This window comes from Saccostrea echinata, unplaced genomic scaffold (genome assembly GCF_033153115.1).
Source record: "Saccostrea echinata isolate AGI-Se365-2 ecotype Australia unplaced genomic scaffold, CSIRO_AGI_Sech_v1 ptg000044l, whole genome shotgun sequence".
Classification (NCBI taxonomy): domain Eukaryota; kingdom Metazoa; phylum Mollusca; class Bivalvia; order Ostreida; family Ostreidae; genus Saccostrea; species Saccostrea echinata.
In genome coordinates this window covers 294,431-438,609 of record NW_026889793.1, presented here as the reverse complement: position 1 = coordinate 438,609, position 144,179 = coordinate 294,431, and the positions used below count along the sequence as shown (strand labels likewise).

Below are 144,179 nucleotides of genomic sequence, written 5' to 3'. Positions count from 1 at the left end.
CTCTAGCACATATTTTGTGTGTTTTGTTTTTTAAATATACTTACATAAGACACTGCTCAAAGATATTAAACAAAGTGTTCTCGTCTCAGAAAAGGCTAAATCATCGTATTGACTGAAAAAACAGCAATAATTGTTTTATTGTACAATGTGTGATACAAATTCGTAAAGTAATCCATGCCATTAATTTTGTTCCTCTAACGAAGTTTGGGAACATATTGTTTTTCTTTCTTTTTTCAAAAATTCTTCTCCGATACTTATTTGTCGGAAAGTGTTCTCGGAAACTACTCATCCGATTAAGATAAAACCTTTTTAGGGTTACCAATCATGCTTGTAGATGTGCGGAACGGAGGTCATTTTGCGTACTCATGCTTGCACGTGCGTGTGCAAGCAATGAGCAAAATGACTGATATACTTAATATAGCATAACTTTTAAATTTTTTGATCAAATGCTTTGAAACTCAAAAAATAAAGATATATTAGTAAGGTAGACAAGATGACATGGTCAAATTTGCTTGAACTCACGCGCATGCACAAGCGCTTCGCTCTGATTGGCTGAAACGAAAATATCAATATCTTCCTTGATTTTTGACAATATTCTGTGAAATTTAAAATATAGGTATATATAATAAGGTTCTACAATAAGTTATAAACAGAGGTTCTTGACAACATGTGTATGCACGTGTTCTGGAATTGGCTAAAACTTTAGAAGGCCATATCATGAAATTTAGAATATAGATAGGTATTATTGGCTCCTATATTATGCAACTATCAAAATTAAATGCAAGGACATGCAAGCACGTGTACTGAACTCTGCTTGGCTAATACTTTATAGGCTGCATCTCTCTTGAAATTCAATAGAATTCCTTGAAATTTAAGACATTGGCTTATGTTATAAGGCACTATAAGAATATACATGTATATGTGAGAAATCTGGAAAAAAAATACGCGCAAGTACGTTTTCTAAAATCCGATTGGCTAAGGTTGATAATATTTGTAACGTTTTTAATTGTTAACGAAAGAAGAAAAGAAGATAGAAATCAGGGTATATATAAATAATACAAGTTCCTACATTATTCAATTATCAGAAATGAATATGACATGCATGCACGCACGCTGATATCTGATAATAGTCATGTTGTAGTAACTTTCTACATTTATTATGAATGCTTTTTTTATTTGAATTGGACCTTTTTATTACAATGTATGACATTCTACTAGATTTTCTACATTTATATGGTAATTTTGGAAATCATGTGCTTGCACCTCTACCTAAATATAATTTGTCTATGCTCACTGTGCTCTATTTTCATTGTTATTTCTTAAAAAATAATTATCTTAATTTTCTATTTAAGGTGCAATGTAGAAAAACAATAATTTAATGTCAGGCACATCGATTTTGAAAATGGGGGCAGGGTATTATAACCGAAAATTTTGACAACTTATCTGGAGAAAATGTTTGACTATAAAATTCTTTTTGGTAGGATTCTAAGATGTTTTAATCTTGGCGGGGTGAAGCATGCAATTCTTTCAAATTAAGTAAAAAGCGATAATTCCTCTAAATAAGTTATAATATTTAATTTGCAGAGAAATGTCACAGATTCGTTTCTCAGATTTTGGGTACATTGTGGACTCCTGTCCCCGTAATAAGACAGAATACACTAACTCCGCTAGCAGACTGAGATGTGGTTTGGATGAGAATGGTCGTAGTCAGTATGTCTGTCTTCCTAATCACGATAAGTCGGCACTTGTGGAACTGTGTTATAATTTAACAACTACTGGACTTTATGGAAAGGGTATCTTTTTACAGTCTTTATAGTCTTGAAATTAACTATAATTAACTTTTATGCATTTATTTCAATTGTTTCCTTCCACACATAGGTAACTGTTTGGAGATTTTTGAAAATGGAAATGTGGATCAAACCAGATGTCTGAGGTTTACATATGGATGTCCTTCAAAACATTTCTTTCTTTCTGACTTGTATAAGTGTAAGTTTTTACTTTAAATTTGTAACAATTACTCAATGATTGATAAATAATGAAGAAATGTTCACAAGAAATTTTGATGCAAGAAATAAGGCAAATGTATAGACATATTGTCAAGTACATGTACTTTGAAAAAAAATTAATTTCATTATTCTTTAACTTATGATTTCAATTATAAATAAATATAAATTAGTTTATCAAATTAGAAATTATATCCAATAAGGTTATCATATTTTAGGATAGTATTGATTACTTTATAGCTTTGAGGAAGATCTCGTAAAATATCATATTCTTTAATGTTTTAACTTCTCCTGAACTACAAACTCACATTTTGACCAAAAATGTTAGCGCAGAGGCATATAACTTGCCTTTGGTTCAAATGTAACTGAGTATATTGATCCTCTGATGACCGTAAATGCAATTGTGTCTTTTATTGAAAGTTTATGTTGTGAATAAAACTAAAAATGTAGATTTTCCTGTCAAAGAGAACATGAAACAAAGATCTACTTTCCCAGAAATTGAAAATTGCGTGGGTGAAAAATGTCTGCTTATTCATTGAGGGAGATGTATCACAAAATTATTAAATACTAGTTCTTGAAGGAATTGATCTATTCATGTACATGTATCTGGTCAATTGTAGATCTGACGAACAAAGACAGATCTAGCTAGAGTTAGGGACTTGGCCTCTAATAAAACCGTCCATACATTTGTAGGGCGGTGATAAATTCAGTTTAACCATCCTAAGTACAATTTATAAAGGCTTATTTTTCCGTAAAGAATTTTTATTTGGTACAATTTAATTATCTGATCACTTTATAAGCCTATAAAGATATTGCAATCAGCACTATATTGAAACATTTATTTTGATAAATATTTATTACGTCATAGAACCTCCCACCGGGTTCTGTTATAAATAATATGAAAATATTTGCATTTCCACTTATATTTCCTTACGATTCTTTGCAAATTAGGAAAAAATGTTTCACATGAACTACCGTGGGATGCGTAAAAATATTTCCATTGTGATGTAATTGAAGTTAAAAGATAGTGCAATTTTTTTTAACGTTTTATTCAAAAATGATCGTTGAATGACAAAAATATGTGGCATGTAAGTCATCAGAAAAATAATGTAAATATAAGATAGCATTTAATTTTTGAGAATTCATGAGGTAAATGAACTACAACGCTTCAAGCCTGCATATTTATCATGAAGCGCTAACGCTCTTCATGAAATATTCCGGCGTGAAGTGTATTTGTTTTTGTACCTCATGAATTCTCAAAAATTAAGTTAATCCTTTAAATAATACGGGATAATGTGTTTTCCATATGCTGATGATTTACTGATTACATTTTTTTCTATTTATAAAGTTATTTTTTTCCCATTTAAATTCAATTATCATTTGTAAGAAATATATTGATAAATACACTGATGTTAAAATCAACTATACTTCCAATAAAGGATAATAAAGGGGGAAAGAAGGCATTTTATTGTACATATTCACAGAATAATACAAATCATGTTTATTATTTTACCAGTACCATGTTCCCTAAACAATAACCTATAAACAGCAAGGTAAATCAGGCGTATAATTGTAGAAGCAAATCCAAAATTTGAAAAAGAGGTATCAGTAGTTTGTTCTCATATTTGAAATCAGCACAACTTAACTTTTCTCTCTTCAGAAGACCTAGAAATGGAAATTAAGTAAAAAGATCTCGTTTCCTTTTTAATTATTCAATTTTTCGCAAATCTTTAATATTTTGTGTATTAAATATTGTTTAAATATTTATTAATTACTCCTGTTGACACCTGTCACATCTGTGCTTTCACACCCTGCTGGGTGAAACTCAGACCTGCAGTGCAGTTCTTTGTTTTTACTGGCATTGGCACTGCTGACAATACCCAGAAGTATGCACCTATCTAGGGTACTGATACTTTCATATGATAATTAAGCCGCGGTTAATTACAAGGACTTCCGATGGTCCCCCACTTCATTGTGACCAATCACAAGTCTTCTATTTCTGGTACCCGGTATATCAGTTGAGGAGAACAATGCACTTGTCAATATTGATTTTTTTTTTTGGGGGGGGGTACTTTTGTCCCGCCTGCCCTCCTCTCACCAATATTATATGCTTAGTTGAATTTTTAGTTTAGATTTAGTTAGTTTGTTAGTTAGTTTTTGGAGCATGGTTTTATTCCTCATTTTTCAATTTGCCTACACACATTATTTTGTAATGTTTCATAATCTACATGTGTGTTCAACTAAATAAAACCATGGATTCATTTCCCCCCAAGCCTCTCTTACATGTTTTTATTTCTAATGCATCAGCTGGGCTAATTCTTATTTACATACAGGAAGAATTAATAATGTCAAAATGTTATGAAGCATTAAGTAGCATTATGCCCTTTGTGTGAATTATATAAACTGTCTAAATTGTCCTTTATTTTGTTATAGTTCCTGCATGTCATAGAATAAATGCGCAAGAAAGATGTTTTTATGCGGATCCTGCATGTCCAAACATAACGTAAGTTCAGATATATATATATGTGTGTGTGAGTGTGTGTGTGTGTGTGTGTGTATCAATCACATGTTTTGTCCTTTATGCAGTCGATATAGCTCATAGGATATCCATTTCATATCCGCGGTTGTGACGTCACAATGGTTTTGATTGAATTTGATCAAGTCAGTTTGTGGATTTACATATATAAAGCAATGTAAAACGTGAAATCTCTACATGTATGTATAAAACATGTGATAAAGAGAAACCCCCATGGTTTGTGTTTAGATATTATTTTTCATCCAACTCGTTGTATAAAAACGTCAAGGCTCGGGGATAAAAAAAAAAAAACATAATTCCTTGGATAAAAATTCATATCCAAACACAAAGCATGGGAGATATAATATATATAATTATATATTATATAATTATATATAATAAGTGTTCAGTTTCATCAAGACTTTTCAAGCCATCTTGGAGATCTCCTTTTGAACAAAAAAAAAAAATATGTAGATGTCTAGTTTAGTCGTTGTTGTAAAATTTAGAATCGAAACAAATGAATATGAAAACTGCTATTCAGTTGCATTAATAACCTAGCAAAAGAAGAAAACTGATTTTTTTTTTTCAAAAAAAAAAAAAAAAAAAAAAAAAAAAAAAAAAAAAAACTTAAATCTTTGATTAAGTCATTGAAAAATATGAAGATTTGAATTACTTTAGTAAACAGCTGTTTAAATATGGCAATGTTTTTGAATTGCAATCATCTTGTATGCTTGCTAGGGAGCCCCATATGAACATAGATAGAAGTCTACAGAATGGAAGGCTACCCTCAGGAGCAGTGGTAGGAATCACTTTAGGAATTATTATGGTCATTATCCTCGTTGTCCTTATGGTAGTTTTTATCTTCAGGAGGTTGGGAAGACAAAAGAGAAAAGGTATGATTGATTTCATCCGTGTTTAAGGAATCTGTATACACGGGCTGGTGACACATTTAATACAAATTCTTTAATAATGTCATCTTATGTCATTTTTTTAAATCTAGATACATCAAACATACCTGAAGTCTTTTTTGCACTTAATTAAGTGGTTTCTTTATAAATTGTAAACATACAGTATAGATTAGAATTTTTCTCCGTTTGACATTATCAGCATACAGTAGAAAAATGAAGTCATAGTGATTTTGATATATTTAAATAATATTCTAATTAGATGCAAGTGGAGATGAAACAGTAGATGCGCCACATATGCCATTATTAGAAAGAGTACCTGGACAATTGGTAGTCCTTAATGCAGATCCAAAATACATGAAAAGTACGTGTCAAATGTTAAAGATAGACTTTGATCTTCCATGCAATTTCCTGTTAAGGTATCATGATTGTGTAAAGGACATTCTTTTCTTTTCAAATTTCTGCATGAACTTGGGTATTGTCAGTATTTTCATCTTCAGTTTAGGCTTTAATCTTATTTATATTAAGAATATATTGACATACGATTTCTTTTCAGTTCATGAAAAAGGAAGCCTAAATGTTTTTATTTTTTATTTTCGCGAATAAATACTTCAAAATTTTTCACACTCCTTCCCTCTTTAAAAGCTCCCAGATCCAACCTTTTTCAGTATTTTCTCAAAGAAGCAGATATTATCTCAAACTGGATTTGGGGCATGTTGAACAAATATTAATCAAAGCTAAGCAACTTCGACACCTTACCTTTACAAGGTCATTAAAATCCTGACTCAAAAATCTATCATATATTAAAATCCCAAAACAGTTCATCACTAACAAAAGAGAGGGTTGAAAATCGGGACTAATTACGTTGTAAGCGTTAAAACAATGAACTATACCGATAAAAAAAAAATCTAGGTATTTTCCAATCAAAACAACAATTTGTTGTATTCTTACCATATGAAAAGAGATTAAGCTTTATCATTAAAATAGTTATACTTCTTTGAGCATCAAAGTTTTACATAATAATATATAGGAAAAATCTTTAAATATCTTCTCAGGAACAGCAAAGCCCTGATTGGTAATACATCCTTAGGTAGTAAAGATTTACGTTTGTTCACACATGACCCCCAGGGGTAGGGTGGAGCCACAGTGGAGGATCAAAGTTTTAAATAGAAATATATAGGAAAAATCTTTAAAAATCTTCTTCTCAGGAACAGCAAAGCATTGATGAGTCATATTTATAAGAAAGCTTCAACAGGTAGTGAAGACTTAAGTTTGTTCAAATCATGACCACGGGGGGGGGGGGGGGGGGGGGCACAATGGACGATTGAAGTTTTACATAGAAATAAATTTGAAAAATTTATAAAAATCTCCTTCTCAGGAACAGCAAAGCCCTGATTGGTCATATTTATATCCTCTAGGTAGTGAATATTCAAGTTTGTTCAAATCATGACCCCCTGGGGTAGGGTGGGGTCACAGTGGGGGATCAAAGTTTTACATAGAAAAATATAGGAAAAAATCTTCTTCTCAAGAAGTACAAAGCCATGATTAGTCATTTTGATATGGAAGTATCCTCAGGTAGTGTAGATTCAAGTTTGTTCAAATGATTACCCCCGGGGATAGGGTCGGACCACAAAGGGGGATCGAAAATTTTATATAGGAACATATAGGAAAATTTCTACTCAAGAACAGAATATCCTGTTTAGTCATTTTAATATGGAAGCATCCTCAGGTAGTGTAGATTCAAGTTTGTTCAAATGATGACGCCCTGCGGTAGGGTGGGGCCACAATAGTGGGTCGAAAGTTTAACATTGGGAAAAAAGGAACAAATATTTTATCAAGAACAGAAAAGCTATGTTTAGTCATATTGATATGGAAGCATCCTCAGGTAGTGTAGATTCAGGTTTCTTCAAATGATGACCCTTGGGATAGGGAGAATCCACAATGGGGGAACAAATTTTTATGAAGGAATATATGGGCAGAATTTTTGAGAACCTTCTCAAGTACAACAAAGCCATTTGTTATATTGACATGTTGACATGAAAGCATCATCAGGTAGTTTAAAATTCAAGCCCCCCACCCCACCCCGTAATCTTTTCAATACTGAACTGATTTGTGCTTTTGCCTAGCCAGTGTGCTCAGGTGAGCGATGTGGCCCATGGGCCTCTTGTTTGCATGCTTTTATTTTAGGGGCAATTTGAATTTGAATTTAATTCAATTGGTTCCTGCTATTTGTTTGCTGAATATGAAATATCAAGGGGTAAAACAAATTCAAGATCAACAACTTCACTGAAGGCTTTGAAGCACCTAGCTGTAATTATACTTCATGTGCAGACGGGAAAATGTCCGAAATAATCTCTCATAATTTCAAAAGCTAATGGTGAAGGGATCAAGAAGCATAGTAGACATCTTACATTGTCCTTCTTGTTCACGTTTTATTTCATTGAAAGTGCATTTGTGTATATTTTACTTTGTGACAAAGACCTGTGCAATTCCTATTGAATATATATTTGAAATATCTATGATAACTTTTTAGCTCGCCTAAGCCGAAGGCTCAAGTGAGCTTTTCTGATCACATTTTGTCTGTAGTCCGTCTGTCCGTCTGCCCGTCTGTCTGTCTAGCTGTCTGTCTGTCCGTCCGTCCGTCTGTATACTTTTCACATTTTCGACTTCCTCTCAAGAACCACTGTGCCAATTTCAACCAAACTTGCCACAAAGTATCCTTGGGTAAAGGGGATTCAAGTTTGTTCAAATGAAGGGCCACGCCCTCTTTTAAGGGGAGATAATAAAGAATTAGTGAAAAATTAATAGCATCTTTTAAAAATCTTCTCAAGAACAGCAAAGCCATAATGAGTCATATTTATATGGAAGAATCCTCAGGTAGTGTAGATTCAAGTTCGTTCAAATCATGACTCCCGGGGGTAGGGCGGGGCCACAATGGAGGATCAAGGTTTTACATAGAAATATATAGGAAAAATCTTTAAAAATCTTCTTCTCAATAACAGCAAAGCCCAAATTGGTCATATTTATATGGAAGCATCTTCAGGTAGTGTAGATTCAAGTTTGTCCAAATCATGATCCCTGGGGGTAGGGCGGGGCCACAATGGAGGATCAAAGTCTGAAATAGAAATATATAGGAAAATATCTTCCGATGAAGAACTGCAAAGCCATGATTAGTCATTTTGATATGGAAGCATCCTCAGGTAGTGTAGATTCAAGTTTGATAAAATGATGACCCCAGGGGATAGGGATGGGCCATAATGGGGGATCGAAAATTTTACATAGGAACATATAGGAAAATATCTTCTTCTCAAGAACTGAAAATCATGTTTAGTCATTTTGATATGGAAGCATCCTCAGGTAGTGTAAATTCTATTTTGTTCAAATGATGACCCCCGAGGGTAGGGTGGGACCCAATAGGGGGGTCGAAAGTTTTACATAAGAACATATAGAAAAATATTTCTTCTCAAGAACAGAAAAGCTATATTTAGTCATATTGATATGAAAGCATCCTCAGGTAGTGTAGATTCAAGTTTGTTCAAATGATGACCCCTGGGATAGGGAGGAGCCACAATGGGGGATATAATTTTTACAAAGGAATATATGGGAAATTTTTTTTAAAATCCTCTCAAGTACAACAAAGCCATTTGTTATATTGACATGGAAGCATCATCAGGTAGTTTAAAATTCAAGCCCCCCCCCCCCCCCCCCGTAATCTTTTCAATACTGAACTAATTTGTGCTTTCTTGCCAATGTGCTCAGGTGAGCGATGTGACCCATGGGTCTCTTGTTTCTTAACGTCGCAGAGGCATACAAACGTCATTTTTGTCAACCACAAGTACATCACAATGACAATGAAGGAGGCATCTTTTAGGTGAAGTCCTTGAAACGAAATACAATGAACTCTGAATTAAGCTGAGGCTTAAATAGGGGCTAGAGAAAAACAGTCATGAAGAGACTACTATGGCGGTCAATAATAACTTTCTTCCTTTTACAAATCGGCTTTAAATCAAATCTAAAATATCAAACTTTTCTGCCAATGTTTTTCCAAAAAAAAAAAAAAAATGCATCCCCATTTATAATTAAGAATACCTAAGACCTTGCTATACATTCTTTATCTTTCTTTTGAGATATGTTTCTTGCATTATTTATTAAAAACATTCTCACCGTTTGCGTGATTTCAAATAGTTTTGTGAGTTATCGTTTTGTACGCTCCTACTTTGCCATATGTATAGTAGTTTAGCATTCTATGACTTGTTTTGAGTGCTCATCATGATATTTGGATAGAACATTGTAAAACATTAAACAATTGCACTTACAGGGAACATTGGAAATAAATCAGAAAAGAAACGAAAAGACGATGCAGCCAAAGAAGCCAAGGAGGCAGGTTAGCATTTTATGCCCTGCTATCGATGATTTTGAGCACATAGTTTTTTGTCTGTATGTTTGTCTGTTTATTTATTTATTTATTTATTTTTTGTATGTTTGTTCGAGAAACTTTAACCTTGCCCATAACTTTTAAATGTTAGGTGATACAGGTTATATATTTTTAAAATGTATTCCTTGTGAGAAGACATTTCTTTGAATTCCAACATTTTTCAAATGTTAACCTTGACCTTGAAGTTTGACCTATTATGTTCAATTGATAATGAATGTATCAAATGGCGATAGGTATTGTTTTTAGATCAGAATTTACATGTGTGTATATATATATATATATATATATATATATATATATATATATATATATATATATATATATATATATATATATATATATATATATATATATATATATATATATATATATAGCTTAGTACACGAAGGTGATTGATCAGATCAATTGAAGTAAGACTTATTATTGTGTCCATCTATGATACTCCTCGAGGAGAGAAGCGACATCTCTTGAAGTTCGCTTTACCCTGTTGCATATGTATATCGATCTAGAGCTACCATCAACAAATTTTGCCTGCTGAAAATATTTACAGCATTATCAAATAAACTGAATACTACATATTACAAATTATGCACAAGTGCAAATCTTCGGGTACCATCATATTTGACCTTTTTACCTTGACCTTGGAGTTTGTCCCAGTTTTGCAAAATTTTACCGAACTTTAACCTTGGTCATAACTTTTGAAAAATTGGTGCTAGGGCTTTTATCCTTCATATGTGTAATCCTTGTGGCAAGAACTTCCCTAGGATACCAACAATTTTGGCGCTTTTGACATTGACCTTCTTTTGAAAAATTTAGACCTTGGCCATAACTTTTGAACGGTTTGTGCTAGGGCTTTCATATCTAATATGTCTATTCCTGGTGACAAGACCTTTCTTTGGATACCAACAGTTGTAATCCATTGACCTTGACCTATTTTTGAAAAACTTTAACCTTGACCGTAACGTTTGATAGATTGGTTCTACGGCTTTCATATTTCAAATGTGTATTTCTTGTGAGAAGGCCTTTCCTTGAGCACCATTAATTTTGACCGTTTGACCTTGATGTTTGACTTACTTTTGAAAAACTTTAACCTTTTCCACATATATTCAATGGTTGCTGCTAGGACTTTCATATTTCACAGGTGTATCTCTCGAGACAAGACCTTACTTTGGGTACCAACATATTTGATTTGCCTTTTAGAAAGTTTAAACTATGATATAAGTTGCCATACCGGGGCATCAGTGTTTAACAAACACATCTTGTTTTCATATGACTTACCTTTATGAACATATACTTATAATATTTTAGAAAGCAGAGATACAAAATGTGAATTTTTAATTAGATTTATCTCATAAAAATACAGGAGAACCAGATCTAAAAAAAAAAAAAACGCAGGCTTTTAAAAAATATTTCTTATACTGCCTGGCCAAAAGTATTGATTTATTGCACAATTTTTGGAAATGCTTTTGTTTCTCATCTTGACTCAATGCTATGGTGTGGTAATGTTATATCCATTAAGTAATACATGTAGCATCGAAAGGATGCTATATATAGGTGTGCATGGAAATATTTTGACTTCAAAAAAGCGATGTTTTCTTCATAACCAGGCTATACGGATATATGGTATGACAAAATTTAAATATATGGAAAATGTAGACTACCTGTGTGTAAAAATCTATTATGTGATCAAATAAACAACGAAAATGTGACGTTATAAGTACAAACAGTACACGCTAGATATTGTCGGAAATTGTTATGTCGGAGATATAATGTGACACACCTAATATCATGTTCTCAGTTGAGTGGGGTATGTCCAGGCAGGAAAAGAGATGTTAAACATGGGATAACACAAACACATTATAGAATGCTGGTTCCTACCTAGTAAAAGAGATTCAAAGATTACTGAGTGGAAGAGGTGTTTGACAGACTAACAAAAATGAGGAAACATTGAAAAGCTTGTGTTCGACGTCATACGTGGGGATCAATTGTATGCCTTCCCCCTGTTGTTATATAACAACTACGTGGGGATAATAAACCCCAGGGATAGGCCCCAAAGCTTGCTTTTCGTACCTGCAAAGATCAAGCTGGTCAAGTACCGCTGAGGTAACCCCGAAATTCTCCCCAGTACTGAGGATAGATTACCCAGAGTTCTCAGCCAGACATGAGAGATTTCCTCATTTGTGGTAATCACCGAATTCCGCCGCCCCCATCCCAGATTGTGATTTTAATAAAGAACTTTACTTTAATCCCAAAGCTGGAAAATTTTCTGTATATATTTACATGGAATAAGGTGTTATTGTGTCCTACTGAGCATCTGAAGTCGTTGTAGAAGCTCTTAGTCAGGTGCACCAGTTTGGATGGAATACCATAATGGCGTAGGATGCTCCAAAGGCTGCCACGGTGCATGCTATCAAATGCCTTTTCAAAGTGCACGAAGTTTACATACAGTTGTCTCTGCCACTCTGTGCAATGCTCTTTGATGTTGTGGAGTGCAAAAGTCTGGTTAATACATCCTCGTTGTTTTCTAATCCCTGCTTGCTCCTTCCTAAATACTGAGTCAACAGCATCTTACATTCTTTTAATGATTATCCTGTCCAAGATCTTACTTGCCACGGAAAATAGATTAATTCCATTCCAGTTGTTGCAATCGCTAAGGGCTCCTGTCTATGGTATTTGACAATTACCCCCTCACACCAGTCATCAGGCATTTTTTTCTCCTTCCCACAAAGCCAAGTCCGCCTTAAATAGCTCTGCATCAAGAATGTCACAACCTCGTGATTTGCCGTTCTTAAGGATCTTGATTGCATACATTAGCTCATCCTTGGTTGATAGGTCAGTGTCGGTGTCAAGATCCTCTGTGGCTTCTGGTATGACAACTGTGTTGTCCACATTGGTCTCCTCACCTTCACCCGCCATGTCTTGCAAGGTTTGTAATCTGTTTTTTAAATCGCTGATGGAGGCAGCTATCACGGTGTTGTTCTTCAGTTTATGAGCGTCAAATCGCGCATTAGTGTTATGCCTTGCCTACCTATAATATCTGTAAATAACTACAATGCATTGTTGGAAGCCGATGGTAGGAGAGTCAAACCATTATAATGCATAAGGAATTCAGTTACATATCTTCATCAATTTTGTTTTAGAAGTTATTCTTCATTTGTGTTTAACATTCTTAACACTTATTATGGGATTGTAGCCTATCTCAGTAAATTTATCTTGTGGTTAACACATAAGCATAGATACTGTCTCGATTATATCCCTTAAGGTCAAAGTCTAGTGAATGAAAGATGCCCACAGATATCTCAAATTTGAGATACACATTCTTTTAATGTTCCTTTACGAATATAGCTTGGTAAAATAAGGCGTATCCGGACATAATTTTGGGGTAAACTCATCGAGAAAAAATATTATAAACTGTCATTTTTTCAATGAAAAATGAAGAAAGTCTGGTATAAGAATGGGAGTTTTCTCCATCTGAGACAAAGGAAATGTATCAATATTGCCTACAGTCTCTCAGAAAAGGTTATTCATATCTTCTTGATCTCTACTTTAAAATTATATCAAGCGGAATAAGGGTATCGGGGTTAGATATGACATGATTTCAAATTGAATTCCAAGAAAGAGCTTTATTTTCTACATAACTCTTTTGAAGCCGTAAAGTACTGGAAAAATTAAGTTTAAATCAATTATGACGTCATAATGAATCTAACACAAAGACGAAAGTCTAAACTCATTTACTAGATCTTGACCTTAAAATGTCAAAGCTGATGAGGTCTCCGCCGACTTGTTCTTACTTATGCCACATTCAGCACAGACGTAGTAAAAAAAATATCTAGGATGTATTTGCATAGTCTCACCTGATTTTCCTGTGAAATAAAAAAATCATCTATGTAATTTATTAAGTTTTACATATTTACTTAGGACAAAATGGCAAATGTTTATCAAATGGTATTTGTCATATCACTTTGATGCCTAAAAAGGGGGAGGGGGTTAGATATGCAACAAAAAGAATGCACTCTTAAGGTACCCTGTCCCAAAAGGTGAATATCACCAACACAGCTTCATCTCTTTTACTATATTTAACCTTATATTTATATGTATACATCTCTTTTAAGTATATACTAGTCTGTAGACAGGAAAAATATATTGTAGATAACAAACTGAAAAGCTGGTATCCAATGCCTGTTGTTCGTTGGGGTTTTTTTAGACACAAAATTCATTTATTTTTTATTTTTATTTTATCATTATTTTTATTATATTTTTTATAATGCCAAATCAATGTATGACCTTGCCTGTGCAGCCTAAATTTTGTCTTGGATGACTAGGTCCACATAATTGCAAATTGCCTCACAATTCCATTAACAGTTATACTCCTCACGACTGATTGGCGACTAGCATGTACCTTTAGCTTATCAAGAGCCTTAGCGCGTGGATTTCTGACAAGTTACAAATGCTTACCCGTGGTGTTTCCATTTAAGCCCACCCGCCTGAGACTGGCCACTGGCGCTGCTACTAGCCATAGATGTGGTGGTGAAATTAGGTGGCAGAGGATAGTTTTTTTGGCAATCAAAATGTTTGACTGACGGTTTCCTTAATATTGAGCTGCTTTTAAAATGTGCATTGGAAAATTTAAAATTCTCTCTACATGTAATAATAGTATGGTCTAGTCCCTTGAGGAATTTGAAGCTTTTAGGAATAAAACATGTACAACTTACACAATGAGCCCTTTTGAGGGCACAGGGACAATCTTAAAATTTCATGTAAATTAAGCCTATTTTCACTATTTCGCTGGATCCGCAATTGCTTCCAGGCCCGTGCTAATGCCCCAAGCTACCACACAAATTGCAGACCGACACTTGTACATACCACTGAACAGCAAGAGATAATGCTCAACCACCTGGTTTTCAAGCTACAATTCATCCTATGAACCCACCCTGCTTTTCTTGTGAAATACCGGAAGAGTGATATTTGATCTTAGTTTCGTATTTCTAGTTCATATCCCATAAACAGTAGTAGTGACACTAAAGTGTCATATATCAATAAAATATACAAGGCCACCAATTCCCTCCAAATGCACACATAAAATACTCTAGCAATAAAATTACCTATAATATACATTCAAACCTTAGGTTCCTCTTTTTTTTCTAAGTTTTGACCGGTACTTAATCCGAAACTATCCTCTGCCACCTTTAAGGCTTGTTCTTGTATCACCCCTTCATTATTCTTAGTTTTTGTGACTCTTTTAACCCATCCTGAATCTGAGTGGCACCTGTGTCACACTCCATGCCCTTTCTAAAGGTTATCTCGGTCATCCGTTGACTTGGCATTCTAGTCAATAGTTCTATATTCACGTCTACTTGTGTTTCCCATTCTTCTTTGATTTGGGTGGCAGTACAACCCGATGGTGGCGCATATTTGTGATATTTCTCTGACATATCTTTATGAAATTTTGCAACATGTCAGCCCTTCTAGTTATTTTTTTTTTTTTTGGTAGATTATGAAAATTGGTTTCATTGGGTGCCTGATAATGTTGCGTAATCTATGTAAAATTCACAGTCTCAAGAATGTTTTAACACTATCAAGAACTTACGAGTAATCGCCCTTGCACTGGTATTAAAAATTCTTATCACAATATGGTGATATATGCAATATATGTTATTTGCAGAGGTATTTTATCGAAATTCTGTGTACTATTTTTAAAAATGTTGATTATTGTACATACCAATTCCTGATTTTATATTTGTGAAAGAAACATTATTGAAAATGTCCACGTTTTGTCCGTGGACAACCTTGGATGTACATTGTATTGACCGCTGGGGTAGTGTGCGGCCAAAAGGGACGATTAAAGTTTTACATAGGGATGTATATTAAAAATCTATGAAAATCTTCTTATAATCAACAAGCTATGGTTTGACTCATCTACAGGGAAGCATTCTCAGATAGTGTAGATTCAAGTTTAATTAAATCAAGGTCCCTTGGGTAAGATGGGGTCATATTGAATGTGAAATTACAGTTTTACATAGGAATATAAAGGGGAATATCCAACATAATGTTCTCATCTTAATCATTTTTAGCATTGTCTTCAAATACTTGTAAAGTCATAGATTTCAGGTCTTTTAATTATCGACTTATACTTTACGATTCTTTAATCGGGATACATGGAATATGTGTTTGAAAATAAGGTTTGTTTCGACAAAAATGGGGGAGGGTGTCTTTTTATACTTTTGTTTATCTAGAATTCATACGATATCTGTTTACAAATCTTGTAAAAGTTTGACAATAATTTATGCCTTGCAATTTCGGGAAACTTCTTTTCAATTGATTTTCTCAAAATTTCAGAAATGCTTTCTAATCTGCTTGGAGATTACGATGATTGGAAAACAGACATACACGGTACTTATTTCATTTTATTGAAATTTCAATGTACTTTGGAATTAGTCAGTGTTTTTCTCACACATATATAATCTAAGCAAAAGGTAGTAGTCATCAATCACTGTGCAGTTCAACGAGTTTGAAAAAAATCAAATGAAGATTTTTTCGAAGTTCTTGGGGTTTGTATATATGCATAATAAGTCATGTTTTAATTGTAAACCACATAAAATTTTGAATATGCATAATAATTCATGTTTGAATTGATAACCACTTAATACCGTTCTTGATATGGCGGATATCAGACTTGATATAATCACTACGGAAACGCAAATGGATTACGTATTGTCAAACTTTTTTTTTGGTTGTTGTTGATTGAAATGGTAAATGCTTAGTAAATGAGAATTGAAAAAAAAAAATAAAAAGGGTTGAATAACCAAAATTTCGTATTTGTTTCACATGTTTTAGAAAACTAGAAACTCAATATTTGTACTATTTTAGTTTTGTGTATGTACATGTATAAAAAGAATGGGCACATTCATTTTCTTTTTATAAAATTATGTGTTGTATAATGAGATATATGGCTCATCAGAAACTTTACTTATCCTGAGCCTTTACCTTTTAAACTAGAAAAAAATTATACTGCATCATGTTTACCAAAGCCCTTAATCCACCATATATCGATAATTCGTTACGCTTAAATTATATACACAGGTATTTTATTAAATTTTTAATTAAAATACCCAAGACTAATCATTTTCCATGGGATTATGGGACAGACACACTTAAGTCAAATTTCAATTATCAGACAATTGTTTTTAATGAAAAAGTACATACAGTGTAATATTCTTTTTAATGAGAAAGTAGATAAAACTTATGTATAAAGTAGATAAAATCTCAAGTTGCAATCGATGAAACATGGTATTTCATTAAGAAATGAACAACATTTGCTCTGCAGACATCTTCCATGAGGGCGTCATGGTAAATATGTCAGCCGAGTTAATGTTGTTCATAACACTATGTTCACTGAAACATTGTTGTTTATTACTTATATTTGCATTCTGTGATGATGCAAAGAATAACAGAGGAATTCCTGAGTCCTTATCTGGATAAGGGCACAGCTGCTTCAGTGCTTGTCTTCACTGGAAAAAAATAAATGATGATAATCAAATGAAGCCATCTGAATAATTCATCTTATTACCAATAAATCACGATAAACTTAGTATTTGCTAGTTATTCCCGTTATCTGCCTACATACCGCGCCGTCTTCAAATTCTCGTAAATCTTTGTTTTGTGTTTTGATATAGTTGTGACGTCATCGTTCATAGTAATGAACCTCTATGAGAAATATAACGTTATTTTTTTTAAAAAAAAAAAAGAGAATGTTCTTTATATTGATTTTAATTTTTAAGCTTGTTTTTAAAAATGATTTTTAGAGATGAAACCTATCTTGCAATAGATACGGAAATTTTGCATTGTCTCAAGTTACATGTAACACACCCGCACGTGAAGTTAAGTCCTTGGTAACTATATGCGTAAAAAATGCACAGATAAAGAACAAGGTACGGTTTCAATACAAATCTTGCTCTGTGTTTTTCTTACAAATGAAAGTGAAGTAAAAAATTAAAACTCATGCTTTCTGAATCATTGAAATTCCATGCAGAAAGACCATACAAATCATTTTTCTCACATTACCTTCTAAATGCTAATTGTGACGTCATAAACTTGTGCATTTTCCCGTATTTTCTTTAAAACTTGCAGAAGACACCAATTCTCAATGGAATTTTCTTTCAGATAATATTGTTCACAGGCATCGCCCACAAAGATTTTGAGATATGTGATTTTTCAAAGAATTTTACACTACATATCCGAAAATTTAAGTGCGCGACGGCTGTGGATACTATTTTCTTAAGGAGAATAACCCTTGAAATTGGTCATTTTGAGGTTTTTTCTGTTTAATATAGTGAAATGCATCAATTAATGACCTCATATTTCCAGAATGGTACTATTTCATGCCATATTCTTTCCTGATTTATCACAGTTATATATTCAACTTATAGTTAAGCCAGTTTCAAAACTTTTTCATAAGCATCAAATTTTTAGGGCACAATAAAGCTAAAACCGTACCTTCTTTTTAAAGATATAATACAATGTAGTTATGTTTAATTTGGAAAACGTTTTAAGATACAATTAAATACATTGATCAAAATTTATTTTAAATTTAAAGATTTTTATCTATAGTAGATATTGTTTCAAGATCCAGGGGCCAGTAGACCTATTAGTGACTAAGAGTTTTCTTTCTTTTTTTTATGTTCAGTTTCTTCATATCATATCAAAGGAAAAGTTGGTCACCAAAGAACTTAAGAGAAAATTTTTTTTTTTTTTTTTTTTTAAGAAAAAGGCTTGAGTTTTTTTTTTTTTTTTTATATTTATTCGATTCGCAAGAACATGAACAAAAAATTAAATACCTTTTGTACTTTTCAGAGAAATTTTTAAGCTTGCCAGATGTTGAGTTGTGCGTGCTAGCTTGTTTTATGTTATCCGACACTGGTGCTCCTAATTTTACTGACAATAACTGGATGGAAATTCTTAATACAATATGGGGTAAAATGCACGAAGGAGAAGATCCACTCACGAATGATCACGTGCAAGATATTCTTGACAATCTCAAATCAAACAAATTTCTTTTTTCTGACGGGAACGGTTTACATATCACTGAGGATGCTGCAGATGAAATTTTATATGTATTTGTACAATACTCTTTTCTTCGCAGTGATTTTAATAATTATTACCCTAGTTTTGAAACAACAAAAAAGTACGTGAGATCACAAGGGTATGAACGAAAACCCGGAGAGAAATGTGCGATTTGCATCAGCCCAAAAGTTGAATCCATAATGATATACCGTCTACAAATGGACACCCTTACTAGTGTCACAATGGAGGATAAGGCTATACACCACAAAGTATTTCAAATATGTAAGTTCTAGCATATTTGTTTGAGTTGAGGGATTGCTTATAATATTTTAAACTTTAAATAGTTAGAATGGTAATTTAAAAAGTATAATTTATTCAGACGATGAACGGTCTAAGTGACAAATTATCAGAAAAAAATCTGATCAAAAGTGTTCACTTTACTCTTTCAAATATTACTTAGAAAAGAATTGAATACATTGATAAACAAACGTATGCTAATAAAACAGTTCAAAACATACTTAATGCCAAATGATATGGAAACTTTTTAATGAGTGGGGATGGATTTCTGAATACCTCGTGGCGTTATTAGAATTAAGAAAATAAATTCATTTGATCCCTTGAATAAAACTTCACTAATAAACAAATTAGATATATTCCTTCTTTTACATATGATAATGTGTTGATTTTGAAATTCTTCAAAAAATTTTGAAGCAGACAACGATGCGCTAATTGATGAAAACCGCTAATAAATCGTTTATATGTATACAATACAAGGCACGGAAATGTGTAGCGCTAATTCATGATAACGACAACAACTGTCGCCCGCGTGGCGCAGTGGTTAGAGCGTCTGCTCTAGAGTCGCGAAGTAAGGAGTTGGTCCTTGCGTCGCGGGTTCGAATCCCACTGTGGGACGTGGAGACCGGTCCTTCGGATGAGACAGTATAAACCGAGGTCCCGTGTCGCAGTAGGTGTTGGCACGAAAAAGATCCCTCACTGCTCAATGACCGTAAGTGCCCAGTACAGGTCAAAATTTGTAGCTCTCCGCCGGCAAGTGGTGGCGTCTCCATATGTGTGAAAAATTCTCGAGAGGGACGTTAAACAACATACAAACAAACAAACAAACGGCAACTCCATACCTAATGATTGACCTAAATTTTGAATACGCCAATTTATGTAAACGTACAGTAACTTAATTTTAAATTCAAGTTCTGAAAATCTTTTAAAAAGATTGAAATGAATGGGGTTTTCTCTGAATTACCTTTTTTTCTTCATAAAGTCTTTATTAGAATCTGCGTGATTTGCTAATCTCCTCAATAATATGATTTCATATCTATAGTAAATATTCCTGAAAGCATTTCAAATCAAGAAATGAATAAGAGGGAACAGTTTTTACTGGATCTTCAAAAAAACGGAGAGGCTGTACATTACAGAGGGAAATCCCAGAAGAGTGTACAACAAGTAACATGGCATTACAGATATTGGAGATCTGAGTTTGCAAGATCCTGCATAGGCCTCTATCCACATAACGATATTTATATCATTAACAACAGAGCTTACAAAGTACCAGGTAAGAGGACATGTATTTTTTTACAGGAAGACATTATAAGCCTAAAATGATTAAGAATCCCGAATTTACCGATAGACGTTCTTCTTCTTATATGTTTACTTCACTTGAAATAAGAAATTGTGTGTATTGATGATTGGATTTAGCATCAAATGAATATTTCAATAAATTAACCATAACTCATTTGTTATTGCTTAAAAAAAGTAAAACATTTTAAAACGAAATATAGAGAAATCAATAGGTTTGACAAACATTAATATAAATGACCGAGAAAAACATTAATTACCAAGGTATCTAAACTCATTGGAAAACATCACATTTCCTGATCTTGTAAATATTAAATGGATAATACTACTTGAAAAAACAAGTGTATTTATACCAGTTAAGTATGTAGTAGTCGTACGAAAAACCATTGTCATACATGCAGATAACCAGCTAAGCTATCACTTTTGTCTTGTTTTACTTTCCACTAAGTAAACACTAATTTCTTTCCGTTGTACCATTCAACTTAGAAATTATAGAAAAGTACTATATCTTTTTTTTTTAAAAAAACGTTAATAATCCATTCGCCGTGAACATAAAAAAAATTATTCAGTTATGAAAGACGCAATTCCTCCATTAAAATTAAATAAGCCTATCGTATCACTATTTTTCTGTGAAATAATCAATCGTATGATGTTGTATTTTCTATGTTCTTACATACCAAGTTCATCTTCTTAATGAAATATTCTAGGTAAATACCACAGTTATCCAGATAATGTCAGATGTGTTCTGTACTGTCTTCTCTTTATGAAGAAATACGCCACAAAAGACAGAGATTACTCCTTTCGAAAACTGGTGGAGAAAATCAGAAAGAAATATTTTACACAGCTTGTACATACTGTTGATGTTACTTTGTCATGTCTTCCTATGGATTTAACGAAAACACAAGCAGGTTTAACAACATTCGCATCAGAAGACATCCGACATGAAGTCATGTATGCTTTTGTAACTGAATGTTTATTAGAGGACAGTGATCTTGAGTTCTTTCTGTCTGAGGCCTCGCGCGACGTGATATCAGAATACTGCAGATCCTGGGAGTATGAGAGAAGTGAGAAAGAGAGATGTCTATATGTACCATACAGACCGGAAAAGATGATAAATGCTCTTATTGGCAAACTACATGTGAACATGATCAGTCACTGCACCATATCAGATGAAAATGTCCACGATAGTGTCTGTGAACGATGTGAGTATATGCTTTCTGATTCAAAATAAGTGGCTTATTTACAGAAGATATTCAGCACTAACTATTGTGATATTTCCAGACATTCAAGTGAATTATGGTATGCTATATATAGGGTATTGAATAGGCATCTATTTTATTCTAGTTAAGAAAAAAAAACTCTCGGTAGTATAAGAAATAGTCTTAATAAAGTTACGTTAAGCAGCAGTGATTATATTAAGCAGATTATTTTCTAACAAATTTGTGCGGATTTAAACTAACATGTTTGCAATTATGCCACAATAACAGGCAATATGAAAATGAAATAATTACTCGTACATGTTTTTCTGCGTCTATGCAAATTTCATCGAAACCTTCGAAAATCTGTATGCTCAATCACACAGAAATTAAGAAAACCTCGAATGTGGCATGTAGTTTGGTGATTTTATGCAATATAATAAAAAAAAATTCAATATGAAGCATAAGCAAAGTTTTCTACTACTTCATTTGTAAAGTTAAGCAGAAACTTCAATCGCATTTTCTCAAAGAATTCTTTTCATTATAAATTCATTTATTCAAATAAATGGCTTGTATTTAGATGCAGGTATGTTCTACAATGTTTTTACTTGAATGGTCAGGTGTTTGGTTTATAAAAAAAATCAGCATATTTGCATAAATATCCTCTAGATTGAGATTTAAAAATCATATCTTTTTTATTCTTCCAACTTGACATTGACATTTCAATCTGAACTGTAGAAAAATATTCTATTGTTGATGGAAAATATTACGTTTTGCTATTCAAAAATGAAAAATAAAGGGTACAGTTTATATCTTAAAACAATCAAAGTTTTAAATGGTTATGTTTATTTGATCTATATTAATGTCATATCTGAATTTTTAAGTTTAAAATATATTAAATTAATATTACCAACAAACTCAAACCCTACTGGCTTTTGTAATCTAACAATGTAGGAACAAATCTTAGTGAAAAATAACTAAAATTATTCTTTCTCTTTTATTAAAAGGTCAATTTATTTTTTTCTTATCATTTTGTACTTCTATAACTATCCATGGGTGAAGGGTATTTGAGTTTGTTCTAATGATGGATCACACCCTTTTTCAAGGGGAGATAATCAAGAATTAGTGAAAATTTCATGGTATCTTTAAAACAACTTGTCAATAATCAATAGGCCAGTAAAGATGAAATATATATCAGAACTTCATAGCATTGTGTTTGTAAGGAAACTTGTTTAAATCATTATCCCCGGGCTAGGGCGAGGCCAGAATGGGCGATTAACGTTATACATAGGAATTCATGGGAAAATTCATTAAAAATCTTCTCATGATCAACAACAGCAAAGCCATGATTAGTCATATATATAGGGCGGGGCCACAATAGAAGATCAAACATTTATATAAGAATATTTGGGAGAAAATATTTTTAGTATCGTTTAAAGTCATGATTTGTCATATGAATATGGAAACATCCTCAGTTACTTTATAAAAAAAGTTTGCTCAAATCATGCCCAATATATCTAAACTTTAATTTTTCAATAATAAACTGATGTCTGCTTTTCTCAGGTGAGCAATACAGCCCATGGACCTCTTGTTGAGTATATCAAAGATTTTTAATATATCTTTTAATTGAAGTTTAAGACGTGTAATACTATATTGTGTTCATAATTGAGCAGTGAACGTACCTAGAGAGGTACTATTTTGGGATGAAAAGGCCAGAGAGCGGTATGTGGAGTACGCTATGAGAGGAACACAGACTGTCCACCATGCACGGGGGATGATTGTTGGATGTGCTGGAGCTGGGAAGACGACGCTACTGAAACGTTTGCTTCAATGTAGTGAGGAGGAAATAATGAATGTGCAGTCAACGGAAGTGCTAGATGTCCACGAGGAGATTTTTGACATTCATGATGAAAACAAATCACTAAAAGGTGAAAGAATGAATTCTGGTTGTAATACACCCTTTCACTGACTGAAAAAATATACGAAAATTTGGTATCTATTGTATAACTTGTGCTGTCTACGTTACAAAATGAATGACGTCAAGTAGATATCGACCCGCTTTACGCAGAGTTCTTATTGAAATCATTTTTCTTTTTTACAGTAAATGTCAGAGAATAAAATTATAAGGAAAGAAATAAATTACAACCCAAATTTAACTGAATAATCTGGATTCGGACGGTTTACCGTTTTCATTATAAACCGTTTATATTTAAAAGCTGTAAACTGCCCAAACCCAATCTTTCTTTATATGTTCTGATTTCACAGTGAATTATGTAATCTTTATATAGTACATATATGTATAAATGCCATGTAAACACAAAAAATAGATTTCATGAGAATTTCCTTTTCAAAACATGCGTTATCTTTATTTATCTTTCATCGACATATTTGCTTTTATTTTTTACAACTCTCACAATGATTAACCGAAAATTTCCAAATATTTCAGTTTTAGCATATTGAAAATGATAAGCTTCTTTCATGTGAATTATTTTTCAGTTCTGTTTTTCTTTCTCATAATTAACACCACAATCATTTTCTTCCTTTGCAAAAATAAATATCGCAAAGAATATAATTGAAAAGAAATGAATAAAGTACTGAATCTTATATTCTTAGTACACATTTTTTTTAATATGTTTTAAAGCTGCATCCCTTAGGAGTGATGATAGTGTGGAGAAACCTTCAAAGAAGTTGACATTCTTTGACTTTGGGGGTCAGTGTGTCTACTACGCATGTCACCAGATTTATCTCACCAGGAGAGCTTTCTACATAGTGGTGGTAGATGCCTCAAAGAATCTGAACGAAAAAGCAGATGGCAAAGTGTGTGATCAAAATGGGAGTCTTTTCTCAGAATGGACCTATGGTGGTAAAAAAGATAAGAAAATCCATAAATTAATTTCAGGAAGCTCTTTCATTCATACTAAGTAGTTTTATACTACATGTAGTAAGCAGATTCAAAAGAACCGTTAAAGAACTATTCCATAAAAATTATATATATATATATATATATATATATATATATATATATATATATATATATATATATATATATATATATATATATATATATATATATATATATATATATATATATATATATACAGTTTTTAGATCACCTGAGTCATTCCAGTAACCTATAGCTATCTGTGGTCGTCCTTCGTGCGTCAGCCAGAATAAAACTTTTAAATACTTTCAACTTATTTCTTCAGCAGGTGAACTAATTGCAATTAACTATATGTAAAGAATCTATGGAAGAAGTAGAACTAAGGTTGCTAATGTAACCCCCCCCCCCCCCCCCCCGAGGAAGGAGGCAAAACAGTCGAAGTCATGCAGTTTTCCAAAATATACTTTACTTCTGCACATCAAGTATCTAAACTGTTGTCATGAATATAATAAGCATTGAGCCTTCTATAAAAGTGTGAAATTCATAGCCTCCAGGGTTAAGGATTCTGATGCAAAGACAGGGCTCTATTGATCTAACAGTAAAATTCGCATAAATTCTTTAAAATTCTCCCCACCACTATGTGCTCAGCATACACTGTACTTAATGTATAACGACAAGTTCCAAAATTGTCAAATTCATGATTATGACCCCTGGGTCAAAGGTTCCTGTGTTATGGCGGAGATATATTGATTATACGGTAAAAATACATTAATTATTTGAAAATATTCTCAGAAAAAAAGTGTTAGCGTTCATTGCCTCTCCTAAAATTATAAAATTCGTGGTCAAGGGTTTTGGTAATTTTGTGTGTTTCTATTAATCATATATTTAAAATACATTAGTTCTGTGAAACTCTTCTTCTCTGCTCATGATACATAAGCAGACAAACTAAGTGTGTGATTATGATGAGAAAGTTTTCCTCTTCCAAAATTATGATTATCATGGTTCTGGGACAGAGTTCTGGTATTAGGACGGGCAAGTTATATCAGAAAGACATTATTTCCTTGAAAAGTCTATTCTCTGATCCTGAGAATTAAGCAGACAAATTTAGATTGTGATTATGATAAGCCCGTGCATCTTTCAAATCTTTGAAATTCATGGCTTTAGGGTCAGAAGTTCAAGTCTTTGGTTGGGTTTATTGATTATGTAGTGGAAAATGCATTTATTCAAAAGAAAAGTGTTTTATACTGTAGGTCGGAAACATATAAGTCAAAGTTAAAATGTATAAAAATTACATACCCAAAAATTTAAAGTAGAAAGGTCATTTGAATATGGGTACTCTAGTTATAGATGATAAATACATTTTCCAGATATTATATGTTAATAAGAGCTATTGGTTCAATTCCATTTATCTTACCAGGGTTATAAACATGAGCTATATACATGTACTGCAGCAAATGTGGAATCGAATTTGCATTTTTTTTCATCTGGTTGGTTTTTAAAATATTTTTTATAATAAATACAGTTCTTAGAAATAATTTATACCTGCAAATGATTATATAAATATGTGTAATTCGATTACCTCAATAAAATCTGCTTAACGTTTAAATTTAATTTTATGTTCGTGGGATTGTTCGTTTAAAATATATTTCAGACTACTTTGAATTTTGGATTAAGTCTATCCATACATTTTGTGGAAGGGAAAAGAAAATGACTAATCGGCCAATTGTTCTCATTGTCGCATCCCACTGGGAGAGTACAAAATACAAGGTTTTGCAACTCTCTCTCTCTCTCTCTCTCTCTCTCTCTCTCTCTCTCTCTCTCTCTCTCTCTCATTTGATCTGAACCATACAAGCAAATGTGTATTAGTTAGTTTAAAATAAAGGATGTGCAAGTTAGTTAAAAATAAAGGATGGCAAAATTTTTAAATAGGATTTTTGTGCACTGTTTATTTCTACTAAGTACAGAACAACTTGCATGTATTCATCTGTGTTTACGTTTTCAGATAAAAAAGAATATCATTAAGATTGGTTTTAATGATTGCTCTTTCTAATTTATTTGTTTTTGAATGAGAATCATAAAGTTAATAGTCACTATATCAAAAGTTTTACAAGATTTGGATCACACTTTGAAGACAGATTAGATATTATAAAAACTGTTCAAATATAAAATTTATTAGAAATTGTGCTTAATGTTTGTACTGGAAACCCAGCTTTTTGATTGTCTGTTTGTAACTAATTCTATGTTGTGTTTTTCCCCTGAATTTAGCATCTTTTAATTTCAGCAAAGACATGAGTATATCCTATGAACTGTACTTTGTGTATAAGCATTTGAACATATAACAAATTTTCATGCATATCAAGTGGCTTTTTTCCTTCTTTCATCACGACCCATAAATGATTTTCTTTTTTTAGTAGTAGTAGTAGTAGTAGTAGTAGTAGTATCATTATGTCTTTTTTAATTGCAGTTAAATGTGTTAGTTTTTTTTTCTTTTGGTCCACAATATGAAATGGAAAAATGACGCACAAACACACACACACACATACACTCAAAGAGAGGAAGGCGAGAGACAATTTGGATTCTTTTTTTTTAAAGTAAATATGAACAAAAAACATGATTTTTTTTGTAGTCATGACTTTTTTATAGACTTTTGATATCATTATAACTTTAAAAGAATTAAAATATTTCCTGTAAGAACATCGACTTTATTCCAGTTGCCTTCGTCACGGCTCACTTCTTGCAGGCTTGTGCAGTGGAAAATAGCCATATAATAACACCATTATTGTATTTTTTCAGTAAATGATTGATTGATTAATTGTAGGTTGTTTTACGTCCCGTTCGAGAATTCTTTACTCATATAGATACCTAACCATATACCGGTGACTTAGACCTCTACTTGGCACTCAGGGCCATTAAACAGTGAGGGTTCTTTATTGTGCCAACGCCTTCCGTGACACGAGACCTCGGTTTTTAAGGTCTCATCCGAAGGACTCACATCTTTCACTTCAAAGTGCCGAGTGCTTGGCGAAAGAACATTTGCTACCTAATTTTTAACGACTTAGGTCAGTCACGGCCGTGATGAGAACACATGACTTTTCTGAGCGAGCGCTCTGCTACCGTGACATTTTTTCAGTAAATTAAACTTGATAATGCATACATATGTTTTAAAGTTAACTCGTGATCAACTCAATCATATTTTAGAGTGAAGAGGAATTTGTTGAAAGTTTACAACAAAAGATTCCAGAAAATTCTAACTTACTACAATATGTGGACAAAGATTGCTGCTTCTTTATACAGTTTCCCCTTACACCTCTCGAGGCTTTAGAAAAACGTATAGCTGAGATTGCTTCTCAAAGACGTTGGAAAGAAGATATTCCAAAAGACTGGGCCTTTTTTGAAATTGAAATCAGCCAAAGAAAAGCTGGCACGAGAATTTTGGATCTCTCAGACATAGTTTCAAAGCATACAGAAACTGAAAAGGAAGAGAATAATACACAGAAAAATGAAAAGAAAGATATGTTGCGATATTATCACGATGCTGGGAAGGTTTTGTACTTTGACGAAGATGGACTTGAGAGATGGATAATTATTGACGTACAGTGGTTTGTGAACGTTTTTAAAGGCATCATTACCGATAAACTTCATTTAAAAGGAATCGAAGCTACCAGGTTAGATTGGGATGATTACTACAATACTGGTCGTTTAAGAAAGGAAGTTTTAATGGCGATCTTTAGACGTAAAGAAAATGAAAATGCCGCAACACCTTCCATTGGTTCACAGAATCCACCTTCTCATAAGTCAGATATAACTGTTTATTACGTGAGAGATGAATCACAAAATTCTGAAGAAAAGAACATTGATCAGAGTTCGTCATATCTTTTGGATAACTTGGACATTATCTTAAACTTCATGCAAAGACTCGGTTTGGTAGCAACTGGAGAGAAATATCATTATATACCATGCATGAACAGGAAAACATTTGACGAGAATATTCTTAATATGATCGACGATTCCAAAAACAAGACGTCCATCCTTGTTTTTCTCTTTGAATACCTTCCTTACTTTTTATATTTTCGCCTAGTGGTTACATGTCAAGGTATTGAGGGCTGGAAGGTGTTAACGAATAATAATTCCTCCTGTCTCTACAGAAATGCTGCTCTGTTTACATACAGTGACCATATCACTGTAATTGCAGTGACAGAAACTTCAATTCAGCTACAAGTGTACCTTCCATACGGGGAGCGTGACTCTTCCTTAGAAATAACTCGCAGCATTCAAGAATCAGTAGAAAAGATACTGAACAAAATCGCAACTACCTTTCATAGAAAAGTTGAATATGTCAGAGGTTTTAGCTGCAGGAACGAAAGAAATCAGTATATAACAATGGATATGGAAGGACATTTCCTTCCCGAGAAAAAAATCAGGTTAGGCAGCAAAGCAAGTTGTCCATTACATCGATTTGAGGGTCGCCATTTCATCAACACTAGTGAATTAACAAGATACTGGAAAGTAAATACACATTAGAGGACTTGCGGGCAAATCTCCAAAATTCATGTACTTATTCCAAAGTAGGCTTTCTATTCATCCGCATTGTACTCTAATCTAAAGGATCATTCGATTTTGAAAAGAAACTGAAAACAATTCAAAACAAAATCAAAATAAAGAGTTTTAAAAGTAAAATGCAAAAGTACAAAAAATAGTACATTTTGAAAAAATAGAACTAAACTATGCATGAATTAATAGAAATGAAAGGCATACTCCTGTGAATTACCATCATTCATAATTATTATTTGTCTTGCTTGTTTCTCATGCTTCTATGATTTCACTTTTCAATACCTGTATTTTTTTAAAGTCATGATTGTATGCATAATTTTCACGCAAATAGTGTCCATCTTCAAACCTTATGACATCTCATCCTCTCACATTTATAGGTGCCAAAAACAGCGTTTATATCCTCTTCATAGCAAGTAATACAATTAATAATCACACATCATGTATAACTCGACATCTTTTAAGTTCACCCAAGCCGAAGGTTCCAGGTCAAAATTTGTCCGCTGTCTGTCGTTGCCGTTATTGTCATTGTAGTTCTCGTCGAGGTCGACGTTAACTTCTCACTTTCCATGTTCCTATCCAGAACCACGTGGCCAATTCCTACCAAACTTGCCAAAAGCAGTTGAGTAATGGGGATTCGAGTTTCATAAAGGGCCATAAAGATAATAAGAGAAAATGTTATTTAATGGTATATTTTTAAAATCTTCCCAAGAAACACTGAGCAAGAAAAAGAACATGTGAAAGCTTCATCACATAGTTTAGTTTCAAATTTGTTCAAATCATGGTCTCTGGTTTTAGGGTGGAGCAACAACAGGCGATCAAAGTTATACATAGGAATATGTAGGTAATATTTTAAAAATCTTCTCATGACCTACAAAGTCATGATTAGACATATAAACACAGGCGCATCTCCAAGGAGTGTAGATTTAATTTTATTCAAATCGTGACCCCAGGAGTAAGGATAAGGCCACAAAAGGGGTTCAAAGTTATGCATAGAAGATGAAGGAAATATCTATTATCTCTCTATTCTAGAACTGTGGAGCCGTGATAAGTCATTTTAATAAAGAAACATCCTCGGGTAGTGTAGATTCAAGATTGTTCAAAGCATGACCCCAAGGGGTGAGGTTGGGTCATCAATGTTTTACAAGGTAATATATAGCGAAAAAAAATTGGGTCATCAATGTTTTACATGGGAATATATAGCGGGAAAAAAAATTAAAATCATGTTTTCTTTTAAATCACCCCCTTCCCTGGGGTAGAGTTGGATCATTTATATATTTTGACTTTTCATTTCTGAACTGATTTACAGTTCACGGTAGCTCAGTCGGTAGAGCGCTCGCTCCGTGATCGGGAGGTCGTGAGTTCGAATCTCGGCCGCGACTGACCTAAGTCGATAAAATATGGATAGCAACTCTTCCTTCGCAATGCGCTCGGCATTTTGAAGTGAAAGTTGCGGGTCCTTCGGATGAGACCTTAAAAACCGAGGCCCCTTGTCACGGTAGGCGTTAGCACGATAAAGATCCCTCACTGGTCAATGGCCCTGAGTGCTGAGTAAAGGTCAAAATTTGAAGCCCTTCACTGGTATATGGTGACGTCTCTATATGAGTGAAAAATTCTCGAATGGGACGTAAAACAACATACAATCAATCAATCAATTTGAACTGATTTCCCCCCTACCCTGATCAGAATACTCAGGTGAGTGATGTGGCCAATGGACTTCTTGTTTAATATGTCAAACATATATTAAAGAAGATGTAAATGTCAGTACCAGATAATCTCATATGTATGTAAACAGCAGTATTTAAAATAGAACAGAAAACAAAAAAGTAAAATAAATAGAAAATGATTAAATGATATAATCTTAATTTTAATAGTTTTAAATTACGTTAACTAAATATTTTTTACGAATTTTGAAATAACAAAAACATTTGTCTTTTAGAAAATGAATATATGAAAAATCATGGGTAGGAGTAATTGCACTTTTCATGATTTTGCTGTATTGATGAATAATTTAATTATGGTTGTAACGCTGTATTATATTGGATAAAAAAATTTACTTTATATTGTATAAATTGGGTTGCCAACGTCACAATGACTTGCGTCAAGAACGTATCAATTCGCCTGACATTACATTCAATTTTTTTACAAATTGAAGTCATTTTTAAGAGTAATCATCTTTTTTCTTATACCGAATGGATGAAAATTAAATTATAAGGAATGAATTTAATAGCTACATCTACCCGGTTTATACGGTATAAACTGGGTTGGAACAGTTAACGCTTTTTTATAAACCGCTTCGCGGTTTATAAAGCGTAAACTGCCCCTACACAGTTTATACCGTATAAAATGGGTAGCTATTAATTTCATTCCTTGATTAATTATAAGAAATGTTAATTTTGCAGTTTTTTTTTTTTTTACCGAATTATATTCTTCATTGTAACTGTTTTATTTTTATACAAAATGTATGCTTAATAATAATTGATAAAACGTTTCTTTTTTCAAAATCCTGTGATGTCACAAGAGGTTGAAACGTCTACAGACATTATTTTATGTCAAACTTTCCCTAAAATGTACTGAGTACTTTGAATAAAAAAAGGTTTATAATATAATTTTTTGTGTATATTTATGCTTTTATAATATAAATCAAAGTCAGGATTTGATGAAGTTAGAACTAAAATACTAAACAAATTACTCACAACTAAAATATTTAGAGCTCCTCAAGCCTATAAAGATTTTGACATCCAAATTTAGAGTTTATTCATGAACGAACGATTTTATGGATTGATCTGCATAAATGATCTAATAATTTAATATTTTATGAAGAGAAAAATAGGAAGGTATGTTAAGAAAATGTTTCGAACTAGAACTTTTTCAGAAATAGGAAGTTTTGAAATTTTAAAGAAAACTCAGAAACTGTACTTATGGATACAGGTACACAGTAAAACTAAAGGTACTATGGGCACTAACCTCAACAAGTGATATCCCATCCCTCCTCTCCCATATGAGTATAATGGCTAAGTCCATGATTTGCTAAGGAAAACTTCAAATATCTGTCCGATCAGAACATAAAATAGGAGGGGCACAATGGTCTCATTAAATTTTATTCAGTTTTATTGGAGGAGTTCCGGATAAGACATGAGTACCCCCATTTTAAAGAAAGAATGGGAATGTCCATATTTTGCTGTGGGTAACCCTATTTATCTGCCTTATCGAAAAGTAAAACTAGAGGTACTGCGAGCACTGAGCTCACAAAATGATATCCTCCCTCATAAGACCATTTTTGCTATGAGAAAGTCCAAATATCTGTCTGATCAAACATATAGTAGGATGTGCATTATTATGTAAGAGAGATTCTGTGAAAGTATCATTAAATTTAATATGGTATCGAAGGACTTGCGAATAAGAGATGGGTACCCAATATTACAGAAAAAATGTGTCTATGTTTTGCCATGGGAAACCCGAAATATTTGTCCGATCAGAAAGTAAAATAGGAGGTTCACAATGGCACTGTGTAACAAAAATTCTGTAAAAATTCCCATTGAATTCTCTTCAGTTGTATAAGAGCGGTTGCGGAGAAGAGATAGGTACCCCAAAGCCTAACAGACGAACGGACGGATGGACGAACAAACGGCCATATAGACGGGGGGTATAATAAAGAGCTAAAGTAGTCAATTGATAATGGAATATTCGGCTGGTATTTTTGTCAATACTTACTGAATACAGACTACAAAAACCTGAACGTTCCCCATATTTTTAACGGAAGCATTCTTTTATATATTCTAGAAACAAGCAAGCATTTTAATTGGTATGCTTTGCAATCATTCCTAAATAGCAAACCGTTCAGTTTGACAGTCAGGATAAAACCTAGACAAAACAATCAAGCAAAAAATACAAAGAAATGAATATGATTTTTTGACTGATTGATTGTATGTTGATTTACGTTCCATTCGAGAATCTTTCACTCATATACCGGTGAATGGCTTCACATTTGAACCTATACTCGGCACTCAGGGCCATTGGGCAGTGATGATTTTTTTTATCGTGCCAACGCGTACCTTGACAAGGGATGTCGGTTTTTAAGGTCTCATCCGAAAAACCCGTGATTTTCTCTTCTAATGCCGGGCGCTTAGCAAAGGAACAGTCATAACCTATGTTAACGTCTTAGGTTTGACGTGGTGCGGCGGACGAACCTGGGCCTCACGATCACGAAGCGAACGCCCTACCACTAGGCTACATTGACCGTTTTAAAATAGATAGAGGTATTAGTATATAAAAGTTTGTTGAAAACTTTTGATTATTAAAGATTTTAGAGCAGTTCTAATATTACTTTTGGATCAACCCTCGTATAAATACATGCATGAATGATTAGAACATATCAAATGTTTAGCAGTTGGTTGCACAAATTCTGTTTGAGTATAGAGTGTGGAGATCAAACACACCTTTCCAGTTGGAAGTGTTATGTCAATGTTAAGTTATCCAAAGATATGTTAATTAAGATATGCTAAACAGCAAGTTGTCTTACAACACAATAAATCTCTGTAAAGTGCATCTTCAGCAAATCTGCACAACAACTGAGACATAAAATTGAAAAGGATAAGTATAGATAGTAAGACTATTCCAAAAACAGTGATTTAAATAAAGTATTTCTCTGGAGAAAATATAGATATGTTTGGAAAATTTTTTTTTACCTTTTCTGAAACTTATCATAACTAACATCATTCATACAAGCATTGCAACATTTTAAAATATCTGAAAATCATTTTTTAATTGTATAAAAATAATTGGCTTTGATACAAAGTTGTCTTTTTTAAGGAATTTCTTATTTATTGCTAGTGGCGTTTGTCCATTTTGTATTGCTACTTGTTACATTTAATAGTTACATGTATAACAGCTAAGTAAAATAAGTTACGTAGAACAAGTAGAAATTGTTCTGTTTTACTAATGGCATATTGAAGAGGAATAAAACCCTGGGATATCGTTATGATTTATATTAAAATTCTAAATACTTATATTCGAGTGTTTTGATCTCCTTGGGCTTTTTTAAGGGGGGAGGAGGAGGAGGAGGATTGCTGAAAATAAGTATTTTCTCATTCATATTAGGGAAAATTATCTTCTGCGTTGCATATAATTCATCGGTATCTGATACCTGATTTTTGTATAAATGGGCCATTCAAATTTTATTTTATGTTCAGCGTCAACCCAAATCTCAAAAACCTATCTTTCTTTCATGAAGAAAAAACAAAGATTAATGGGAAAAAACACAACAATATTGTTAACGTTTATAATCATTTAGAATTTATTTATAAAGTTGCAACAAAAAAAACCAAATATTTTTTAGAAAGTAACTTTTGCCTCAGATCTTTACAAGAATGGAAAACAAGAATGATATGTCGATCTCAATAGATTCTAAAGCGATACGAATTTTTATTATTTTTGTGTGTTTTATGTGTATATATTAATTTTCATACCCCAAAGCCACACCTAAATATAATGATAACTTTGATCGTTCTTTTACATCTTACCTTTCTGTTTTTTCAACTTTGAAATTTTTAAGACTTACTTATTTTTATATAAATTCACACAATCAGAAATCTATAAATGTTAATGAAAGCCGAAATATAGCCACACCATTCTTCTGTTAGAAGAGGGTCCTAATTTATTTTTACATTAAGAAGATGTTGAAAGCCTATCCCGCCGAGAATTAGATAATATTGCACTTACGTTCAAAAGAAGCAAACGGAAGGTCGAATCGATGGTCCAAGGGAATTTCTAGAGCACTGCCGAAAAACAAAATCAACGTTTGCTCAACAGTTTCCCGACTGATTGATTCGATGGAGGTTCTAATGGTTCTAATCGCGGCAGGTTAATTTTCCATGGTTAAACATCTTAATGAATCGTGCTTCAATTTATTTCCCCTGCCATTGTTGAATTTACATCAATAATTCTTAGCAGTGCGGAAACTGTTGAAGGCTTTTTTACTGTGTAAGGATTAAGTTCTGATTTGACTTAGCTGACACTTTAAACAAGATTACAACGTATTGTCTTGTAAAAGTCGGTAAGTATGAATCTTAAACATTTTTGAAGTACTTTTTTTTTCAAAGTAGAAATTCATCATTGGTTCTGAATGTTTGAAATGCTCACTATTCGTTACTTTTACCATTTTTGGAGGAACTATTTCAGAAAAATAATATGAACATCAATGAGTTTTTCTACATAACTATTATATATCATTTAAGAATGCCCTTCTATATAGGAGACAATATTTGCAAACTGAAACTTTGTAGCTCTGATTTGATTTCATTTCATCAGAAAGGGAAAGAATAAAATGAATATAAATAGTTCTTTTTAAACAAAAAAGTTCCATCATAGGATTTTCTTAATTATTTTTATTTAAAAGTCTAAAGTTTGATTTTTATTAGAGAGAAAAATAGTAAAGACAAAAGCTTACATATTTAAGATATCCAGAAAATAGTTTTCATACGTTTATTACATTCTTTAACACATTCTTAGAAGCAATCATCTATAACAATATGCAATGCTTTTACTAAAATTGATTAAATTTTAATTATTATATCTACCAGACAAAAATTATATATTTACAATATTTTTTGGGCGTCAAAATCCTAGCATAATATAAAGTATTCAATTATATTGCACTAAGAAAATACACGAAATACATCAAAGCTTTCCAGCAACACAGATAATCCAAGTTTTACAAACAGGATCCATTACTACAAGTGTCATGAATCCTAATCACATACCTAGATTCATCGTTCAAATCAGGATAATTCATTTCCTGCTTATGCTATCGCGACCTCTAGCGGCGGATGGTATAATTCCGCCATTAATCTTGTTCGCCGCTGTTAACAAATTACATGGAATCGATAACACAAGAAAACATTTATCTATTCAATTAATCTTGTATGTTTCATAGAGAGCAGACTAGCTATGGCGGATTCTTAACGAATATAACGTGTCTAGTGATGTTAACGATAAAGAAAAACACGAAGAAATCATTATTAACCGTGGTTCTCATCTAAGGTTCTTAAATATGGAAACCAGAGAGGACATTAAAATATTAACTAGAGTTTGATATGTGTTGATATTTCTATTTCCTGTGTACATTACTAGCTACTCAATTTATCATGATATTTTTAAACGCTTCTTTTCTCCTTAAAGTTTTTCTAACCCATGCTTTTTAAATACTTACATGTACATGTAATACAAGTATCAAAATAATAAGGTTCCATATTGAAACCAAAGAGGACATTAAATATAAACTAGGATTTGATATGTGTTGATATTTCTATTTCCTGTGCACATTATTGGCAACTCAATATATCACATTTATTGAAACACTACTTTTCTTTTTATATTTTTCTACCCATGCTTTCTAATACTTAGCATAAGTTTTGAAATAATGTGGTTCCATAACGAGACATGTTCAATTTACAAAAATAATGCTGAATTCCTCATTCCTTTAAAGAAAGACTCAAGAATATACATATTCGGCAAAAGACCTTTATTTTATCTTTTTTTCAAATCTTAAAATATCCGAAAATCATTTACAAATGAAGGCATGTTACATTTACATTATTAGAGTCAATAATATTATCCAAAGTAAAGCCAGTTAATTTAGCATGTTAAGACCGTTGTTGTAGATATGACGTTAGCAACAATGAGTTATTCGTTTCATTATTCAATTAGACATCTTACGCAGTGGGCAACTCTCCATGTAAAAATGTATTTATTTTGCTTTATTTGAACCATAATCTTTTCACCAAAAAAAAAAACGACAAAATACAAAATTTAAAAAAAATCTTACAGCTTTGTCAGCCCTTTGACGCACTATAAACAACGATCTCACATCAAATGTACGAACACGATCAAATTATGTTCGGATCAAGTGCAATGGATACCAATAAAAGGTGATGAGACCAGATATATCTATACGACTTGGTTAAAATCTAGTTAAAACATCGTCTCTAACGACATCCAAGAGTTGATTTTATTATAGCCGTCGACGCAAAAAAATCTTCTGGTCTAACTTAATTTGCTATATCTGGTGATGTATGTCAACATCGTCGATGTTTTGTCGTCCATGGTGGCATTTTCTATCAGGATAAAGGATAATTGGGAAAAACAGAGTAAGGAAATATTTCTATCTTTATTCCTCATTCTTTCAAATACATTTTTTCTTCTAAATTGATGAATTTCAATCAGTCCTAAGTTATTGTCTATCATTTTTTTTATTTTATATGTCCTGCGCGTGATTCAATTAAAAAAATATGGTACATTTAATAATTTGCAAGCACATGTCTTGGCAATTTATGTTAGTTATGCTGGCACCTCATTTTTTTTTTTCAAATTAATTAGGGTGTATATACTGAGCTTATTGCCTTCATGATTAGAATTTAAATTGAGAATAAATGTCATAAGTGAAAACATTAAATTGATTGGAATTGATTAATTCATCACAAGTTTTTCGACATGTTCCTTGCCACTTCCTAAGAAAGGGATAAGAAGTAAATACAATGAAATTTGAAGATAAGGAACAGTTATAATGCTCAAAAAATCCAATTTAAAAATACAAATTAAGAGCAGAATAAACCAAAGCAGAGGTGGTATCAGGTACCATGAAAGAGAAATCATCCTCTGTCGACTGGTTACATCTACACTAAGCCTTTGTATTGACTGGTTGAACGGAGTAATGGGAAGATATTTGAGTATAAAAAATATTAGCCTAATGATTTGTTTTAAATAGTATCTGTTAATATTCGACTTAACGACAGGCGGGATATGCAAATGTCATTGTATTGCCTAAAGAATTTGCAAAATGTTGCTTTTATACAAGATTCTTGATACTATTGTATTATGAATTTATTTGTCAGTAGCCTAACTCAGTTTAGAAATGGTTCATTCTTAGAATATACTCAAACATAAGTCATAATCACTGTTTGTTGGTAGTGATGGAACATGTTTATGAATTTAAATTTTTACACTCTCATAATTTTATATTGATAATATACCAATTTGCGTGTAAAATTTCAACAAGAAATCAATGAAAAATACATTGAAAATGTGTACATACATGTAGAGTTAAAATTAGGGGGCCGACTGGGGTTTTCATTGCGCAGTACTTCGCGCAGCATATTAAAATAAAGCGTATTTACTCTTTTAAAGCAACAACATAATTTATAAAATAAAAAAAAATAGTGACAAAATTAAGAAATCTCAGGTTAAAGAATCTAATCACGTTTTTAAATAACTGATTAATTAAACGATTTTTCAAATGATGGGTAAATAGACGTCGTAATAGTGTGTTTTTGACGTTATGAATAACCGAATTTCTTTAAGAGGGGTCATTAATATTATGCCATAAAATAAAAAGTATAAAATAGATGCTCTTGGAATTTTAAACATAGGAAATTGAGAATCTCACAATCATTTTTAGTAGTTTTTATATTAATCTGTGGTATCGGTCGTGTTTTGTGCTACTCTATAAAAACGGGAAAATATCATGAATTTTGACATTTTGAGATGCCCCTTCTGGAAACCAGACGGTAAATTTTGTGTTTCTTGCATAAAATGTACAATATAGTATTACTCATCAAATAATATAATTTGAACAAAAAGTCTAAAGTAGCATTTGTATAATTTGCTCAGAAGTGCGAAAAAATAAATTATTCCTATGTAACCCTATAGTAAAATAATTAATGTACCTGTATTGTGAGATGGTCCCTAAAAAATAACCAGATGGTAGACTTTCACTAAACTTGGCATGTATACTGAAGTCAATGTAAGAAACATATGGTATAAAAATAAAAAGTTTCTCTGTATTAGTTTTCTCACAATAAAACCCCAGTCTGTTCCCTTAAGAGGAGATGGTAGATATAATGCATCTTTATAGTTTATCTTTCCATGATGACACGAGGTATCACTTTATATGATGTAAATAAACAAGAGGAGGCAAATGAAAGTATAATATGGAAATCAAAATCACAAAAAGTCGAACCTCTGGTCGAATAATATATCTAGTATACTTTATAACCTGTTTAATTAATGCATTTTATGATTATTGTTGTGACGAAATTATATCTTTTTTTACCCGTTCAAACTTCATTATAATCACTCAGAAAAAAAAATAGCTGAACAACTTTAAGATCTACAATGGGAAATCCCAGATTCATTATTACTACTTTTACGTATATCTCTTTATTTTTATAATCAAGCAGAAAATTATCGTTTGAATCCTTTGATTTAAACAAATCCTATTCGTATGTAAAAACACACAACATTATATCGTTTACCATAATTACTTTTTGGAAAAAAAAGAGGATTGTCTTCGAATTAAAATGTGTGACCAATATTTGAATGTTTATTCTTAAAAACATTAATTCATGACTTCTCACTTTGCAACTCTTAAACGGAGGGCTCTAACCACTGCATCTCGATGACGACTCGCATACAATGTTACTCTTTAAGTACGAATCAGATGTACTTGTATATAAATTCTGTGTGTTTTTATCTTACAAAATTTTGTTTTGAAATTTCTACAGTTTTTTTTTTTTTTTTTTTTTTTTTTTGTCTAGCTTTGGAAATATACCTAATGCAACATGTATAAATTAAACCTAGATTTATTTTCATTCTTGTTGTACTTTGCAAAGTACATGAATTATATTCCATAAAAGTTATCAGATACATATTCTTTTTTCATATAAGGTTCAAATATTATTAACTTAAGATCACTTATGAAGCAAGCAACATGTTTAATGTAATAATGGTCAGGTTAAAAAATTGTTATGTTATTAGGCATATTTCATTTAATGCAAGTCGAACACATACTTATATACTTACATATATTTTTATGCACTATTATGAATGTATATAAATATTGGAACAGCTCCTAAAGCGTGTTTTGGCAGTGTGAATATAAGCAAAAAGTTCGGTGGCTATCCATAGAAGGAGAATAGACAGATGTTTATTTTTATTGCAACATCTTCCATATCTGAGTGTAATGAAATTAAACAAGTTAGACATACGCTAAAATTTATTACAACAAAACATGCAAACATATGCAATTTGATCAGCTTGTGGGATTCCGGAGAAATATACAAGGACGAGAAAGAGGCTGCGCGATGGTCTCTCGGGAGTCATCGGTTTTATTCTTTAACAAACATACAAAGTTCTTTAGACATTTAATCAATCGACAAGACGGGTCTCCCGTAAATAAAGACTCCCAGTGGTGGTTCCTCTTTTCTTTTCCTAGTTCAATAACAGTTACCAATGTTTGCGTACAGAAGGAACGTTCAATTACGATAGTTTATGAAGTGTTAGGTTAAGCACAAGGGAACGACCAATAACAAATACGCTATCAATTGAAAACAATTACATTAATTTCCGACTATTTCTGGTTTTATACATGAATTGTACGCCAATAGAACTCTTAGTAATGACCTCTTCTATAGAACTCTGATTCAAAGCACAGTCTTATCAAATCAAATTTATTGTAACTGAAATGCAAAAATCTCAGTTTATACAAAAGTATGGGATAAAAACGTAGAAATTAACTATCCTGTATGATAAATACTAGATTGTGACTTCAGTATGGTTATGATCGTTCATTAACCTAATTCTTTGCTTTCATCTACGTACATATGACCTCTCTTTATCATTATTGTCGAAGTAGGAGTTTTTCCAAAACCACTTGATTTCATGTTTACATTTTATTCTTCTTTAAAAACAAACTGTTTTGTTTTCAAACCTCAGATCATTTTGGGTGAATTATTGTTCTTACATATATCCCCTGAAGTTTTAAGACATACATTTCTACACAAAACCACAAGGCAATCAATTAGTCATATGAGACATTGTCACCTAACATTATAATCAATGTCCTTAATTGTGGAGTTTTAACTCAACAAGCATTCTGAGAGTATTGCATTAGCAATACTAGTCCCCTACCGGCAAGTGTAATCTGGTTCCGTTCCCGTTAAGAATTGAAAATGCCATAATTCCGTCAAAAATAAATGAAGCAGGACGAAATGCAAACTTGATCTATAACTAATCAAGGTAAAGCCACACACCAAAAATCAGCTCAATATCTACAAGCATTTAGAAGAAAATTGCGGAAAACCCGTAAAAATTGAAAAGGTCGTAATTCCGTCAAAAATCAATGAAGCGGAACGAAATGCAAACTTGATCTGTAACTCATCAAGATACACTCACATACCAAAAATCAGCTCAATATCTGCAAGCGTTTAGGAAAAAAGTGTGGAAAACCAAGTGGGACAGACTGACAGACAGACAGAGGGACAGACAGACAGACGGACAGACAGACAGACAGACGGACGGACAGACGGACGGACAGACTCAGAGGAAACCTATAGTCCCCTCCGGTTTCACCGGTAGGGGACTAATAATTTAAAGTGTTGTGTGGACTTAGATATACATAATGCATACTCCAAATTGTGATTTATTTTGTCTGCTAGCTACATGTACTGTGGCATTCTTGATAAAAAAAAAAAAACTGCTACTTATGTGTTTTTTCTTCCTTTGCAAGTTCCTGCAACTTGCTTGATAAAGACTCCTTGCAAAACTTTTTTTATCAACGGAAATGAATTTTAAGTTTAATATTCAAAGTAGAAGTTAGTTAGGTTTCTTTGTTAGGTTAGTAGCAATAAAATCGATGTCCTTTGAAAGCTTCAATATCTTCCCAGTCATGATCACTTTTTCAAAATTATTAACCACCAACTACATTGTAAGTGCTTCCTTGTACAAAAAATGATTGTGTATAGTGACCCTGCTTGTAAAAAAAGTTAAATCATAAAAAATGATAGTTCTTTGATATCCTTTAAATGAAGCAAATTGCGAACGGGGTAAAAACATGGATGCTTTGAAATATCATATGAATTCATATGAGTATGATCCAAATAATTATGGTACTTTCAAATAAAGCATATTATACGACATCACATTTACCCTCTAGTTGCATTTAGAAAAAAGATTCGTTTCACAAGATGTCACATGTGAGATCAACATTTCTTTTTTTTTATTTTCCTTGGCTGGACATAGAATAGATTAATTCTATTCATTGTGCGTGAGTAGATTCAAAAACAACTTTTTTTCCTTTTTAGATACATTGTAATATAGCACGATACAAATTCTGTGATCTTAATTTCTTCGTGTAATTTTCTTATAACTTATGAAAATTATCTACTACGAAAGCCAAGAAAAATGGTTAACATGAAGGTTACTACTTATGCATATTTGACACTCGATGATCTCAGTGATTGCTGTATTTCCATATATTTTATTAAAAAAATAAATTTTATGTAAGATTCATAGCAACCAAAAAATTATGTGGAAAGACAGTAATTTTTGCAAGTTACTTTTTTGTGCAAAAATGCATAATTTCTGGATTTATGTAACTTTCAGGAATAAAACTGATAATAATTTGGTTCACACAGAACATTTTTATTAATGCAGAATTTTCGCTGTTCATACACCAGTGGCTTCAAAGGAATTAATGATTTTTTTTTTTTCAGCTTATGTTTAGCATACGGAAGAGTAAGACAACATTAATGTGCATATGTCCCTTTATTGTCTTTAGAACTAGCCAGCAGAAGCTGTTATGTATATGTGTGTGTTTACAAAGTACATGTACGTGCGCATACTAGTAACTTAAAACAAAATACACGGATGCTCAGATTCTCTGTATACTGGAATACTTTTCCTTTTCAATTTCACTTGATTTTTTATTTAATTATGCAGTCATGACCTGTCCGCAAAAAAATTGTGATTTTTGTTCAGGTATGATTACTTTAAAAAAATAATGGGGTATTTTCTGAATGAAAATTCAAAATTATATTACCGGTATTCAAAGAATTTGTAGAATTTGAAGTACGTCCTTACCACAGCTAGTCCTTTTGATCTTAATGTAATGTTAACTTTGTTGTTTTTCAACCTATCAATGTTTGTTGTTTTTCCACGTGTTGATGTTGTGTTTGTAAGCATGGATGTTGTGTTTTCACTTGCTTGCTGAGGTTGCTGTTTTCGTTTGATGTTTTGTTGTTTTTGTTATTTTCATATATGAAGACATTGATCATTCAATTTACATAAGACCACATAAAAGTAATTTTCAATTCAGAACTAATGCAAATGTCCTTAGAAAAAAGTAAGTATAAAAGTGCTAGCTTGTTGTGGAAATGTAGTTTACTTGCTGCTGAGATGTTGTATTCAAATCTTTTTGTGTATTACTAAAAAAGCTAAAAAAGAAAAATGAAAATTTCCATTTGTTTAACCTTTATTAGAATATGTTATAAGTACATATTGTAGCAAAATTATTTAATATATAAACATTTATATAACAAATATAACATTCAAGATGCTGGGTTTGTCAGTTATATTCCAGACTACACATCATATTCCAAAGAAGAATTAGCTAAGGTATAATCTCTCTCTCTCTCTCTCTCTCTCTCTCTCTCTCTCTCTCTCTCTCTCTGGCTATATTTTATTGAGATGTTAAATACTTATTGATTTATTAAATGATTTTTTATCCAAAGCTTCCATGCAAAAAATCCTTTACAGTAAGTGATTTACTTCTATCATTCTAAAGAGAAAGAAACAATTTCAATAATGAATTTGAGAGGTTGACAAACCTTACCATCAGGAACCACTATGCATATGTAAATTGTGCGTGATTAACAGGATTCAAATGCCCGATTCTGCGAGACTCCATGACATGAAAATTATAAATGGATTGTTTAAAAGTAGAACCTCATTTACTTCTACATCTACAGTATAGTTTTTCGCAACTTTATACGATGTATTTTTTCTACAAAAGACTCTTTCTTTATTGAATTTCAAGGTTATAAAATTAATATACTTTAAAGATTAATAAAGAATTCTTTTTATCTGATAAATGTTTTCTGCTGAATCGAAATGAATAACTGTACAATCACTATTTTTATGGAAAAAGATACTTTTCTTTGGGTTTTCTTGTGATATTAAGAGACCTACAAATTGCTATGTTTCACGCAGTATCAAGGTGTCATACTGCAGTTAAATGTTTAATTCTGCAACCACGAAATAAAATTTCCAGGCACTAATATTTTTTTCCTCTAGCTACGAACCCAAGAAAAAAGTTATTTTACACTGAATAAAAGATATTACGTACACTGCCCCGTTCACAAGTCGTGATGCATGAGACAAAATTCTTACAGATGTTTAACCTTGTCCCGTTCATTCTCAGTTTAAAATTATTTTCCTTTCTGCTCTGTAAGACGAAACACGATTAGCTCTCTTTGGACGCTTTCCTGCTTTTCCTAGTGGAAGATAAGCTATTGTTGTGTACACAAGTAAAGACTTAATCTTTGGCTTCTTATAACTAAGATTTTGCCATATTTCTTATATTAATCTAGTGTTAAACTATCCACAAAAAATACTGGGGTTAAATTTATCTTTAAAGGAGAAATGAATTCTTAAATCAATCGGAATCAGATGTATATTTCTGGTGATTTTTTTATTAAGGTGAGTTTATCTAAGATTGTAAACCTTGTGTCCTCCTACGGTTTTTTATTAGTATTTAATACACATGCATCATAAGAAATATGTTATACTATTATTTTATACAACTACATATAAGTTTCTTTATTGCACTGTTAAAATGTTTTCTTTATAAATTTTACGAGCTATTTTTACATAGTCTGAATTTTTTATTACGTATAGCAAAGTTATACCTCCGGGGTATAGTTTGTTCTACCCAACCCAAAGAGAATTTTCATTCCACTTTCCATGCCATTTTGATTTCCTGAAATATGATTGGTTGGCGACTTTTCAAAAGCGGCAGAGTCCCATAATGATATACCTCGGTGGTGAAAATTGGGGTTTCAAACCCTTAAAAATTATACACCAAACAATAATTTAATTCTGATTGTAACACGCCATTTGATTGGATAAAAATTTACTTTATATCGTATAAATTGGGTTGCCTTCGTCACAATGACGTGCGTCAAAAACGTATCGATCCGCCTGACGTTACATTTAAATTTTGTACAATTTAATGTCATTTTTTCAGAGCAATTATCTTTTTTCTTACAATAAATGAATGAAAATTAAATTATAAGGAATGAAATTAAAAGCTACCCAATTTATACGGTATAAAATGGGTTGGAACAGTTAACGCTTTTTGTAAACCGCTTCGCGGTTTATAAAGCGTAAACTGCCCAAACCCACTTTATACCGTATAAATTGGGTAGCTATCAAATTCATTCCTTAAATAAACCTCTGATCTAATGGCTGTGACTGAAAAATATCTTTCATCAAAACTTTGCCCTAGGGCAAGCCCTTATGGGAGTGTTAATGTCGTGGGTTTGATAAAATAGATCCCCAATCTTCAGCCAGTGGATTAATGTAAAATATATACAATTTTATTTGTTATATAAAAGGGGCATATCTAGTTTGAAATACACATTTTGTTGCTTGTTGAATTTGTTATTATAGGGAGCTAACAATTTAATTCGATAAGTTCATGAGTTCTAAAAAAGTATATCGATGATATCAATAGGAATGTTTTGATTTTTATGAAGGGATATGTTAAAAGATACAATTAATTAAACGAAGTCACATGATATTTACATTCAGTGAATTCGTTATGAAACAGATTGTTGTTCAGAAATCTATAGAAACAAAGTACTTTTCAACTTATTAATGTTGCATTTTTAAATCCTCCTTTCATAGGAATTGTCAAAAGCATTTTTTTCATGGCTCTCCGATTTATAAAATAAAACGGACAGATATTTTACAAACCTTCGAATACATTATATGAATAATGAAGATCTATGAATAAACAAAACATTATTTTACTTTGTTTATTTAAGGAATGAATTAAATAACTACCCAAGTTATACTGTATAACCTGGGTTGGGGCAGTTTTCGCTTTATTAACCGCGAACGGTTAATAAAAAAATAACGTCAAGCGGATTGATGCATTTTAGACGTAATTCATTGTGACGTATGAAACACAGGTTATACGATATAAACAAATTTCATCCAATCAAATTACGCGTTACAAAAAAATTATATTATAAGGGGATCTACAGTTGGAATCATTGCCGGGAAACATTACCTGCGAACGCGTATTTTACCTGAAATGTTTTAACAATTCGTTCCCAGAAAATAAACAAGGAAAGCATGTTTAATAAATCTAAAATATTTAATTTGCTTTGTTTGTTTGTTTGTTTTAGAGTTTCTTTCTGAAATGAACAAATCACATAAATGTATCGGATTATTTTACGTTATTACAACATGTTAAAATTCATCTTCTTTGTATTTAAACTGCCGTACCTATATTAGATAGACTCTTCGTTGGATTCAACAATATAGCATTAAAATTTTCTACTCTGAACACCCCTGGTTCCATAGAAACTGGCCGGATTAGCCAACAGTTGATGATGAGACCTTAAAAACCATTCATGTCCACTTTGTCATTTCGATATTGTCAACATGGCAATGTAGACGGTGTTGACACGATATGAAGTTTACACCGTCTACATTGTTAGTATTTCTATATTGACAAAACATCGTGCACTCGACATATCTCTTAAACACCGAGACCCCGTGTCACTGTAGGCACAATAAAGAACCCTCACTGCTGAATGGCCCTAAATGCAGAGTAAAGGTCTAAATTTGAAGCCCTTCACCTATATGGTGACGTCTTTATATGAGTGAAAAATTCTTGAACGGGACGTAAAACAATATGCAATTAATAAATCAATCATCTGTAGACAAGATATAACTAAAACCTGTATTTAATTATTGGGCATATAGACGATTGCATATTTTTCTCACTTAATCTTCGTAAACAGAATTGAGTTATCTCTCGTTTTATATTGTAGTAGAGCCTATTGGGTCTCTTAAACCCCTTATACCCATTATAAACATAATATACCCTGCACATGCCTGTCATTTGATCCAACAGTACATCTTCAGGGTTTTTGTAAGTCTTAGACTACTTTTTTTTTTAAATTACATTTTTTTTTTATTTTTAGATATATTACATGCAGTAGGTTAAAGGTGAAAAAAAACGGATTCCAAAGATATATTAACAACCCTCTTTTACATGTAGCATTATTTAGCAGTAAAAGAACCCTTTATCGTGCTGGAGTTTAAAGTTTGCAGTAACATGATAAATATACAGGCAGACAATATTACAACGACGAGAGCATTGCATTTTATTAACTTTTTACCGAGAAATAACAATGACACCCTCAGCCCTCCAATTTTATTATTTTCAAGTTCATCATTGAATGTCAAAAAATGAGTAAATTTGGGGGTGTGTAATTATTTTTTTTTTTAAATTAATCCGAATATCCTTTATGAAAACAAGGTCTTCACATGAATTTTACAGTAAAACAATGACTGCAATTGATAAATATTAATTATGGTACCTTTTCTCTTTGCACTTCTAGTCCTTATCTTAAATTTTTTTAAAAATTCACATGTAAAAAAAAATATCAATGAAGTATGATTTTGACATTTGTTTTTTACCATTTTTGTGAAATAATTGATACCCATTAATGTATTTGTATGCCACATTCCATTTTGGGAAGATATTTCACGGCTTTACTTATGTCTATCGAGATCAACAAGCTTTTGGCATCTCAAGGTCTAAAGACTTCTAGTTTCCGGCAAAGAAATCTGTCTACGATGCAATGGTCCTCAGGGGTTTTATATGTCAATTTTAGGAAAAAAATGTTAGTGATATAATGGCGATGGTCTGTCTGCATTGTGTGCGGAGATTCAAGCAAAAATCAATTTGTGATACTCTTTACGTTAAACTAAGGATGTATATACATGATTATAGAAGAGGTAGGAATCTTTGAAGTTTTTTTCTCAATGTTAGCTATAAATAAGTAGGCAGAACTAATTAAGCAGACTTTAATTTTGTAGATAAATCGTTTAAGAAACATTTACACAGTTGAATTACTGAGAGGTATTGATGACAATTTAATTATCTGTACAAAAGATTTCACAAGTCCTTTGTAAACCATAATTTTCATTTTCATTGTATAGAAAAATCTTTTCTCGCCTTTCATCTTAGAAACAGAAATTATTGTTATAAAATTATAGTTTCTAATTTTAAAAAATGGATCGTAATTTTAAGATTTGCAGTCAGTGAATTCTATGAGTAGATGATTCATATGCCTACCTTCATGATAGATATAAAAAATTACTAAATGTTTTAGAATATTTTTTTTAAATCAATAAACTAGTAATAAATAAATTCATAAGTACATATCATCAATAACAATTGTCATTAAGATCATTTCAACTGAATTTTGTGGTCTTTTCGTTCGATATAAATATATTATGATCAGCCAAAAAAAAAAACAACGAACAAAATCCCCCCTCTCTCTCTCTCTCTCTTAGCATTCTATTAATGCTGAGCAAACATGTCAAAGGCTTAGTTTGTAACTTAAATCCTTTAAGAGGTTGTGCAGGAAGGTAATCGATAGATTGTCTTTTTCCTGGTGATTTATACTGTTGCTTTCTCAAGAATGTGACAAATACATGAAACGTGTAAGATCTACAATTCTGTTGGAAGAAAATGTATCTTAATTACTGCCCAACATCTTAGAGTTTCAGAGAAAGTATAATATTTGAGAGAGTAATATTCTGAAGACTGTGATTACACTTTGACTGTATTACACTGTCGTAAACAAATACGTGTACTTTGAACGGGGAAACCGATATGACAGAATACATTTTTGATGTGTCAATAAATAATTGATTTCAATATTCATAGTGTTTTCCAATGTTTTGCCAGCAATAGTATATAATTTAAGCTGTTCATTCACTTAATTTCAGTAATTAACCCTCCCTTTCTTTAAAATTATATTAGAATTATTAAAAAACAATGTTAAGTTCAGGACTCGGACTTAAAAGACTAAAGTCTTATAGAAAAGATGAAGTGATTTTTACTGTTTAAACATATACTCTTTAAAGCTTGCTCATCGATTTCCTCTGGGGTGATTGCTGTGCGATAAAAACTATGCTCTAATTACCGCTTCCAACTGTCAAATATTATGCAAGCCCGATTGATATTGATGGAACAATTAGTTGCGTTTCCCTGCTCAGCGGAAAGCCCGTACCTCGATTCCTCAAGTTTGCAAAGTGAATTACGATGAACTGATGAACTGTGATCGATGGCAAAATAGAAAACATCTTCTCTTCGCTTATTCTCTTAATGACTATTTCTTTGTATTGATCCGTAAACATTTATCTGACAGCTAAGCCGTCACTAAGGGAAAATAGAGGCTAATTGGACTCGAACATTGTGTCCATATATTCGGAATTCTATTGTAATTCAAAAAGTTTGTTTGCTTGAAGAAATTTACTTCGGTAGTCTATTACTATGTCCTCAGAGAGAGAGAGAGAGAGAGAGAGAGAGAGGATGCCTTAATATGCTCTTATAAATATGTCTGATACATATTTCACATACACAATTTATAAACATATTAATATGTATCGTTCGCAGTGAGAACTATATAACTCATTGGCTTAAACTTTATATAAAACTTGCTAAAGGAAAAAATCTATACTTTTATTCATTTTTTACTCACTTTTATTCAATAAACGTGACGATATTTTTTTAATGTGTAACTTCTTTGTCTCTCTGAACTAGTACCACAAGCTTCAAGAAGCCCTTCTGTTGCAGTCAAAATTCTTTCTTATCATTTCTGTAACAGGAACAATCGAAATTGGGGAGGCGCCATTGTATCTGGTCACATTGTAGAATGTCCACTCTTAATGGAAGGCGTCATGGCAAGTGATCACTGTAAATTATCGTCTCTCAATTGAAGGCGCCATGGCAACTTGTCACTTTGTGGATTGTCCACTCTCAATTGGAAGTGTCATGGCATTGGTCACTTTGTAGATTCTTCACTCTTAATTTGAGGCGTCATGACTTCTGATCACTTTTCAGATTTCAAACTCTCAACTGAAAGCGTCATGGCATCTGGTCACTTTTTTAGATCCTTCGCTCTCAATTTGAGCCGTCAAGACATCTGGTCACATTGTAGATTTCCCACTCTCAACTGAAGGCGTCATGGCATCTGGTCACTTTATAGATTGTTCGCTCTCAATGGGAGGCGTCATGACAATTGGTCACTTCCTTATCTTTAATTTGAGAATGATTTGTAGTATGAATGAAATATGGAGATAACGTACAGTATTCAAGCTCAAAGTCCATAAAAGCAGTACAGATCGGGAGCATAGCAAACATGGACCTCCAAAAACATCAGAGGTGGGATCAGGCGCCATGAAGGAGTGAGGATCCCCTGCCGACCGGTCACACCCGCCATGTGCTCCTTATCATTCTGCATTCTCTCTTTATTACAATGAACACTTTGCATACAATTGTTCAGTGTTTTCTTATAAATGATTTTTTTTTATTCTAAATGCCCAGTTTTGTTGGAGTTGATTTGTTAATGTATTTCTTTAAAAAAAATACTTTTTGATTACTTCATGTCTAAAAATTAAATTCTAATAAAATTATGTGTATAAATAGTCCAAAAATAATTCCATAAACCATAAATAGCAAAGAGGAAGTGTAAAAAGATTCTATGTACAAGGCCCTTTCTCATTAAGCAGTAATATACTATTCTGTTTGATTCTGTAAGAATAACACGAAAGGTTAATTAATTTATGGCCATGAAATACATTATCACGAAACTCTGACATTTACGTTAGCTTTTCTTATAAGTCGTAAGGTTATTTACGAGTGATGCATCAAGAAACTGTAAGAATAATAGAGTATACTTCAAAGTGTAAAAAAAATTGATTTTTTGATACATTCTATGAAGATTTATTTCTCTATGAAACTTAAATGTAACTTTGATTCTTGGTATTCTTTTGCCGATACTTTATTGTGGGGAGTTTTGGGCTGTGTTACCATGATTTGATAACCATTTCGATAATTTTTTTTTTAATTCGACAGTAACGGTGTCTTTTCGTTATAATAAAAGAAAGTAATGTGAGGATGGCTGAAAGATATCAAATTTGATGTGTCAATGAAAATACTTTTGCTTTGCAACATATATATATATATATATATATATATATATATATATATATATATATATATATATATATATATATATATATATATATATATATATATATGATTACAATTCTGTTTTCTTTTGTTTTCAGGAAGAATCCTTGAAACTTCTTAAATTTTAAAAAGAATATGTAAGGTTGATTAATTTAAATAATTGTCAACATTTGAAAACATAGTACATGATGATATTTTGAAAGATTCTATGGCTTTACTTCGCTTGGACTCCATAAGTAAATTGTTAACGTTGATATCGCACTGAAATGTAAGATTTGAATTTTCTCTGTACGGTGTGCATTAGCGAGAAAAATATATATTTTATTGTCTCCGAAGGTTAAAACTTTAAAACATACATATTTATTTAATGCTCTTTTCTTTGAGACTTTTCAAGAAGCTTTAATACGGTCTCTCGTATTTTATACATAAATAACAATTAGAAATTATTATGGTCAAAAGGATTTTGCTTTTTTGTCGCGCCATAAAATATATCCACAGTGAATTTGTTACGGCTGATAATGGGGGAAACAGCGGGATTATAGCGTTCCCTCTATGTCTCTGTAAGTGTTGAGCAAAAATCAATTCCAGTTTATCATCCTGAGAATATGAGACATTTACTGAGATTGTTTCAGCTAACACGTGTCCAGGGCCTAGGGTTGTAGGGTTACTGATGTGAGGCCTCGTCTGGAATGGCTTAGCATCACTCTCTTTTGCCGAGATTATGGTGTGAAAGTGGATCGTAGCGATAAGATTTTATTTTGTCGTATATTTTGGTACTGATTAATGGACGTCAAAGCTTGAAAAGTAAGTACGTATTGAGCTTTGTATTGTGTGGAATTTTCAGGTCTGGGTTTAGCATTAATTTTTATCTTCAAATGGGAAAGTGAGCCCATCTATCAGAAAGAATTTAGTGTCAGCTACATTGACGTATAATTTGTTTTCAACTGAAAAAAAGACATAATCAGCATTGAAACTTTTGTTTAAAACGCTTATACAATACCTTATGTTTCATACGTGTCATAAAGAAGAGTCGTTTCTTTCTGTATTTACAATTTATAGCCCCTTTCCATTCTTATTTATTTTCCTTACTCTATTGTTTAGGTTTACCATTGACATTTCCATGTTTATTTTCTTCACTATGAGTTCTTGACACTTGATCATTCAGTCATTTTGGGAATTAATAATTAATTATCTTTTACATAACTATATCTTAATTCTAAAAAAGTTTATTCACTTTTATACAGAAATGAACTAAATACAGGCATTTTAAAAGCGCATTGTATTATACTTTATTGCATTTAAAAAAGTTTGATACATTTGGTTTATCACTTTATCACTTAGATCCAAATTATGTGCCAAATTATTATGTTATAGAAAAAGAGCTGTAGTATAATGGATAACCTATTAGAAAATCTAATTTTCTTAACGAAATCTTAATACCTTAAAGGAAATTTCTATTAATTTTTCCTAGGTGAAGAAAGGCTTTAGGTATAAATGGGTGCCTTTACGAAAGTGTTTTAAGGTTCATGATCTCTCATTACATGTTGCTTTAATGCCTATTATTTTCCAAGAGAAATGTATTTTATAAGTAAAATGAGACCAAGTTTAGCAAAGCTTTCGGGGCAAAACTAGACAAAAAAGGTCATTTCAGTCTGACAATTTATAAAGAAATAGTGAAATATTGAGATAACGAACAGCAATCAAGCTCAAAAGTCCATTGAAATGATACAGATCGGAAGCAGAGCAAACAGAAACCTCTAAAAACATCAGGATTGGTGGGCACACATTTATGCCATCATAGTTAAAAGTTACCTTTCTTATTCGAGCATGAATGTACATCAATACCTCTTTTTTTAAAACAAGGGTATATCCATCCTCTAGATGTTATATCATAAATGACACTTGATAGTTCTTCCTTGATGATTTTGGTTCTCCAAAGATCAATACATGAGTGGATTTAAGGTTGAGCCCTTGAAATCATTAGTTGAAGTAATGAGATTTCATAAAGGAGACTGGCTGATGCTGTCATTTCTAAAAACAATACTTGATTTAAATTACACAGTTCCGCCAGCACATGATGAGAATGAGGATTTATTATGTTTTGCACACAGAGGGATGACTAGTACTGAGGGTTTTCCTTTTCAGGATTTATTTCTATTTCTCGTTTTACATTATACTTTTTTTAGGTTGACGATTTCCATTTACATAATGAATGGCAAAAACTTTTTCAATGCCTCTATGTTCACTGATCATTTTACGTAAATTTTCAGCAATTATAACGAATATCATAAAAGAAATTACTCCCGATGATCCATAAAAATCAAATCTCTTGTCACTTCAACCATATTCATTAAGCGTTATTTTAATACAATCTGGTATTACCCGCGTGGCGCAGTGGTTAGATCGTTCGCTCTAGAGTCGCGGAGCAAGGAGTTGATCCTTACGTCGTGGGTTCTAATCCCACTGCGGGACGTGGAGACTGGTCCCTCGGATGAGACCGTTAAAACCGAGTACTCGTATCGCAGTAGGTGCTGGCACGAAAAAGATCCCTCACTTCTCAATGGCCCTGAGTGCCGAGTATAGGTCAAAATCTGTAGCCCTCCAGCGGTGGCGTCTCCATATGAATGAAAAATTCTCGAGAGGGACGTTAAACAACAAACAAACAAAATACAATCTGGTTGTATAATCAAAGTTCACTTAATATATGCTTGTAAAAAAGTATGTCGCTTTTTTTTAAATGTGCATAAAGATCTATTGTGCTTCATCTTTTAGCTTATTGTGTATTATTTCACAGTGACAGGAAACAAGTAGGCACCACCAGTCGCAAGGAAAATAATATTACGATAATTCAAAATTTTTTCCGTATATCTTCTATTTTTCAGTATCAATCTATTCATCTAACACTTCTCGATAATTGATTTTGCTTCCTCTATCTCACAAAAAGTATCAGTACTACATGTATCTGTTGGAAATCACATTTTACTCGCGCGAACTTTATTTTTCGTGTAATTACGCGAGATCGTCTGCTCGGAAAATTTCGTTCTTACACATAATTTACATATAATTGAATTATTAAGGATCATATACAATAATATATAAATTTACTGAAAATTTTGTTTCGATTACAAATTTCAAATCAAATGATTATCTGACGAAAATAAGATGTCGCGAAAAATTGGTGATATGAAGTATATATCCCGATAATTCCTAGTGCTGTTGAGAGTTCTTTTACCTTCTTTATGACTTTAATTTTTGTTTACCCTTTGATCTTTTAATAATTCTCCGTGTACCCCTTATTTCTTGACAATTCTGTCTCATAAATATTCTCTATATCTCAATTTTGTTATTTAATACTAAGCTATTCTGGAATCTCGTTTAATAAATAACGAATAGTTGTCAGATATTGCACATGAAAAGGCTTAAGAGTGCATGTCAACATGATAACATTACTGGACGAAAATAATACTGACTAACATTATCAGCAACAACAGTAATATTATCAGTAAATATCAGTATTTATCAGGATGAACAGTAGAGTATCAATAATTATCAACCATTATCAGTGAAATGGGATTCTCAGCACTTATTTCGTCCAATAATGTAAATACGTTTTGCTTAAGAATATTTGCAGTGTAATGTTGAGCACGTGACATTTTTCCAATTATTTTTAAAATTAGATTCATTACATACCGTTTTAATGCAGGAAAATTAAGGGGTATGGGTGGGGGGATTGGGAGGTTAAAATTCCTCAAAGATATTAAAGTATATATTAGTTTATTCCAGTGGAAAGTAACTAGAAAAATATTACCGCCTCCATATTTAATGCGATATCAGATGTTAATGCAACATGATAATCCTTTTTTAAAATGCACAATTTTATTTTTAAAAAGGATTTGGGAGCTTTTTAAATAATTTATTAAGAAGGGATATCAGATATACCGAAGAATCAGAAATTTTCAGCGATATTTAAATTTGCCCTTATTTGCAGGAGTGTTGAGGTTGCTACAATGTAGAATTGAATATCGCTAACAATTCATTCAGCATCAAACGATCTCTTTCCTGACATTAAAAAATCGCTAAAGTTACTTCTGAGCAAAAATATTTACTGGTTTTTAAGACAAATCGCTAAATTTGCGTCTCGCTTAAATGTCCACATGCGGTATATTTTATTAGTGCATTTCAGCAGCACTAAATCTAAAAAGATTTTGGAACAAAACAATAATTTTAATATTGACGTCATATAGTTTACTTTGATGTGTCGTCATCTTGATTTGCTGATCCATGCATTTATAGGCAGCCTCAGCATACCACCTTTCTCTCCGTTTATATATTTATAAGTAAAACAATAAAATATCTAGTCCTGCATTCTTTTCAATATTTTAAATTTTCAAAATGTTTGACAAGCAGTTCAGATCTGCCTTAGACGTATTTAAATATAGAAATAACAATAGATTTTGTCAGTAGGAACAGTTTGCTATTTACTTTACAAAGTTTTTTTTAACATTCTCTCTTCCGACAAAGACAAAGCTGGTTTATAGAACACCCTAATATTTATGTGGTACAGTATGAGAATGTCCAAGCACTTTTTCTTGACAAAAGGAAAAGATAAAGAAGCGAAGTATATTTGAAAACGTCAAACTTATAGATTTAGTGAAATATTCATGAAGATAATGATTCATCTAGCTCTACGTAAAACATCAAATCAATGACAGATTAACACTTCGGTGGAAGATGATAGCGTAGGAAAAAAGATCCAGATATAATTATAAAACATTTCATAAGAACCCAATGGTCGAAACAGTAGATGAAGTAATCCAATTAAAAGAAAGCGACAACCATGATAATGATATCAAATTGTGGGCTTAATAAAATTCAGCTCCAACATCGAAAGTGGCGTTCCCACGGCGACGCCAGCGTCGATCAATTTCTCTCCTCAAAATCAAATTAACGTAAAATGACATAAAAGTGACATCTTTTTTTTCCTAATAAGAAACAGTTTCTTTACACTTTATCATTAACACGGTCCAATTATGCCTTGGTTTTGATTCTGAAATTGTCCTCTTCTGGTCTAAAGAACATTTTTTGTTACAATGGATTTTAGGATTAAGCAAGTGTATTTTTATTCAGTTTTTATTAATAAATACTTAATCTTTTAAATTATATTTAAACATTTTGTGATTGTTAAGTAAAATTTTTGGATATTTTTTTTTATTTTCATGAATTCAAATCTATGACTATCGCTTTATTTGCCTGCTTTATACCACAACACTTAAAACTGATTTATGAAATTATAAGCTTGTGGTTATCCGAGTACAATTGCTAAGGGGGGACAACAAAACTTACACAGATATCTACATTGAAACCTTAATCATCAGATAATATTTACAATTTTAGAAAAAGGGCCTTTTAGGTTTCCTTGCTAATTATTATTAAATTGTTTACATTTTTACTAAGACCTATTCAGCCAAATTGGAAACAGCGTATCGTACTAATTGATTAAAATTTATAAGTCATTCACTCTCAAAATACGACTATGGAATATCCTTGCGTTCAACCAAATAGGGACTTGAAGTTATAGCTTTTACGTAAGGTTTCTTTGCATCCTATATGGTTGTTTTAATGGCCAATATTTTGTGACTATGTGCTTTGTAAAGCCTATGAATCATTCATGTAGCAATAACCTTTGAACACAATGTTGTAACTTCAATAAAGATACAAGCTATAAATACTTATTTATCAAATTTCTGGCGACAATTGATAAGTTGGAAATGACGTCTGGATCACGCCTTATATTGGTACATAAAGAATTACATCAGAGCAAAAACAAGTGCCACTGAATAATCTTGTGTACAAAGTATCTGGAGACTTGATGCATTTTATGATAATACATGTACATTGTTTCATATGTTTTATTAACTTTCCTCTGTAACAGAATTAAAACTACATTAAAACTAGAATCCTTATTATGCAGACATATAAATCTTTCAATTGACTATGAAAGAGTTTTTTTTTTTTTTTTTTTTTTTTTTTTTTTTTTTTTTTTTTTAAATTCAAATGCGGTCAGCGAGATATAAGAAAATGCGGGGTACTAATGTCAACAGTTTTTTTTTTTTTTTTGGGGGGGGGGGGAGGGTGTATCTTAGAAGAAACATAAATTGAATAGATAGTGATTATAATCTGTCTTTCCAGTTGTTTAGAATGAAATATATGGAGATAACGAACAGTATTCAAGCTCAAAAACCCATTAAACAATATAAAATAGGAAAAGAGCAAACAAGGACCTCTAAAACATCAGAGGTTATGTAATTATAGAAGTCATTTCAAGAGGAACTTTTTAAAATCATGTTTATTTTTTTTTTTTTTTTTTGTTTTGTTGTATTGTTTTAAGTAGAGTGGAAATATAAATCTAGTTTCTTTCAAATCAAGAAAAAAATGTTCTGAAGAGTCCCAAATGAGTTCTATCAAAGCAAGTGCTTGGTTTGGAAAATCGATTGTTGCTCTGTGAAGTAATGTGTCATCATCTAGTAAGATGTTATTCTCTATCAGGTTTTGCTTTCATTATCACATTTAATTCTTTCGAGGATGGTTTGATTCCGAACAGAGTTCAGTTTTTGTTGCTATTACTTTAAGGGTTTTCTCTTCTTTGACGTCATTCAAAAAAAGATGTGCTTTATAAGTCATCCAAAACTAAGTCTACTTTTTTCTTTATATCGTCTTCTTGCGTAAATTAGAAATATTCAAAGATACAAAATGTCATGAGAATATCATATTGTATTTTCTTTGATTAAATTTAATTTCTCTATCGTTTCTGAAGATGTATTTTCAGAATAATTGTAGCCAAATGTGGACACCATATTTTAACACATTTCAAGGTGCAAAAATAATTAAGGTTGAGAAAAGAAAAGTACGTAGATCCTTTAGGTTTACTTGGTTAATAAGACACCAGAAATTTACTCTCAGAGAGTATATTAAGTCTTAGAGGATAAATATGTACACTTTTGGGTATGACGTACAATGTAATTCTCATAACCAATATCTTTCATGCAAAAATGTAAAAGTTCTAGTTATGACCACTGACATATGCTCAGAATGCTTTAAACTTTTAATGTTTACATTTGAGACCTCTTACCATGCCATGCTTTACTGTAACGCTAATTAATTCCTTACGTCATCTAGGGGGAATTCCCCTGGGTATGGTGCTGGAATCGTGTCCTTGTTTGTATTAGGGCTGCTCTGAGTGAGTAACAGTATAAGGACAGTTTCCTGTTAAATTCATCGACATGAAATAAATCAGCATTTAAAACCGGGAGCATATATGATCGGCAATATACACCATGCATTGACCAATGCTAAATATAATGGTAATGCAAGGCATGAGTTGAAATCGAAGCGTAATGCTAGTAATGTGTAATGCCAAAAACCTGCATTACATGTAAATACAAAGTTATGCATTATTTTCTCAAATCGTGTGTAATGCTGGCATAATAAGGCATGCAATGTATTATTTTATGTTCCTCACTTTCCTTAATTAAAAAATGAATTCAAATGGTCATGGATATCATTGTTGATATTAAAAGATTTAAAATAATAAAACAAAGATTAACCTATTTCACTTATTAAATCTTTAAAATCTGTATACAATATTCAAATACACTTTCATTTTTATGATATTTTGTTTTGTGTATGGTTGCTCTAAATTATCATACATTTCATTAAATTACAACCACTATATATTTAATTTTTCATACATATTTTAAATAAGCTTTATTTGCAAAGAAGATTCCATAGCCTTTAAAAAAAAACCTTAAAAATAAATTCCACTAAGGGTAACACTAATGAAAGATTCGTTATGCACTGATGATAACCACCTTGTGAATAAAGTCACTGTGTCAAAGCACACAATGTATCTAGCATAATTAAAGAATTTGTGTTGTGTGGTGGTGGTGTTGGAGGGGGGATGGTTAATGAGTACGTGCGTGCGTTTTGGAAGTTACCCTAGACATAATTCATATCGGGATCAATATGCTTTTTTGCAAGGAGGTCCTCAAAACTGCGGTGCAATTTTTTCATTAACTACAAGATCTAACGTCTATTGTTTTATAAAAGAATCGAAAATAGTTCGGTTGAGGGTTAAAGATCCTGAAAACTGTCTTTTACTTGACCGAGAAAGGAACACGAAAGATTGCAAATTATACATTATTTTATGTTATTATAAATACAAATGTTTCTTCTTAAGAATAAACAAAAGAAATATGTTATTTACAGTGTAATAATTCCAATCTTAATTTTATTTATTGATTTCCTGTGTTTTGATTGGACGAGAACAAATTCAAGAAAAAGTTTACACATCGAAAAACTCTCAGTCAGAACTACTTTCTTGACCTAGCTTTTATTGTAAATAAAAAAATGAAACAAATCGTTACTTCTATTCTGTGTTTTACTTAAATAATTACAGAAACTTGAAATTAAATAAAGACAAAAATGACGGCATACAGGACTGATAGAAGGGAATATTATGTGTATGTCATTGTCAGATCACGAGTGTGAATTTTAAATCTCTGAAGTCATATTCATGACGTTCCTAATAGGCCTACAAAACAAATCAGCTCATTTCTCGGTAGCGCTGTGATGGGAAAGAGAAACGTACCTTAGACTCTTGCCTTATTAGCATCAAATTCATTTTCTACATCCTATATTCTGTCCCGTCTTTGAACAAACCAGAGCAAATCAAGGTTGTCGTCGGTCTGCTACTTTCGTTTTAGAGCGTCTGTAACATGGTCAAGGACGAATTCTTTTGAAGTCTACTTGTATTTACGATATTTGTTGACTTAAACAATATTCGAAGAATTTTTATAAGCTTATCTTATTAAATGTTTGACAATTAAAGTTGAACTTTATCGACGTTCATCTCGATTGCAATTCAATTCCACATCGCGGCATAAAGTATTCCTACGCTGTACAGAAATAACAGATTGTATGGAGGCTTCAAAGAGAAATAATTTAAAAACTGCGTAAATGGAATTATATGAATTCAACGTTCTTTTTTCAGAATTTATCGATGTGTAAACTCATGCCTTTGTACTCACAAACTATACATAAAAGTGCTTCGCACTTTTATTCAGTTTGTGAGTACAAAGGCATGATTTTACACATCGATAAGTTCTGAAAAAAGAACGTTTAATCCTATAATAAATACTTTTACTATATAATCACATTTTCATCTACATGCACTACATTTAGTTTTTGTGGGTGGAGATTTATAAGAACAATTACACTTCTGTTTTTAAAAACTCAAAAAGTAACGGTAACGATAATGCATTACTTACTAGAGAAATGGTAATATAATGCATTACTTTAAAAAAAAGTAATAATTATGTAATTCAATACCCAAATTATAGATGATATCATAATGGTAACATAATTCATTACTTTACGATGTTAATCTCCCCAATTCTTGTACAAACCAATTTTGTTCAATGCTAGTTTTTGAGAAATCTGTTTCTCCAGCCCAATAAAAGTATACATATATATTTTTTACTCTAATGTTGAAATCTACCTAAATACTTTCAGTACGGATATATTCACAATCTAAATGCTAGAAATACTATGCTAAATTTCATGCAAAAAAATATGCTAAGAATCTTGAACATCGATATTATTTTAGTGGTAGAGGCTTAATCAAATAAGAGCATCAGTATAATTAATTCAAAATAAAGAGCTTGGTAAATGATCTGTCATAATGTATTCTTTTCATAAAGTTTAGAATGTGATAAAAGATTTTGTAACTTTTTCAACATTTTTATGCTCCATTACAAGTAAAATACGTTATGTCAACAAAACAATATCTACATGTATATGCAGTTTATTGATAATCATCCAAACTGTAAAAATTCTAGAGTATTGATAAAAATAACTCCATGATCATAATTTACACGTAATTGTACTTCTATGAGAGTAAAACAATGATTTTCCTTAAATCTGAAGGAATGTAATTACATCAGGTTTTATTTGCGATCCATATGGCTTTTTAAATAGCTAATACACAGGTAAAATTGCAACGTATGTTTAACATATGTTGAACATACGTTTAACATATGTTCTGAAACATATGTTCGCCATAAAAAATGAGCAACATATGTTTAACATATGTTTATGAACATGTGTTGATCATATGTTCAACATATGTTGCTCATATGTTTTGTATGAACATATGATTAACATATGTTTGTGTTCATATGTTTTTCATATGTTAAACATATGTTAATTTTATTTCTTACTAACATTTATTATTTAATTATTTTGTATTTCTTTGGATTGCAAAGTTAACTAAATAGTACTCTTGTCCTTTAACATAGATCTTGTCCTTTAATCACTTAATAATAAGAAATCAAAGAACACAATCTCAAGCATTAATCTTGTGTTTATTTTTTCAAATTGTTTACATAATTCTGACTTTATTTCCCTGACAGTGACTGTATTGCTTCTGAAATGATAAATAAAAAATAATACAAATTAAGAAGTCCAAATTTCATGTCAATTACATGTATAATTAATAAATATATACTGGTTTTAGTTAGCACAAAGAGTAATTACTTTGAGCACTTACAAATTTTTTCTAGGCTTGTTCTTTGTTTTCTTCCATTTTACAACCCCTTGGAACCTCATCATAGGATTTGAAATTGTCACATATTAAGGTACTGGGTGGCACTACAGTGGAGTCTCCAATTTTAAGGTTCTGTTGATTAATACAGGTTCTCTGAAATACAAATTAAACTCTACATGTAATTTAAGTTCATACACTGAAGATATTTGTCATGTGCAAACAAATGCATACCCCATTCTCCTAAACAGTTATGATATGAGTTAAAACTAATTTCATAAAACATTTTATGGTGTTGTGTAACACCATATAATGTTATGTCAAAAACAATTTCACTCTTGGAAAATATGCTTAATAACAAGAGGCCCATGGGCCGCATCGCTCACCTGAGTAACTTTGGCCATGCTGTTCTTTACCAGATTTCCCCCTTGTAATACACATTGTGGCCCCGCCCTACCCCTGGGGGTCATGATTTGAACAATTTAGAATCTACACAATCTCAGGATCCTTCCACATAAGTTTCAGCTTTTTTGGCCCAGTGGTTCTTCTTCAGATTTTTTAATGACCCAACCCTATTTTTGTCTTTTCTTGATTATCTCCCCTTGTAAGGGGACTTGTCCCTTTATTCTAATAATTGAAACTCCCCTTCACCCAAGAATACTTTGTTCCAAGTTTGGTTAAAATTGGCCCAGTGGTTCTTGAGAAGAAGTTGAAAATGTGAAAAGTTTACAGACGGACGGACGGACAACGGGTGATCAGAAAAGCTCACTTGAGCCTTCAGCTCAGGTGAGCTAATGAAATCATAAAAAATACAATTAGTTTCTCTACATGTATACAAATGAATTTGTGTCATGGTGCGGTACTTTTTCTTTTGATGTTAGCCATACTTTAAATCAGATAGAAAACCTTTGGCTGAATTCCAACGTACTATAACTTCTAGGGGGTGCAGCTTAGCCGTACAATAACTTCCAATGTACTGTACAATAACTTCCAAAGATACTTTTGAATTTTTTTTTCTTCAATTTCTGTAAGCATATACAACCTATCCAGAGGAAAAATGAGAAACCTCACAAAATTCACCCCCCCCCCTTTCGATCTGAAAATGCAAACGTGAAAATCATTTTCATGAGGATTACATGTAAACTCATTAGTTAACTAATTTAAACAAATATTTTAAAAATACACAGACTTTCTTGAAATACATGTATTCAAATTAAAACAGATAACTGAAATCTAACAATATCGAAAACGCGCAGTTCGATGATTCCCTTAACAGCAACTGTTTTCTGAGTTCTTTGAGTTACATGCAAACTGATACATGTTCGTATATACTTGTATCTGGACTATTTCACACTACATTCCATAATTTTGATACCTGTGGCTACAGTACTTGACTCGGATCTCGGCGGGACATGCAAGCGTATCCCTAGTAACAGTAATGTAGCGGGTCATAGTGCGGGCGGATCCAGGTTTCCAGTATTGTGCCTGTATTTGTTATGGTTTTTGAAATATTCATACTGCTTAAATTAATCCATCAAATACAATTTCACACTCGTTTAACATTGCTTGATTTTTCAATGCAACCATCTCCTTCGTACTTTCTGCTTTGTTTGAACACCGGGCCTGTTCACTTACGATGGACCTAGGCCTATGTACAATAAATCCCTTACAAACGAAAGAAAGTACTATAAATATAACTTGGAATGTTGAAATAGTATAATATACCAATATTAAATGGATAATCAGATACAAATGTATGTTTGGATAACAGGCAGAAAAATAGACATTTTGTTTCCAGTATATCCAAAAACTTTGTTTGGAAGAAAATAACAAAGCTTGTAATACAGGGTGTACTTACCTATTCTGAAGCAAGCCTAGGGTCATGGTGTTCTTCCATGTTATTCATAGCAGGGAGGGGAGCCTATAAAAATTATAAATAAATATTCATACAGTAAATATTTTCTAATCAAATTACAATTAAAACTTAAAAGAAACTTCAAAAGAGAGTGACTACAAGTCTCTAGTTTCTCTAGTGTTCAAAAAATTCTATGTCAATTAATACATGACTAAGTAATAAATTAGCTGATGCACTTATAAATACATTTACACTATTATCTTGAATGCCAGATAAGGCTGAAATTAATAATCTTTCAGATATTCTATAGTTTAAAAGCCAGCAAGTTCTATCCATATCCATATCTTCAATATTTTAGCCAAAAAAAAAAAAGAGAGTTAAAATTTTGATAAAGCAAAACAGTGTAGAATTAAGAAGCAAAAAGAAATTTCTCAAAAAAATATTTTGTTATTAAAGATTCATTACTCATATGCACCCTGTAATTACTGTGATTATTATTTACATGTATTTATTTTCACCTGTATTGTGATCGTGCAATCTTCAGTCAAATCAGCTTTGGGTTGAATCGTCAGTCTTAAAAGCTTTGGGTTCTTTCAATAAAAACGACACTCTGACACTGAACTCCAGTTGCTTAATACATAATAAAAACAAACATTTTCCATTAATAATTTGATAAAAGAGCCGAGTGAATAACCATCTTAGCAAAGGCTACATACAAACTGCAATGCAAGATTTCTACTTTCACTTTCATCAAGATCGTACATAAATACACAAACGTAACTATCGACAAAATGAAAACAAATCTGACAAATTAGTAATGCTAAATGGTTTTTACATTCGTCGAAAAAAAATCCAAAATAATGTAGCATGTAGGCCTCGATAAGATCACTAGGTGTATCGTCCTTTTACGAACTGCATTAATTACAACTACATTTAGATGTTATGCAAGTCAAGTCACGAGAGTACTAGAAGTTCGTATGAATCTGTAACCGTAAAGAAATTCTCTCAACACCATGAACTAAATTATAAAAAACATAACTGATAGCATTTACTTGTTTCCAACACCCAACACTTCTGCTGCAGCAGTGACGTCAAAAATGACGTACGTATACTTTCATCCGATAAAAACCAAAACCGGTCCGGAAATAAAATGTGGAATGATTTTAATTTCACTCATAAAATCCAAACAAAACGGGGTAAAATACAAATTTATGAATTCTTGATAAATTTGATTTGGGGAATACCATGTTCAAGAGGACAATTTGAATTTGAAGAAAGGAGGGGGGGGGGGCTGAATTTGGAGAAACGAGTGGGGGAGGGGGGTGCAGGGTAACAGAGTAGGTAACCCTCCCCCTTTTTTATATAAGCTTCTACAAGAAATGATCATTCTTTTGAATAAATGTATTCTAATTGATCTTGATACATGTTATTGAAATTAATTTTTTAATATGCAGTCTACTTGCATTGGCGGATCCAGAAGGGGGGGGGGGGGTCCGGGGGTTGGTACGGGCTTGAAGTTCCTATGGTGTTATTCTATACATGAGTGTTACGGGCACCGACCTGGACTCCCCCCTTTCAAAATTTGCTGGATCTGCCCTGACATGTTAAAATATATATAACATTTAACTCGTGTTTTTCATATTAGGCTTAATATTAAATTATTGCTGGTTCACTGATTAACATTAAATTAATTAACATATTTTTTATATTGTTAAATTAGAATAAAATTAATTCAAATAACGATAACATTAATTTAATATTAAATGAAATAAATGTGAAAAGGCTATTGGTTATTATATAATGTTCAGTATGAATTTTATGTGAAACTCAAAACATATGTTGAACATATGTTTGGAACAACCATATGTTTAAAATATGTTCAACATACGTTAAACATATAGTTACCACAAACATATGTTCAACATATGTTTTGAGTCTGCTATATGTTCAACATATATTTTAAACATATGTTCAACATATATTTTAAACATATGTTCAACATACTGTCGAAAATTCATATGGTCAACATATGTTCAACATATGTTCAACATATGTTACTCGAAACATATGTTGAACATACGTTGCAATTTTACCTGTGTAATTCTACTGCTATTGCTGCTTTTCAAAGCTATATGAATATTTAATCATTCATGTAGTGCTGGCATTCGAAAAAAAAAACAGTAGTTAAACTTCAATAAAGATGAAGCTATATCTAATTTACCCATTTTTGAGGACATTTGATAACTTTGAAATGCCTTTTGATTTTGAAGTTTGTAGGTAAATGAAGAGTTACAAAAGCAGCTTAGCAAGTAAAGTAATATTTCTGGAAATAGACTCGGAAATTGATTCATTAACATGACTGTACACTGTTGTACTTTTTATTAAATTTCCTTTGAAATAACATGTAAAGGTAATTTACAATGATCATGCTTAGAGTCCAATTAAACGATTAAGATTGTGAGCAGAGCGAACATGGACCTCAGAAATTATCAGAGGGGGTTGGATGCTATGAAGAAGTAAGCATCACCTGTCTTCCAGTCACATCCGCTGTGAGCCCCTTCTCATGATCAGTTAAATCCGTGGACAATTCAGTATTCATATAACATTGTTATCCCTTATAAATATCCTACTATATATTTATTACCAATAAAAAGTCCTCGGGCAAAACTTTCACCTTTAAGTCCAACAAATCATATGTTGCCCTCATACCCCTCAATAACTGTATAATAATGATTAACAATTATATGAAAAATGGCAGTCAACATTTGACGTAGACCATAATTGCAAACAAGGGTATGGTATCGACCGTAGAATTTGAAGAAAATAAACTGACTTTAAATATGATAGTTCGACCCTTGTATCAACAACTTATTTAACAGTACCCTGCCTCTTTTTTAAAAAAAAATCTCCTAGAATATGCTCTTGCTTATTGAATAAATATATATAGGGCAAGTTGACGATAGAAAAGTTGAAATAATCACGATCATCAGATAATTTAGTTTGTGATCAGTGTCTTTCTCAAGTAAATATCCTTATAAAAACAGATGCTTCAGGCTCTGTGTTGTCTTATTTCGATTTCAGTGGAATATACAGAATCAATGTATGAATTGAAATAAAAATTGTTAATACCCTCTGCATAAAACCACCGAAAATTCTAAATATCGAATTGAAGGCCTAAGCAAGAGACTCCCTCTTTTAATATTTAATGTGTTTAATAAATCTACTTCATAATAATCTAAAACAAGTCTTCTACTAAAGGGGTACAATTAGTTTCTATGGAAATTCCAACAGACATGGTCTCAAAAGGCTACATTAATATTGTCAATTAGGAACTGTTTGATATCAACAACCGGTCAGGGTAACCTAGTGATAGGGCGTTAGGTTCGTGATTGGGAGGCAAGGTTCGATTTTCGTCCGCCGCCTAAGTCAAACCTAAGACGTCTACATAGGCACTGACTGTTACTTCGCCAAGCGCCCGGCATTGGAAGTGAAAGTCATGGGTCTTTTGGATGAGACCTTGACAAACGAAGTCCTTGTCACGGTAGGCGTTAGCACGATAAAGAACCCTCGCTGTTCAAAGGCCCTGAGTGCCGAGTATAAATTTAAAGCCCTTCACCGGCATGATTTCTCTATATGAATGATACGTTCTCAAATAGGACGTAAGACAACATCGGTCAATCAAGTGATATCAACTCAGAGTACCTGTGTGGAGAATCAGAATGGTTTGCAGCAAATTTCATAGATTACTTATGATAAATATGAAAAATTTTAATATCCATTTTAATTGAAAAGCTGTTTTCTATTATTAATAAAACTCCGGTCTGTAAATTATTTAGGAAAATAGTTGTATAAATATTGAAAAAGCATACGTTTCGATGTGATCGATCTTAGCAAATTTTTTGATTTCAAAATTTTCTAAAATTCATCGATTATTTTTTAGCCTTCATATTAAATTCTAAAAGCTTCTCGAATATGTTATTGTACTGTACTGTTGACATTTCTCTTTCTCTGCTGTAAATATTTAAATGAAAGCAAAAAACAAAGACGCTTAGTAGATTATTTACTAAATTCTGCTGTGCATCCTTATTTGTAAGACATTTTATGCAGTTTTGGAATCCAGTAAAGGTATTGCTATTCAAATTGAACTTCGTTGTTGGAGAAATTGAATATAATTAAAACTTACACATAAACTTTTGAAGAGTCTCTTCCTTAAACTGGGAAGTTTTGAAGAGTCTCTTCCTTAAACTAGGAATAAATAAAAATAAATCCCGACGAAAAGTCATGATTTCAAAGTGAGTTATATAATAACGATTATACACAAGAATGTTAATTGATCAATGTTGGAATAGGGGAACTAATGTTTTTTAGGCGATGGGAACTCTTAATCTTGTTTATTTCAAATCAAGAAGAAATTTTTACTGAAGAGTTCCAAGTGAGATTTCTTCAAAACAAATACATGTTCTTGCTTCTGAAAATCGATTATTACTGAGTGAGGTAATGTGTCTTCATCTAGTAAGATGTTATTCTCTAGAAGTTTTTCCTTTCCTTATCACGTTTTATTCTTTACAGGTGGCTTCTTCTGACTAAGTTAAGTTTTTGTTGCTGTTACTTTATTTCGGAATTTTGTTTTCTGATTTTCAAACCAAAATTTCAATAAACCTTCATGTAACAGATATGCTCTTTACAGAGAGACCGAGTCTGCTTTTTTTTTTTAAATTGTCATTAGCACAATAGTTATATTCAAAGATAAATACTGTCATGACATGACCGAAATTATCTCTATTTTACAATTTTATCGCCCTTTTGTTCTCATGTTGAATTTCTATTTGCATACAAAGGAAACATTTTTATTACCTGACAAGTTGTAGAAGTAATTCAAACTATGAAACATTTATATCTCCATGATTTATAATGATATATATGATACATGTATATAGTGAGAACAGACTCACACGCAGATGTCATACATATATATGGGAAACTTTATTTACTTCCTAGTATGAAACTTATGACCGATGACCAAAGCCTTTCCTGTAATTTTGAAGTATTGCACATGATCTGGGTCTTCGATATATACCCGAAAAATACCTAAGTCATCTTATGTTCACATGTGTTACTATTTTTCATGATTCAAACGTGAAGGCTCCTGAATATGAAACCAAAGATGTATCTCTTTCCATTGCTTTTATTAGAGCTTGTCTAACTTGGTTTCAGTAAAAGGACTCTTCAAAATAGGAAAAATCAGCATTTAAAATCAGGAGCATAAGTATGGTCATGTAAAGTAAGCAGAACAGTAATAGTGCTTAAATAAGCAAACATGCCAATTTGGGTCAATGCTTCTTTTAAGGCAATTTTTTCCAGCCCCATAATGGGTTATTTTCTTTCTCTGTTGAAATATAATTTAAATATATATTCGTACAGATTTATTGCCAAGTATTTAGATTCCAACTGCTTAATGATTGCTAATTAGATTTTAGTGTTTGTCAATATGAACATCCAGTATAGTTCTAGTGGAATTTGTGAAATCAATTCAGCAGAGAACCAGAAAAAGGACGCGCATGTAGCATTAATAAGCAATTAAATAACCTTTAAAGGATTAAAGAAAATTATTATGTGTTAGAGCAAGATAAAGTCCATAAACTGTAACTAACTAAAACTTAATAAACCTATACCAATTCAACTCACAATATTCAATCTAATTTTTAACGCCAGATTCTTTATTGTGAATTACATTTACATTGTTCCATATACAGTGTATATAAACTTACTGCAAAATCGAATCTTGATATTGGTTATAAATACAACTAGTCAACGTTTTGAAAGTTATTAAGGATCAAATTAACCCGGGTTAACTTAGTTAACTATTTTTAAATGTAGTGAAGCTCATACTGCAATAGTGTTGTCACTATTACTTTAAAGGACAGATGATACAAACAGAAATTAGATGCCTGGATTGGTAAATAATTTTAGACCTATTTTAGTTGTAAATAATGCAAATGATAAATTTCTAAACTGTAAAGTAATTGTAAACTTTCTATGAAGTTCAAATTTCTGCCTTTTAGAACCATTCTTATTAATCTATACAACTTTTTGTCACTTTAAATACCATTATTGTGAATAAAAAATTAAAAACTACGCGGTTAAATTTATTCATTTTACTTATGTAAACATGACTTAAGTTGTTATTTTCAAGATTTTTGATAAAATTTTCTTTGTATCATTTGGCCTTAAGCCGTTACTAAAACCATTTTATAATGAAATATGGAGATAACGAAAAGTATTCAAGCTCATAGTCCATTTAAACAATACAAATCGGGAGCAGAGCAAACAAGGACCTCCAAAAACATCAGAGGTGGGATCAGGTGTCACGAAGGAGTAAGCATCCCCTTTCGACCGGTTACACTCGTCGTGTGCTCCTTATCATGATCGGGTAAACGAAAAAATCCGTAGAAATTACAGTGTGTAAAAAATGGCATAACAATTAGTATGAAAAACGTCAGTCAGTATTTGGCCCAGTTGTAGATTGTATTTGCTGATAAGGCCATTGTTTCGACCATAGAACTTGCAAAATGATGACTTCAAACGAGACTGTTGATATCCTTGTGTCATCAACTTGTAGCTTAATAGCTTGCCTCGGTTTGAAAAAATGATCGTACGTAGAGCGTGCTCTTGCGTATCGAATCAACTGGCAGACATAAATTTCATATGCAGGTGAAAAGGGTATATAAGGGTATATTGCTACATAAGAAAGGGAAGCTGACGATAGAAAAGTTACCCGCCATAACATTCTAGACCTAAAATCCATCATATATATTTTGTGGATTAAATTAAAGTAGTGTGAATAAACTGTGAATTAACCCACATCAACTTGTTCAAGTTATTATTCTGTGGAAACTTTATATGCAATTCTACATTTTGTAAGGGTTTTGTATTCCTTTTTACCTAAAAACTTTATCATATCCATTCTTGGCACATATTGTATATGCTGCTCTCTAATCAACACGTGCAGTTGAATATATTTTTAGATACGATAAGTCCACAAGTACACACAGCAGCGAACAATCATAGTTTTTTGAAATCTAAGATTACTAAAAGCCCTAAATTGACAGAAATTTGAGACTTGCACTTCTGGTCCCTGCTTTTTAAAGCAGATTTTCTTTCGAAGAAACTTGGTACTATACAAATTATCAATAGATAAAGCTTTTCTTTGTGTGAAATTTTAGCATGCACCCTGAAAAGCAATTGCATAGAATTTGAAAGAAACTCAAGGATCATTTGAATTCCTGAAGCAATCAATTTGAAATAACAAGTGGAAATTGCAATATTGATTCTTCTGTGTTTTTCAAGTTGTAAATGATAAGAGTTTTTCCAAAATTGATTGCGGTCCATGAGGAAAGCCAAAACTATGGATACTTTTCTTATTTTTATCTCGTATCTATTTTAAGAAAGACTGAATATCTCACAATTTATTATGCTCGTTCCCAATAATGCATCAGGTGCTTATAGAAGTACATTGCGCAAACTATAGGTGGAGCTTGAACTATGTCTTTTTAATTATATACGATGGGTGGAGCTTCAACTATGTTTTTATTTTATTTTATATTGATGAAATATACATGTTGTATAAATTCCTTACGTAATTACTACTGGTGTCTCAAATAACGTACAGTACAAATAATTTGGAAACTAAAGCTGTTGATATTCTTTCTTTCCCTCCACAGATGAATGATAGTGTACTCGCCTCACTATTTCTACTTCCTACCTTCTTTCTATCCGTTGATCTCATTGGTCCAGGTAAGTTTCTTTACGTTTAAATTTAATGTATTGCACTTCATTATAAGTCTGTTCCAGCATTGTACATGTAAACCCTCACACTATCAATGCAAGTAATCCATCAAAATTATCATGAGCCTTAGAGTTTGTAGAATAAATGTTTGATATATTCAAAGTTTCCTTGCATAATAAAAATTTTAATTTTCAATAAATGATTATTTTAAACAATCTGTAACTATTGGACTTGATTGTTTTTTTTTTTCGTACTCCTAGTCTTCAAGAAATATAAATACGTCAAGACTTTAAATTTTGACTTCATCTTAGATCTTACAATGTCATAATGTTTTAGACAGACCTCAATCCAAGTAAAATTTATACATCAATAGACATGTCTTCTCTAAATAGACTCAAAATTACTGTACTTTAAGACTTTTTTTGCTATGAAAAGAAAATTAACCAATCTTATTAAACCACCAGTTTGTTTGTGTACAGAGCCATTGAAACATGTCTAGTTTTTCCTTTCTACATGGTCATTCTATAGATCTGTTCTTCCTACAGAAATCCAGTTTATTGCGTGAATAACTCTGTCAACACTTTTCTCCGCCTCATTTGAACATTAAATGGGTTTGGGTCTTCTCTAAGCCTTAGTACCCTCTTCAGGGAATACACGTTATCACAACACTGTCGGAATACAGGGATATATTTACACTACATTTAGCCCGCGTTATTGATCTGAAGTCTGGGGAATAGGTCGTCTGCAAAGTCATTTTCCGCCGTCAGAAGCACTCATATTATCCGCTGGTCATTTGTTTTTCTCGTTAATTTCAGATTTCTTTATAAATGGTGTCAAAGCAATTTTGTATAACCTTGTGTTGTTTCATCGGAACTTCCAAGAGTTTATAAAATCCAATAACTAAGCTTCATTTTATGGTCTTTAGAGTAACCACAGGTTTCTTTTTATGAGGGAAGAATATGATATAATTGTGTATGATTTAATTGATTTAATGGCTTTGCCAGCAATATTATTATATATGTTTAACAATAGGAGATAAAGCAATATTTACTTCATGTTATTTCTAATCTTCGAATAGCGTAGAGTTCAATCTTCAGTTCATTAGACAACCTGTTTGATATTAATGAAAGTATTTCAAAATAAAGAAGATTCTTCTTACTACAATCCAATCAAATATCTTTTAAAAAGAAAAACATAATTTGAATATAAGAAATACTTACACAAAATATACTGTCGAATGATAAAATGTATAAATATGGAAACCTTCTTTAGCAGTATGGAAACGTTGAAGAAATTGACGAATGACTTACAATCGTCAAAGTTTACACTTGTCAATTTTCTCGCTTTTTATAATGAAAAATATAAATTGAAAAAATATATATATACACAAAACGTAGGAGGGACGGACTGAAGCCAAATTTCTATAGTCCAAGCTGTCAAAACAGGAGAATGGTTTTGTATAACTCTTTCTTGCATCAAAATCTACTTCGGATATCATACAGTTTATATGCTATATAAAACAAACGAATAATTCCTTTTACAGATAAATATGTGCATGAATATACGAATGATTATACATTTTTTCGATGATTAAGTTTAAAAAATAATCAAAGGACTCTTTTGGTAAAATCAGTCAAGTTTTTAGGCGAGAGCTAAACATTTATGATTTATATGATTACACGTTTGTTATTCTAAAAGAAATTATAACTTCACATTCTTTTAACAGACATAAAATGAGATAGTAGTATATCAGGGGACCTAAAGATAAATATAAACTAAAAAGAAGTGTCTGAAATACAAACGTATTATATGTAACATACAATATGTTAGGCGTATGAAAATGTCGAGTTCTGATATGTTATTGGATAACATACATGTATATTTGCAAAGAGAATCATTCAAATAATATTTCGATTATATAAATAACGAATAAAAAGACATGGAAAGAAAGAAAAAATAGGGACTTAAAAAATCTTCAAACAATACAAAATGATATTTTTATAAAACAAAAACTATGCTGAATGCTTTAATATCTTTTTCACAAGAATTATATGTTTTACAAGCATGTTATTCACTTTGAATAATATTGTATCTATAGAAAAAAATGTCTATGCATACTGACAGATCGACCCACTTAAACGAAGAGGAACAACTCTAACTGTGATAGCTGTGTATGTTATGTGTTAAAGTCGTTGATACACAGTTCAAACGTTGTGTTCACTCGATTGTTGATTAACAATGCAAAATAAGAAGGAATAATTAAATTCATTGCATTAATTGTTGCATCTTTTCTGCGTCATTTGCTTCCATTTTCACCAGAGGCTGAGACAGGTTGTCTCTCATTTGATGAGCGTGCAAAAAAGAAAGGTAACTCTAATGAAAAGCTTTTTCTCGTGTATAAAATGGTAATTATAACTTAATTTCTATTTTTTCACAAATTATAACACTTTTATCGAAGATGCTAAATACAGATATTGCCATTAATATTGAATTAATAATAGGGCAGACAAGAATAGTAAATGAAGTCTTTTGTTCATCATGTTATTTAAATGTTACATACGACTCTATTTTCGAAGCAGTTAGGCTTTTGAGGAGGTAGAATAAAACTATTAGCATTCAATCATTTTTTATTAATAGTACATATAACCGTAACAGAATCTAAAGCCGCATACTTACAATAATATTGATGTATTTTATGTCTCTTTTTTATTCATCACATTCACACAGGTTTGTATTCAAAGTCAAAGAAAAATATATTAACAAGAGAAAATAAAATTATCTTAATATAGTTATCTAAGTATGAGAATGTCTCTAATAAATATCTTCTTTTGTAATTATTCTTATAATCTTCTAGATAATTTGCTTCATTGCGACATGTTAAACTTGAAATGGATTTTGTTTCTTTTCAGGTTGTGAGTGTGTGGTGTACCAAAGTACAGGGCAGCCCGGGTCTCGGACCTTCCACTCCCCTAACTATACCAGTTCCCAGTTCTATCCCCGGGGAATCATATGTATCTTGTTCTCTTTCATTGGAGACGTAAATGAAACAGTAGAGATAACGTTTATTGACTTCAACCTTCATCCAAAAGTTAATAATAGGTAACATCATATTTGTGGATTTCAAAAATTACATCTTGAATAAACTGTTCTCCAGTCTTGATCGAAAACTGGAAGGTAAAAGTATACGATAATATTTATAGACATCAATCAACATTTCCCTTTTATCAATAGATAAAAAAATGACTTATCTCAATTAAGGGTTCATATATCATTGCAATGTGCTAATTCTTAAATTATATCTAAAGTTTATTTTAATTTTAAGGAGTTGGCATGTGTTCCTTTACATAATCATTCATAAGTATTCCCTTAATAGCACAATGTTTAAGTTAAAAAAATTCTCTGTTTCTGATTGTTTTTCTATTTACTTCTTACATTTACTTTTAACATTCATTTTAAACTTAAAACAGTCCCAGGAATCGTGCCAGACTGATAGTATTTCTATTTATGGTTTACCTTAGAATCATAATATAGTACTTTATAAATATTAAGCTAAGATATATAGTTACACGGAATATTGACAAAAAGTAGGTTGTTTACTTGATAGAATCGAGTGAAATGTAAATTTACATATATATTTTCTCTTACGTTTTGTTCCAAAAATTAGTATACTGAGATATTTGTATCTAAAATTCGATACATATATAGCAGCTAGGCAAGCTGTGCGTTCAACAGAGATAGATATCACCTAAAGGTGATAGGTCAGATAGATACCACCTATCTGCTAGGTTATCCCTACGATCTTGAACAAACCCTTGTCATTTGCAAAAATCTATAGGCTTGAATTTGAATAATGTAAAAGATGAAGATAACGATCGGGGATCAAGATCGTAAACTATAAATATTACAAATCGAGAACAGGGCAAAAAATTGTACCTTTTGAAAAACTGGGATCGGGCCTAACAGCCCTGTATTGATCAGGTAAATTTATTATTAAAGTTAATTTAAAAAAAATTGGCTCCAAAACTTGAAACAGTGAAAACATAATATTATTACACACATATTTTGATATTTTATATAAGTCAAAATACTTTTAAGAACCTATTTTCCTTTTTGAAGAATGTAAGTTTAAATTACTGATATTAATCTTTTTTTATTATTTTTATTCAGCTCATCTAAATTATGTTTATGCAGGTGCCCAGATTTTCTAAAACTCTACTTAGACGAACGAGCGGAAGTGAACGAACAAAGTATACCAGAATACGACTTATGTGGAAACATGTCTGACCTTCCCCAGAAAACATTTTATTCTAAGGGTAGAAGCCTACATATGGAATTCCACACTGCACGAGACGGAACTCTAAATAATACTTATAGAGGATTCACTGGAAAGTTCTCATTTGTAGACTCAAGTAAGATTTATGGATTTTACATAAAATTACGGAATTATCAAAATCCTATTTGAAATATACTTTGTACAAAGTTAATAAATTATTCAGCAAATACATGTAATATTATATAAAACAACTGAGTTTACCATTATTGCCAAACTATATCAGGGGCATGAACAATCGGAACAAACATTTCCTTCCTATGTCATCACAGATGTCCTTTAAAAAAAAAGAACACACACATGAAAATAGTTATATTTTTATTCATGAATTGATGCACATATCTAACAACTTATTATTACACATTATCCACAATCAAAATCAAGAGTGTGCGTAACCGTTCAGCAAAAATAATCATACAAAACATGAATGAAGAAGATTCTCATAAATGCAGTTCTTTACAATCATAAATTGATTTTTAAATCATGCATAACGTTAAAATATTGGAGCATGTCTGGCTGGCAATTTTACTGAAATATAAAATGCACTGGTAATCTATGCTTTTTCTATGCACTTGTTCTTAAAGAGCAAAAGGTAATGCATTTTTGTTTGAAGTAATTTTAACTGACACCGTGGTTATTTTTTTACCTGAAAATGCATTTTTGTGGTATTCGTATTTTTTCCAACATTACTTTGTTCAATAGCACAAATTTGCAAGGATCGAATATAAAGTATTTACAAATGGTTTGTAGAGAAGCAAATTTGCGTTTAATGGGTGTACTTTTTATCTACAGAAGCCCAAACTACAGAATGAATGGTAAAACACAACAAATTAAATGACCTTTATTTTTCCAAACTGATTTTACGTACGAGATAGAATAGTATAGGGGAAAAGATATCTTTCTGATGATATTTTGATTGACTTTTTCATATAATCCGTTTTTCTTCATTAACATGGAACAGATGAATTCCAGACAACAATGAAGCGGGTTTCGAAGGATCCCAACACATGTTCCTATAATGACCAACACAACGACAGTAGCTTTAGCAAAGGGAGGTTCTTTTCCCCTCGGTACCCACAGAACTTTCCTCCCTGGTACTCCTGTAGCTACCAGTTTATTGGACGACCAGGGGAGATTATCCAGATTGCATTTCTTGTTCTCCAGTTGTCCGGCAACGCCACAAGGTTAGTAAGTATCTCTTTATCTCTTGTCCTTTTTATGATTTTTCCATGTCAGAGTTATCCGTGATCGGAAGGTGGTAGTATCAAGCCCCGACCGAGACATTCCTAAGGAAAAGAAGCAACTGTTTCTTGGCCAAACGCTCTTCACATTGAAGTGGAACTTGTTGGTCTTTCGGATTAGACCTTAAAAACCGATGGCGTTGGGACGATAAAGATCCCTCACTGCTCAATGGTCCAGGATGCCGAGTAAACGCCTAAATTTGAAACCCTTCATACGGTGACGTCTCGTATGAATGAAATAATCTTACAAGAGACATAAAACAGCAAACAATCAATCAATCCACTTGCTAGAAATTGAGTAGTGTCGTTTTTTTTTCTTTGAAACTACAGTATATAGAAATATCAGAAGAAAGATTTACAAGTATATGCACTACGGCTAATCTTGCAAGCATCAATCATTCATAGAATATATTCTTTGAACACGATTTCGTCCAATTTAAAATCAAGAAATAACTTAATATCTTACATGTACTTGATGCTTCACTAACATACTTTGTGTCTTTTTTAAGCTGCAATAAAGATGAAGACTACATTGAGGTGTTTGATAACAGAAATAAAACAGAGAGGATAGCTTTCATCTGCGGCAGTAACAGTGTTCCTACCATTACATCACACAATAACTATTTAAGTGTGTATTTCCATTCCAAATCAAATTCCAACAAGAAAGGATTTGCAGCTACTTATGAATATAAATCTATAGATTCTATTGGTGAGTATTTTTAGTCCACCTTTTAAGGGTCGTATTGAGATAGGCCAATCAAAGGAAAATAAGATTTACGCTATCACTAGTAAACCAAAAGCTGATGAGAAGGTCACATGTACGTCGTGTTCGCCCTGCACCAAATCATTGTATTTCACGATTGTGACCTCACAATAGACTACCGATATATGGTGGCTTGAAATTCAAAGCCTTGGTGCATTTTTTTCGGTTTAAACACGAAGGTGAAATGTAAATATTTGGTTTTGTGAATGTCACTCCATTAAATCAGTTTTATTGCTCTCGAGAAATGTTTACGTTATTCATTTGTATTTTATTCCATGCATCTTTCTTGGTTCGGTATAATAAGCAATTTATAACATGGATGTTATGGAGATGTGAACAGTTCTTTATATGTCTCTTACTATTATGGGTAAATGTAAATCACCATCAAATTTCTTTGTTGAAATTCATTTGGGGTGGGTGGGTTAAATATCAAGATACATTAGTGGATTGCTGCCAGATTTGGTTGACCATAATATTTATAATTGAAATAAGTTTTTATATAATTTATTGAAACTGCTTTAAATTTACTTTTTAGCAGAAAATCAGAATAGGAGATTCGAAGAAATGATCGGTGTAATTGAAGAAAATGTTAAACAGAAAACGAACTAAACATTTCCTTAAAGAATTTTTTATTAATATTGATAAAGAAATCAGTATTCTGGGTAATACAGTAAAATACGCTTATAATGAATTAAAGCTTATAGTGAAGTGATTTTCATTCCCCGTGGCTTTAAAATATATTGTGATCTTAAAGGATGTAATGAATTACTTTCAAAACGAGGCAAAATCATCGGCCCTTGGCACTTTGTTATAAGCGTGTGTTACTCTAATTGCTTTAAATAAGCATTGGACAACAGTTTTGAACGGGCATTTCATGAATTAGGAAAGGAAAGAATTAGGGAAGGAATGAAACAACGATGTCCAAGTAATATTTTATGTAAGATCACTGACCACAAATACGAAAAGGCAATTTATTTTTTAATACAGAAAAAATCTTAACAGAAATATCTATAGAATCTTTTTTCAACTCTTTCAGCAGTGAAATCAGGTATTACAAATGTTCAATAATTCTATACAACTATTGACTAACATTTTACGCGAGCTGATGCTCTTAGTTGTTAACTCTCTAGCAATAGAATATGCAAGCACAAACACATTACTAACAAGCACTGGTATGTTTTTGTAATGATTTTTATATAAAGACTATAGTATTTGAAAAATCTTCCGTATCTTAAACTAGATGCACGTTAAGGCAGTTAACAACGTAAATTTTTCTTGTGTATTATTTATGAAACTTATAATAATAATACTTAAATCATACTTAGAATATTTTATACACCCCTACTTGAATTTGCTTGAGATAGTCAAACATTTGAAAATAAGAGTGATTTATTGCAACTGAGGTATATAATTGAAATGCTTATCAGATAAAAATACGATGAGAGCTTCCCCGTAAAAAATGTTTTGGGAGCTAAAAATCACAATGAAAGTGTATAACGAAAAAAAAAATCAGTCATGTAATGAGTAAACTGTTCTTATGTGCAAAAAAGCTAACTATACTACTAATATCAAAACGACTGGGAAAATGGTCTCTACTTATTAATTTCTACTACAATGTAAATAATTATGCACTTCTTTTTCCATAGCCAGCAAGTGAGAAATATGAAAATTCAAATTTAAAGTTTCTGTTTTTCAAACGATTCATAGGATTTTTTCTATATTAATAATTTTTAGTATAGTTCTTATATCAATAATTTATAGTACATTTTTTTTCTATATAGATAATTTATAGTATAGTCTTTTTTATATAAAATAGCAATAATTTATACTACATGTACATTTTAGAGCACAGTTACAAATTTCGTTCCTGCTGCATAAAATGACATGAGTTTCGCACCTTCATTTGTCTTGAAATTTTTTATTTAAAATAATATAAAATCCCTTATTTTCGTGGGGTTCAATATTTATTATTTTCATGGTAGGGAGAGACCCACGAATTTATGTCCTCCACGAAATTTAAAATTTCAAAAAAAAACTAACTTTCCACTTCTTCATCCACGAAATAAAACGCCCATAAAACAATATTTGCTTCTCAAACCACAAAAAAATTTACCCCGTAAAAATATTTGATTTTAGAGTATTTGAATCTTTTACATTTATTTCTCTCAGCATTCTTTTTGACGGGAAACACAAAGGCATTCTAGTCAAGATGATTGCAAGCTAGATGTTGCATGTTTTAAAGCTATCTTTTAAAGCTATCTATTCTGTGATATTTTAATATCAAACAGACGACAGGTACATGTATATCCGACTGTTATGTGTGAATGTAGGTTGGGTGAGGAAAATTAAAACAACTTCACACCAATAAGTTAATTTATTAATATAGAGTCACAAAGAATACAAAAAAAGATCTTTCTTTAATTTATGCAGATTTTGATTAAATATTATTAGAGGAAAATGTTTTGTATGAATCTACGCAGATGCTTAATAATACAAATTTATCAGAAGCGATACATAGAATTTAACGCTTTTTTACCGTAGAGTAGGATTCAGATTCCTTCTTTTTCAGAGGACAGTAATATGTTCCGAACAAGCTGTAGATTGATAGAAAATTAATTCACCCATTGACTTTTTTATTTTCAATAAAGGAAACTCTCAACATAAATACCTATAGAATCTTTTTTCAACTCTTTCTGCAGAGAAATCAGGTATTCAAATGTTCAATAATTCTATACAACTATTGACTAACATTTTACGCGAGTTGATGCTCTTGGTTGCTAACTCTCTAGCAATAGAATATGCAAGCACAATCACATTACTAACAAACACTGGCATGTTTTTGTAATGATTTTTGGATAAAGACTATTGTATTTGAAACATCTTTTGTATCTAAAACTACATGTAGATGCTCATTAAGGCAGTTTACAATATAAAATGTTCTTTTGTATTATTTATGAAACTTTAAAATAATACTTAAATCATACTTAGAACATTTTAGACACCTCTATTTGAATTTGCTTGAGATAGTCAAACATTTGAAAATAAAGTGATTATGCCACCTAAAGCATATGTATATAATTGAAATGTTTATCAGAGAGCTTCCACGTAAAAAAAGTTTGGGGAGCTAAAAATCACAATGATAGTGTATAACGAAAAGAAAATCAGTCCTGTGGTCAGTAAACTGTTCTTAAGTGCAAATAAAGCTAACAATACTACTTACACTACATGTAAAATGTCAGGAAAAATGATTTCTACTTATCAATTTCTACTACAATGTAATCATTATGTACGTACTGCTTTTTTCCATAGCGAACAAGTGAGAAATATGAAAATTCAAATTTAAAATTTCTGTTTTTCAAACTATTCATAGGATTTTTTTTCTATATCAATAATTTTTAGAAGAAAAAAAAATATCAATAATTCAAAGTACAGTCTTTTTCTATATCAATAATTTATAGTACAGTCTTTTCTATATCAATAGCAATAATTTATACTACATGTACATAGTATAGTACAGTTAAAAATTTTGTTCCTTTGACATGTAAAGACATTTTACGAGTTTTGCAACCTTCTATTTCTTGCAATATTCTTTTTAAAATAATGTGAAATCACTTATTTCATGGGTTTATTTTTTATTATTTTCATGATATAGAGAGACCCACGAATCTAAGTCCTCCGTGAAATGTAAAATTTCAAATAAATAAATAAATGAAATCCCCTAGGAAACAATATTTTTTACTAAATCAACGAAGATTTGACCCTATGAAAATATGTGATTTTACAGTTTTAGAATCTTTTAAAATTACCTTTCTGAGCAATCTTTTGAAGAGAAACACAAAGGCGTTCTAGTTAAAATGATTGCAAGCAAGATGTATGCTTTTAAGCTATCTATTCTTTGATATTTTAATAGCAAACAGACGACAGATATATCCTAGTTGTGAATGCAGATTGTGGGAGGAAATTAAAACAACATCACAACAATAAATTAATCTATTAATATAAAGCTTTAAAGAATACGAAAATCTTTCTTTAATTTATACAGATTTTGATTTAATATAATAAGAAGAAATTGTTTTGTATGAATAATGAATTTATGTAGATACGAAATTATACAAATTTATGAAATGCAATACAAAGAGGTTTTTGAACGTATCTATTTAGCAGTAAAAGACATTATCGCCTGCTTATTGTGTTTATGTCTCCCAATTTAATCGATACACAATACCGTATACTGCATGTGATCATTTGTTAAGGAAGGCTGTTGGCAAATAATTTGAGGTTACAGAGGTATCAACAATCGTGTTTAAAATTATCTTGCAAATTCTATGGTCGCAACAATTACCTTGTGTGCAAACCTATCTGAATATTGATTGACGTTTTTGTTAGGTCTTCGTTTAATTCACATATTGATTTTTTTTTTTCATCGAATCACTCATTATAATCTGATCAAGAAATAATGCTTATAGATTAAGTCTTCGACAGAAAAACAAACTCCTTGATTCGATCCCTCGTCTGGTGTTTCCGGGTGGAGGGGAGGGGTGGGGGTGTTTAATTTTCTCAAATTTTATTGGATTTAAATATTTTTATTAGTTCGAAATCTTCACATTTTCATTCTCATATGGACGATGAGAACTATAGTCTTTCTAGGAATGAAGTGAATATTTCATTACCAATTTATATAGGATTTAATAGGGCCCATAGCAGGCGTGACCGGTCCACAGGGGATGTTCATTCTACAAATGCACCTGGCCATAGCGTCATGAAACTTAGATGAGATTACTTTTTTCACTTTTCCACAATATATTCCTTTTGTTAAGTAAACCTGTGAAATTTCCACGTGTCCGTGTTTTATGTCCAGATTTGCATTGCTTGTAGGTTTTTTTTTTTTTTTTTTAGATCGATAACGGTTTGTTATCTTCACCTACTTCATAATACCTTATTGATTACACGTTTTCTGGGTATTAGAGTAGTATCTGAGAAATATGTTTTTTAATATTGTTATACCCTTATAGATATCGTTCTATATATTTTGTTACAAAAAAAGTCCAACAAAGTAAATTTTTTTTTCTTTTTTCATCGGTTTAACAATTTCATTATTGACCGGTGTGTCAGTGCAACATAAGAATTGTTAGACCGTAACGTCACTGCTACGTCACAAGTGATTAGTCGTCGTTCAACATCGGCGACACGGAAATAGCCAAAGTTTCAAGAGTTACCGCGTATGTTATTTGAAAGATGGCATCACGGGAAAAATAATGTTTTGTGATAAATAATTTCTGTGTTATAATAATTTAATGATTTTTTTTTTTTCATTTTTTGTTGTTGTCATTTTTTATTCAAAAAGCCACGATATTACTTATAAAGAAACTGTTTAATTATGTGAGTAAATCTGTTTAAAGGTTCTAATTTTAGTGTTCTATCTTAAGTGAATGGTATACCAAAAACAGTTATAGACTAGGATTCGGGCAACAAATGATTTGTTGGACCTGAATGTGTAAATGATGGCCTATGGCCTCGGGCTACATTTTCATCTTCAGGTCCAACAAATCATATATTGCCCTCATATCCAGTCAATAACTTTATATTTTGACACAGAAGCCAAGACATCAATCATCTACCAAAAATAGCTGACCTTCATGCACTGTCTAAGCCTAATAATTAATAAACAATTTACTCACTTTATTTCGGTTATCAACATTGGATATGTTTTTAAGCTTCCAGTCAAATCATTAAAAAAGAATCATTTCGGATTGCCATATTCCTGACTGAAGCACCCAGATAAGATGATCTTTATAACAGATCCAGCCACCTTTTGCCATAAAATTATTCGATATCGGAAATATGTTTCTTCAAGAGGCTTCAACATGTATTCCTAAATTTTGTACACCATATTTTCGTTATTCATACTCGAATATAAAAATCACCCATGCACTGTTCTTCTTTTTGGTTACTTTGATAGAGATCAGAATTTACATGATTTTATTAGATGCATAATCCCTGTTCATGTCCTGATTATCAATATGGAATTGTGCAGGAGAAAAGGTCAAATGGAATCATATGCACTTCTTCATTATATAAAGCTACTCTATTTATAAATGTTTGAGTAGAATACTACGTTAGTACATTTCTTTTTTAAAAAGTACTGTTTGTTACAAATTTACAAATGGATATATGTTTGCATGGTAAATTACGTTTCAGGACAAAAACTGATATTGATTTATTATTCTTCTTTAGCTTTTTAGGCAGTTCCTCTGATAATATATATACTTTAATTTGGATAGATTTATTGACGGAATGATTCCGTTTCAAAGAACGTGATTTATTCTTCAGAACCCCATGTGAATACAGTTCTTTTTACAAATTTTATTGCATTTTCTTTTGAATATTTCCGTTGCCAGAGAAACAACATCATAAATTGCGTACGATAACAGCATAGTAGAAAAACGAAAACAAATTTCATTATTATTGATTAATCCAAATAGCCCTTTCCTTCAACCATTAGAAATTATACTACCCCATAACAAAATGTATTCACAATATCTGATTCGAATTGAATACATACTCATTACATAAATCCCAGTGCACAGGACGTAGAGAGATACAAACGAAGCATTTCATTTTATTCGCTCGATCTTCCAAAAATCGATGAGTGAAGAATGTGATGTGAAGAGATCACGGCATTTGTTGTATGCGAGAATCTTGGCTTAACTGTGATCAACTTTCATCCTTTATACTGCAAGACAGACACAAATCTAATCAAATTTTTTCCCTATATTTGATTGTATAAATTTGCACGTATATGTGTGGTGTATGTTTTCCACAGATGCATGTTGATAATTTCTATTTCTTTATTTTATCTTTAATTGTCTTTACATTTCATAATTTGCCAACAATACATAAAGAAAGATATACAATATGCATGATATATAGACATTTTTTTTTTAAATAAATCAACATGACGTTTCTTGTTTTCAAATTACATATTTTAGTTTTAAATAAAACACCTATGAAATAAATATTCTTTTTTTTTCAAAATGAAATGATTAATGAAATTATTATGCAACCGAAATTGAAATTTTATTACAAAATATTAATGTTCAATGCTTGAATTAGGTTTTCATTAATTGTGTTAATATTCTTCATGAGTATTAAATAGTTTACAAAACCAAGGCCTTACTTTTGATAATTTTAAATATTTGCATATTCTTAAATATATTATCGCTTACTGTTTTCTCCATCACTATAACGATCATTAATGAAACATCAATCTTAAATGAAAAGAATTAGATGACATGTTAAGTCTAGTCTACCTTACTCAATATTATATATACTTAAAAAATCTTTGATAAATACACTGGAAGCAGAAAGCTCTCCAATTGTTTTCAATTTTGTTGTGTGTTTTCTCGTCATCGAAGCTTTTAATCTTCATTTTCCACTGTTGATAAAAAAAAAAAGAAGTACTTTTCACCAGACAATTATCAATTTTATGTGATTTTTTCTCGTGGTGAAATATGAAATTATATTTAAAGTAAATAGATGTCATCGGAGATGAACAACTGGTAATATAAAGTATATTGAGACTGTCAACTATCAATTTTACAAGTTTGTTAGTATTTAAAAACCCTACGATATTTATAAGATCAAGTAATACTTCCCCTAGAATCGTTTCATTGGCATTCAAAAAAGAAAGGACAACTTACCTTTTTGTTAGAATAAATTCAATCATCGGTTATTTTAAGTGCGTTTTTACTTATTGTTTTTCAGAGATTTATAATATAAATAAAAATTCATTATCTATATTTAAAACATATCAATTCAAACTTTTCCTGATTGATATGAGTGAAAGATTTTGAGGGGTTTTGTATAGGAGGGAGGGGGTTAAATTGAAAGGTGTTTCTTCTGCAAAGAATATTATACTGCTGTTTTAAATTTACTGGTCAGTCATGTACTTCAGTTAAACCAATTATCAAAAATAATCAACACTAAGAACTAAGGAGTGAGAATATGGCTGATGACTCGACCATATGCATCATGCATGGTTCTCAAAAATCACTAATCGTTGGTTATTTAAATTCATTTAGAAAAAAAATGTAACTGAACATTCTCTTTTTTTACTTTAAGTCCTTTTTTTATATTTTGATTATATCTTAAAATTCTAAAACAATAACACAAAAAACTTGCCTTAGCAATGCAAATCATGAAAAATTAAAAATGATCACTGTTTATTGCATACTTTGACGATTTCCTCTACATGATTATAGTGCTTTGAATGACTATTTTCCTAGAAAACATAATTTTCAATTATGCATTGCATCACTATCATAATTCAATAACGGTAATTTCTATTTCCAGACAAGAAATTAGGGGGCCACATAACATATTACCGACTTCAGTCCTCTCACACGAAAGGTTGTTAGACACCCTCTAATCTGTAATTACTAAATAACTTGGTACTGCTAGTTTCTTCTGTCGAATTGATCGAGACGAAAAAAAGTCATCCCTTTTTTATTACACGAACTGAAAGACAAAATAATTACTCTTACACCAGGCCAGGCTTTTAGAACCTCTTTGTTTAGGGAAATTGGGAAAATAGTTAAAGAGAGTGAGTGAAAGTGGAGATGTGAAAGTCATACCGTTTATTACAAATGTCATATTTTGGCTTCAGCTGGGCAACTTGTGATCGATATCAAGGAAATTGGATATTCTCTCCGAATGAAGTCTTTTTTGAAGTATTGTATAGCTGGTACGGTGTTTGTTAATGGACAGTGTTACGTGGAACGTTAGATTATAGAGCTTTATATCAGTGTGTGTCTCTCTTTATACATTGTCCTGTCATTCCATCACTGATTTCTGCATCCGGTGTCATTATGGTAAACGGGGACTGTTTGCAACGCTGACAATTTGCCGGATAACTATTTCTCTCGCTACTACTCGGTGTTTTTAGAGCTGTGTGTGATCATGTTTATCTTTGGTAGATCACTTTGGCTGTTTTCGTATGTGACCTTAGTGAGTTCTTATTATCAATATGATCAACAAACCAAATTCTCAGCCAGTAAGTTTTCCATTTATTATATATGTATTATCTTCTAGCCTTTTTTTGTTATACCCGGCTTGATAACTTTCTGTGATTTTTGTAATACCTTCTGAATTTTCTTCATGCTTATATTAGTCGTATAAGTAAAACATGACATCCAGTATTTTTGTACTAATTAACTTGATACTTTCAGAATATCAAAACTGCAGTTTCGCAGATTATTCAACTTGATAAACTCGATACTATACCTTTCATTATTTTACATTTTAACTCGATAACAAATATCTGTAGTATATACAAATGAATTTTTGCTGTAGTTTTTAGTTATATATTTCACAGCATTGAAAAATCTAAAGGTTACACTACTGAGAAATCACAAATTTTCGTGGGGGTTTAATTTTTGTTGATTTCGTGTTATGAAACGACTCACGAATTTATGTCCCCCACCAAATGTTAAAATTCTATACAACAGTTTTAAGTCTATCCTTCACCAACGAAATCAAATCTCCTCGAACCAATTTTTTTTTCTTTAAACCATGAAAATAAGTGATATTACAGTATATCCGGAATAATATATATTTTTAAAAGATACAATAAATATAGAATATGGACAAGAGCAAAATGTTAATAGAAAATGCAAAAATAACAACCACCCCAATCAGTTTTGTTCAGCCGTATTTTGTGAACAAAAATATTTCATTATCAATCTATGTCTGTAGACTATGATTGTTATTTCTATAAATGTATGCTTTGCAATCATTTTATTTATTGGGGAACCAATATTCGTGGATATATAAACCATCAACTTAATTGATGGTATGTGAACATCCAATTTTAACAGAGATTACATTTGCATCAGTATTTGTTGAAATTGTATATTCGTGAATAACCTATCAAATCGAAGAAAATTAAACCTTCAACAAATACAATGATTTCAATGTAGTCCAAGAAAAAGGTTCAAGCTATAGTATTTAATATAATTTTCATTTTTTGTAATTTGTTTTTTCATTGGTTCGTTTGGAATCACGTGTCAACGTATAGAAATAAGTACAGAAACTTCTTGCTTGGTTGTTCTGCTTTTCTGTTAAGTCGATATATTTATGGATTTACCTCATGAAAGGACTGTATTTGCATCATGCAATTTCCTATATTTTTACATGTACATGTCCAGGTTTAAAAAGAGTAAAATGGCCCAGAACCACCAAGCCCTATTAAATTAGGGTGATATGATATTGAATAATATTTCTTTATGGGGGTCCATATTAATTTATCATTTATCATTTTGTAGAAATCACCATCACACAGTTTAAGATGAAAAATAAAGTGCTTTTTGCTCCGTCATGATAAAGAAGGAATGCATGTTGTCCTTGGACACTAAATATCACTATTTCCTTCTCAGGCTTAAAAATGTTAATTCTGATTATTTTGTGCACAATTGTACAAGGAGGGTCAACAATGACCCCTTGGAGAGTCTAATTGTCTCGAATCCCCATTGACCACAACATCGAAATAGCTATCTCTGGGGCACTTATCCACACATCTTGGCCTGTCTGAACCCACGATCTGCAAGTAGAATCGATCAAATTTTGGAGTAATGGTTACTCCTTTCAAAAGAGTCCTAGTGTTATAGCTAGATCTAAAAGTAAAATGATTAAAAAAAATAAAATTCATTTAAAATAAACACATGCACGCACCGACCGCAATTAATCGTCTCAAAAATCTGCTAAGTAATTAATATTTAATTGCATAAAGCTAACTAAAATATAAACAAGAAGGTTTTGCTCTAAACATGTTCCCATACAATTAAGAAAGTGACTGTGTTTTGAGAACTTGATGAAAAATATGTATAGAGTTAATGGGAGATAAACAGATATACATGTATTTGTCGTCTCCTGCACAAATTACAATTTGTGGCCTCTTGTTCATTTAATGTTTTAGTACGGGATTTTTTTCACCAATTCCATTTCAGGTAAAAATGGAATCCATTTGAACAAGAAAATTATTGAACATTAATACTTCAAACCAACTTTTATTCGCTTGCAAAAATGTCCGCGAATTTCGCGACCTTCTTTAGCTCGCCAATATTTCTCGTTGCGAACCAATGATTTGCAACGTCAGTCGCCAAAATTACATTTGTAATACTCTTGGATTGATTTCAAACTGACGAATCGCGAATAAAAGATGATGCAAATAATAGTTTACAGTTTTCGTTTTACATTCAATGATGAACTTTATTTTGTAAGCATTCCTTTACTTTTGAAGGTACAAAATGAAAATAGTCAGATCTCCTGTAATATCTAATAAGATTCAAATTTGAAATTACATGAGAGTAACTTTTGTCTCAAATAGGCACTTTGTACGCAAAAAAAGAACATCTTTTTATTCCATGCTCATGCAAGATAATCAATGTTATCAATTATGTATTTATGGAGTAATATTTTCTCCCTTTCTTTCAGTACACAAATGCAGCAGAAATATCTCACAGAATTCCTCGCCTGGAGGTACCATCAGCAGCCCTAGGTATTCACATCAATACCCAGGGGATATAACGTGTACATATGATTTTTACGCTAATCCCGGTGAAAGAGTACAGATCAAGTTTACTCACTTCAATCTTTTCAAGTCACAACTTTATTCACAGGACGGGTAAGAAAATTAATTCAAAAGAGCATTAGTTAGATAAAATTTTTATTACTTTTTGACATGGCTGCCTGAAACAAATAAGTGCCTAATGGTATTTTTCCATTCAATTTGAATGAAAATGAAGATTTCTCCTAATTTCTACAGAAGATACAAAATTGATCGCAATATATAAACAGCGCAGCCAAAATCGAGGTGAAAATAAAAATGTCGACCCATGTTAAAAATTTGAATGAAAAAATTGAGAAACATTAAAATGTTTTAGAATGGAGTAACATTGGTATAAGATTCCTGTAGGAAGTTTATTTTAAACTTTGTAAATTTATCTTGTTTTTGTGGTATGTATTATTTATTTACTTAATATGATTAATATACTACTGTCTACGATTCAGATTTGGTTAAATTTAAATTGGCTGAATTAAGAAAAATTTAAAAATGTCTTGTATAATAAACATACTCTTTGATAATCAAATTTACGTTTGTTGCATAACTTCCAGCGACAAAAGACATTAATAAGGTGAATATATTCTGTGTGTCAAGAATGTGACTTTGTAGACCTTCGGTGTACAACTATTGACAACTACATCCTTCCTTGACTTAAGTGGAGATCGATAGATCACAGATCAGGGGAGAGAGATTAGGATTTATAGTCTCCCACTGTGACAGCTTCTCAGTATCCCTCGTAGAAGATGGTATTGACCTGGTCTCTCAGAGAACGCATCCCTGAAAATTAAACAATCAGATAAAGGACTGTATTGTGTTGGGAGATACTGCAGTGATGTCCGTTTGACGTTATTATTCACCTACCGGTGAAATTGGAGGGAACTTTATGTTTCCTCTCCGTCTGTCTGTCTGATCATCTTGGTTTTCATAAAAAAAATTTGCAGACGCTTTTGTATTTTATGCTGATATTTAGTTTGTACGTCTATATTTAAGGAATGAAATTTAATATTTACCCAATTTATACGGTATAAAGTGGGTTGGGCGGTTTATAAAAAAGCGTAAACTGTTCCAACCCACTTTATACCGTATAAATTGGGTAGCTATAAATTTCATTTTATATAATTTAGTTTTTTTGTAAATTATTTTGTATAAGAAAAAAGATGGTTACCGTTAAAAAAAAAACTTCAAATTGTACAAAATTTAAATGTAACGGCAGGCGGATCGATACGTTTGTGGCGCAAGTCATTGTGACGTAGGCAACCCAATTTATACGATATAAAGTAAATTTTTTATCCAATCATATTGTGCGTTACAATCGGAACGAACAACTGTAGATCAGGTTTTATTCGCATAAACTTTATTTTCGCGATCTTTCGCTCGCGAAAATTTCATTCTCGCGTATATTCAAGGTTTTAAAGAATGTATAAAGAATAATTGTAACTCGTGAGAAATTTTTCTCGCTTATACATATACATTGTTTTATTCATACATTGTTTCGAAAATAATTGGGTGATTTACAGTAGGTATCAAGTTGTTTTGCTATGATGCTTAAGACAGGATTATGGTCATTACCAGTATGGGAATCAGTATGGCTTCTTCAATGCTCTTGAAATGTTCCTCATTTGTAAATATTCAAGTTTTAATCAGGAAATAGCTTCATTTCTCTTTATGTAGGTGTAATTTATCACTTTAAAGGTGTAATTTAAGTTTCTTAATCACTTTTAAGTTGTAATTCAAGTTTCTTGTTCAAACGCAGAAATATGAATGTACAAGTTTTACAGCAGGTGCATGTAAAATGTACATGTATATTGGTCTTTCAATTCAATAGAATTTCATCAAAATTTGACTGAAAATATCAAAGTGCATTCATTATGTTTACTCTGAAACATTAAACTCTTTCAAAATTATTGAACATTTATGTTTGGAAATTTAAGGCAATGTTTATTATTATACTGGTATTTTGCATTGAAATAACATCCACTAATGAAATGAATATTTCAGAGTAGTGGTTGAGAATGCATTTAAAAACAAGGTTGCAATCACAATTGAAACAAGCATTCTGAGAGTATTGCATTAGCAATACCAGTCCACTACCGGCAAGTGTAATCTGGTTCCCGTTAAAAATTGAAAATGCCATAATTCCGTCAAAAATTAATGAAGTGGAACGAAATGCAAAATTCATCTGTGACTCATCAAGGTAAATTCGCATACCAAAAATCAGCTCATTATCTGCAAGCTTTTAGAAAAAAAGTGCGGAAAACCCTGAAATATTGTAAAGGTCGTAATTCCGTAAAAGATCATTGAAGCAGAACGAAATGCAAACTTGATCTGTAACTCATCAAGATACACTCACATACCAAAAATCAGCTCAATATCTGCAAGCGTTTTGGAAAAAGTGCGGAAAACCTAATGGGACAGACTGACAGACAGCTAGACGGACGGACAGACTCAGAGGAATCCTATAGTCCCCTCCGGTTTCACCGGTAGGGGACTAATAACGTAAGTTTACAACTGAAATTATTATTTCCATGGTGGTCGTTATTTCAATAAATCACTATTTGCAACACCCAATTTTGAAATAAAAACAAGCATTCTGAGAGTATTGCATTAGCAATACTAGTCCCCTACCGGCAAGTGTAATCTGGTTCCCGTTAAGAATTGAAAATGCCATAAATCCGTCAAAAATCAATGAAGCAGAATGAAACTTGACCTATAACTAATCAAGGTAAAGTGACTTAACAAAAATCAGCTCAATATCTGAAAGCGTTTAGAAGAAAATTGCGGAAACCCCTAAAAATTGAAAAGCCCGTAATTCCGTCAAAAATCAGTGAAGCGGAACGAAATGCAAACTTGACCTGTAACTCATCAAGATATACTCACATACCAAAAATCAGCTCAATATCTGCAAGCGTTTAGGAAATAAGTGCGGAAAACTAAGTGGGACAGACTGACAGACAGACAGAGGGAAAGACAGACGGACGGACTCATAGGAAACCTATAGTCCCCTCCGGTTTCACCGGTAGGGGACTAATAAGGCTTAATTGATTTTTATATTATAAGCAAATGTAAGCAATGAAATATATGGAGATAACGAACAGTATTCAAGCTCAAAAGTCCATTAAACAATACCAATGTATACCAATGTACAATGTGGCCCAACGTCTCTATTGTTTTCAAAATATACGTAATATATATATATATATAATTGAAGAATAAGAATTATGTTTACTGATTTTGTTGGTATCATCATAATCTTCAACAGATTTATTATCTCACGTGTATGCATAGGATGTTATTCATGAAGAAAAAAGTACAAGTTTTTTCAGTGCATGTTGTAGGATTTATCTTAATAACGTTTGTAATGTTTCACCCACTTTTGATATAAAACTCACAATTCTTGTTTCAGAGGTGGGCATTATTTGAATATAGATTGAAACGTGGTTTTGGTTTTGAACTGCATTCTGAACCATCATTAGAATAATTACATTATTTCAGTAGTGGAAGTTATTTCAATAGTGGTTGAAACATGTTTTTATGCCATTGAAATGCATTCCAACCCACTATTGATATAATTATTTCAAATGTGAACGTAATTTTGAATAATGTTTGCATCCTGGTTTTGTTTTTGAAATGCGTTTATAACACTATTAAAATTATTATTTCATTAGTGAACGCTATTTCAAGAGTGGTTGCAACCTGGTTTTTGTTTTTGAAATGCATCATCAACCAAAATTGAAATAATTATTTCAATAGTGGGCTTTGTAACACATGTTGTCTTACTTTTGTTTGACTTTAGATTTTCCTCATTACATAGAGGAAAGAGAATTGCAAATAAATTTGTTGTCAATATGCCTAATATTTCTTCATATTGTGTCGAGTTTTACTCATATAAAATAGATGATTTCTTGCTTTTTGAATGTTTGCCTCCTCTTTTAAATGCAAAAAATCGTTATTAATCATGTATGCCCTCATAGCTTTATTTCCAGGATTTGAATAATGTGTCTCTGAAATATAAATAAACTCACACAGCCTGTTTTTGACATGCAGATAATTTTCCTAAATGTAAAAAAAATATCAATTTGTAAATCCTGATTCAATATTATCATTGATTAGGACCGCTGGAATGAAACAGAATAATTGAATAGAGACTCGTTCCACTATATCTATTGAGGAACCGCACAATTTCATCATTGCAATGGCTGCACTTACTCGAAGAGGGCTCTATCTGTAAAAAAAAAAAAAAAAAAAAAAAAAAAAAAAAAAAAAGAACAAAAAACAGAAACGTTCTCCTGTGTATAATTATTTTATCCCCTGCTAGACAGACACCTGGTCTCCAGGCTAAAGATGCAGTCATTCGTTCAAATAATCCCCCACGCCTTATCAAGGAGAACAGTCCTCCACCATTGACAGTAAATTGATGAAAGCGGAAAATTAATCAAATTTACTCCAAGTGTGTTCATTAGTCCAATAATCAAGGGATTTTCTGCTTATATGACCAGTCAACATTGACAGTATAGAGAAATGTTTTCAGTTTTCTGGGCTGATTTCCTAGAGGAATATGACATAATTTTTTATTTCTTTTTTATGATAGTTGGCCTTTGTTCTACAAGGCTGCTTTAAGTCCAGACTTTGTTTTGCTTTTGAATGTTTTATTGTTAAGGATTGGGGATAATGGATCTATTTATTATTTTCTTTTACTTGCACACACAATGTTATTGTTCGGCATAAAAGATGGTGTGCATCAAAAAATGTACAAATCAAGCATTTCAAATCAATAACTATTGTTATCATTTTGAAAAATTTAAGGAGAAAACATAATTCCCCTGCTTCACAAACATTACATTCTTAATTTTACTCTGAAATTTTGTAATTCAATGCATATAAAGGTACTCGTGACTAGTTTATAGAAACTAAACATGAATTATTTACCTTATCCAATTAATTTTGTGAACTGTCAGTGTTCATCGGACCTCAACCTTGTTTTCTCTCTCTCTCTCTCTCTCTCTCTGTTTATTCTAAAGTACGCAAGGATGCACTTGAATTTTCACTTTCTAAAAAATTACATGTCCTTTTACAGGGATTGTAAGTTGGAGGATTCCGTATCTATTTATATCTCTGAAGCCTATGACGAGGTCAGTATCATGTTCTGTGGGGACAGGCTACCCCTACAATACATGTCCGTCAAAAACTGGCTCAGGGTCAGGTTTGTCAGTCTGCCCGGAGGAGACAAGGGACAGGCCTCGGGATTCGAGTTCCAGTACAAATTTAGAAAAGGTGAAATTTCATAACTTTTATAGAGCTGTAGAATGCAGTTTATTCAATTGCAAAACATCTATAAGGTTTCGGTTTATTCGATTGCTAAACATCTGTTTAAATTAAATTATAAAACTGTTGTTGTCATGGTCAATATTTTTTCTGTCTTGTTTCAGATTTTGGAATAACAACGGGCGTACAATCGATAGCAGATAATGGTATGTGTTCATATTCTTTTTCAACACATCTTGATAGAGTTCAGCTTACATAAACAATAGTAGAGAAGAACTGGTGGTGTTTAGTAAAGTATTAAAGTTCTGGATTTATCTATTATCATTTTGAAGCCCGGAGGACCGGGCTGCTCTATACATATAAGTTTAAGTGTTGGTATATGGGGATTGAGGTGGGAGAAGTTATTCAGAATTAAAGGTTTTCTAAACATTAAAAAGATTGTTAATCAGAATGTTCTTTCCCTTTATAAATTACGAGATACACAATATATTTACTTCCATAAAGTGAATCTGTAAAAATATATATGTTTTTCATTATTTAATATATAAAGTTGCTTATCATTTACTATCGAAAAAACGACAGGTCCCTTTTTTTAGAACATCGAATTTTACTTATCGCATAAAAACGTAAAAACGTACTTTACACAGTTCGTGTTTTATAATCTTAACGTGAAAGACATTTTTGAAAATAGGTGATGCATGTGTCTGGTTTCAAATTATATTTTATGCAGCCAACATTTACTTGAGGAATTGATAAAGTTTAAAAGGGTATCGTTTTTGTTCGATTTTCATCCGACTATACATGTAAGTTTCCAAAATAGTCTCTACTATCGTCTCCATCATTTAGACGCATGCCTTTTTCACACATATCGAAGCGGTTTGATGATCAAGACTCATTTCCATTGTTTACTTTATTTATTTCCCGGGCGACAATTGATGGTTACATCAATGTTTTCTTGTTATCCATAGTTAACATGTTGCGCCTCCAACCTCGGGAGAGAGTGGGGCAACTATGTGGGCTTTCCACTCCCGTACGTCAACTTTATTTGGAATAAATATAATTAAGTCAGGGTAAAAGTTCAACAAATAAAATTTATTTACACTATGTACAATTTGTTATGACTATTGAAATAATAAAAATCACAATATCTGACACCAAAAAGTAATGTCACTCCTACAACCCGTATGAATAATCTAAATCTCCCAAAATAATTATAAAAATTAGCTACTTGTACCAAAATATACTTTCCTTAATTTAATATACTTTATTTATACCTAACCTATAAGTCCTATACACTTTTATTAATAAATTGTAACTCCCATAAATTCTCCCATAAGTTTTCCCGTCGATGGGTCTCCCAACTCTACTTATGGGCCTCCCACAGGGATATCTCAGCGTCTCTATTTAATATAACTTGACTAATATAATTACCCATCTGGTCTGCATTAGGTCTGCCATCCCTTGTAATAGGGTGTGTATGGGAGATGTTCTCGGCTTCTGACTCCGAATTTCTCTCCCCCCCCCCCTTTCTCCTCCAGCAGACGAATTTTCGGCTCTATGCCACTTCCGGAATAAACAAATCAGGGAAAGTGCACGCAGTGAAGTTTTCTAATGGAGAATCATTAATAACCATACAAAATGGGATTTTATCTTCCAAAATGTGATAAGTACAAGTAGCTATTACTTTATTAAGTTGATATAAACAATGACAATGACAATGAAGTGTTCAAAGATGAAACGTGATAAATGACATCAAACATGCTATCGAGATCGAGACCGGGTCGAAATACAGTGAACCCGACTCCAAAACAATAATATACGATTGACAGCATATAATCAATATCTTTTACAACTATTTACCGATTATTTAATCACAATCATAGCAAGTATTATATTGTTACTATACATATTAATCTGATGAAAACAACGATTGAATAATACAATATGTATACGCTGCGAGTGATCAACTGGTATAAATACACAACGTGAAGAAATGAATTTCGTAACAAACATGTTAACCAATAGCTTAAATTATACTTATTTTCTATGTTAGTTATTTAAGTACAAGTCCACGTAACAATCAGGCAGCCTATATATTAAAGGTGATACATGGGGTTCTCAGAAATTAATGATTTTTCACTCAAAGTTTTTTCTTGGGCTATAAGCCATGTATGTGGAAGGAAAAATATTTGGGGTCATTGTTACTATGGAAACCATGACAAAGAAATTTCCCTAGCAACCGGCCAATTTTTCTTTGTAGATTGACGAAATTTCACTCATTTTGAAGGCTTTATACAAAATGTAAAAACAGTATTTTTTTTTTTATCTAGTGTAATAAGAAAGATACACGTTTAAAGTGTTCTGTCAACGTAATAAAAAAAATTACATTCTCTAATATATTTGCTATAGAGACAGGTAAAGATACATGTTTCCAATTTTTTTTTTGATTCAGCATTTTGCTTGATTTTAGCAAAATTCAAGTCGATATTATTCATTTCACCATCTTAATACAATTGTTTCATCTATTTCCTGTAAAACCACAGGAAAACCTCTGTAAGAATTTGAAATAAAAAGCTTTGCAAATATGAAATTCCTATCTGTTGCTAGGCAACAAAAATGGATGGTTTGATAAATTTAAAAAGGGGAAAATGAAAAGCATTGGAAGAAATATCGAATAAATTGTAATCATTGAGTACCAAAAACAAATTTTAAAATAATAAAATATAAAATATTCTTCCTTGTATACTAAAGACTATTTTACAATAAGCTATCTCCATGGCAACAGCAAATTTTCCTTAGCAACGAAGCATTGAAAGTTATTTTTAGCACATATTCATCTTAGTTTTTAAAAGGTTGCCTGATTCTTATAGTTGAATTGCTATTGCCCAGAATCGAGATTGTCAAACTGGTTTTTTAAAAGTATTTTCAAGTTAATTCATCCATAGCAACAGAACTTGTCCACATAGCAACAAATACATTTTATAAAGAATCAGTATGTAGCAATTCCTCAACAAAAATCTATGTCTTTAAGGATGTTAACTAGGCAAAAACATTCTACTTATAGACATGAAAAATCATTTACTTGACTTACTGATATTTTCTCCACTTTCAAATGGTAAATCAATGACCCAGTTTTCATGCTAGTGGCTTATTGAGACTTAAGAGTCTTAAAATTTCTTTCAAATTCTTGAAAATTTGGCATCATGACCAATATTTGCAACGAAAACTGGATAGTCTAATTCCTGACAAGTTTGAAAAATACAGTAATCTCATTATAAAAAAATATATTAACTTTTGATGAGGTCTTCTTGTGACAATGCAGACCTGGTGAGGTATTGGTTGGCCGAGGCCGAAGGCTGAGGTTAATCAGTTCCTGACAAAGTCTGTATGGGCACGAGTAGGCCGAATTCAAAAGTCAATAAAAATGTTTAAATTGAAATCATTGAGTAGCAAAAACAAATTGTAAAAGAATATAATATACAATACACTTCTGTGTAAACTAATGACTATTTAAACATTTTCCATCTCCATGGCAACATAAATTTTTCCTCATCAACAAGGCAAGGAAAGTAATATTTAGCACGTACATGTATTCATGAAAGTTTTTTAAAAATATTTATATTACATTTTTGCATTAAAACTGAATTTGCGCAGTCCGACTGGCTACTCTACTTTTTTGTTGAATCTTTTATGCTATTGAAATTGTAACAAATATCTAAATATCCCACATAAACAAAGTTTGTGGGAGGGGGTTTGGGTGTGGGGATTTGAGGTGTGTGTTATACAGAAATCCCTTTACTGTGTGTCCTTCTGTCCATACAATCTTCTCCTTGCTATGACTTTGTTATTGAAAGACACTGGAAGCTCATACTTTGTACAGAGATTGCTTATGACCCATGGGGTTGCCTTGCCCTTGACAAAAAGTCATGCCAGCATGTTCAAGGTCACTGTTAAAATATTTGTTGTCCAGTCCAAAACTTTGTAACGGAGATTCATTGGATGCTCATTCTTGGTACAGTGATAGCTTTGTTGACCCACGTGTGTTAAGACCTTGACCCAAGGTCATTTTGGTTAGTTCAAGGTCAATGTCTGAAAAATTTTGTCTGGGCGATAAGTGATTTTGTAACGGTGAATCTTTGGAAGCTCATACATGGAATAAATTTGCTGATGATGCAATAGTGTATGTCGACCTTGACCTAAGGTCATTCCGTCAAGTACATAGTTACTGGCAGAAAAACTATGTAATGGAGAATTACTGGTAGATCATACTTGGTACAAAGATTGCTTTTGACCTTAGAGTAAAGCCGACCTTAACCCAAACTCATTTTGGCAAGTTCAAGGTCACTTACAAAAAAGTATAAAATTCTGGTCTGGCATATAACTTTGTAATTGAGACTTACTAGAGGCTGGCTTTTACATTGTACAGAAAATGCTTTTGACCCGTGGGTTTGTTATGACCTTGATCCATGTTGGTTTTGGCAAGTTCAAGGTCACTGACGAAAACATGTAAAATGCTTGTCTGAACTCCAAATTTGTAATGGAGATTCACTTGAATTTCGACTTAATAATGAGTTTGCTAATGATCCAAGGGTGTGTCCTGATATTGAATAAAGATTCCTGCAAGTTCAAGATCACTGGCTGAAAAATAAAAAAAAAAAATCTTGTCTGGGTTATTTTTCTTTGACCCTTGACTTTTGACCTTGTGACCTCAAAATCAACAATGATCACCTTTTTTTTTTGGGGGGGGGGGGGATTTTATGTTTGTTATGCTAAGAATTTTTATCACATCTGAGTGAAGGTTAAAGTTGGCTTTTCTGATCAAATTTTGTCCGCTGTCTGTCGTCGCTGTCATTGTCGTTGTAAACTTTTCACATTTCCAATTTCTTTTCAAGAACCACTGGGCCAGTTTCAACAAAACTTGCCACAAAGTATCCTTGGGTAAAGTGAATTCAAGTTTGTTTGGATGAAGGGTCATGCCTTCATCAAAGGGAGATAATTATGATTTCGTGAAAAATTAATGACATCATTTAAAAATCTTCTCAGGAACCACTGTGCTTGAAAATATGAAACTTATGTGGAAGCATCCTCAGGCAGTGTAGATTCAAGTTTGTTCAAATCATGGCCCCAGGGGTAGGGTAGGGCCACAATGGGTGATCAAAGTTTTACATAGGAATACATACGAAAAACCTTTTAAAATCTTCTTCTGAAGAACAGCAAAGCCATGATTGGTCATATTTATGTGGAAGCATCTTCTGGTAGTGTAGATTCATGTTTGTTCAAATCATGACCCCTGGGGGTAGGATGGGGCCACAATGGGCGATCAAAGTTTTACATATGGATACATAGGGCAAATCTTTATAATTCTTCACAAGAACAACAAAGTCATGATTGGTCTTAATAATATAAAAAGCATCCTCGGGTAATGTAGATTTAATTTTTTTTTGCAAATCATGACCACCCAGGAAAATAGAGGGGCCAAAACAGGGGATCATAGTTATACAAAGGAATATAAAGGAAATAATCAATAATTATTTTCTATGAAAAGCATCAGTCAGCATTCGATTCAAAATTAGATTTCATTTGCTGACAAGGTTATTGTATTGTCCATAGAATTTGCGAAATGATGACTTTAAACAAGACTGTTGATATTCTTATTTCATCAACAAGTTTGTCAGTAGCTTGCCTCCTTTTAGAAATTGTTCATACCTAGAGCGTCTCTTGCGTATCGAACCAACTAGGAGATGTAAAACAAGTTTAGAGCACAAACTTTAATTGTTTATTTCACGAAACAACGCTATCACTATTTTCATTATATTTCTTTTATTTTTTCATTAAGCTCATTATATTGAAATGATTATTTAGTTATTACAAGTAAATATCTCGTTATAACTTGGCTAGCTAGTTAATAATTCTCTGTCGAGAGTTAGTTATCTCGTAATAATTTAATTCTGGTTGTAACATGTCATTTGATTGGATAAAAGCTAGATTTAGTTGATATCGTATAACATAGGTTGCCTACGTCACTATGACTTATGTCAAAAATGTATTATTCTGCTTGACGTTACTTTTAAAATATGCTCAATTTAAAGCCATTTTTGTAGAAAAATTGCCTTATTGTCTTCACTTAATGACGGAAAATTAAATTATAAGGAATGAACTTAATAGCTGCCCAAGTTATACTTGCATTTATCCTGTAACTACCCCTTAAAGCTTGCATTGACCTAATAAAGGTAACCTAATAAACCAAAGCTATATTTGGTCAATGCCCTTATATAGCCTCGTGCATGTATTCTGACGTTCTGAAAGCATTGTGAAGTCATATATATTGCAATGTTTACGCTATTGCGTCTTGGTTTCAACTGCAAAGATGTGCCTTAATCGGGTTGAAAATATCTTATTTTGGAGGTCAGATGTGAAAATATGTTGCAGGATAAAGAAAATACAAGGTTACTGTCTTGAAATAAAAGCGATAATTGGGTTCGAATCGAAAATGTGATCCCTAGCTGCCTCTGATAGAAATCTTGAAATTTCATTGGTCAAGAAGAATACTGTATTAAACCATGTTATGCTGTCTATCCACATCATATTGTTAATGTTACCCCTCCACGTGCCATACTGTCCAGATCATATTCAATATGTTGTTTAAGAAATAAACAACAATGTTAAAAAGTTCTCTGGGAAATGAACTTGGTTGGTCACGTGATCAAATCATGTGAAGCCCGAAGGGCTTTTCGGGACATTTTTCCAATTTTTTATCTCTTTCATCACTATAAACTTAGAATTTCCAAAACCAGTTTCACCGTGACAGAAATATGTAAGCAAAATATCATCTCGCCGTGTGATTCGTTCACGCTATGACCTCTGACCCCCTAATAAGTTCATACAGAATTAAACATATTTTAACTTCAATAGGTTCATCTAAGAAACATATATGTGCAAATGTAATTTTTTTCATTTGAACAAGCAAAGAGCCTAATAACTGACGTCACGTTAGCATTAAACGACGTCACAATGTAAACAATTGTTAGGGAACGGTTTGCTAAACTCGGAGAAAATGAACTTTATTAAAAAATCTTCGACAGGGTAAATTAGTTATGTATATGGGGTTCTTGAAAAAATACAATATGCATTTTTCAAGGACCCCATAAATTTCCGTATTACCCCTCTAAGTGTCTACAAAATTAATATTGAGGGCTCTGCAAGCCTCGCCCTCTATCACGTTTTCTTTCCTTCGCCCAAATATCGCTTATATTTCAAGACAGTAACTATGTATTTTATATATAACCTTGGTTGGAACACTTTACGATTTTTTACGCTTTTTTTATTAACCGCTTCGCGGTTTATAAAGCGTAAACTGTCTCAACCCAGGTCATACAGTATAACCAGCTATTATATTCATTCCTTAAATAATGAATCAGTGACCCTATTAAAATGAATTTCCTATCTTGTATAACGAGTTAGTATCATATTATGATAATTTTTTAATCTCATTCTCCAAGAGTTAGTAGTCTCGTTACACCGAGTTTGATGTTATATTAAAACGTTTCAACTATTAAGTCGTCTTTTGATAATTATAATTACATGTAATTAGCTATCTTGTTCACAACTTAGTATCTCACTATAACATGTTTACATATGTAGTTGTTTCATAAAAATAGGTCTTTTTTATCTCGTTATTCAGGAGACAATAGTTTCGCTAGAAAGAGTTTGTTTAATTGGGTTTTCCGTCTTGGCAAATCTTGATAGCTTTGCTTACATTTTTATCAAGCAGTCAAATTGCGCACAGACTCAAACTGCCTAAACTCCTTTTAATTAAATGGTTTAAATATTTATTGTTTTAATATATTTTCTCCCACCTTTGTTAAAAAGTTTAAACTGTTGAAATATAATTATATCTTGCTACAAAACACAATACTAAGTATATTATGGTCGTTTATATATTTGATGGAGAAAATAGGTGGATTCCGGAAAAAAGTAAGAATTCCTGATAATTTGAAATACAGTTAATGACTTCTGAATTCTGCCTACTTGTTATACTATACAGACTCTGTCATGAACTGATTAACCTCAGCCTTTGGCCTCGGTCAATCAATTCCTCACCAGGTCTGCATTCTCGCAAGAAGACCTCATCAAAAGTCTTTTTTTCTTAACGAGATTACTGTATTTTTTAGACTTGTCAGAAATTAGACTATCCAGTTTTCTTGCAAATATTGGTCATGATGCTAAATTTTCAGGAATTTGCAAACTCTCGAGTTTCAATAGGCCACTAGCATGAAAAGTAGGTCATTGATTTACCATTTGAAAGTGTAAAAAAAAAAATACCACAGTCATAAGTCAAGTAAATGATTTTTCATTTCTATAAGTAGAATGCTTTTGCCTAGTTAACATCCTTAAAGACACAGATTTTTGTTGAGGAATTGCTACATACTGATTCTTAATAAATGCATTTGTTGCTATGTGGACAAGTTCTGTTGCTATGGATGAATTAACTTGAAAATACTTTTAAAAAACCAGTTTGACAATGTCTATTCTGGACAATAGCAATTCAATTATTAGAATCAGATAATCTATTAAATACTAAGATGAATATGTGCTAAAAATAACTTTCAATGCTTCGTTGCTAAGGAAAATTTGCTGTTGCCATGGAGATAGCTTATTGTTAAATAGTCTTTAGTATACAAGGAAGAATATTTTATATTTTATTATTTTAAAATTTGTTTTATGATTACAATTTATCCGATTTTTCTTCCAGTGCTTTACATTTTCCCCTTTTTAAATTTATCAAACCATCCATTTTTGTTGCCTAGCAACAGATAGGAATTTCAAATTTGCAAAACTTTTTATTTCACATTCTTAGAGAGGTTTTCCTGTGGTTTTACAGGAAATAGATGAAACAATTGTATTAAGATGGTGAAATGAATAATATCGACTTGATTTTTGCTAAAATCAAGCAAAATGCTGAATCAAAAAAAAAAATTGGAAACATGTATCTTTACCTGTCTCTATAGCAAATATATTAGAGAATGTAATTTTTTTAATTACATTGACAGAACACTTTAAACGTGTATCTTTCTTATTACACTAGATAAGAAAAAAAATTACTGTTTTTACATTTTGTATAAAGCCTTCAAAATGAGTGAAATTTCGTCCATTTACAAAGAAAAATTGGCCGGTTGCTAGGGAAATTTCTTTGTCCAGGTTTCCATAGTAACAATGACCCCAAATATTTTTCCTTCCACATACATGGCTTATAGCCCAAGAAAAAACTTTGAGTGAAAAATCATTAATTTCTGAGAACCCCATGTATCACCTCCTGCCTGATTGTTAGGTGGACCTGTACTTAATAATTTACTTTGTTAGTTTATTCTTTTGAAAACGTATTGATAACCGTATGTAAAGTCATTTGACCTTACCCTTTATAGCACTGTTTGTTTGTTTATGTTTGTTTGTTTGTTTTTGGCAATCCCTCTTTCATGCTTTATTTGACAGGTCGTCCCCTTTGTAAATTCCTATATAACAGCACCCTGCAAAAGGTGGGTAACTTTACCACCCCTAACTACCCCGGATATTACCCCTCACATACTCAGTGTGAGTACGTTTTCCGCGGCGAACCAGGAGAACGAGTGACCATTACCCTGGACAATTTCGACGTTGGAAGAGGGGGAGTGTAAGTTTGTTGTTTAATAATTTAACTCTCACAAAACTTCACATATACAAGAAACATTTGAAAAGTTCTAAATATTGTTTGATGAAATGAAAAGCATTTAACGGAAGTTGGTGATCTGGATATCTTTAGAGACATAAGGAAAATAAACGTTTATTGTGGCTTCACCAAAGTATTGTCCTAAAATGGCGTTAAAAATCATATCTGTTCAATACCGTAAATATGAAGTAGAAAGAAAATAATATTTTATTTAGGAAAAGGTTGTAAGCCACCATTTGGACATTACTTGGACATACGTACATGTACTAAGAGATTGATACCAGGTTTAAACAAAGTTTTTTTTTATGTTCACTACTATGAATACCATAACATTACTTTTCTTGTTCAGTTTAAAAATACCAGACTATGACGTCATAATTGTCAAAATAATGCTGGAAGTAGAAAAAGGTCTGGTTGAGTTGTTCTGTTTTCTTTTTATGTATGCTTAGTCTCTTTACTAATATTTCGTTTCAAAACCATTTCATTGTTATAGTTTAGTTTTGTTAAATAAAGTTCTTATAACGGAAGGATGAAAAATATTTCGTGACAGAGTAACCAGCCATAAAGCAGAATTATTAATTAACCAGTAAAGAAATGCAATTGCTGATAAGCTATATAATTACATTTTCACCAATGAAATACTGTGATTTATTACATTTTCAACAGTGAATTACTGTAATTTATTTATTGAATAAAAGTAATATTCTGACACAGTGTGAAAGATATCAAAATGGTATTCTCACAGTGTTTTTAGCTCACCTGAGCCGAATGCTCAAGTGAGCTTTTCTGATCACATTTTGTCTGTAGTCCGTCTGTCCGTCTGTAAACTTTTCACATTTTCGACTTCTTCTCAAGAACCACTGGGCCAATTTCAACCAAACTTGCCACAAAGTATCCTTGGGTAAAGGGGATTCAAGTTTGTTCAAACGAAGGGCCACACCTTCTTCCAAGGGAAGATAATTGAGAATTTATGAAAAATTAATGGCATCATTTAAAAATCTTCTTCTCAAGAACCACTGTGCTTGAAAACATGAAACTTATGTGGAAGCATCCTCAGGTAGTGTAGATTCAAGTTTGTTCAAATCATGACCCCCAGGGGTCGGGTGGGGCCGCAATGGGCGATCAAAGTTTTACATAGGAAATATACAGGAAAAATCTTTAAAAATCTTCTTCTGAAGAACAGCAAAGCCATAATTGGTCATATTCATATGGTAGCATCCTCAGATAGTGTAGATTCAAGTTTGTTCAAATCATGACCCCCGGGGGTCGGGTAGTGCCACAATGGGCGATCAAAGTTTTACATAGGAATATATAGGAAAAATCTTTAAAAATCTTCTTCTCAAGAACAACAAAGCCATAATTGGTCATATTTATATGGTAGCATCCTCAGGTAGTGTAGATTCAAATTTGTTCAACTCATGACCCTTGGGGGTCGGGTGGGACCACAATGGGCGATCAAAGTTTTACGAAGGAATATATAGGAAAACTCTTTAAAAATCTTCTTCTCAAGAACAGCAAAGCCATGATTGGTCATATTTATATGGAAGCACCCTCAGATAGTGTACATTCAAATTTATTCAACTCATGACCCCCGGGGGTCGGATGGGGCCACAATGGGCGATCAAAGTTTTACATAGGAACACATAGTAAAAATCATTTTAAAAAACTATTTGTTAAGAAAAGCAAAGCCATGATTGGTCATATTTATATGGTAGCATCCTCAGATAGTGTACATTTAAATTTGTTCAAATCATGACCCCTGGGGGTCGGTTCGGGCCATAATGGGCGATCAAAGTTTTACATAGAAACACATACTAAAAATCTTTAAAAAAAAAAACTATTTGTTAAGAATAGCAAAGCCATGATTGGTCATATTTATATGGAAGCATTCTTAGATAGTGTACATTCAAGTTTGTTTAAACATGTCCCCTGGGGGTCGGGTGGGGCCACAATGGGTAATCAAAGTTTTACATAGGAATACATAGGTTAAATCTTTAAAAATCTTCTACTCAAGAACAGCAAAGCCATGATTGGTCATATTTAAATGGAAGCATCCTCAGATAATGTAGATTCAAATTTGTTCAATTCATGACACCCCCCCCCCAACCACTTTTATATTTAAACTTTTCAACCTTTCAAGATTGAAGTGATTTCTGCTTTTTCCTAGCCATAGTGCTCAGGTGAGCGATGTGGCCCCTGGGCCTCTTTTTTTTTCTTTCTTTTTTTTTTTTTTTTTTTTAAACTAGCTGGCTGTTATAAGAGAGAGAGAGAGAGTAAATAAAACATACGGACAGAGACTAAAACTGCCAGTTTCCCCAAATATGTTGTTAAAAATTCATGTATACGTTTTTCAATCTCTCAATCGCTTAGCTATGACGTCTCAACCGCTCAACTATGACGTCATAGCCTATGACAATTTGTTACGAAAAGACAGGCAAAGGGAAAATCAAAGAAAATGTAATAAACAGAAAATTCAATGTTTTGTTGAAGAATATGGAATTTATTTCACTCGTGAGACAGGATTTTTTGATATTTTCACTCGTGCTTCGCACTCGTGAAAATATAAAAAAAAAATCCTGTCCCACTCGTGAAATAAATTCCATATTCATCTACAAAACATTGAATATCCTCTATTTATTTATTGAATGAAAGTAATATTCTCTCATATTGTGAAAGGATACCAGAGTGATATTCTCTCACAGTTTGAAAGGATGTCAAAGTAAGTAAAAAAAATAATTTCTGGTCTGTAATAAGATAGAGATAGTAACTAAAACATCCTGATAGACTAAAACTGCCAATTTCTTCCCAAATATATTTGCTAAAATCCATGTCACAATGTTTTCAATCTCACAACTGCTAAGCTATGCTCAACTATGACGTCAGAGCTCGTCATAGGACGTCATAGGACACTGTGTTAAGAAAAGTAAGAAGCAACGGGAAAATCAAAGATAATGTAATAAAGCAAAAAATTCAATGTTTTGTAGTTGAATATGGAATTTATTTCACTCGTGAGGCAGGATTTTTTTTTATATTTTCACTATTGCTTCAAAATATCAGAAAACCCTGTCCCACTTGTGAAATAAATTCCATATCCAACTACAAAACATTGAATATCCTCTATCTTTCTGTCACCAAAGCAATGTTCATTTAAAAGTCTTTTTTGAAGAAGAAAAAGAAGCTCATTAGAGCTCTGTGCCAACGTTATCATGTGGTCAAAAAGCCTTATGAACACATAGGGTTATGGGATCATTTCAGGATTACGTCACAAAATAATATTGTTACGCCACAGTACACTTTCCCTGATATTAACTTTTGTAATTAGGTCATCACTTATTTCGTAGAAAACTCTCAGTAAAAGCTTTCAGTAAAAAAAAAACTTCGGATTGGAAATACTCTTTTTATGACTAAACCGACTTTAAATACAGTTATTTTGAGTATATGTTGTTGCTGGTTTTCTTTACTCTATTCCTTTTAAATATACTTGTACTCAGTGATCCTGAAAGAGGGAACATGTATGTATCCTTCTTTAGCTCTCCTAATCTTATACATTGTTATCATGTTCCCCGTTTTTTTTTTCTTTTATAGCTGTGAAGGTGAGAATGACCACGTGTCGTTTACCGCCTTCGCCCACGATGGACCAGACAGGGGTTTTAAACCTATCTGTGGTGTTATGCAGTCACTTATCACTAAACGAGTGTCCGACGGCGCTTACTTCCGGGTTCTGATGAGTTCCACTGATAACTACGAACATACGGGCTTCCTGGGACGATATGAATTTAGCCCTGGTGAGTCACTGACCCGAATACTTTGTAGGGGCTCCCTGTGTCCTCATTTTCACCCTCAATAGTACTAATCAATCAAGGTCTCTCTCTCTCTCTCTCTTTCTCTCTCTCTCTCTCTCTCTCTCTCTCCAAATTGTCATTGTTTCTTTTTTTGCAGATTACAAAGTCTTTCCCCCCACAACATCTTCACCAGAGAAAAGGAGCGGATCCCAGTCTTCAGCAAGTCACACCTCTGTGTTAGACATTCTTTGTGTGATACTGATTTCTATAATTAGTATAACTAAAGTCAATATGATTAGCTAGCTACCGCAAAATGTTCTAGGGAATAAAATGTCTAAAATTCATGTTAAATACTGTAAAATCACACATTTTTTGTCGGGGCAGATTTCGTGGTTTAAGAAAAAATACTGCATGGTCTGTGGGAATTTCGTAGATGAAGAAATGTCGAGTTGTTGGAAATTTTACACTTCGTGTAAGACATGAATACGTGGGTCTCTTCATACATGTACCACCAAAAAACAACGAAAATTAGACCCCATAAAAATAAGTGATTTCACAGTAACTCCAAAAATCAAAACTTAATTACGATTCAATCTTGTCATTTATGTACTGTTTTAAAATTATGCGTGAAATATTCAAAATCATTTGTACAGTCCAATATTATATAGATCTAAAGATTTAAAGATGTAACCATGTTATCGAAATCAAAATAGCACATGCGCACTCCAAGTTTATCATTTACTTCTGGTGGCGCCTATGTGTGATATGTCATTGCACATTTTTTTAATCTTGAAACCTATTAATTTAATTTTATACACATGTATACTATATACTATGAAATCGTTAGATGTATATATCCGCCAAAATATATTTTTAATTTTAGTATATCTTTCCATGAGTATTTTTAAAAATACACATAAACATGTTAGATATCAAGACCCAGAAGCAACATCAAAATTAATATCTTGAATGATTTACAAATGACCTGTATATTGTCTTTAATTGTTGGTATAATAGCAGGAAACTCTCTATTATCTTGACAATTTACCATACGAACTTTTGAGTTAGTTTGTGTTTCTGTAACTTTTTTCTTTCTTTTTTCTTCTTGAAATATCCTATTTATAAAATGTACATTTTTTTAACCTTTTGATATTGTACTGTTTCCAAAAGCTCTTAAGATATTTACTGCTATTAGTTTCTTTTAGTTGCAGTGTGATTGTACACTGAAGACATTGATTTCTATGTACATGTTCAAATTCAACTGAATTCACCAATTTATTATTTGTAAGTTTGAATATATGTTTTAAATGCGAGAAGCTTGAAATGCAAATTATGTTCATCTGAGAGTAAATTGCTATGTTTGTTGCTGGTTTGAAGGACCTTGTGTATAGATGCTTTTTTTTTTATTTCTATCTTTTTCAAACTAATCCTGCTTACTTCTGTTATAAAATGTATGGAATTGTTTTTAATGAATTGTTACTATTCTAGATCTGCATATTGCGTTAACATATTTCAAAAAAAGCCAGACATGAGTGATCTTCAAGAACATTACATAATATGTTTTCACACAAGTTGGATTTGTCATCAAGACAAGGAATAAACTTAATTTTCAAAGAAAGTTGTGATGACTCTTCACAACCGAAAATATTAATATGTTTCGTAAACTTGGTCATCGATATACTATATTTGCTTGTATCACCAGTATATGTCTCCATTCCTTGAAATTCATTTGGAAGACTGGTTATCTAGATCCATGAATATCTGCAGACTGGAAGATCTTGGCATAAAAATCTTCATTTGGCAAATGGAGATTTGGGAGAAAAACATTAATTTTGATTTCTTCTACTGTTCAGCAATAAAATGACTTGGAAAAAACTTTTTTACTAAATTTATTGCACTTTTTCTTTATAAACTTTCGGCTCTTGTGGCCTCAAAATCAACAATATCACAGCAACACTTGATACAAGAGATCCAACAACTGCAGTTCCTGAGTAACTCACTTCCATAACAAGTCCAGAAATGAATGGAGAGAGCATGCGTGCTAATGACATCACACTCTGACTCATTCCAATAATACCTCCCACATTTTTCCCGCCACATCGTTGTATCGTAAGGCTTGTAGATGAAACTCTCAGCATTGAAGTAATAATGCTTAAAGGGGTATAACAGATTACATATAACACAATGTTACTGACAATACTTAAAGATAACAGAGTAAATGTTTGAAATACACTCATATATAAAACTATCTGAGCATCACTTCTAAACAGTTTTGAGATTCTCCCCACTAGAAATCCACTGAGAGCTGCGATGGTTGCCGAGTATGAAATGAGGTAACCAATGTTACTGGGTGACATATGAAATATCTCTCGCATTGTCAGTGAAAAGTTGCTCCTGTACAGTAATATGGAGAAGCCTAGACAGAACTTGATTAGAAACAGATCCCAGAGGTTTTTCCAGTCAAACGTTCTAAGGGATTGAAGAAGAAGCTTAGGACTGAAGTTTTCTTCACCTGAATTAAGTCTTTTTAGGGAATCTTCAGAATCATTTCTCAGTGGGGTGTTTCCCTTGTTACAGTTGCTGGATTCTTTGTCCTCTACTACTGCCCACACAAACACTAAAGATTCAAGAGTAATTTTGCTTTAGTGAGTATGACAAATATGTAATGTACTCTTCTAATGACCATTGAACAAACAAACATGTAGTCAGTAAAACATGCTCATAGCAAAGTGCCAGTGATGAACAATAATGATTCGTTATAAACGAAAATCATTATATCCCATAAGTTCATTATATGATTTAAAACCACAGTGAGTGAAAATCGCTTCTCTGTAAGCGTTAATTTTTATAAGCTAGTTTCCTGTAACCTTTTTTTTACTTTACAACATCACTGAGGTTTTTGTCTTTGATTGCTCAGGTGATTGCACAGGGAACAATACCATAATGGTGGAATTATTAGTGAGACGCAAATTTAGCGAATTGTTCTTCAAAATCGGTATTAATTTTAGCAAGAAGTAATTTTAGTGATTTTATGGTGCATAGAAAGACAACAGTAACCCCCCTAATGCGGACTAAAATGTTAGCGATATTTAATTTTAGCGATCTCAAATGTCAAAATTACATCCTCGCTAAAATTTGTGCGGTATTCTGCAGTTTTTTGTTAATCTTAGTTTTGCGGTAAAGAAAAGGTTAGCTTTCCATTGGTTTAAAAAGGAAGCTTCTTGAATTGTAAAATGTTATTAAAGATTCAGCTTTCAAGTATTAAAAGTAAGCTTTAACAAGACTAGAATCTTTAAGGGACATGTCTGTCATCTGAAGTCATCCATAGTTGTTTTAAAGCTTAGATATTTTTTTTCTCTTTAAATTCATAATTTTTTTTTTAGATTTTCTGTAAAACACATCAGAATCTGTATAGATGCAAATCTTGAGAGGAATTATAGCATTTCGTAGAGATAACTTTTCTTTGCCTTTGAAGATGGGCTTTCTCCTGGCATGTAAAAATATCTATTTTAAATAATTTTAAACTGAATACCTAAAACTTTGCTTCTAGAACATGTCTATGATTTTTATAAATAAGTATTTCAATAGGAAAGATATATTAGATCTATCAGAAAAAAACAAGACAGTTCAATACAGAATAATTACCGGTATATACCGTAAGAATGTCGAAATGAGAATCCTATGCAGTAAAAACTGATTACAGCAAGCACGCCTATAATGAATTCACACTTGCTTCCAGCAAAGTGATTTTAATTCCCTGTACATGTATTTTTAAAACATGAAGAATCAAATCCTTTGTTCCTGATTTTGCTATAAGCATTTTATACTGTAAAACTTTTATAAATATGAATATATGAAGAATGTTTATTTGGTGTTGGAGAGGTTTACAATCATCCTGGGAGCAAATGATAAGGCTTGCAAAACTTCCCTCTCTGCAAAGTATTTTCTATTGTCACATTGATCATCATTCTTATAACACCAAATATAGATTGACTCTCTCATTTCCTAGTTAGCAGACTGCACAAAACATTAACTAAAGACTGCATTCCAATCAGTTTAGACATGTCAAAAAACATTAATATGGTAAATAAAAGATGCATCTGACATAGAGTTTTTGCTAAGTCCTATAGTGCAAAACATACTGATACAAAATTAAAGCCAATTTAGTACTACTGATATACGTCCTACCTGCATTGAGAACAAATATAGCAGTACATAGGAAGGTGACTTTATAGAATCCCCCACTAGTCTCTGCCAATCTGCCCCCTACCATTGGACCTAGGATAAAGCCAATACTGGAAGCAGCATTGAAGGTCCCCAGCACCCCGGACTGGTCACTCCGAGAGGACACATCTGTCAGATATGACCTGGATACACTCTGACTGTGTTTGAAGATACCTATAAGGGCCAACAAGAAACATTTCATTCTTAGATTTCATTAAGATCCATTCACACCTTTATGAATAAATCTGTAACTTTACTACAGTTTAATCTGCTCAACAAACACTGTGGAATCATAATTGTTTGTGGAAGGGGGGAATGTTTGTGGATTTCCTGGGTCACTTTTACATGTACCCATGATTTTACATCCCCATGAACAATTATTTTGTTTACATATTGTTTCATTGAATCTTTAAAAGATTATTAAAGAGTTACCCAAGAAATTATGTCCCCATGAACATTGACTCTTATAAATTAAATGATTCCATAATTTTTTTTTTTTTTTTTTTGGTTACATACATCTATTGAAATGATTTTTATGAATTACAAATATAGTCATTGCTTTAGCTAAAAGAATTTCATAGGATGTTTTTATTCATTCCCTTAAATGGAAAGCATTGCTTGTGTTCTTCATAAGCAAGTTCTTTAATTTGGTTAGCAAGTTTTACTACATAATATGAATAAGATTATATATAACTAACACATGTGTTACTGTAAAAGTTAAACTTATGTAAATATTTATTTTCAATAAATTACTGTTAAAAAAAAACAACAAATTAATTGAAAATATTCTCTTGAAATTTCATACCAGTCCAGTGCAAAGCAAACCTGATTCTTTCAAAACAAAAATTAAACACTGACATAATTGTTCTCAAGTTTAAGTTTCAAGTTGAAGCTTCAACATTCATTTTATTAACTATAATGACAAACAACCAAAAAGACGTTTATGAATAATTGCAAATAGTATTTTCCTCTGTTGAAGACGGTGAAAGATAATTTGTTTTCCGATACACTGCTAATTCTATAAATTGGAAACTTAGCAGCACACTTTTTTGCTTTTTCCCATGCTGTGCTGCAATCCATCTCAAAATCAATACTTTAGCACGTTTCATTATGTAAATCATACAGGTCTTTCCCTTGTGGCAATAAAAAATTTTTTGTTCTCAACGTTTACTTGATGTATAATTTTCATTTTAATGCAGTGCCACATCTTGCATTATTGTCTTCTATCAGTAATAAATTTTAGAAGATTTAAACAATTTTTATTCATTTAGGAAATAAAAAAAGGATTTCACTCTAAAATGAAGTACAATCATTATTTTAAAGAATTTACCATTGTTGCATTATTATCTTCTATAAGAAAAAAGATTTAAACAATATTGTTTTCATCATACATGTAGTAAGGAAATGAAAAATCATATAGCTATAGGTGTCCTTTTGACCTTGATCTTGGAGTTTGACCTACTTTTTAAAAAACTTTAACCTTGGACATAACTTTTTAATGGTTGCTGATAGGGCTTTCATCTATCACATGTATATTCCTAATGACAAGACCTTCCTTTGGGTACCAACATTTTTAACCTCCTAACCTTAACCTTTGAGTTTGACCTACATTTGTAAAAGCTTAAACTTTGCCTACAACTTGAAAATGGTTGCTGCTTGTGCTTTCATATTTCACTTATGCTTTTCTTGTGATAAGACCTTTCCTTTGGTATCAATATTTTGGACCTCATGACTTTGGTCTTGGAGTTTGACCTACTTTCAAAAAGCTTTAACCTTTGCCAGAACTTTTGAATGGCTGGTGCCAGGGCTGTCATATTTCACACATGTTTTCCTTGTGATAAGACCTTTCTTTAGGTACCAATATTTTTTAACTCGAGATCTTGACCTTGGGAGTTTGACCTTCAACCTTAGCCTTGAGCTGCAGTATGGGGGCATCAGTGTTTCACAACACATCTAGGATTTTTTTTTCAAAAACAACTAAACCGCAACAGATGTTTGTAAGTCAATGCTGATTGTGATGTAATGTGCAAACAGCAACATTATGAATAAGGAATTAAAACTGATATCTAATTACATTGTACTTTGCATATTTATCAATTTCCATGGATTTATTGCTAACTAAACCTAGATGATAGCTTAATTGCCAACTTTGTAAATAATGTATCATTTCATTTGATGTCAAACAGACTAATCTGATCAAAGCTGGAATTCAGAATAAATCATTCTGGTGGTCGTGAAAAATTTCCAAAAAAAAAAAATGTCATTAGGAAACTAAAAATTATAAAGGCTCCAATGATTCTGTTGTGAAAATTCAATATGTTATTAATTAGTCCCCTACTGGTGAAACCAGAGGGGACTATAGATTTTCTTATCTGTTAATCTGTCTGTCTAGCTGTCTGTCCATACGTCTGTCAGTCTGTCCCACTTGTATTCTGCAATTTTTTTTCTACATGATTTCATACATGCTTGAAGATATTAAGTTGATTTTTGCTATGAGGAGTTAAAGACCAAGATTACATTTCATTCCATTTTGAAGAGTTTTAACAGAATTGCTGACTTTTACATATGTAACTTTCTAAAGGGAACCAGATTATACTTGCCAGTAGGGGACTAGTATTACTTATGCAATACTTTCAGAATGCTTGTTAGTCCCCTACTGGTGAAAGCAGAGGGGGCTATAGGTTTCCTCCTTATCTGTCTGTCTCTCTGTCTACAAGTCCCTCTGTCTGTCTGTCAGTCTGTCCCATTTGGATTTTTTCCATGCTTTTTTCTACACACTTGCAGATACTGAGCCACTACTAAACATTAACTTTTGTTTAGCAATAACAACAAAATTAAGCAGATCATTATACCAAAATAAAAAGAGTATGCTCTTGTGCCAGATGAATACTTAATTCTTAAAGCTTTCTGCAAAGAACACAGAAATTACTTTGTGATAATCATAACAGGTTCCAGCACACAAAAACTGTCATTTAACGTCAATATCTAATCAAGATTTATAGTAGATATTTACATGGTAAATAACAATTTAATTCTTAAGGACCGTTTCAAGAATAGTTTGAACATTTTGATCTTGCTAACAATTGACCTATTGATCATAAAAGAACTATTACCTCTAACTAAATTTGAAGTAAGGGCTATACCCAAATTGATTCCTTTGAAGAGTAATTATCATAGTCCTTTTTCAACATCTCCCATATTATACATATAATTTTAGAACAAATTCATTTTAGGTCTGATAAATAAAAATAAGAAAGAGTGACAGTCATCTTCCTAAAAAAGGGGAAAAAAAACATAAAAAGAAGGGGGAGGGGGTACTGACTATGACATGAAGAAGGGACAAAAAAATACTGATCCAACTCTTATAAACCTTTCCAAATTACATTTCAAAATCCTTATACATTGGTTATATAACTATGACAGCCAATGAATCTCAATTGAATAATAAATGTCAAGCATATCTTTGTAGTTTACAGATAGAAGAAATGCAACAAAAAATATATCAGATCTGATAAAAAAAAAAAAGTAATCCATGGTAATTATACACTGTACCTGTGGGAATCCTGGAGAGCATCAGGACAATGAGGGTGGTTGAGAAGCTCATGAGGAAATATCCCCCCGCCGAGGCGAGCAAACAGAACAGGAGACAAAACTTCCTCCCAGCATTGTCACTCCACTGACCCTGTATAAAAGGGGAACAAAACATGTTACAGGTATAAGAAACTGTATACTGTACATAGTTCAATATTTTTTGGATGTGAATTTTTTTCAGGGGAAAAGGGATTCAATTTACACTCTAATCTTCATCGACAACATGGCTGCATTCAAATTGAAAAGTTTTTTTCAAAGACGTTGCAGTTAACATGGTTAATAAACAAGTTTAAGAAGACTTTTTTAAGTCTCATATGATGAGAATCAGAGAATGTATAAGAAAAATAAAAATAGAATTCATATCATTGACTTTAAATGTTATTTGCTAGACAACATATTATAATTATGCTGGACTTAAACCAGTCCTATGCTTACTTAGAAGTATTTATTTTCTCTTTACAATGTTTACAAAATTCTTTCTATCTTTTAGGTGGTGGAATAGATTTAAATATATTTTGCTTTTAAGTTTAAATTATTTTTAGAAAAAAATGAAAGAAAAAGTGAGCAAGCTCACATACCCCACGCTCCCCCAAAGCTCGACAATGCAACACATACTGTACTTATGAAATTATTTAAGGCAAAGCACCGATTTGAGGGGGGGGGGGAACTACATGTATCCAAGATTGTGTGTGTGTGTGTGTTAAATCATTAATATTTTGATCTAAAATCAATAGGGGTCTTATAAGGTCATAAAGTATTTCACATAAAAATTTCATTACAAAAGCTGATTCCAGTGGATTTCCTTATTACCTAGCTGGAAAGTTTCTTCAATAATAGGCAAAACTCTTAGGGCAAAAATAATGGAATTTGAATTTCCTGGTAATATGCACATCTACACACTGTGTACTAAATATCTGCAAAGTTTGACAAAATTCTGTGCAGCGGTTTAAGAGGAGTTGTGCTGACAAACTGTTCATCTCTATATTCAAGATATGGCCAAAATCTAAGTTGAAAAGTGCCGAAATTCCCAGAAAAATAATGGAATTGGAATTTCCTGGTAATATGCACATCTACACACAGTGTACTAAATATCTGCAAAGTTTAATGAAATTCTGTGCAGCGGTTTAGGAGGAGTTGCGCTGACAAACTGTTCTTCTCTATATTCAACACACTGCTCAACGCGTTATCGGCATTTCAGTTGTTATCCGGCATTTGGTGCAAGAAAAGCAATGTTTGCAAAATGTAGGTTATTTAAAATTTCTGAATTCAACGATAATTGCGTACTCCAGCAAACAAAGTTTGTGATCTTTGGCAGATATATGATTATACTTTCAGCAGCAAAAAATACAAACCAAATCACTGTCTTTCAAAAGATCAACAACTCTTTCAAATGATATTTTATAAAAAATTTCGAAATATGTCATCACATTTTAGCTTTTGTAGAAGTCAATTTCGTTTTTTTTGTATTAAACAAAATAGTTTATATATTCTATAGACAATCATATACCTGTAGATAAGCAGAAATCAAAAATCCAAATTAAGGGTTAGTTAACAGGCATCTAAAATGTCTCGGTAGGTGAAAACATGTTATCGTCAACAAGGTTGATGTTGCCGGATAATTCGGTTTTTACTGGTGTAAGTTATCGGAAACTCAGGTTAAAAAGTTTCCTTCAGCTTTAGAAATAGATTGAAAAAAAGTCCATTATAATCTGTCAATCCTTGAAAATTACAAACATAATTTTTTAAAGTGATTTTTGAAAATTTTCTAGCTGTCCATTGTTAGTTTTTTGATATACATGTAAATAATTATAATTATGATTTTATAATAGAACTACTTATCTGTTCAATCATTTTTCTGTTTTCCTTTAAAGATAGCCACAATTGGCTTCCATCGGTTTCAGACGTAATTGTGCATGTATACAACAAATCTATAGTTTCTTTAGTTAGTCAGGTCTTACGATCTATTATGTCATTTTTGCAAAAACATCGTCACTTCAAGTGCCCAAATGAGCTAAAAGTTTGTTTTGTCCAATACAGAGCGATAGCATTGTTTGTATCAAATCATTTTAAGGACATACCCAATGTAGTTTGAACTTTATTGTCTTTTTCCCTGGAGTTGAAGAGTTCCAATACTTAAAGGAACTTTGTGCTACATTTTAATGTCTATATATGCTATTGTACACTTCTTCTAAAACAATTTTGGATAAACAAAACATATTGAATATATGTTCAGTAATTTTTGTATATTTTTCTTTCAATTATACAGGAATTTTCATCAATTGTTATCTTTTCAAAACCCCTGGTAATGCATGCTGATTTTTTGTCTACGAACATTTGATGGCACTTTAATCTAAAATAAAGAATATCTTGAAAAATTATCAGTAGGTAAGGTACGTTGCGAATGTCCTTAAGGTTTGAAATAGAGGAAATCGAATGAGGTGCAAATATACCGCAAAGAAATATTTCTTTTTTGTTATAATTGGGTATGTATAAGATTAAGGAGACTATCCTTGTACAAAAACATTGTTCAGTAAAAATAAATAAAATTGATTAAAAAAAAAACGTTGAACTCATTCCCCAAACGTTAAAAATACCTATTGGGGGAGGGGGGGGGGGGTGCTGGTCAATTCACTTTAATTCTTCACATGTTTAACCTTTTCTACAAACAGTGATCCGCGTTTTCAATGAGGAAGGGGGTGTGCCAAGGTTTTTTTTTTCTTTTTTATTTGCTTCACTATAAATATTCAATATAACTCTGTGAAATCCAGGTGAGGTCCGACCGTCCCCGACAACGCCATCCTAAATCCGAATATGAGCTCCACCTACACATTGAATTGTCTACGGATTTTCCATTCGGCCGATAATGACAAAGAGCACTCCGCGGGTGTGATCGGTCGACAGGGGATGCTTATCCCTTCTTTGCCCCTGAAACAACATCTGATGTTGTTAGAGTTCCGTGATTACTCTGCTCCAAATGTATACTGTTTCAATAAACTTTTGAACTTGAATAAGTTATCTTTATATTTCATTAAAAATAGTTTCTCTCCGTCCGTAACGCTTTTTGTAAAAATTAATAAGTAAAGTCATTTTATTTTCTCAAAAGTTGGAATTCTTGGTCATATTTTGTCTAACACCCTTTTGGAAAATTCATTTAACCACCTTTGAGTTTAGATTCTTTAGTTGCTTTATACCAAACTAATACTTGTATGTACTTAGTTCTAACAAAAGGAACAACGACTGTTAAGGGGAGATCAAAAATGCAAAGTCAAGGAATAAAAAGTTAAACGAAGCAAGGAAAACAGAGACAAAAGCGAAGAACAGTGCATAACTGGAAGGCAACACACAGAAAACTAAGAGTGAATTACTGTGAATTTAGCAATTATTGCAATGCTTTTATATTGCGCATAATGCAACGTAAGAATCTCAATAAATAAATTTGTCATTTGTATTTTGGTTACAACAGAGATTTATAATTCAGAGAATTAACTAATACGATATTTTCGATCAGGTCAAGATCATACACATTTCGGTGATTATGAGATATGCCAAAACATTCATGATCAAAAAACACTCCTTTTCTTAAAGTTACATATTCTAAAAAGAGACAAATGTTATCCAAAAATTAGTATTGTGTTCTTGCCACTTTAAATATTTAGATTTAATGAAGATTTCTGTTGTTTCTTTAGATTTTTCCTAACCTATGACAACCTTTGTTTTCGATAACTAAAACCAAAATTTCCGATAACAATGTGAACCATTCAACCGCATTTCTATTTTTATAGTGTTTATTTACAACAATTTAATAACCTGTCCAAAGTTGTTATCCACCGAATGCCCAATAACAACCGAATAGCCGATAACGCGTTGAGCAGTGTGTTCAAGATATGGCCAAAATCTAAGTTGAAAAGTGCCGAAATTCCCAGAAAAATAACGGAATCGGAATTTCCTGGTAACATGCACATTTGCACATTGTGTCCTAAATATCTGCAAAGTTTGAAGAAATTCTGTGCAGTGGTTTAGGAGGAGTGACCGACTGACTGACAGACGGGTCAAAAACATTATACCCCCCGCAACTTGTTGCGTGGGTATAATAAAAACACAGAGCATTATCATATCATCCAATATAAAATAATTTTTGTTAGAGAAAAATAGTAAGGGAGACAATCCAGAAAAGCCCAATTTAATATTTTCACAACTGTTCATAAAAGCTTCTTGCAAGTGTTTATGTGAGAATACATGACATTATATTAAAATATATGACATATTTTGATATATTTCTCAATAAATTTATAAAGCGGACCAGGGCTGTAATGTTCTTGGACTACTTTGGCACTTGCAATTGTGACGTCACAATATATTTTCCCGGCTCTCCATTCTTAATGACATAACATACAGTCATGTACATTTGATATCACAAATATCCATTACTTATGTTGTTAGGATATTTAAGATCAGGAATACAGAGAAAATTCAATGATGTGAGTAGGATAAACAATGTATTTGCATTAAAATATGCAATAAAAATTTATTGACTGAATATTGAAAAATATGAGGCGTCACAGTAGCTCAGTTGGTAGAGCACTGGCTCTGTGATTGGAAAGTCATGTGTTCAAATCACAGCCGTGACTGACCTAAGTTGATAAAAAATAGGTAGCAACTGTTCCTTCACCAAGTGCTCGGCACTTTGAAGTGAAAGTTTTGGGTCCTTTGGATGAGACCTTATAAACCGAGGCCCCATGTCACAGTAGGTGTTGGCACGATAAAGATCCCTCACTGCTCAATGGCCCTCAGTGCTGAGTAAAGATCTAAATTTGAAGCCCTTCACTGATATATGGTGACGTCTCTATCTGAGTGAAAAATTCTTGAACAAGATGTAAAACAACATGCAATCAATCAATCGAAATATATGCCCACCCTCAATATGTGTGCAGATGTGGACCTCACAATTTTGGTCTGCTTTACTACACAAAGACCTCGGATGGGAATATTTCCTGATATTCATTCAAAATCTATAAATATTAATAAATATGTAGGCAATTGCAATACTTAGCTCCAAAATTTCAGTCACTACAGTAATATGTACTGCAAATATCCACATAATACTCTAAAATGTATCGAAAATTATAATATAAGTTAATAAATACTGGTAATAAGTTTTTCTATAACTTACCACAATAGGACTAGACATTAGCTGGAGAGCTCCATATGTAGATCCTACACAAAAGTAATTAAAGTTTTCACGGTAATATTTTTATAAGCTATTTTTGGTACATTTCACTTAAATTTTACAGTAGTTTACCTGTAATTTCCATTCTAACATTTCAGAAATTATTTTTGATTTAAAAATATTACAGTGACATATTAATGATTTACTTCTGTTACCATGGTTATGTTACAGAAATTCACCTGATATTACATGTAATAGTTACTTGCATATAGTTCACCTTTGTTACAATACTTTACCTATAATCCCCGTAACTGTGGGGGTGGCTCCCAGATCCCTGGCATGGGTGGATATGAGGGGGAGAATCATACTGACCCCAAACAGGTCCTAAAACCAGACACAGGTGTATATAAGAAACGTTCTGCGATTCATTGTGTTCTTAAGTACATGACATGCCCTCTTTTAAATTTATTTTTATTCATTAAACAGTATGAATATATGATCTGAATGAAACTCTATTGGGACCGGGGGGAGGGGGGAAAAATCTCTCATTTTTTATACATATGGAATGAAACTTTTATTGTCCCACTGCATAAGAATAAGACAGGTACTAAATCTGATCCAAACAACTATAGAGGATTATCAATAAGCTCAAACTTGGGGAAAGTATTCAATAAGATCATACATTTGAGATTAATCAAATTTACTCTAGATAATAATCAGATTAGCAAAAATCAAATTGGCTTTATGGAACACAGCAGAACAGCTGACCATATATTTTCTATAAGATCAATAATTGAGCACTAGAAACTCAAAAAGAAAAAAAGTTTATGCAGCATTCACTGATCTGAAAAAAAACCCACTTGATACGATTTGGAGAATAGGATTATTTTACATACTTCTAAAAAATGGTGTTCCAAAGAAAATTTTCATTGTGATTTATTCTATGTATGCGAACACAAGGAACAAAATAAAGTTAAATGAGGGGTTAAGTGAACCCTTTACAGTGTATATCCGAAAGGGGTATCAAGCAAGGTGATGTACTAAGTCCCTTGCTTTTTAACATTTTCATAAACACTCTGATCCAATATTAGTAAAGGATACAAAAGTACACTGCTTGTTATATGCAGATGACTTAGTTTTGTTGTCAAGTAGTCCTGATGGTCTACAATGTAGCCTGAATATTCTTGAAAATTATTGTGTTAACTGGAAGCTAGAGATTAACATGTCCAAATCAAAAATTATGGTATTTAATTCTAATGGTAAATTTTTTTTAAACCATTTTACTATTTATGGTTATCTGTATTGAAAATGACACAATTGACAAATATTGCTATCTTGGTATAAATCTTAAATGTAATGGCAATTTTAACCTTGCTGCAGCTCAGTTAGTGGATAAAGCCAGAAAAGCTTTATTCAAGATAAAGAAAACCCTTGGAATACATAATTCCTGCTGATTACTTGAAAAATTGTTTGATACTATGGTAATTCCCATTTTGCTATATGGAAGCGAAGTTTGGGGTATTGAGTCAGTCATAAAAAATTCAGGCTCGGCATCTTATGAAAAGTTTCATTTTAAATTTTTTTAAAAAATCTTAGTTCATTGCAAAACTTCAAATAATGTTTGCTATTCTGAAGACTCCCAGTCAGATCAAAAATTATTATGTTTGCTATCAAATACCTTGATCATTTAATTTCGATTGAACGTACGTTGGCACATGATATCTTTATCAAAACTAGTGTAAAGAAAATAACACATGGTCTATGTGTTTAAAGACTTGTCTTAATAACTTGGGGTGTTTCTAGTTAACAAATTTTAATATGTCATTGAAACCAGTGCTTGGCATTGTTAAGCAACATATTCATGATCAAATATTACAAGAACAAAATGCAAGTATTATGAACTCCTCAAAACTATCATTTTATCGGAACTTTTGTTTTAATAATAAACATGCACATTATGTTGACAAACTAGAGTCACTGCATGATAATGTTATGTGTGCCAATAAAATATTTTGATTTTTTTTATTTTGATTTTACATCTTAAAGGTGCTTAGACACAGATCTGAAGTTAATATTTTCTCAAATTTTCTGTATAATATCACGACTTATATATTGCAATAGCATTTTACATGAAAATATAATAAAAAACTTATTTTATCTGGAAATTATTGGAACTAAGAATTCCTGAATGCGTTTGATTAACACATCCTTGCACTTTCACAAATTTTATATTTATCCTTAATATTTAAGAAAAGAAGCGATTTTGTTGTGTATTAATGAAAAACATTATATTTATAATCCAGAAAATTCAGAGTAGAAATGTGCAAAAGCAAACCCCCTCACTAATATTGTCAGCCCGTGCTCAGTGTTGTGTACAGAGTTTAACAAATTGAATACACCCGTGAAACGTAAACTGTTTTTGTAAACAGGGCACGAGCTCTGTTATTGTTAATGTTTACGATTCACCGGGTCTGTTCAATTGTTAAAGTCTGCACACACCACTGAGCACGGACTGACAATACTGTGAGTGGGTTTTGCTTTCGAACATTTCTACTCTAAATTTTCTGAATTATAGTTTTAATATTTTTCATTAATACACAACAAAATTGGGCACAGTGTAAAGACCTGATGAGTGTAATGACCTGATTGACCTGATGAACATATTTTCAAACAATAACAAAATTGCCACTTTTCTTGTAAGTATTAAGAATAAAATTAAAACTGTGAAAGTGCAAGGATGTGTCAATCAAACGCGTCCAAAAATTTGAAGTTTCAATAGCTTCGAAATAAAATAAGATTTTTATTATATTTTAGTATGAAATGCTATAGCAACATATAAGTCATGAAATTATGCAGAAAATTTGAGAAAATATTAACTTCAAATCTGTGTCCAAGCACCTTTAAGTTTAAGAAATTTTAATATTGAAAATAGACATTGTAAATCTAAATCATCTGAAATAGATGTCATATTTAACTTACTCCACAAAAGTCACAGGTATATCTTATATTTGAATAACATTACTACATTTCATACTTGTTTCGAAGCATGCAAACTAGTTTCGTTTCATAACTGACAGGTCAACGTCATAATAATTGGCAAAAACCATAACAGATGCGTTATTTTAAATCCATACAACCTTCTTTGAAGAATTTACTACAATTTACACCAACTGAAAACTTAACAATCTTACCAGAAATCCCGAAAAATACATTGACAACACATTTCGTCGTCTTGTGTCCATAGTTTTGTTTTCTTCTGCGAGTTATCTCCCCCTGTTAATAATGCACGGTTAAGTCGTCCTTACATTGCTTCCTGTTTAAACTTTCGTTCATTTGTAGACTGGCTTGCCTGTCTGATATGAGCGATATCTTTCGAACGATAGAGACAGGCAATACCAGTCTAGTTCATTTGTAAAATACATGTATCATCATTTTCTTACGAAACTACTGTAAAATAGGATTTAACTTGGTATATTCATTGAAAGCACATCTCATCATTCTGTCAGGTATCATTTGGTGTGGGGTTTTTTTCCTCACTAAAGAAAGTGTATTAAAGAACAAGCACGTGCAAGTGCTTGTGGACTGCCCCCCCCCTCCCCCTCCCCTTTTCCCCATCCTGGTCAAGTTCTTCTTCTTCCCATTCAGTGCAAAACTACTTAGGTATTCTGCGTGAGGGGGTGAGTGTCTATGTACAGTGCACAATAAAATTTAAAAGTTGCTTGCCCTTTTTAATTTTATTTTTATTTTTCATCTATTTATTTATTTTTTAAATAAATTTATCTTCTTATTTTACATATGTACAATAGATTTAAATAGCATGTTTGCGTTATCAAATTATAACCCGGCATAGATGATACGTACCCGTTTAAATAAATATTCAGACGTGGGGTCAAGAAATTTCTGAGTTGGTAATTTTTTGACTGGGTTAGAACCCAACCCCCCAACCCCCAAGAAATGTCAAGAAATTTCTGAATTGGTAATTTTTTGACTGGGTTAGAACCCCCCCCCCCCCCACCTCTGGAAAAAAAAATCCTGGATCCGCGTCTGGACGCCACTTAAGTGCACGTGTGTTTGGATACTTTCAAAAGTAAAGTCTGTGAAAGATATTAAGAGGAATTCGAAAGGTTAGTTACTGTTGCAGATTGTTTCCCGATAAATATGCCTTAGCACCTGCACTTTGACACATATTTTCATTGTGGTTCAGAACACACCTCCCATTTATACCTTGAAGAGCCAGAAGCCCAAAGTGTATCTCTTTATCTTACGTTACATTTAAATCGACACGAGTGTTCATTCAAAAAGAACAAACTTCATTGTCTCTCAGAAATTTTATTTAAAATACAAAAGGTCCATCACGCACATTGGATCAATTTGATCTCGGCTCCTCAATTAAATTGTTTAAACGGACACGTAGCTGTTAAATAGTGCCTGGTTGCATATATTTAATGTAAATATTAGCGCACTACTTGTACTGTCATTTCTAAGTATATTACTCTGTATCTGTGTGTCCTGAAGAATGGAAAAATGATCATTGGACCCAGGGTAAGGTCTGCGGAGTTTCTGGGTAAGTCCTTTATGTTTGTTGAATCGTGGACCTTACTGTGATCCCGATATTCAATTTTGAACTAATTTCAGGATGTATATAATAATTTATCGGTGTATCTGTCCTTCCAGATTTATGCAACCCTTAATGTTAAAACGGCCTATAAGTCAAAAAGAAAATACCATTTTTTTAAAAAGAAAAATGACCTACATACACTTGTAAACGTTTAACATACACGGATCTAGAGGAATCCGAGGTCTGGACCCTCCCCCCGTAGTTGAATTTGAATAATTTTAAATGTTCTTTCATAAATTTAGATACAAATGGGGACGTTTCGTATTTTAATGAGCAATGACTTTTAGAAACCAAGGAGACTGTGTAAAGTGTACGAATTAAATATTTGTATGTTCTTGTTAAAGGAACTATATAGTTTCTTAGAGCATTAATTTGTGATATAATTTGAGTAAATGAGTTATGACTCATATTTCCTGATCAAATTTGTCCGAACTTCCGTCATTTCAGGCCCGTACGATTTCGGGGGGGGGGGGGGAGGGAGGCAATCAAAAATATTTTCAGTTTAGGGGAGGGGGCACTATCAAGCAAAATTTTCTTAAAAAGCAAAAGTGAAAAGATCATCAGGCGTTCTTAAATTATTGAGGGGGGATATCTATAAAATAGCTTTCATTTCTATATACATCTATACAGTACACTTATTGGCGGGGGACACGGTCCTACTGCACCCCCACCCCCTCCAAGTTCCTACGAGCGCCGTCATGATTTTCGTATCTGTCTTTCGATTTAAATGTCAGTGTAATATATACCAGAGACATAATATTAATACATGTAGCAGAATAGCTACTGAGGACAAAAAAGAAAGAGTTGTGGATTAAGTGGTTAGCTGGAGTCTTGAACAACAAAAATGTACCAAAAAATTTTGGATGAACAATCTAACAAATTGTCATTAATGTTCAACAAAAAAGCACATCCATCCTCTTTATACATATTCCTATTTTCATTTCTTGTCAAGATGTTTTTTTTTTTTTTTTTTTTTTTATAATTAAGGTTGTTTGCTCACATAAGAGCGTACATGTATTCAAAATGTACAATGTATGTATAGCTATTATAGTCAACTTACCGTCAATGTCATAAGAAGCGAACTACTGTTTGGGTTTTAGCATACGTCTTCAGTAATCTAGTTAATTTATTTCATATTTTTTTTCTCTCGTTACTGTTTAGGCGAATCAGACGTGTTTCAGGAGAAGGAGTACTTAGGGTTTAGTAAAATTAAAAATTTCTATCCGTGCGTCCAATATCAGTAGTTGAGCTACTGTTTTCAAAACTATAGATTTGTATAAGGGACGTATTTAAATCTTCTTAGTTCAAGTTCAATTTATTCACCCAAACCAAAATGTATGAATGTATGATAAACTTAAAGAACAAACACATGCATTATTTACACATTCTGAAAGGAAAAAATGACACATATAATATTATCATATTTAATTAAGAAGTCTTTATTAAAATATTGATTTCATAATTAGTATCAGTTTTATAAGTAAAAGTATTAAAGAACAATGCTATCATTAAAAAAATAAGTAAAACAAAACAAACAAAAAACAGTATTATTTAGCTTCTTCTTAAATCCCAGTCCCTGCACACCCAATCAAAATAAATGCGTGGTAAAATTATTACGAAAATGGACATAGTTACATATGCTAAGTACGATGTATACTATATATCTTTCAAAAATTCTAATACAGGAGATAGTAAAATCTAAATCTTATTACTGAAGCTAAAAAGAAAAATGATATTATATACTTATAAGGTTAAAACAATGCATCAATCTTTAAAATAGAAGACCAACGATTTTAAAATTCTGATTTGCAATGATTGTCTTCTTGATGTGTATATCTGAACTACTCTATAAGAGTTGTCGTTCTTTGTTAATTTTTGTTAAATATTCTAAATTCTAAGGGAAACCTTTAAATTCAAAATCGAACTTTTGGAAAGATTACTACTCTGTTGTGGGTAAAGGTTGATTGAGTTCACGCAAACAAGCACTGAAAAAAATTAAATCTCTCCATGTGTTCTTTAATACAGTAGAATTTTAAATACAAATGACGCAAACACACGCATATTTAACAGTGTGTTGTAATCTAAAAAAAAAAATGGAGAGAGAAAAAAACCCATTAGTAGTAAGTGTTCTAAGTTGACAAAACAAAAAAAAACTTTCTAACAAACAGTTGCAATTTTGAACATTTTACAATAATACACCTAGATGGATAAATTCTGTTGTCCTTAAGAATATAACTATTTGAATATTGCATTCACTTCATCAAAACCAACCTTAGAGAAATTTCTGTATAATTTTGCTACTAAAATTGCATTGTCATGTACCAGGAAATCAAATGTTTTGAAAGTTTTGCAGGTGCTAGAAAATCAAGTACAAAACCCATTCTCACCCTTCTTAAATGAAGTACAATAAAAATTCAACTTTATACATATGCAAATAATCTAATTCATATTCTTACCAACTTTCTAACATGTGAATCAGAAAGCTTACATGCATTTTCGTTTTAATTCAGTCTTTTCAACTGCTCAAATGCCCAACTACATGTATGAATAGAAACTTGCATTGACTGTTAACATCGGGTATAATTGCAGCATGGTGCTTAACCAAAACGGTTTTGCTTGGTTTTTCATACGGGGGTTTTGAAAATAAGAAGACTGCACTGTGTTTAAGGTACATAAAATTTAGGTTAATGCATGTATATACATGTATTTATGTATATACAAGTTCATGTGCATTGTACACGTACACTTTAATTATGCAGAAATTTAATTACATACAGACAGACATATCACGTTACATCTAATAAACTGTCAACAAATAGTCTTTTTTTCTTTTCTGTATAAAAAGCACCGAAATTCTCTCTCTCTCTCTCTCTCTCTCTCTCTCTCTGTTTGAAAGATTAAAGGTCATAATGTTGTACGCTTGAGGTCACAATCCATCTCCGTGGAAACAACCACACCTTTTGTCCATTCGGAACTCTCTACTGGTACCGGGCTTAAGTTTGGTCGTGCCGCTAAAATATACAGACTTAGTTCCAGCAAGTAATCCTGCCATGATACACTCCTGAAAATTAAAAAAAAACAAGAGAAATTTTAATTCAACAGAAAAAAACAACAACAAAGCTTTTGTCTCGAAAGTTTGCAGGAAACACCTAAAACAAAATTACTTAACAAAGTCTTTCTCTTTTGCAATGGAAAACAATTTCAACCCGTTAACTTCTTATGTAGCACATTCATTATTTTTCTTTACAGTGTAATTAGAAGTAATATGTTCAATATTTTAGATTATTTTAATATTTAACATCACCGAAAAACTTACTTGGGACCGTTGGGTTCACAGTCCATTGTAAACGACAAACTTTCATTCAAAACAAAAGACAATTCCTCGTCCTTTTTTGACAATACGGCAAATCTAAAGAAGAAATCATAACACTAATCAAATTATAAAATGAAAATATTTATATATTTATGTAACTTCTCCTTGTCGCTATGCAAATAAGCAACTTGGACATTATTACATGTATTTGTAATGAAACGGTTTCTATATAATGGTTTATATTAATGGGTACCTAACGCAGACCTTGGAGCTATGATACACACATCTTTTCTATGTTGCGGACTAGGGAGGATACTGTTATAAAGACGTACCCGTTAAGTGTGTCGTCACATTCTATAAATAGAGTATAGAAAGCAGCAATGGTTTTCTTGGCATTGAATTCGGTGATGTTTCCTTCGCAACCGTCGTCATAAACGCGGAACAATCGCCGGGCGATTTCTATTTCCCTTGGTGACAGCAGGTGGACAATGGAATTCTGAAAGAATTACATGTAGATATTAACAATCAATCAAAGGGTCCGAAATATTAGGTCATAAATCAATATAGAAAACGTCTACTTGGGGAGTCTATTCTTTGATGATCGAAACAATTAAACATAAACATGTGTAAAATCAAGCGGCAATGCATGCAATGTAAATACTAGTTATTTACTCAGTTTACCTTATTCCGCTTTTTCAGAATACGGATTGACTCAAAGTTGATAAATTCCCACCACGTGATCGATCCGGTATTGTCCTTGTCAATCCGATGAAAGCGGGCTAAATCTTCTTGTAGGGCATCCTTTGGTACCTCTCCGCCATCTTGGTCGCCATAGCAACGCTTTCGATATTCCATAAAGTCCTCCAAACCTATACTGGAATCTGTGATATAGTCTGGTATGGTTTATATTGCTAAGTGTATTTTTTTTATAACTATCCCCCCCCCCCTCCCCAAAAATATCATATCTATGTACATTGTAATAAACATTATCTCAAACTGTGTCTGATCGAAAAAGTCTTTTTACGTTGATGTATGTAACCCGTATTTTCTCTTTAATAAAAGAAACAAACGTTCAATTTTTAAAATTCGAAATTGCCATTTACAAAAGTTTATGTCTTTTTAATGCATGAAGGATGTCCAAAATAAAGAGCCGGAAAAATATTTTCCCCTGTCATTTCCTGATTTAAGCTATCACCTACACGGAACATTAGGAATAAATCTTTGCAATACATTTCGTGACTTAAGTTCCTTGAACTCTGAATACACTGTACCTTGTGCCACTTCATAACGATCCAGAGAGGAAAACAGATTGTGTAGTTCTTCTTCCGTTAACAGACTGCTCAGATCGTCCTGAAAAATAAGGAAGTTCAATCATTTTGTTATACTTACAGACTGGAACCAAATGTAAACTTTGAATAGGCGGACTTTTGTTTTATGAAAAAAGGCTAGGAAATGATATATTTATGCTATCTTTAAAACAAAAAAATCAAAATGTAAAGGCAAGAAAGGAATTTTATTATCAAATCGGTACTAAACCAATAAAAGGACTCAAATTAAAAAAACAAACAAACAAAAAGTTGACTTAATTGCTAAATTTACATCAATTCAGAAATAAAAGAACAGGTTACAAGGAAAGCTTCACTGTCGGGTATATATATATCGTGGTTATTGTGTCCACAAACTCTATTAACTTTTTAACTGTATTTTAAATTTTTAGATTGTAGAACATTTTACTGACATTTGGAGTTTCAGGAGTTGCTGACAAAAAACAAACAAACAAACACCCCTCCCCCCAAAAAAAAAATAAAAAAAGGGGGAAAACTCTACGTACAAAAAAGATATGTACGTTATCGAAGAAAGCGTTGTTTGTACCAATTATAGTGTGACAGTTACTGTACATTCTTTCTAAGCTTTAATCTGATACAAAATGTACATGTATACGTCAATGTGTGAGTGTTCGATGTAGCGCGTGCACAAGCTTGTTACCTCTCATTGAAAATTCAAACTACTTATGAATCTATTATACAAAGACTCACGCAATTCTGACAACTCCAGCCCGTGGGTTTGAGGGCTTTCTTGAGGAGGACCGATGATGCCGGGTCATTACACTGACCTAGTTTTCGGAGACAACTTTCGTGGTACACTTTGTAGCAGATCCGACAAGGATAGGTTTCCCTTCCGGTATACACACTGCACACGTGACATAGTTCTTCCGGTTCAACCTGGAAAACAAGTAAACGATAAATAAAGAATTTACTGTTTAAAAAGTTATTCATTTTGAAATATAAGAAATAGATGTCTTAACAACAAAACAATTTCATTTTCAGTTCATTATTAGTCTTACTATGATAATGTTATCCGAAACTAATTTATCAGTTATCCTCGATTGGTAACATTAAAATCCATGAAAAGAATATATTAGCTGTTTGATGTACACATACAAGTATTTGGACCGGTGTCGGATGACTAAGTTATATAATTAAATCTTACTCGTATAAACGGTACTTGTGTTAATTTGTTCAAATTAAGACAGTCACTGTAAAAATATATTTTATGCTTTCATAATTAGCTCTAATGTAAATGTACTTGTACAGAAATATGAAGCAGGATACAGTAAGCTTAATCGTTTTTTTTCCCGAATATAATATTAAAATATTTGATAATTATTTTTGGAATTACGGTAATTGAAAGTTTTCTACTTGGCAAAGTAGATCATTCATAAATTTACATGAACTGATTGCTGAAATATTCCCAGGAATATTGTGTGAGAAAATCGAACTGCTGTAACAAGAAGTGATTTAAATCATGACTCAAAGAAAGAGGCTCTCTTAAAAATTGTCATGAATTTAAATACTGTACCTAGCATTGATTTCGTTTTCTCATCTACGCGTAATATCATGATGATATTTAATACTAGTATATGTAATGTTATTAAATGGATGTACAGTGTACATGATTCACTCAAGATGTAAAGAAACAGGCCCGTAAGAAGCAATTTCAGTTTGGGGGCACATTACCAAATTTTTTTTATCAGTTTTTTTTTTTTTTTTTTTTTTGGGGGGGGGGGGTACTATCAAGCATAAAAACTTAGACAAGCAAAAAAAAAAACTGTCATCAGACGTTATTGAGGGGGCACAGGGGCACAAGCATAAAGCAGCTATGTTTTCTACAGTATACTAAATATCGGAAAAATTATTGGGACACACCTCCCCCCCCCCCCCGGTTCCTACGGCGATGACAAATATTGCACACATTCTCCAGTTTTAATTGTAAGGCCTAAGTCAAGCAACTTTCTTTTACAGTAACAAGACAGATTCATAGACTGATGTTCTACAATCAACATCACCTATAAACTGACCATGACTTCTTGAAGCAGCCTTACAGCTCGGCTCAAAATAATGATTCTTCACAATTTGTTATATTGTAGCCTGACTAATTCTACAGTAATGTTACGATATATCTGATAAACTCAATCACCGGCCATCGTGTAATTGTTATTATTTGTTTATTCTATTATTTATCTTTTTTTTTTACCTCTAAAACCTCAATTACATTAAAAAAAAACGGCCTATAATAAAGTTTATAACCCGACTCCTCAAATCATGCATTTAATGGCCTGTACATTAGAGCTCATTTTTAAAATTACAAAATAAAACCGATCGCAGTCGAAATTGTGCCATGTTGTCCTGATTGAAGAAACATAGAATTAGTGACAGAAATAAAATATAGGTCGATTTGCAGGCAAGATTTACATTAGGTGTCGGCCTACAAAGAGTCATTCTAGATTGAAGTAGTCTCTGGGGCACTCCCATCAAGAAACAGTTATTGATTGGTTTGAATGATCTTTAAACTAGATAATATAGGAATATTATTGCCACTAAAAAATATCCTCACATAAAATGCATCGATTGATGAGAAATTCTTAAAATACCGGTTTCTTATCTATCATTTATTACATATAACAAGGGATTACAAGTAGGAAAAAATAATACATCAGCAACACTTTCCCCAGTCAATTACTTGGTACTTAAAGGTGATAAAATCAATAAAATTTTACAGGAAATGTTCAGATGTTTAACTATGCATTCTTTTTCGCAATTTATTTTATTTTCCTCCAATAAGTTGGTTTTGGTGAGAGAGTTTGCTCGGATAACGCAACTACATGTACTGTACATGTAAAAATTGTGAACAAAAGATGCAGCGAGAATCTCTAGAAGAGTCTTTCCCTAAAAATCTTTCGAACCTAGAATCAAGATTGAAAAAATGTTAACTGTTGGTCATATTATCAACAAAATGACACAATTTTTATTTGATGTTATTTTCAGGTTTGCAATTAAGTTTCGGTGTAACTGCAATTTTTTGCTCGTAAAGCAATAGCCGGATTTTGTCACAGTGTTCAACGGGACGTGCTGACCGAACGTTTAACTATACATGTATACACCGCCAAATAAGAATTTCGAGTAATGAATATAGTGCATACACTCAACTGTTGTTGACTTTTGAGACAACATAAACGTTAAAAGAACCCGAAAAAAGTAAATTGAGAATTAAAGAGAGTAAATTGAGAGTATTAATTGGGAATGTATTTTCTCCAATGTTTAATTCGGATCATGATAAAATGTGCCATAACTATAAATTTGATATTTTGTTTACAATGCAAGTTCCTAAATTCATTTCATTTTTTTTTTAATGTAAGATGCCATTGAAGCCTATTATTATTTTTCCTGTAAATTAAAATAGTCACTGCTGACTGTAAATGAGTCCGGCTCTTAGTACTATTGAACACTTTGATTTCGTTTGTCCTTATGCTGTCTGAAACTCTTGACAGAGGATGCAACGCCAATGGACATGAGTTATGACTTTTTAACCTCAGAGTGTTTCTGTCAGCTCTAAGCATCAAAGTACATCTGTCACATACACAGATTACGCGCCTCTCCTAATTAGCAAAATTAGTGGAATTTAGACTAAAATCCGAAACGGTATCTTTCGTCTCCGGGGAGAGTTATCGAGAGAAATGCCGATACACGCGTGCGCGAGATTTATTGTCTACTCATCTCGACACATCGATCAGATTTGGAATGCAGACTGAAATTGCAATGCTCAGCAGTTGTATCAAATGAATTTTTAATTTACACACTGACTTTTCTTCGTGCTTTGGATTTATTACGTGACTATTGATGTCACGTGAGTGCACTCATTTAAGCGTCACGTGGTCATAGTAATCGTCTGCAGCCTCGACCTCATTTTTGATTTCAAGCTTTGTAATTGGTATAGGCCGTACTATAATTATATTCTTCAAAGGTTAGTGGGGAGACAGGAGTTTTCCCTGTAATCTTACAATTTCGCCCTAAAAATTTTCTTTTGCGCCAAGTATTTTTCTGGTGGGCCTATTTAAAATTGGCAAGATATTATATATGACATTTAAGGTATTCGATGTAAGATTACAGGGAAAACTCCTGTCTCCCTCTTACAATAGAGGGATGTATTTGCTGCTTTCAACTTAATTTTTTAAAGAATGCTCTTTAAACGAGTTTTAAAAAAATAAGAACAAAAAATGAATTTAATGAAAAACTTGGACAAAATCATTAAATTAATATTCAGTGTTAATTGTAGGAGTTATATCCCCCTGAAAATTCTCTTGAAAATTCGGGGGGGGGGGGGGGGAATGCAAGGTGGTCTATGCATTTCAATTCATCAAATTGCATGTATATAGAACACTTTCCATTTTTCTTGACAAAAATACTTTTTTTCCAAATAAGTGTTTCTTTATTCCTGTTTATTTATGAAAAAAGATCTTGTCCATAGTATATAATGTTAAATTAATTAATTCGTATCTTTCTATTTGAGGTTCTATGGGGGAAAAAACCTTTTGTTAAAACTTCCGTTTTTACTTTGATCTATGGAACATTTTACACGTTGCTTAATTTTCACTCTTTGTTAAGGGGATAAGTTTTGCTGTTTATGCATCGGATACCTTGACATGTATCATGTACTATACTCAATCGCTAACTCTGTTTCATAAAATGTCATCATAAGTGGCGGATCGGATCCAGAAATTTTGAATTGGGGGGGGGGGGGACAAACAGTTGGGGTTTGGGCAGGGGGCAAAGCCCCCCGGAAGCTCTCAGGTTTTATGAGTTCTTTTGGAAATTTTTTTTTTTACTAATTATGGCTATATAAAGGCAATATCCAAATCCCCAAAAATGAATTATTATTAATCTTATGTACATGTATATTTTTGTTCACAAAAGGGGCGATTGATCATTTCCTTCAAATGATCCTGTTCAAAAAAATTATTCCAACCTTTAGTGCGTATCAGCAGCACTCAAGGTTTTTGTTTTTTGGAAGGAAAAATATAATCTTCTAGGAAGTGTGCAATGGGGAGGGGGTGGGGGTCTACCACAACTATAAATTTGATTTTGAAGAACCCCATGAGAATCTACATATAGCTATAGATAAAGCTAAGTCGATGCATTGTTCGTTCAGGAACTCTTTAAAATGACAAACGATCCTCTTTACGCATAATCCTTTCTCAGCCTTCCCTATGGAACAAAGAGATACTTTAAAAGTCTATTTTTTTTTTTACACTTGCGACGATTTTGAAACTCGGTTAGCAGTTTCTAATCTCGCGAGATTTCAAACAGACTGCGAACATCTATTATTTATTTCCACCACAAAGATTCTGCCAGAAATATCACAATTTTATGAAGAGCTTACATAATTGTAAGGGCTCCTTTAATTTTTTTTTTTTTGGTCTCCTATCCAAAAGAGTTCCTGTTACCAGAGTGAAAACTTAAAACGACTGATAAAATATACTAAAATCCATGATAGAGGGGAGAATAACATTTCCGGGGCCAGACATTTATCAAGATGTTTCCGGGCCTATAGAATTTCTACTTGTAATTTCTTTTTAACCTCATGCAAAATACTGCAATGACTCACTGCGAATAACTAGGTCATATTCATGTTACTTTCTATAATTATCTCAATTAACGTAATTAAGCTTATTATAGTCATTTCTTTCCCTGGTTCAAAATGACGAGATTTTTATTCCTTTTTTTCTAAACTAATTAGAAAATCTTTCCATCTTCTTTGTTCCCATCTTTAATTTCTAAAACAATTACATGCTGGAATCTTATTATCTGTACTCCATCGCAGATCACGTTGACATGGCCGATTGAAGAGAATTTCTATTGATTTATTGTTTGTATGAGCTTATGTTTGTAATTTTAACCACATTTGCACGGGAATGATCAACTCCCTCAGAAGTTTTTCAATGTCAAATACATTTTTTGTAACCCTGCTTTTCATAAATTTCTTCCCTAATTGCAAACATCTTCTGATATTTTTACATATGCTTAAATAATATATTTACATTTGTTGATATGATATGTTTACATATGCTGAAATATTATATATATTTAATGTATAACTATTGTATTTATTTTACGAAAGGAAGTTTTTATATGTATAAAACATGTAAATCATAAGGAAATATTTGGGTACATGTATCTTACAAATATGAAAAGTTTGCTGATTAATTTGAACAAATATACATTTGTGAATATTTCATTTAAGTAACTCTTTGGAATCAATTTGAAAATTAATTATGTATGTTATGTTGCAACACTTCCCACATCGATCCAAACGAAACGTTTTGAGTAAATTGAAAAAGAATCGCTGATGAGGTCTATATATCGTTCGATGAATTCGACCAGGATTAAAGATCAGTAAAATCTAAATAAAATGCGGTAATAAATATAACAACGTTGATTGAATGTCATAACAGTGTCTTCTGGGGGGTTGGCCATTTTTCTTTCTTAATCAACTGAGTCAATAGCACAGGTGTGCTTAACGAGGCTCAATTGGGGATTAGATCAATGTAACAAGTTAAAGTAACCCCCTGAGTAAACAGAAAAGTTAGGGGACTACCGTTCTCTTGTTTAACCAAGTAGGATTTACTTGTTTATTTGATTTCATATTGGTTTTTTTCTTATCGGTTAAAATTGGGACTGCTAAAATCAAGACTCTCTCTCTCTCTCTCTCTCTCATGAAATTAAATATGCAATTTATTATTTATTAAGGCACCTTTTATTCCAATATCGAGTAGTGTTGGGGATCTGAAAAAAAATCTGCTTTTCTTGTTTTTTTTTTCTTACGTAAATACTTGTGCCTTGAAATCTTATCTAGCAATCTTTAAATACACAAGTAATTTTCTTCCCTGCAGAATTTAAATTCGGTAATTTAGTCTAATGATAATTCGCACTAAAACTTGAGCACAACCCAGTGCAAAGAATGCGTCGATCTATGTTAAGAAATTTACATTCCTAACCTTCACTAGGGAAACGTTTTGCTTTTGCAAATATTAATGTGTAGGCTTAAATGAATACATATACATGTATAATTATAATATACATTTTCAATGCATAATCTCTTTTTTATGCTTGTACATACATGTAAAGTTCAAGCCTAGTTGCATGAAGTAGTTGAAGATGATTTTAAAGAATTAATTTTGCATTTCATATGACGAAATCTGATGAATCATTTTGTGTGCTTTTGTGTGCATTTGCACACTTTTTATAAATTCAAGAAATCAGGAAAATATAAAAAGTTTCCTCCGACAAAAAAACACTATATTTTTAATTACCAATAATTTGTGCAAATAACAAAATATCACAACAAACGAGTGCGCTTAGAGATATATATACTTCCTGTCGAAAGAGAAATGCAACATTTGTACTTATAATTTACCAGTGACACATATATACAGTGCATGATTATAACTATACTATACATAATTGAATAAACTCTACATGTAAATGAGAGGCGGATCCAAATTCTCAGTTTTCTCGATATGAACAAGGACCCACGACTATGGACAGTTTTAGACTTAATTAACTCGGAACTTGTCAAATGTCTTACAGTTTATAGCTATAGAAAACACATAAAATTTGAAATCGTTTTAAAAACTCCTATCTTTTCATTTTGATAATTTTTATTTTCGAGTGCTCCATCCCTAATAGCCTGAGATTCAATGAATGCGAATACATAACAGATGTGTACGGGTGGAATACTCAGTATATCTAGACATAATTCCCATTTATTACTATTAGCAATTAAGAATGGAACGTGTCTTAATTTATGACCTTGACCTTTGTTGAAGAGTTATCTCCCTCTTTTTTTAAGTAATAAAAATCAATTAAAAAAAATCTGTAGGGTAAAAAAAAATGTTTTCAATTGTCATTCAATTTCTAATGATTTAATGCATCTTTCCAACACAGTATTTACTGATATTCTTAATATTTGAATTTTTATTTAAAAAAAATCACTTGTCTCCATGGACTTCAATGCAATTTCTGTTGACTAGGATATAATTACTGCTTAGTTAATTACTCTTTTTCAAAACTTTCATTTGATAAATCCTTTTCTACTGTAAGATGCTTTGAATTAATATCAGAGTATTATATGCGTGATGGAGAATTACGTCCTATAAGGGATGGAAAACCTTAATAATAATATTCGGTTTATGAATGACCAGTCTGAAGTTTTGACTAAGTCCAAGACTGCTTCAGGATTCTGAAACCAGGCTCTAGATATTAAAATCAATATAAAATAATTTTTTTTTAACGTCATGATGGATATTAAACTTAAAAAAGAACTAGTTCAACCTCGAATTGGATCGTAAAGTTTTTATTTACTTTAAACATTGGCATCGTGTATAGACAGACATAATGAATTCATGAAAGATTTAAAAAGAAAGTTTTTCATTTGATTCGAAATAGATTGTAATTCTAAAATTATGCAGTGTTGAAATTGCACAGAATTTTTTTTTAAACTCAGATCTAAAGATTTAAATGGTAACCCCCCCCCCCTCCGAGACTAGTGTACTCTTGAAATCAAAGAATTAATTCATAAATGACTTTACACCGAAATCTAATTAGATTTATAGCCGTGAAAGAATACATTAAAACCGGTTATGCGTCATTGCAGAATTAAAAGTAAATTTAGAAGCATTTAGCTGGGCAAAATCAATTGAAATGGGTTTTAAAAGTGTTAATGTAATGGTTTTACGATTTGAACGACTACTGTTACTGTTAAAATTTTGTTGAAATTGCTGTCTCTCTCTTTCTCTCTCTCCAAAGTGTTTATAGAAACATTTTTAAGATATTTATATTACACACCAGCGGTTACATATATACATGTATCTACATCCAAACCCTTCAACAGAGGTTATATTTGGTCATTTTGTGCACTCAAATATAAAAATACGATCATTCGAACGAAAAAAGGGAAAGAAAAAAAGATATTTTCAAAATGAGTTTTTACTTGAAATCCTTAGCTCTACTGAGTTTCAATTAGCCCTGGAGTCTAGGCACATGGACTGAAATAGCAGCAAAATAGAATAAAGATTTGGAAGAAACAAATAAAAACCCAAACTTTTGCATATATAACAAGCTTGTATGTGTATTTCGCAAGGGAAAATTGAAGTGTTCAATGAGTGCAAATTTTGCCTTATGTGACCTTGGCCTTGAATGTGACCTTGAGTTATGTATGAAGTTTTGCATCCCAATGTTGTGAATATCTGATACATAGTATTACATACATGTATCAATTTGATCTGAAGACATGGGATAGAATGACTTTAATACAATGTACTTTGCTAACCTTTTCCACCAGAAAGTGACTGACTGACAACCAAACAAACAAACATGTCCCAAGGGGGCGAAATAATTACTCCTGATCGTTGATCAAAGTAAATTACCCCTCTACGGTAAAGGGATACAGGAGTTAAAAGTCTGCAGAGCTCGAGTCCATTATGCATTTCAAAATGCAGCTACATGTACGTATGTACATGTCATTAAATTGCGCATTTTAGGAGCATGACACAGTTTTTAAAAACTTTTTATCTAGTAAAGTGGGTCGTTTAAGGCGATGCACTTATATTGCATAATAATAGGCCTGACTGAAAGCATAAATCAAAATCTAGTTCTTAAGTAAATGACGTAGAATTTATTTTTAAAGTCGTTGTCCTTTTCCCTTAAAAAAAGAATTCAAACAGCTTATAAAATAAAATACCGACAGCTAGTGCAAATGTTCCTACTATTGCATGATAATGGACCCCTTTAGCATTTCATTTATAAAATGTTTAAGTTCTCTTTTTAACTCTTTTTTGTTATTACTTGTAGTTAATTTCATTAACAATTTTTGTGATCATCACCCTTTCTTGATTTACCAGGCTTTAAAATCTTCAACTTCTGTAGCTTTTACAAACATACCTTTTCATTCGAAACATATGGTATGGTAATTGGCACGTCATCATCCTTTTCTAGAGTTCGCTTTCTAACCACTTTGTTAAAGTCACTGAGTCTAAGAGCGGATCTAGCTTCTAACTCAGTTTTAGAAATAGTCCGCTCCTTGACCCTCATCCAGTGAGATCTGGACCCCCTGTCTGATGACGTCATATCTTTCGCCTTCTCCCTCATGGCGACGTCGTTGCTTTTCTTAGGATTCTTCTGCCGCCTGTGACGTTTACCTGCGTCTTCAAACGCATTAACGGCCTGGACTTTTCGTCGAACTTGACCATGGCGGGATACGCCTGCACCCATGTTTTATATGTTATGCTTTTCTTTGTTAACTCACATCCGATGTTTCTAATTCTATTGAAAAATTCCTGCGCTCTCTCCCTGCAATAAGGCTTCAATAATCAGAACTTGCTATCCCCGTACAATGATTTGCCACCTTTGTATAGTGTTGTATAGTGTTAATGACTCCCCATGGACAACAAGCGATTGATCCCTCCGAACCACGTGGACTGTTTACATGGTTCTCTCTAGAACCGGGGATTTCCAATTCAAAAGCAATTGATCTAATCGGATTCAACAGTGCTACAATATTTTTTTTTTTCTGTTCAACGTCTCAAACACGACACACGTTAACTCTCCCTACACGCGCGCTTCGTCAATTCATTAAAACTTCCTTATGCCTTATGTCCTAGGAAAAAAAAGGTCCCTCTCTTGTATTTTTGTGTCATCAATTAAATATTTCCGGAGAGGCATTGCAATACTTGAAATTTAATCCAGGCATAAAAACAAACAATTAACTGTGCATTATTAATGTGTCACACTGCACAAACTCCTGGGAATCTCACGTGTTCGCAGGTCGTAATCAGCGAAAAATTTACCACGAAAAAGGAATAAAAGTCGCATTCATGGCTAACACACACACAAATAAAGGCTTGAAGATGTCGGCATTAGGAGAATATGTATTTTATGGCCGCCGCTTTCCTCCTGTGACAAGATTCTAAATAAATCTCCTCGAGTCAATGACGGTGGGATTTAACTGTAGAGTAGCGCCAACCATGGGTTAAGACATCATGCTTCAAAGGGGAACTTAATTGATTAAAGGACAAATGTGTCGGATTGGAGTTTTTTTTTCTTTTTTCCTTTTTTTAAAGCCACCTTCAACTATTTGCATAGATATCACGAACAGGAAATATTTCAATACAATGTTAATGAGAGAGTGAAACTTGAGCTTTTAAACTGAAGCAATTTTTTTTCTCTTCATAAACATGAGCAAGGACGTAAAAGAAAAGAATGTTTGATAATAATGGCTACCCCCTGGGCGATATGCGAGTTTCTTATTATACTGCGACAAGATGCACCAAAAATTAGCAAAAACATTCGAGGATTCGATGCAGAACACGGCAGGGGATATTTAACTAGAAATTGAGCTTGGTTAGGGAGAAATTGTTTAATGTGTTTTGCTGCGATATAAATAGGCCTGCAGGAAAATAATTGGAGATAGAAAACTAATAATATGGTACATTGCTGATAAATATTTATAGTGAATTTGATGCAAAAAACATGCAGTATTTCAGAAATTCAATTTAGACATAGATTATTCATGAGGAATTGTCCAAAATTGTTTCCGTAGATTGATATTGATATCATATTACTGTGCACAGAATATCTAATGAAAACTGGGATTTCAATGAAGAAAAATATTAGAAAATTTATTGCTTATTGCCTTTCTCCCACCCCACCCTCTCTTCTTCCCTACCCTCTCTCCTATCGGTTCAGCCTCTTTTAACCACGTGCACCCTACCTTCTCTCCCACCCCAAGCTCTCTCCAACCCTTCCCTCTTTGCCATTCCAGCCTCTCTACCACCTTATCCTCTTTCTCTCCCCCACCTTTCCTTCTCTCCCACCCAAGTCCCTCTTCCATCCTACCCTCTCTTTCTCCAGACCCTCTTTCCCACCAGCCCAGCCTCTCTCTCAACCTACCTTCTCTCTCTCTCTCTCTCTCTCTCTCTCTCTCTCTCTCTCTCTCTCTCTGCCACCCCCATCCTCTCTCTCTCCCTATACCCTGTCTCCCTCCTTACCCTCTTCCGTATTAGCCCAGTCTCTTACAACCACCCTACCTTCTCTCCCACCCAGGCCTTTCTCCCATACTACCCTTTCTCCCACCCTTGCTCCTCACAACCGCCCTACCAAATTTCCAACCATGTCTTCTCTTTCTCACCCAACCCTTCTACACTAGACAAAATTGCTAACGCACCACCTAAATAAATTTTTCTTTTCAAAACTTGTTTATGATGTTTTTGATATATAATTATGTTACTTTAATAAAAAATGAGACATTTAAATGCTTTAACTGATAAATAGCAACAATGTTTACTGAAGCGTAACCACTTCATAGAAAAAATTAAAATCATATCCATACTTTTTTGGTGGAATACCGTATTCGGCGTTTGACTCTAGAAGAGCGTGCTAAGGCAGCCAGTATGGTGTCTTAGGGGGTTCCTTTGAAGAAATTTGTGAAAAATTAAAAGAATCAAATGATTATGGATTTCTCTGGTGAAAAATTGTTGAAAATGAATTAACGATCACAAAATTGTTTACAAAAGATATCGACGGCATTAAGTGAGCACCACACAATAATTTCAAAATTGTTCCACAAAATTGGGGCAACCGGAAGTTGGGTAAATTTGGTAGGGACACCAAGGCACTGGATGACTACTAAGCGATATGGTATTCAATCAGGGTATATCATTTGATTTTTAAGTGGGAGACTGCTCCCGTAGCAACGTCACGGACCACCACCGGTAATCACCAACTTCATATCTTGGCAAAAACGGTGCGCAGTGCACGTCGGGGAATTGATTTTCGGACAAGAAGGTCCTTTAAGGGTCTTGACATGACACCAAGACATTTGTCAATCCAACTGTTTTGGAAAAGATGGCATATTTTATATACTAGTACCAATCAGGAAAATGACCAATTCACAAACAAGCATTCTGAGAGTATTGCATTAGCAATACTAGTCCCCTACCGGCAAGTGTAATCTGGTTCCCGTTAAGAATTCAAAATGCCATAATTCAGTCAAAAATCAATGAAGCAAAATGAAATGCAAACTTGATCTATAACTAATCAAGGTAAAGTCACATACCAAAAATCAGCTCAATATCTGAAAACCTTTAGAAGAAAATTGCGGAAAACCCCTAAAAATTGAAAAGGCCGTAATTTCGTCAAAAATCAATGAAGCGGAACGAAATGCAAACTTGATCTGTAACTCATCAAGATACACTCACATACCAAAAATCAGCTCAATATCTGCAAGCGTTTAGGAAAAAAATGCGGAAAACCAAGTGGGACAGACTGACAGACAGAAAGAGGGACAGACAGACAGACAGACAGACGGACAGACAGACGGACAGACAGACAGACAGACAGACGGACAGACAGACTCAGTGGATACCTATAGACCCCTCCGGTTTCACCGGTAGGGGACTAATAAGAATAATAAGTGGTGCGTTAGCAATTTTGTCTAGTGTATTCTAAAGACAAAAAATTTCAACCGAAGGTTAAGTGCTTTTATTGAGAGGGGGATGGATTTCAAAATGACAGGGGGAAGGGGTGGGAAGTAAATACAAAATTTACAAAAAAAAAACCCAACTTGCTGATCACTACATGTTCGCTATATTCACCTTTTACACTGTCATATTGTATATTTGTATTCACTATAGCTACCACCCGGTCAATTCTAAATGTACGATATGACAGTGGTGCTAAATC

The 144,179-nt window shown here is 32.3% G+C and overlaps 2 protein-coding genes across 3 annotated transcripts; one reads left to right on the top strand and one right to left on the bottom strand.

Moving 5' to 3' along the window:
- The first annotated feature begins 47,907 nt into the window (after window positions 1-47,907).
- LOC133201502 (suppressor of lurcher protein 1-like) lies at window positions 47,908-109,053 on the top strand. 2 transcript variants are annotated; one of them, XM_061337298.1, is made up of 12 exons: window positions 47,908-48,003; window positions 71,427-71,499; window positions 74,401-74,590; window positions 75,683-75,900; window positions 76,783-77,005; window positions 77,572-77,771; window positions 89,316-89,505; window positions 94,520-94,716; window positions 94,872-94,913; window positions 104,197-104,374; window positions 107,996-108,195; window positions 108,350-109,053. In XM_061337298.1, exons 1-12 carry the CDS (start codon window positions 47,989-47,991, stop codon window positions 108,493-108,495), a joined length of 1,872 nt encoding a protein of 623 aa, XP_061193282.1. In that variant the 5' UTR covers window positions 47,908-47,988; the 3' UTR covers window positions 108,496-109,053. The 2 variants fall into 2 exon arrangements, with proteins under 2 accessions (XP_061193282.1, XP_061193283.1); XM_061337299.1 differs by lacking the exon at window positions 47,908-48,003 and adding an exon at window positions 51,792-52,054.
- Window positions 109,054-110,065: 1,012 nt separating this feature from the next.
- On the bottom strand, window positions 110,066-141,422 carry LOC133201504 (uncharacterized). The gene is made up of 12 exons (XM_061337302.1): window positions 140,382-141,422; window positions 131,142-131,327; window positions 130,377-130,455; window positions 129,787-129,986; window positions 129,438-129,601; window positions 129,109-129,201; window positions 128,748-128,853; window positions 121,471-121,558; window positions 121,178-121,221; window positions 115,969-116,098; window positions 112,381-112,590; window positions 110,066-110,809 (listed from the first exon to the last, which is right to left on the bottom strand). The coding sequence occupies exons 1-12, from the start codon at window positions 140,709-140,711 to the stop codon at window positions 110,082-110,084; spliced, it is 2,358 nt and encodes a 785-aa protein (XP_061193286.1). The 5' UTR covers window positions 140,712-141,422; the 3' UTR covers window positions 110,066-110,081.
- Between the last annotated feature and the right edge of the window lie 2,757 nt (window positions 141,423-144,179).

Coding starts and splice junctions, on each gene's coding strand:
- LOC133201504 (XM_061337302.1), bottom strand. CDS start 140,711: ATGGGTGCAGGCGTATCCCGCCATGGTCAAGTTCGACGAAAAGTCCAG. Junction 129,202..129,437: donor TGTGACGACACACTTAACGG/GTACGTCTTTAT, acceptor TTTCTTCTTTAG/ATTTGCCGTATTGTCAAAAA. Junction 116,099..121,177: donor TAATGTCTAGTCCTATTGTG/GTAAGTTATAGA, acceptor CCTTTTATACAG/GGTCAGTGGAGTGACAATGC.
- LOC133201502 (XM_061337298.1), top strand. Junction 71,500..74,400: donor CGTTGATCTCATTGGTCCAG/GTAAGTTTCTTT, acceptor GTTTCTTTTCAG/GTTGTGAGTGTGTGGTGTAC. Junction 94,914..104,196: donor ACAATCGATAGCAGATAATG/GTATGTGTTCAT, acceptor TTTATTTGACAG/GTCGTCCCCTTTGTAAATTC.